The 144,179-nt window shown below is 31.6% G+C and overlaps 8 protein-coding genes and 1 long non-coding RNA gene across 12 annotated transcripts in view; 3 read left to right on the forward strand and 6 right to left on the reverse strand.

The window, feature by feature from the left end:
- LOC129314502 (uncharacterized) overlaps positions 1-4,187 on the reverse strand; it is a 10,378-nt gene extending 6,191 nt beyond the window's left edge. The window contains exon 1 of the mRNA XM_054957951.1: positions 3,832-4,187. Coding sequence (XP_054813926.1) covers positions 3,832-3,856 — 25 coding nt within the window. The 5' untranslated portion in view covers positions 3,857-4,187. The remainder of the gene's footprint in view (positions 1-3,831) is intronic.
- A 23,463-nt stretch (positions 4,188-27,650) lies between these two features.
- Positions 27,651-30,218, forward strand: LOC129313889 (uncharacterized). The gene is made up of 4 exons (XM_054957286.1): positions 27,651-28,194; positions 28,305-28,466; positions 28,592-28,777; positions 29,962-30,218. Exons 1-4 carry the CDS (start codon positions 27,651-27,653, stop codon positions 30,216-30,218), a joined length of 1,149 nt encoding a protein of 382 aa, XP_054813261.1.
- Positions 29,882-38,001, forward strand: LOC129312393 (uncharacterized). The gene is made up of 5 exons (XM_054954973.1): positions 29,882-30,409; positions 34,534-34,652; positions 35,906-36,076; positions 37,198-37,556; positions 37,632-38,001. The coding sequence occupies exons 1-4, from the start codon at positions 30,282-30,284 to the stop codon at positions 37,533-37,535; spliced, it is 756 nt and encodes a 251-aa protein (XP_054810948.1). The 5' UTR covers positions 29,882-30,281; the 3' UTR covers positions 37,536-37,556; positions 37,632-38,001.
- Positions 38,002-39,067: 1,066 nt separating this feature from the next.
- LOC129313785 (uncharacterized) lies at positions 39,068-55,690 on the reverse strand. Its single transcript, XM_054957173.1, has 8 exons — positions 55,620-55,690; positions 50,859-51,447; positions 50,615-50,773; positions 50,315-50,428; positions 49,713-49,823; positions 40,486-40,650; positions 40,017-40,339; positions 39,068-39,922 (listed from the first exon to the last, which is right to left on the reverse strand). Exons 2-8 carry the CDS (start codon positions 51,433-51,435, stop codon positions 39,290-39,292), a joined length of 2,082 nt encoding a protein of 693 aa, XP_054813148.1. The 5' UTR covers positions 51,436-51,447; positions 55,620-55,690; the 3' UTR covers positions 39,068-39,289.
- Positions 55,691-68,531: 12,841 nt separating this feature from the next.
- LOC129312380 (uncharacterized) lies at positions 68,532-74,776 on the reverse strand. Of its 3 annotated transcripts, none has more exons than XM_054954964.1 (8): positions 74,710-74,776; positions 73,730-74,324; positions 72,761-72,919; positions 72,120-72,221; positions 71,489-71,677; positions 70,454-70,627; positions 69,375-69,691; positions 68,532-69,283 (listed from the first exon to the last, which is right to left on the reverse strand). In XM_054954964.1, exons 2-8 carry the CDS (start codon positions 74,301-74,303, stop codon positions 68,651-68,653), a joined length of 2,148 nt encoding a protein of 715 aa, XP_054810939.1. In that variant the 5' UTR covers positions 74,304-74,324; positions 74,710-74,776; the 3' UTR covers positions 68,532-68,650. The 3 variants fall into 3 exon arrangements, with proteins under 3 accessions (XP_054810939.1, XP_054810937.1, XP_054810938.1); XM_054954962.1 differs by having other exon boundaries at positions 69,375-69,697; XM_054954963.1 differs by having other exon boundaries at positions 69,375-69,697; positions 73,730-74,312; positions 74,710-74,774.
- Positions 74,777-92,486: 17,710 nt separating this feature from the next.
- LOC129314687 (uncharacterized) lies at positions 92,487-98,858 on the reverse strand. The gene is made up of 7 exons (XM_054958191.1): positions 98,123-98,858; positions 97,857-98,021; positions 97,171-97,284; positions 96,027-96,131; positions 95,141-95,263; positions 93,969-94,294; positions 92,487-93,251 (listed from the first exon to the last, which is right to left on the reverse strand). The coding sequence occupies exons 1-7, from the start codon at positions 98,700-98,702 to the stop codon at positions 92,619-92,621; spliced, it is 2,046 nt and encodes a 681-aa protein (XP_054814166.1). The 5' UTR covers positions 98,703-98,858; the 3' UTR covers positions 92,487-92,618.
- Positions 98,859-104,865: 6,007 nt separating this feature from the next.
- LOC129312671 (uncharacterized) lies at positions 104,866-106,284 on the forward strand. Its single transcript, XR_008593665.1, has 3 exons — positions 104,866-105,166; positions 105,259-105,375; positions 106,217-106,284. It is a non-coding gene; the product is annotated as an uncharacterized LOC129312671 (long non-coding RNA).
- Positions 106,285-108,178: 1,894 nt separating this feature from the next.
- LOC129314459 (uncharacterized) lies at positions 108,179-111,141 on the reverse strand. 2 transcript variants are annotated; one of them, XM_054957900.1, is made up of 4 exons: positions 111,008-111,141; positions 110,661-110,758; positions 110,030-110,361; positions 108,179-108,920 (listed from the first exon to the last, which is right to left on the reverse strand). In XM_054957900.1, exons 1-4 carry the CDS (start codon positions 111,061-111,063, stop codon positions 108,819-108,821), a joined length of 588 nt encoding a protein of 195 aa, XP_054813875.1. In that variant the 5' UTR covers positions 111,064-111,141; the 3' UTR covers positions 108,179-108,818. The 2 variants fall into 2 exon arrangements, with proteins under 2 accessions (XP_054813875.1, XP_054813876.1); XM_054957901.1 differs by lacking the exon at positions 108,179-108,920 and adding an exon at positions 109,187-109,231.
- A 16,556-nt stretch (positions 111,142-127,697) lies between these two features.
- Positions 127,698-132,804, reverse strand: LOC129314458 (uncharacterized). Its single transcript, XM_054957898.1, has 7 exons — positions 132,138-132,804; positions 131,881-132,042; positions 130,728-130,826; positions 130,189-130,302; positions 129,907-130,044; positions 129,430-129,776; positions 127,698-128,497 (listed from the first exon to the last, which is right to left on the reverse strand). The coding sequence occupies exons 1-7, from the start codon at positions 132,784-132,786 to the stop codon at positions 127,817-127,819; spliced, it is 2,190 nt and encodes a 729-aa protein (XP_054813873.1). The 5' UTR covers positions 132,787-132,804; the 3' UTR covers positions 127,698-127,816.
- Positions 132,805-144,179: the final 11,375 nt, after the last annotated feature.

The following is a 144,179-nucleotide window of genomic DNA, read 5'->3' on the forward strand; positions in this document are numbered from 1 at the left end:
TTGTAGTTATGGAAACTATGGAGCACACCAAACTCTCTCTCTCTCTCTCTCTATATATATATATAAAATATTATTACTAGTTCTTTCTATTGTCCCCGTTTACTTTCATGAAAGTAGTCAATCTCGCAACCAAAGCTATATGCAATAAAAATGGAACTTGAATTTAAGTTTATTTTGTTATTAGATCATGTCAAATTGATGTATTTTAAAGAAATACTTTTATAATCCTATTTATAAATTATTTTTAACATTTTTTATCAGAATCAAGAAAAATATTTAAACTTTGTAACTCTATCTAAAAATATAATAAACAGAATCGACTTAAAAGCACTAATAAATTCCAACTCTTCAAATTAAATTCAGAAGATGTAAATGAGAAATATAGGCCATAGTAATGGAAATCAAATTAAAGGAGATCAAATAACGACCCAAAAAATAAAATATATTCTATGACACGCAAAAGAAAAAAAAAAAAGAAGCGGAAAACCATGAATATGAAAAATAAGATCAACCCGAGAAGAACAAAATGAGGGGGGGGGGGGGAGGACGGGGGCGGGATAATCTAACCAGGAAAAAAGAAGTTAATGTTCTCAAAAAACCAGAGCTCTACCAAAGAAATAGCAGCATGAGATCGTAACTTCACCAAAACCAAATCTTAAAGAACCAGAAACGCGTAGAAAGAGCAGGTGGAGAAGGGAGAAAGATCAAGAGGCATTATATAGAAAATAAATAAGTAGATGAGCCGCATTTTTTAAAATATTTTTTTAATAAGAATACAATTTGGCCCACCACCATATTAACCTCCCACCATATATATATATATATATATATATATAGCTGTTCCTTTTTGCCTTCACAGTGGAAGAAGACGACAAGGACTTGCTTTTTGACCCGACGGGCGGTGAGGGATGAGTAATAACAGTTGAGGGTCTTTAGGATCAATAAGCAAAGAATCTTATATGAAAACATTTTCATTAAAAAAAAAACATATGGTAGTATTCATATTTAACAACTCCTCCACCCAATAAAGCAAACAATTTTGTATTAAAACAGTATTTATTCATGATTGTTTTTCCACAGAAGCCCTCCTCGCGGTAGTACTCCAAAAAAAAAAAAATCAATTTTAAAATAAAAAATTGCAACTTCTCAAAATACATAACTAAGGTAAAAAAAATTGATGACACTACATTATATAATGTAAAAAATTAATAAAAAAAGAAATGAGCATAATATTTATTATATAACATTAATCAATTAGAAATTGATGAAGCTCTTGAAAGATGCTACAACAGGATCTTCAAAAGATAGTTCAGCAAACATATCGTTAAACATAATATTGATATATATGATGAGATCTTTTATCCCATGTAAGTTGATAGTTGGGTTCAAGTGTAGGGTACTTGCAAAGTGATTCCTTGAGCAATACATTGTTTTCTTGATGTGATTTGTTTTAATTTTGCTTGGGGACTAGAAAATGCTTGAGTGTGGCGGTGTAATGACTCATAATTTTCATATGTTTTCAAGGGGTTTTGTTAGCAAATTAGTGATTTGTATCTTTCATTTCGACCAATTTTCTCACTCAAGAATATTATATATATGTGTGTGTGTGTGTGTTAGATAATGCTTATATCTATTAAATATTATATCCCCCTTCTCTCTCAAGAATTTTCTTTCTTTTCTCTCCAACTTCCAATGTATTTCCCATATCTCCTTCCCTCTCTTTCAAAGCTAGAGTGAGGAGGTGAAATGGAAAATTCACGAGTTAATGAATATTTTTATTCACCTTGACTGACTTTAATTGTAAGAGTTGAAATCGCTCTATTTTAGGTAACTTTACAGGATGTGGTAACGTGTATTGAGAATAGAGTTATCAATAAGAGCCAGCCTAGATCTTAAGAATTCAAGCATATAATCTGTATAATTTAAATTGACCATGCTTTGAGTCTGGCCCTCCTGGACAAGGTTTAGTGCCTGACTCGAAAGCCCGTATATTCTTTTAAATTTTAAATGAAAAATATCACTTATAATAATATGAAATTTAAAATAAACCAAACATGTTGTTTTACATTATTAATAATAATTTCAACCAAACGATTTTCAGCAACGTAGAACACATACTAATTAAAAAGAGAAAGAACAATATAAGGCCTAAACAGGTTACTGGGCTAGTTCGACCTCGAATCTCTTTTAAAAACTTTTTATACAAAAATATTACTTCATTTTTCAAGCTCGATCTTCAAAAAATATAGGGTTTAAAGGAGTAACCCAAAAATTGAGGGGAGAAAAAAGGAAATAAACAAGTAATGGTCTAAGAGGTTTTATGATAAAAACTTATCAAACTAATGTGTCAATATAACTTTCTTTATACTAAATTATAAAATATTTTTAGACAAAATTACATATATCAATAAGATTCATTGATACATTTGACAAACCTTATTTTTTCAAGATAAAAATATTAATTTTTAAAAATCCCTTCATTTAATACTTCATTTATACAAGAATATTAAAAAGAGAAAATACATTGAAAAAATAATATTAAAAAAGTATCATTAATAAAATTTTATTTTTTGTAAAAGTGTCTATATTTTGGAACAATAATTTGGGACAGAGAGAGTATATATTGACTAGTAGTGGTCAATATTAATGTAATGGTCAATATTAATGCAGAAAACTAATAAATACATTATAAAATACTACGTGCCTACTCTTGTTATTTTGTTAAAAAAAAAAGCCACCTGCTCCAACTTTTCCAGATGTGTTATTCTTCCTGCTCTCGTCAATGTGAACACAAAGATGACTAGGTTGAAGAAATTTGGTTTCTAACCATTTAGAATTACATGTGAAAAATAATAAACAGATCCAAATAAGTAATAATAACACGTGAAAGTCTTCTTAACTATTTTATTTGGTTGATATGTATTTTTAGGAGACAATATTTTTCTTTGTTTTTTTTAGCATGCAATTTAAACCATTTTGAAATTGTATTCCTTTACAAGTTACTCCACTTCGCTGAAACAAAGTGCTAATGGGTATTTTATTTTCAAATCGTATTTTATTTTATTTTTAATCTAAAATTATATATAGTTACATAGTATATTTTTTATATTAGATAGTTATTTCTTTAATTGTAAACGGTTATTTATGTCTCGTTTTTTAACTATATTAAAAATTTTAGTTCTATTATTGTCCAAGAAAATATTTTACTATTGTATTTTCTACTTAATATTATCATCAATTGAATTATTGTTGTATGTTACATGAGATATTAAGTCTTAGATATGAATAAATGAATTGAGGATTAACGTGTTTTTATTTAAATTATAATATTTTATTATAAATGGTTTGATTTCAGTTTAACCCCAGTGAGTTTGACTCTGGTTGAATTAGTGACTCTGATCCAATGTCCCAACTGAAGCAACTGACGTAACATCACTTTCAATGAAAATATCAATGTTGCCGGTGCAAGTTTAAAGAAAGAATATAGCTCAAAAAAATAAGATGCCTTGAACTTATAAATTCTACTGATCTCATGAAGAAGCTCCGCAATATAAGACTCATCACATAAACTAAGAGATTCCTACAACTGAATATGCCGTTTTCTATTCTTGGAAAAAAAAAAAAGAAAGTTGAAGAATCACATACAAGCATGAATCATTAACGTTTTCCATGAGAAAAATCTAACTTATTCTTTCCTTTTTGGTCACGTTTACTTTCATGACAGTAGTAAGTTTCTTAGCCAAAGCTACAAAAATGTCACTTGAATTGAAGAATGTGTGTGTATGTGTGTGTTTTGATGTTGAATAACGCTGAACGAGCTGCAAGAAATACCTGATGGAACTGAGTTGGAATTCATGGAAGCGACAAGTGTGGAGAATAATGGTAATGGTGAGGGAGAGCTTTAATGTGTCACAACCCACTTGCGTTAAGAATGAAGTGAGATCACCCTTGCTGTTGCTACGACAGAACTGAAATTTAAATTCACTCAAACCAAATCTTAAAGAATCAGAGATTCTTAGAAAGACCAGGTGGGGATAAATAAGAAAACCAAATCGCAGTTGCAAATAGTCGAAATCAAAGATAAATATCGAATGTGAGGTCAAATGCATCAGTTGAGATCTAAAGATTTCGCAGCAAGTTGAGGAGTAGTGGATATCTAGAAATCAATCACCAAGATGAGGAGAAGAACGCGTAAGGAGGAGGAGCAAAAGACAAAGATTTGTTTTCTTTTTGGGTCAAGAGGCATAGCTTAACAACCACAAAAGAAAAAAACGCTCAGCCTCCATACACGTGGCTCCCCCTTTTCCACTTATTTGTGCCCCGCTTCTTAACAATTGAAAGCATTTATGATTTAACGTTCCCACTTCATAGATTGGGAATCATCTTCACTGCTGTTCATGGGGTCATGCGTACCATCATCCACGTAAGATTTACAAAGCATAAATTGATTTAAAATTTTTAATTTATATATTTTTATAGTTATTAAAATAAAAATATAAAATTAAATTTTTTTCAATATATTCATTTGCTATAAATTGGACGGTCTAGATTTAATTTAAATTGTCAAAATTTAATATTAAATTTTTTTATATTTTTGTAAATTAATTATTTAGATTTAGTTAGGATAGTTTATCTTTAAAATTTTTGATTTACAATTTTTAAAAAATACTCCCTATGTTAAAAAATATAAAGCATTTTTAATATAATCTCAACTCTTAATGAAGTAATTACTTATATTCAAACTGATTATATTTTTTCATATTTACTTCTATTTAATAGGATATTTTATTTAAAATAAATATAAAGTGATTTATTTATTAAGAGCACTTTTAAAAAAAGGCCATGATTATATTTTGAAATACTAAAAATATTTTATATTTTTTAATATCCAACCTCTCAAAAGATGGCTCACATTTTTTAATGGAGAGAGTACATATTTTTAAAACTACCATTTATAATATTATCTTTATTTCTAATATTATATTTATTAAAATAAAAATTTATAAAATTTAATATTAAATTTAGAATGTGAAGAATACTAGATGGTCAATTTATAAAAATCATAATAATTTTAACATTAAATTAAATCATTCAGATTAAATTTGAAATTTCTCGATTAATGATAAATATTTATTAAAAATATTTAACTTTGAATTATTCAGGTTAAAATCAGGACAGTCTAGATCAGTGATGAGTAGAAATGACAGATCCCATAGATATCCCCGGTCCTGAATGAGAAAAATGCGTAAGAAGCAGAACTGAAGGAGAAACACTTCACTTTTTGGGTGAATAGACCGTCACGGTCACCTACATGTGTGGAGAATAATGGTAATGGCGTGAGAGAGCTTTAATTAATTTGCTACAACCCACTTGAGTTAAGAATGAGAGCAAGACCAGCTTGCCGTTGCTACGACAAAACTCAAATTTAAATAGTTGGTTCTCAATCAGCAGAACGCGTAAGAAACAGGAGCAAAAGAGAAAGATTTGCTTTCTTTTGGGGTCAATAGGCATAGCTCCGCAAGTGAAAGCATTTAACGTTTTCCTTCATAGATTGGCCCCCAAGTCTTGAGTGAGCAAAACGCGTAAGAAGCGGGGCCAAAAAAGTAAGACTTGCCTTTTTTTTTTTGGCGGGGGAATTACAAAGGCAAGCAAGAGCTTGAGAAATTAAAAATTAGGAACTAGCCTAAAACCAAAAAAGATAATAAGGAACACACTAACTCACAAGTTGCTTATGTTTTAAATATTGTCTCAAACAACTGGAGGAACTTTAGGTATTAATATAATCTCTGAATCAGTAGACCTTCCTGACTTTGCTAGAAAATCAGCGCATCCAATGTTGTTCCGGACTTTGCTTTTTGGGTCAACAGACACGCGCACGCGTGGTCAACTAAACCCGTGAATAAAAGCACTACTGATACAAAATAAAATGCATGGTATTGAAACTTAATTCAAGTTGGCCAACACTAATGAACTATAATCTCCCCACGGATTCGATCAAGAATTTTGGACGGATTAAACCAGGTTGCATTTTACATAGTTCACACAGCGGAAGTTGAAGTTTAAAAATTAAGAGCTTGTTTGGTTTGGTTGTATTTTTTTTTTTAAACTAGTCTGTAAACTAATTTTTTTAAAAAAATTAAATTAAATTCTAATTGATTGTATTAATTTTAAAAACAACTTTAAAAATAAAAAAAGAAAACTGATAGTAGTGGCTGCTAGTCAGGAGCGCCACATGTTGTTCACTTGGGAAAAATAACATGCATGGGGTATAAGTTTTTGTATTTTGCAGTTTGCCCCTCTATCCTTTTTATACTTTGCACCCCTTATTTTAATATTTATTTTTTAAATATTTAATTCAGCCCAGATCTAAAATTCAATTTTTAAATCAAAACTCAATAAATATTAGCCCATAATTTCAATACCTAAATACCAATATGATTTATTATTTATTAATCCTTCAAAAATAGAAAGAAATTAATTTGATTAAAATAGACCTGCATCATCCTTGTCCTCAGCAAAGAATGAACATTGAATGCTTTTCACTAGCTCATTGTCCTTGCAAGTCTGCAACTAAAAGTTAAATTAAAAAACAAGAAGAAGGACAAAAGGAAAGAGAAATTGTGGATTTTGAAGAAATAAAAAAAATCTTGTACTAAAGTCTACAACTTAATTTTATTTTTAGTCTTCGAGAGCACTTTTTCAAGAAACTGTTATGGAAGACCAAGCATCACTACAAAAAAAAATGACTTTTAGTGGCGACTCTAAAAAGTTACCGTTGAAAATGAACAATCTATGGCAACAATAAAAGTCGTCGCTGAAAGTGTGACTTTCTACAACAACATTTAAAGTCACCGCTAAAATAGTGGCTTTTAGCGGCGACATTAAAAAGTCACCGTTGATTGTCAAACTTTCAATGGCGACAAGTGCATGTTGCCATTAAAAGTCTCAGTTTCAACAGTGACATATAAATCGTCATTGAAAGTTGAGAATTAGCCACGACTTTTTAATATCGCCGCTGATTGTCAATATATTTTAAAATATGTTATAATTTTTTTAAAAAATTTATGTTGTATATGTTGCTGCTGAAAGTTGAAAATCAGCAGCAACTTTTTAATGTCGTTGCTGATTGTCAACATATTTTGAACTATGTTATATTTTAAAAAAAAACTTATGTTGTAAGTTTCAGCGACGATGTGTAAGTCGCTGCTGAAAGTTAAGAATCAGTGGTGACTTTTTAATGTCGCCGCTGATTGTCAACATATTTTAAAATATGTTATAATTTTTTAAAAAAACTTATGTTGGCTGCTGAAAGTTGAGAATCAGCAATGACTTTTTAATGTCGCCACTGATTGTCAACATATTTTAAAATATATTATAATTTTTTAAAAAAAACTTATGTTATAAGCTTGAGCTGTGACATATAAGTCGCCATTGAAAGTTGAGAATCAGCAGTGACTTTTTAGTGTTGCCGCTGAAAATGAGACTTTTAGTGATGACTTTGAGTGTTGCCACTAAAATTTTAATTTTGTCATAATTTTTTATTTTTATTTATCTAATATTTAACATTTTAAGACATTAATTTTGTTGTATTATTGTAATTTTAAAATGAATATATAAAATAATATAATGAGTTTTTATTTAATATATTCTATAGTTAAATTATAACTTTAAGATAAGGTTAAGGTATTATTTAATGCTAAGGAGCTAAAGTAAAGAATTAAGCCAAACCATATTATTTTACGTGTGTGTTTGTATTAAAAAATTTACAACTGAGGTTAAGATTCAACCGAGTTTAGCAAATTAAAGTTAGAAGAAAAGTCAGTAAATGTAATATGATTTATGTTTGGATATGATTTTTTTAGAAGTCAGTTAGATAAGCTAAAATTTGTTTGGATAATTTTATTTAAAAGCCAGTTGAGATGTTTAATGGCTAAAATAAGCATGAAAGTTTTAATATATATTTTTTGACTAATTAATAACTAAAAAATTACATTTAAAATTATAACTAATAAGTGAAAAATCTTAAATATTCAAGATAGAAGAAAAGAGAGAGAAAGTATAAGCCATCGAATCAACGTTGAAGTCAATAACACTACTTATTTATAATAATTAAACATGTGATACTTAAATTTATTCATTCATAGAATGATATTTCATCTAATCTAATTTTTTAATTTAAATTTTACATTTAACACTGGTAACTTTAAAGTTTGATGCCAGTTTAGAAACATAAATAATTATAAACTAATGTATAATCATCAGTATTTTTACTATTTATTCTTAAATATTTTTATATTATAATTATAAATATGAATATTCAAATAAATAATATAACAACCTCAAGAAGTAAAAAAAATTAAAAAAATAATACAAATGATATTGCATCATTTATATTTATAGTTTACTTTAAATAACATCAATAATATAATTTGTAATTTTTTAAATTAAAAGAATTAAATTAAAGTATTTAAGGATAGTAATGATATTTTATAATATTTAATATTTAATATATATGTGTGTTTGCATAGTTTAATAACATGTATATATATGTATATATATTTAATTATGCAATAATAGACTAAAGGTTCATTCTAGTTCAGTAGCAAAATGGTTGGACACAAAAGGAGAAGATCATGGGTTCAAACATTAGAGGAGACAACTTTCAAAATGAAAATATAAATTAGTAACATGATGATACGTGGCGTGAGGTGGGGGCGACACGTGGAGGGTGAAATGACGTCACGTGGTGCGAGGTGAGGCCCCACATGGACGGTGACATGACACCATATGTATAAGTGAACCGACATTACTTTTTAGCAGCGACAAAAAAGTCGCCGTTGATTGGTAATTTCAGCGGCAAAAAATGTCGCCACTAATACTTAACATTCAATGGCGACAAAATGTATGGTTTTTGCAGCGACAAAATGTCACCGTTGATTTTCAACTTTCAGTGGCAACTATTTTTTTGACTGCAACAAATTTTCTATTCTACGGTCGCCAATTTTCAACTTTCAGTGGCGACTTTTATTGTTATCTTTTGAAACTTGAAACAAACCAAACCAAACACTATTATATATTTTTATAAATTTCTCTAATTTTTTTCTGTTTTCTTAGCTTAGTTCTTTGTAAATCATTAATAAACAAAATCTTTTTTAAACTTATAATTAAGTAGTTTAAAGATGATATATTATTTTTTAATAGTTAATTGTGCTAATTAATTGTTACAAAATATTAATTTGTCCTCAAGAAATTTTTTGGTTGAAAATAAAAATTAATGGTTAAAAATTATTAGTAAACAAAAATATCTCACAGCAAAAGTTCAAACCTGAATCAAACAACATAAAAATCCAATCAAACAGATTAGAGGGAAAAAAAAACTAAATAGGTTTCAAATTTTGGTGAATCGATTGATTTGGCTGGATTTTTTCCTGAAACTGAACCAAACTGATCCTCTAAACGCACACCCTTAATAATAATAGTCCCCGAAAAAATTAAAAAAGAAAATAGCTCAGTCACCGTACACATGTGCTCCTGCTTCTCAGGTTAAAAAACTATTACTTGCGTTTTGTGATTTACTCTTTTGTTCCCAAACTCCGCCAGATTGGTGGTCCCTCCATTTGTTTGTGACTTCATGATTCATTTGTGCATTTTTGTCTTTTTTTGTTGTAAAAGGTAAAAATGTTTTTTTTAAAAAAAGAAATTTATGTGCTGCTAAATTATATTTCTTAATTGTAGGAGTAGGATGCAGCCTATTTGGAATTAACTCTATGAATCTTTTTGAGTACCTTTTGATTAACACTGTTGATTCGATCAACTTTTATTTATTTATTGCTTTCTATTCATGCATTTTTATTTTCATTTGAGTATCCTATTTTGTTGGGACTGGATTTAATTGGGTAAGTAAAACTTAATCATTATAATTTAATTGATTTCAACATCTCGAATATCATGGTACAAAAAACATCTAGAACAAGGTTGTTAAATTCATGAGTTTAAGTAAATTCGTTACAAAAATATAAACTCAAAATGTAGGCTCGAATCTTAAACTCGTAAGAATTTACTTCTATTAATAAATAACCTTTAAAAGTATATATTTAAATAATTAAAATATAAAATACATCATAATTTAATTTAAATATATTTCAAATATAAATTATTAAAATTAAATTTATCTACATTAATGGATTATTATACTCAACATAAAAATTTTAAAATAGGGCAATTTATTTTTTATATTTTTTGTTTTTTTTTGCATTAATATTAGTTTTTGTTTTTTTCAGTTTTATTTTTCATGAAACCAGATCCTATTGTTCTTATGAATCAAATCTTACATAATACATACCTATCTTATTTAACAAGTGTATGAGTCAATTGACATGATTTTATAATTTAAAAACTTAAAAACGATAAACTTCTAATGTTAATTCATGAGTTTAACTGAATTTTATTTAGTTTGAATTTATAAATAAGTTATCATAATTTTATAAACTAAAAATATAAAAACAATAAATTCGTAGAGTAAAGTTTGACAACGATGATCTAAAATATCAATATCTCGAGCAATTTTATTCCTGATTGCGTACATGCTAGCCAGTAGGAGCTATTGGTACACGTCATTCTCTTAAACATACATACAGATCTATATATATATATATACTATAGTTATAAAGAAAACAAATAGCAAGAAAACCAGCACTGTGTAAGTCGTACTTACGAATAGAAGAGCTGGCTTCTAGGCACAAGAGTAAATCGTCTACTTTCTCTAAAGTAGTCAGCCTCGTAACGCTGGCCAAAAAAAAAAACGAAACAAAGAAAAAAGTCTGTCTCGTGATGAAAGCAACAATAGAAATATGAAATTCAAGCATATTTTTAATCTCGCTTTACATAATGTTAATTTAACATATTTTTCCAATTACTACTCAATTTAAACCCTATCCAAATTAATTTAAACGATGAAAATGTGAGCTGTAGGCCTTAGACATAATTCTGGAAATTGGACCAGGCTAACTAAACAAGAACCCCAAGAAGAAAACATAACAATGGCACCCAAAAAAAACGGGGGGGGGGGTTAAAAAACGTGCAAATGAAAGAGGATATCAATATGAGGAGGAGGGAGAGAAAAATCAAACCCAAACAAAATATTAAAATTATTATGCTTATCGATTTTCTGAAATTGTGTGAGATAATTAAAATTTGCTTATATTTTGAGACGGATGGAATACTTTTTTGTATTAAAAAAAAAAAAAAGATCATTGCTCGCTTGCGGACAGACACCGAACGTTTGGACAACGGTACATAAAAATCATCAAGGTTCAAATATTTATAAACGTAAACACATATGGGCTCTTTGAAGTTGTATTCGAACTAGCTAAATGCCTATATGGACTTAGTATCTACATAATGTTCAAAACTCTCAATGATAGTTGAGAGAAAAAGTGTAAAAAATTAAATAAGTATTTTATTATAAAAATAAAGTTATTGAAAATAATGACATATAAAATTTTATTAAAAATATCATTCAATTAGGATTATTGAGAGTATTTAATATCAATTAAAAACTAAAATATTTTAAAATATCACTACAAGATCAATAGACTAATTTTAAATATAATTTTAAATGAGAAAAGACTATAATATCCTTGCTTTTTTTAATTGACAAGTAGTTATTCATAAATTAACATATACCCTTTCATATTTAGCAGGAAGAATTTGCTAATTAACAAGTTCAAGAATTTGAAATAACCATTCATTAATGAACAAATATCCATTTATATTTAACAAGAAATCACTTGCTAATTGATATGTTCAACAATTTGAAAGAACTTGGTTGTGATAAAAGATAAGTGTAGATCATGTTTTAATGAGTATGCATTTATATTTAATAATAAGTCATTCACAAATTAACAAATTCAAAAATTTGAGAGAACTTAGTTGTGAGAAGAGACAAGTATAGATCATATTTTAACAAGTATCCATTTACATTTAACAAAAAGCCATTCGCTAATTGACAAATTTAAAAATTTCATAAAACATGGCTATGAGAAGGGATAGGCAAAGATCATGTTTCAATAAGTACCTATTTATATTTAAGAAGAAATTATTTGCTAATTAATAGGTTCAATAATTTGAAAGAACTTGGTTGTGATAAAAGACAAGTGTAGATCATATCTTAATAAGTATCCATTCACATTTAATAATAGGTCATTCACAAATTAACAAGTTCAAAAATTTGAGAGAACCTGGTTGTGAAAAAGATAAGTGTAGATCATATTTTAACAAGTATTCATTTACATTTAACAAGAAATCATTTGCTAATTAATAAGTTTAAAAATTTCAAAGAATTTGGTTGTGAGAAGGGATAAGCAAAGATCTTGTTTCAATAAGTATCTTTTCGTTAATTAACAAGTATCCATTTGTATTTAATAAGAAACTATTCACTAGTTCACAATTTTTTTTTAAAAAAAAAAGAAAAACAGGGGATTATAGTCTTTTCTCATTTAAAATTATTTTTAAATCAGTTTCATAATTTTACAGTGATATTTTAAAATTTTTTAATCCGTGTTTGATATTAAATTGCTTCCATGATCCTTGAATAATATTTTTCAAATTTATTTAATTAAATTAATATAATTTTATTGAATGATGTATGAATTTTAATGTGCTTTTAACTCATATAAAAATCGAAAACCAAAATCAAAGGCATAATCAAAATCACATTTGCGATATGATCAAAATCAGAGGAATCGATCATGAGGACAAGTGCATCAGATGAGATCCAGAGACTCCGCGGCAAGATGAGAAGTCTCGAAATCGAGCATCAAGACGACAAGTGTTATTGGGATGGCTTCGACCCTTCCCGCTCATTATTTCAAGTTCAACTACCCCCTTAACAGCTCTTGTCCAATATATTAATACTTGATTATGATCCGGCGCTCAATCAGCATCACGCCTAACTATTATAAGCTTTTCAATGCAGATTTTTAATTATTTTTTTTAAAATTTATTCTAAAATCATCTCACTTTATTTTATAAATAATGGTTTTGGACTTCCAATTAATTTTAGCATGCATTGGGATATTTTAATATTTTTAAAAAAATTATAGTTTTCCATTCATAATTAATTTTGGCATTTATAATATATGTTTAAATAATATGATATAACCATGATAAATAATATTATAAATTATAATTTTATAACTTGTCGAACATAGTTGTAGGTCTTGGTTAAATAAGCATGTGAATAGGCTTAAAAGTCATCGCTGAAAGTGTGACTTTCTATGGTGACAAGATATAGTCACCGCTGATTGTCAGACTTTTAGCGATGACATGTGTATGTCACCACAGAAAGTCACACTTTTAGCGATGACTTCTAGAATCAGCGGTGACTTTTTAGTGTCGCCACTGATTCTCTACTTTTTTATGATTTTTTTTAAAAAAATTAGATTGTAAGTTTTAGCGACGACATATTAATCGCCGCTGAAAGTCAAGAATAAGCTAGGACTTTCTAGTGTCGTTGATTCTCCACTTTTTTATAATTTTTTTAAAAAAATTATGTTGTAAGTTTCAGCGGTGACATAAAAGTTACCGCTGAAAGTCGAGAATTAGCGGCAACTTTTTAGTGTCGCTACTAATTCTCTACTTTTTTATATTTTTTTTAAAAATTAGGTTGTAAGTTTTCGCGACGACATATAAGTCGCCGCTGAAAGTCAAGAATCAGCGGCAACTTTCTAGTGTCGCCATTGATTCTCCACTTTTTTATAAATTTTTTTAAAAATTATGTTGTAAGTTTCAGTGATGACATAAAAGTTACCACTGAAAGTCGAGAATTAGTGACGACTTTTTAGTGTCGCTGCTGATTCTCAACATTTTTTTAATTTTTTTTAAAAAATATGTTCTAAGTTTCAGCGGTGACATACAAGTCACCATTAAAAGTCAAAAATCAGCGATAACTTTCTAGTGTCATCACTGATTCTCAACATTTTTATAATTTTTTTTAAAAAATTATGTTGTAAGTTTCAGCGGTGACATACAAGTCTCCATTGAAAGTCGAGAATTAGCGGCAACTTTTTAGTGTTGCCACTGATTCTCAACATTTTTATAATTTTTTTTAAAAATATGTCGTAAGTTTCAGCGGCGATATAAAAGTCACCACTGAAAGTTGAGAATCAATAGTGACTTTCTAGTGTTGCCGCTGATTCTTAACATTTTTATATTTTTTTAAAAAATATGTTGTAAGTTTCAGCGGTGACTTTTTAGTGTCGCCATTGATTCTCCATTTTTGTATAAATTTTTTTAAAAAATTATGTTGTAAGTTTTAGTGGCGACATATAAGTCGTTGTTGAAAGTCAAGAATTAGTGGCGACTTTCTAGTGTCGCCACTGATTCTCCACTTTTTTATAATTTTTTTAAAAAAATTATGTTGTAAGTTTCAGTGGCGACATACAAGTCGCTGCTAAAAGTCGAGAATCATTTGGAAAAGGTAAGAAATGAAAGTGTCATACATACACTAATAGTTATACTTAGAGGAAAAGAAGCATTTTTTTCAATTCCCTTATTGGAAAAATTTGTTGATACAACACAATCTTGATGTCATGCATATAGAAAGAAATTTTTTTGATAATATTGTGTCAACAATTATGGATTTGAAAGGGAGGACAAAGGACACATTGAAAAGTAGGTATGATTTGATGGACTTAGGCATCGAGAATGGCTTGCATCCAATTGAAGAAGTTAACAAGGTTATTTTGCCTATTGCTTCTTACTCATTGTCCTCCAAAGAGAAACAATTAGTTTGCAACTTTTTATATAACTTAAAAGTACCTGATGCTTTCCCATCAAATATTTCAAGGTGTGTAAACATTCATGAGCCAAAAATATTTGGTTTGAAGTGTCATGATCACTATGTGCTATTGCAAGAAATATTTCCAATTACAATTTGTGGGATACTACCCCTTAAAGTGTGTGAACCAATTATAGAGTTGGGAAGGTTTTTCAAGAATCTTTCTTCAAAGAGTTTGACATGTGAAGAACTTGACAAACTTGAAAGTTAAATAGTATTAACCTTATGTAACTTGGAGACTATCTTCCCACCCACTTTTGTTGATGACATGGTTCACTTACCAGTATACTTGGCAAGTGAGGAAAAAGTTGGTAGACCAGTCCAATATCATTGGATGTATCTAATAGAAAGGTTAATTTTGCTAGTGTGATTACGTATCGTCACATTCATAATTTATCATTCAAAGCTAAGTAATTGCTAATTGCAGGTATTTACAAACACTCAAATCTTATGTTGGTAACAAAGCTCGACCTAAAGGATCAATTGCTGAAGGTTATTTGGTTGATGAAAGTCTCACTTTTTGCTCATGATATTTAAAAGATTTTCCAACCAAATTTAATGTGCCAAAAAGGAATGATGACATTAATAACATTAACATCAATTTTGAGCTTTCGGTATTTAGGACAAGTGGTGAAGCTAAAGGACATTTTGAGTTAATTTTACTCTCTCATGAAGAGTACAATCAAGCTAAACTGTATGTGCTCTAGAACTGTGAAGAAGTTTGGCTATCCATAGAGTAAGTTAACCTTACTTAGAGAAAGAATATATTAGTCATAATTTGTATTTTCTCACTAGTTTGGAAAGCTTGTAGGGATCATAGGAAGAAGCTTGAAGAAGAAAGTAGATCAATTGAGCAAAGGCACAGCAAGGAGTTTCCTGATTGGTTTCATGCACAAGTATGTTATCATATTCTATTATCTGGTGTTTTTATTAATTTGTTTAATAGTATTTCATATTTAAGGAATGGTTCTTGTCTATATAGGTGATAAGGTGGTGTGATCAAGGCCACGTAAGTAATAAACTTATAAGTTTATCAATTGGCCCATTGAAGGTGGTCAATCGGTACTCCATATTCATAGGGAATGGATTTTGTTTCCACACAAAAGATGCGGCAACAAGTAAAAAAACTCAAAATTATGGAGTCATGGTAAAGGGTGATGATACCAATATTGATAAGGAATATTATGGTGTCTTAGAGGATATTCTTGAGTTATCATACAAAGGAAATAGGACAATATACTTGTTCAAGTGTCATTGGTGGGACATGGCTAACTATGGTAAGGGATATAAGGTTGACAATTATGGGTTCATAAGCATCAACACCCAGTATTCATTACACACCAATGAACCATTTGTGTTAGCTTCTCAAGCAGAACAAGTTTTCTATATGGATGACATTACAAACCCTAATTGGCATCTCGTTGTTAAAACAAATCCACATGATTTGTTCAATATGCCAACTGAGAATGATAATGATGCTTATAGGGTCAATGTTCCTGTGATTGATGAGGAAGCTTCTCAACAATTAGTAGTTGATTTCAATATGTATGGTGCAAATCTTATACAGCCCAACATTGTTATTGACTTATGTAGACATGATGTATAGCCACAAACTTTTATCCAAGTAGATGAACCATCATAAAGAAATAATCGTAATGCCAAAGAGATTAGGTTTATTGATGACAAAGAAATATAATCACAAGTGGACAAAGATAGTGATGAAGAGGATGTTCTTTCTTCTGGTGATAGTGAGACAGAAGATGAAATACAAGAGTATGAATTAGAAGATTCTAATACTAGTGGTAGTGGCACAGAAGACTCCAACAAGTAAAGTTATCATCTCTATAATTAGTAGCCTATATTAATAGGTTATTCTTTTCTTAATAACTTTTATATATATATATATATATATTATAAGACTTTGCCATTTACAAATACTTGTTTCTTACTATTTATTTATCTTGTGATTATTGTCCTAGTTACTTATTGAAAAATGTGCTAAAGTCAATGCTTTCTTGTAGGATATATCAGCACCACGAGGACGAGGTGGGAAAGGCTATTCGATTGGACGGCGTGGTAACTCAAGTAGTGTAGGTAATACCTATACACCTCAAACAAGAGTTACTATTTCATCTTGACACTTGCAACTTCAAGAACCATATGTCAACTCTCCTCCTACCCTAAATAGTAGTGAAGGTAAATTTTCTTCAAGTATATGCAATATAGATAATTAATCTACATAACATGTAACATTTAATTAATATAACTCTTTCATAATGATAGCTTCTTGCAATGCCATAAAAAAGGGTAGGGGAATTTACAAGTCTATCAAAGTTGACTTGAAGATAAATTTGGAGCAAAGATTAAAGTTAGAATTTCAGATTACATTACAAGAGTAGTGGGTTTAGAAGCTAGAGGCTTGGCTAGCTATTGTGGTTTGGTTGTTAAAACCACAATATCCTTTCAAGATAGGGCGGATTGGAAAGACATTTTTAAAAAGTATGGTGATGAGATGCTTTTGAAAGTAAAGGTATTTTTTTTATTTCATACATACACATATGTCATATTTACTTGTTTTTCCAACAAGTATTTATATTTTAGCGTGCTTTAGGAAAAATTTGAACCTACTGACCAAGCGAAGGAAGAGAAGTTTAACAGGATTATCTACACTACCATTCAAAATGCCTTTAGAAATTGGAAGACTAATTTGCATGCTCATTATAAGTCTTATGCTACTGATGAGGAGAGATTAAATAATCCACCTAATTATGTTAGTTCTTAAGATTAGGAGTGGCTTGTGACATACTTTCAATCTGAAGATTTCAAGGTAACTTGCTCTTTATACAAGTTGATGTAGGATTTTACTTAATTTGTTGAATCCTTACTAAATATATAAATTATCAATTTTCCTCTAGAAAAAAAGTTCAAGAAATCAATGAAATCAACAATTACAAGTTATGAAGCATACTTATGGTCCTCAATCATTTACGGAGATTGATTACTTTGTTATGAGTACAACATGTCTTTATTACATAATACTATTTAATCTTATTCATTTTCAATATATTAATTACTATCCTCATACATGATAGAGAGACACCACCACTGGACAGCCCGTACCTCCTGATTTGTTATAGGAATTAACACATACTAAGAAAACTGTAGATGGGCAAAAGGTTTGGGCAGACCCACAATCAGAACAAATTCATGTATGTATATTAATATTTTCTTTTGCAATAAGTTGGTCTTTAATTTTAATTTTATTAGACTGATTGATTTATTTAACTATAGGCTCGCATGCAAGAGCTTATTCATTAGCAGGAGCAGCAACAAGACCCAGAGAGTGATAATCAAATGACATCTGATGAGATCTTGACAACTGTTCTTAGTAAGAGGTCAGAATATGTGAAAGGGAAAGGCTATAGAGCACAGCCTTCAAGAAAGAGGGATTACTCCCAATTTGATAATGAATCATTGGTGGAGACCGTGCACCAACAATTACAAAAAGAATTTGAAAGACAGTTTGATGCTGAGCGGGAAAAGATGGAAGCAAATCTTACAGCAGAGTGTGCACGGATGGAAGAAAAGTGGACACAGCTTAAGTAAAGAATGGAACATTTGATGGAGCAAAGAAGACAAGCACAATTAGCTGCCTTAATTCCTTTTATGTAATAGGTAATAATTTTTCATACATTTTAAAGTTATTTATCACTTTCCATTTACAAGAAAAATAACAGCTAGCTAGTTATGCAATTTCATCTAACTTACTATGTCTTTTTGTCTTTGTTTACAAGTTTGCATCATGAGGAGCTTTGAAAAGAAGCTAAATTTGGTTGATCTCATCTTGAGAGATTTTAGTTCTTTTATACATGCTTCTCTTTTTGTTTTGAAATTTAACTCTCTTTATGTTCTTATATCTAAAATGTTTCTCATTAATAAAAATAATTTGATTTTGACATGATAAACTTTAACTTTTTTTTTTCACAGGCACAACATCAAGAGGCACCTCCATCTACATCAATTCCTTCAATTGTTCCATAGACTTGTTAATTATTTGACTTAGACAAAGTTTGAAGCCTAATTAGTGGATTCTCCTTCCCATTTAGCCATCGTTGTTTTTTAGGTACATTTTCTTCCAATGCAAATGCAAACTTCAAACTTTGAGGTCTTTTGAACTTGCTTTAATGTTTTAGATGCTTTATCCAGAGTATATGTTTCTGATATTGCATTGAATCATACCTTCTTGGAGGTTGGAACCCAACAATCTTAGTTTATAATTAATAAACATTTGGTCCCTCATTTGATCACTGACATTTTCAACACAAAATAGAAACTGTAAAACACTTACATTAAATACTTTACATTGCAATTTTTATTTTCATTTAATCTTCTAATGTCCAATTTTAAAATTTTCTTAATAATAATGTATATAATTATTTTCATACAATGTCTCCACTTGAGTAATATTATTTTATAAAAAAAAAAGGTTTCAGCAGCAACTTTAAAGCTTGCCGCTAAATGTAACAATTATCAATATGTAACCTTCTGTGGCGACACTATGTCACCACTGAATGTAAAAATATCAGCAAATGAGAAAGTATCAGCGACGACTACATGTCACCGCTGAATAAACTTTCAGCGACAACAATGGATCACCTCCAAAAATAATAATCAGCGACGATAATGGGTCGCCATAGAAAATAATAATCAGCGGTGACTACATGTTGTCGCTGATATATGATATTCAACGGCGACTAGTTTCAGTGGCGACATTTTGATCTCTTTAACGGCAAGTAATGTTGCCAAAGAAAGTCTATATTCAGCGATGACTTTTCTTATTGCTATTGATAGAATCAATGATAGCAGCTCACACGGTGACTTTACGGCAACATTTTGTCGCTGCTGAAACTTTTTAGCAGCGACATTTTATCTTTCAATGGTGACTTTTGTCGCCGCTGAAAGTCAAGTTTTTTTGTAGATTAGCTCAACTATAAAAATAGTTTTTTCCTTCAAATCAAGCCGTTACCAGTTTTGGTTGATAGTTTAATCGGGGCGGTTTGATTCCTAAAACAATTAGCAAAAGTGAAAGACTTATGTACAGTCAACCAAAAAAATAGAACAAAAGAAAAACTCAGCCCCCATACACGTGGCTCCCTCGTTTCCACTAATTAGTTTTGTTGAGACACTTACTCCCTCTATCTCTATATGTAAGGTATTTTTTTTTTAAAACTAATTTTGTCTCTAAATATAAGGGGTGACAATGATATTTTTGAGTAATTAGACAAGTCTACCCTTATCTTGAAAAATAGAATAGATCATTAATTGTTTGTTTTCTCTACTACCATTATGATATTAATTATGATATTATTAGGGGTAAAATTAAAAAGTCATTGTGTTTTTATATGAGTTCAACTAAATAACAAACCTTTATTGGTATGTGGGATTCGGTTAAAAATATTTTATATATAGGGACGGAGGGAGTACCAATTAAAAGCATTTAATGTTCACACTTCACAGATTGGCTATTTGGCCCACCTTGAAGGAGCACATGTAAAAACTTGCTTCTTTAGGTCAATAGACGGTCAACGTAACTGCAAATAAGAGAGCATTGATACTATTCCTCCATACACAAGTCACAGGAAATCAACTTGTATTATTCAGCAGAAGGAATAGATAAAAGGATAATATATCAGAGGGAGGGCGAGGAATCGTTTTACCTAGAGGGAAAAGCCACCAAAAAAAAAATCCGTACCACTACATAGACCATTATGTCCATTTTTATATCTAAAGACTTGGCATAAGCCTAATTTTCGGCTTATTCCTATAAGTTGCCTCATATGGTTCACTAAAATAAGGCACGTTCATAACGTAGACATTTCTCAATAACCCAAGAGAGACAAAACCTATATCTCTGATCACTGTGAAGGGAAGAGTATAATTAACTGATAGGCAAGATGGTAGTTTCATAACGCTTACCCTGAGTTTAATATAAGGCATTCTTTATGAGGTAAGATCTGCATCAATCAAACCTTTAAAGTTTTTTATTGTAACATTGGGCTTGTCTTCGTTAGTGATCATGGCGTGATGCTCTATTTAAACATATTTTATTTTAATTAGATACATTGCGATAAGATCCTTTGGAATAATTATTTTTTTGGAAAAATATTTGTCCACTGACTATGGTTATGATTCCTAGCAGGGATATGGTTATGTAAGATAAGAAAAATGAAGGAGACGCACACATGGTGTCTCCAGATGGTGAACAAATTTTTTGGCATGCTTCTTATGAAGATCTGTCAAGAATAATATCGAGAGCTCTCAACACCTTTCAATTTCCCTGAAAACAGAAGAGGACATTAACATTAACGGTAAGAAGGTTTATGAAAATTCCAAGATGTTTGTTTATAAAGCGTTATTATTATAATATTTTTCAGATATAGAACTTTTGCCTATAATATATTTTTCATATATAAATCATTCTTCACCTGCAACGATGGATGGTCACAAATTTTTTGCCACAAATTTATACTCTCTCCGTTAAAAAATATAAGACATTTTTTTAGAAGTTAGATATTTAAAAAATATAAAGCATTTTTAGTCTTTTGAGGTGTAATCATTGTCTTTTTTTCAAAAGTGTCTCTATTGATAATGACTTTATATTTATTGTAGGGTATTTAATAAGAATAAATATGAAAATATAGGGTTGGTTGGAAAGTAAGTAACTACTTTATTGAGGGGTGAGATTTAGTTAAAAATGTCTTATATTTTTAAATAGAGGGAATAACTAATTTGTGAATTTTCTGTCACGGAAGATCAAATATTAAGCAAACAACATCAATAAGTTTTCCTCTTTATACATCCTAGTTATTTAAAATTTCAACACTCAAATTCTTTATCCTCTTCACGTTTTTATTTTCGTTGTCTCTATTACTCTCATTTTCTTCTCTCTCATCTATCATTATTGTCTCTCATCGAATGAAGAATAGATGAAAGTTCATCATTCCTAATTAATCCTCCATGTTTTGTTTGAATCTCAACTTGTCTCTTTTCTTCCTTTGAAATCTTGTACACTATCAAACAATGAATTTTAAATACATGACTTTTAAATGGCAATTCAAAAACTACCCAGTATCTTTTGACTTTTGTTCAAATTGTATGGACATTTTCTTTTAATTTTAATATTTTACAAATAGTCCTTTTAAAACTAAAATGCAAATCGTAAAAAATAATTCTCGAATGATTTTATTAAATTACACGTCCTCCTATATCTTATTAAATTTGCACAATTTTTGTTTTGGAAAAATCACTCCAAAGTCACTTGTAAGGATTTTAATTACCAAGAGATGTCAAGAAATGTACAAAATACTTCCAAGCCTAAAATTCTATGCCATTACAACTTGGTAAAGAAAAATGACATTTTAGGTATGAGTTTAATATCAAGTTGTCATTTTTTTTTTTGCCAAGTTGTAATTACATAGGATTTAGGACTTGGCAGCAATTTATGTATATATTTTATGAGATTTTAATGCAATTGAAACCCTTGTCTGGGACTTCACAATAAATTTTCCAAATTTGTTGTTCATGTGCTTTTTAAATGACGCGTACTTATCCTATATTTTTTGGGGAAAAATTATCATAAAAACTGACTATTTCAATGGATCATATTCTGTCAACATTACTATTGATATCAGCTTCATCTTTATATTATCAGCGAACTAAGGTCACATCGAGTTTCTTAAATGATTAGAAACATTAATTCTGTTATGGGGTAACAGTGACTTTTGTCTAGTCTGATTGAATTTCTTAACTCGAACGGCAATGATAATCGTCTACTTCTTTAGTTCAATTTATAAGTTATTTCTAATATGTTTCACCAGTATCAAAAAAAACCTTAAAACTTATTAACTTTATCTTAAAATTTAATAACTTATCAATTTTGCCCTTGTTAAATATACATAATTTAATAACATATTTTTTCTCTCCAAGATTCAATAGAGGGTAAAAGAAAAAATTTGTGATAAAAATTTAATGATGTGACTTATAAATAGGATCAAAAAAATTTTCTCTCCTTGTCCTATGAATAGGACCAGAGAGAGTATTTGTTTTCGGCCAAAAACAATTTCAATGATAAACTAATTTTGTGATTTGGATGAAAAGAGCCAGAGTCGATAGCAAAGAAATACCCTAAAAGGTGGGCATTTTACCATTCAGCCCAAGAAATTCATAGGAATGGGTTAAAAAGTATAAACTGAAAAGAAATAGGCAATTTTAGGCCCAAAATAGAGAAAAGAAATACTCCCTCTGTCTTTATATATAAATTATTTTTAATTAAATTTTTATGTCAATAAAAATTTATTATTTAATTGAAAGCTTATAAAATCATAATATTTTTTTCAGTTTTGCTCTTAATAAATGTCACACTTAATATCATAATGATAAGTAAAGCACATAATAAATATTTCTTTTTTCTTTTCAAGACAAGAGTAAAATTATTATGACAACTCTTATATTTAGAGACAAGATAAATTTTTAAAAAACACTTTATAATGGAGGGAGTAGGTAATATACTGGTGTACTAGAGGAAATTACTTTTAAAAGCAAAAGGTGAAACGGCGATTAGAAAGCACGCGTGAAACATTATTTTGTTTAATCTTTTCTTTTTATGGCCTCTCGTTCCTGGAAAATAAAAAACACGAGAACACTTGCAATTTTCCACGTTCCTCCTTTACTGGCTTATTTTCCATGGGAGACCCTCAATTTTTTATTACTCACAAGTATAATCTTATTTAAGATAATCATGTTCAAGCTATAGTCGGATATGAAATGTATGTACCATCTGAATCCATTACCTGGAAAGCTTATTCTCACCATCAATATCATCACAATCCTAAGAAAGTTCCCAAGACATTTTACCATATGCCTTAGTTTGTCATTCATGTTTAAATAGCGCACACCACCAATTTAGATTCCATTGTAGTATATAATTATTCAATGTTAATATTCACGGAAAAAGATGAAGCTGTGAGGAAGGTTACCGGGGACACGGCAAAGAAATTTGAGCCTTATGAGAGGAGAAATATCTGGTTCTGTTGAATAAAAAAATGATCGCTAGAGGACTTTGTGACTGTGGAAGAGACATAGAAGTAGTGCAAGTAATTAGACACATTTCATAAGAGTGAACTGCAAGTTGGATTGGCATCATCATCAGCACCCCAAAAAAAGAAGCTTATAGAAATGAGGTCCAAGGAATAATTATCAGAAACATCAAAAGTACAGAAATATTTATGATCATAAAATATAACAGTAAAGTTATAACACACATATTGTTGCAAACGAGAGAAATAAACTATCAAATCACTCACTTACGCAAGCTGTTAAAATGGAAAGTGATATATATGTTGGAGGGTGTTGTTTGAATAATAAGACATGCAGTTAATGTCAGGGGTTCAAATCTGATCCTGATACAAAATATTTCACAATGATTGGTTATTTCGATATTCGAAAGTTCTAATTTGTGATTTTCCCTTCACAGATTGGCCCATCGTACCGTCTTGAATGGGCAAAACGTGCAAGAACCAGGGCACCGAAAGAGGAGGATGACTTGCTTTTTGGGTCGCAGAGACTCAATATAATAACAAAAAGAAGACCAAAAAGTAGCTTTTGATCTACCAATACTGGCAAGTAGCAAGTGGTCATGATTCTTGAGGCTCATACCAATACTAGAAATTTGATCAGCAGAAAGCGGGAATTGAGGAGGATAATGAGCTATGCCTAGTTCATTTGAATAGAAATAGATAACAAGGGGACGTGACTTTAGGACTTTTGTTGTAGTGAAAGAGCTTTCACTTTATCATGTTTCCTTGGTGCGTAGACAAGCAATTGTTGTGGGCCACTAACTGTTTGAAGTTTCTTAATATAATGAGGTACGTGTGAAAGGAATTATATTGGACGGGTTAATTTAATTTGAATTTTAAAAGATGCCGACAGGATATTAAAATCCTATTTATTTAAAGATTAATAAATCTAAGATAATTATAAAATAAAATAATACTCCTAATGAATACAGACAATCCTAATGAATATTCAAAATATCCTTAATGATAGCCTTAATATGTATGTGTACAGACAACACGAGACAACGAGTATGTATGAATTATGGATAATTATCTACCTTGTGAAAAGGTCATGGTTGATGTATAAATGGGAAGTTTGGGAGATGATGAAGAGGAGCCTAGAAAGATTCGTCCATGAAATCCTTCAAACAGGAGGCACCATCATCTCCCAGTGCAGATGCAAGTGCTCAGAAAAAGTCGATACTTTTATTTTAATTTTTATAATTTTATTTTTTAAAATATACAGATCAATAATTTTACATAATGATTAAAATTATAGAGATTGAATTGCACTGAATTAAAGTTCAATGATTGAATTACAACTGAATCAAAATTTTATAAAGGTTGAATTACATCAAGTTAAAATTCAATGATTAAGTTAAAATTACAAAAACCAAGTGATTTAATTTTGGAAAGGCAAATTTAGGGTCAGTTTGATTTTTGTTTTTATTTTTCTAAAAAAATTGTTTGAGTAGGTGCTTTGGATTTAAATGTTTTCAAAGTTGTTCTCATTTTCTATTTTCTGAAAAAAATAAAAATGAAAACAACTTAGAGCTTTTTTTCATTTTCATTTTTAATTTTTAAAGCATACTATATTTAATTATTATAAGTCAACTTTAGAGCATACTATATTTAATTATTATAAGTCAACTTTAGCCATGATCAAATACTATCATAGGTTATCATTGTTAATTACTGGTGACCATTACTATCGGTCATTTTTTTAACTCTAGAATTGTTTTCAAACAATGTAGTCAAACATATTTTCATTTTTTTTGTCTTAAAAAATAATTTTTTAAAATTATTTTACAAAATAGTTCTTTTTTAAAAAAAATAAGAACAAAACTAAACAATTCCTTAATTTTTAAACTTCAACTTCTCCAACCTTGTTGGCCAATCCAAAACGTAATCGAATCGATGGGGAGCTTAGTTCGCCAACTTGAATTAAGTTTTAACACCATGCATTTATATACACACACACGCACACACGCACGCACACAAAACACCACGCATTTTATATTGTATCAGTGCTCTTATTCATGGGTTAGGTGACAGCTTGTGTCTGTTGACCCAAAAAAAGGCATGCCTTTCTCTTTCGGCCCCGCTTCTTACGCGTTTTTTTTTTTTGTTTTTATTTTTTGTGCGTGTTGGGCTAAGCCTATTGACCTAAAAAGAAGTTGAAGCAGGTCTTTTTCTTGAGAGAATTTCAATACAAGACCCTTGATCAAACCTATTTACATTTAAAACTCTTAAATTTTTAAAATTTTACTGCTGTCTAAGGATACTGATTTGATATTAAATTTTTAAGAGAAATAATAAAATTGCCCCTCCTTTAAATTAATATTAGAGTTTTCCTACTTCACTTGTTTATTTACTTATGAAATGTTGGTAATTGCTCTACTTAATTTATTTTTATTTTAAGTGTTTAAATCATCTTAAAATAATTTATTAATTCCTATATTGTATGTTATTTATTTATTTTTAAACTATTATTAATTTCTCTATTTCATTTGTTTATTGCCTTACTTCACTTTTTCATTGCCAAACTTTCACTTAATATTATTCTAAAGAAATAAACAAGTGAAATAGAAAAATTAACAATATTCAGTGAGTAAATGAATAAATGAAGTATGACAATTAACAAGTAAAGTAGGGTAGTTTTGATATTAATTTAAATGAAAGGAAGTTTTATTATTTTTTTTAGAAATTTAATATCAAATAAGTATCTCTAGACTACAATGAAATTTTAAAAATTTAAGGGTTTTAAATGTAACTAACTATGGTCAAAGGGTCTTTATTGGAATTATCCCTTTTCCTTTTGCTCCTGCTTCTTACGCCTGCTGCTGGTTGAGGACCAACTACTTAAATTTGAGGTTTGTCGTAGAAGCAGGAACGTGGTCTCGCCCTCGTCCTTAACTCAAATGGCTTGTGGCAAATTAAATCTCTCTCTATATCACCATTACCATTATTCTCCACACTTATTGCTTCCATGAATTCCAACCATGTCCCAGGTATTTCTTGCTCCTTGTTTGGCGTTATTCAACATCAAAACACAGTCTCTCTTCAACTCTAGTTACATTTTTGTAGATTTGGCTAAGAAATTTACTACTTTCATGAAAGTAAACGTGACCAAAAGGGAAAGAATTACATTTTCCACGTGGAAAACGATAATGATTCATGCATGCCTGTGATTTTTCAACATTTTTTCAAAGAATGGAAAACGTCTTATTTAGTTGTATGAACTCTCATAATTTTTGTTATAAGTCTTACATTGTGAAGCCGCTTCACAAGAATAGCAGAATTTACAAGTTGAAGAAACTCTCCCTTCCAACATGCAATTTTTTTGGGATAGGTTCTTTTTTGGACTAGTATATGTAAAATTTGTACTTTCACTAAAAGACTGATATTACAAAGAGCTACCCATGGAGGGTCATGCCATGCCATTGGCTCTTAAATGGGAATGCATTGTTATGAGTGTTATATTGGAAAGGTTTGAGGGTTCAAGGATCTCCCAACCTAACAAACTATTCTTTTAGAACAGACTCTTTTGACTTGTGCTTGTAAACGTAACAGTTTCGCACTTGATTGATGTGAAATTAATTAATAATGTGACAACCGAACAAAACCTGCACAGAAAAGTTGTACACATGTATACATAACAACTAACCAGTCCTTGAAATAAATTGTATGCAGAGACAATGAGTTCGTCGGACGTCGAACTGCAGGAAAACAAAAGGGACAAACTATTTAGTGCTGTCATGAAAGGAAAGTGGTTGGAAGTCATTGAAATGTACAAGCAAGAAAGGGATGTTCGCACGGTCGAGATAACAACAAGAGACAATGTGATACACATGGCAGCTCTTAGTGGGGATGCGAAGGTTGTGGCAAACATCGTGGACTTTGAATGTGAGGAGAGGGACATAGTCCTTAGGGCCGGGAATGATAGAAAAAACACGCCTCTTCATTTTGCAGCTTCAATGGGGAATGTTGAAATCTGTCGGAAGATAGGCGGCGCAGACTCCTTAGTTACTATGCGCAACATCGCCGGCGAGACACCCCTCTTCCTGGCGGCTTTCCATGGCAAAAAACAAGCTTTTCTTTGGCTTCATTATCTCTATATGGAGAGCCCTGGAGCTTCTTCAACCAACCATAGAGCTGGAGCTTCTTCAACTGACCATCCATACTGGAGAAGGAACAATGAGGATACCATTCTTCATTGCGCAATTGCAGAAGGCCATATTGGTAAATCCAAACTAATTAATATTCAATTTTTCATAGTAGTGTTGTTTTAATTTTATTAGTGTACTGATCAAGTACTGCATGCAAGTGCATGGTTGGGTTTGATTTCGCAGATGTGATAATTGAAATAGTTTACCTCTATAAAGATCATTTGAGAAAGATGATGATGCCAAACAAGGAAGGGTTGACCCCACTACACATCCTAGCAGCAAAGCGTTTAGCATTCAAAAGTACTGATCTCCTTGATCGATCTATCCTTGTTCGTCCCTTTTATTGTAAGTACTGTGCTATTGTCCATTGAAGAGTATGCGGTGTGAGTCAACACTACACACACACACACACACACACACACACACACACACAAAATACTAATATGGACTTTCTGTTTGGAACTTGGAAGGGCTTTTCAGAGTTAAGAAGAAGAAGCAGGCCATGACGAAGAAAGAATTGGAACAATGCGAACGCAAATTACTTGTCAGGGTTATAATTTGGGTTCTGATAGTCCTGCAAGCCCTGCCAATAGCCCTTCTAATAATCCTGCAAGCCCTGCCGATCCTCCCCTCATTAATATTATTTATTGTAGCAGGTACGCCATGTCAACGTGCATGCAAGAGCCAACATGCAAACTCTATATTCACCACTCCCTATCTCTATATTTATATACTCTCTTCGTTCCAAATCATAAAATAATTTTAGAGGAATTTTGATGTCTTGTCCCAAAATATAAGATAATTTTTAAAAAAATAAAGTTTCGTTAATCATACTTTTCCAATATTACTTTTTAAGTGAGGGATAATTGAAATAATATTGTAGCTTAACAATTAAGTCACTAAAAAAATAACTTTTGATGGCGGTTTTTAATAGCAATGAAAAAAGTCACCGCCAAAGGCTTACTTTTGGTGGCGACAGTTAGAAATCATTGTCAAAAGTTGACCTTTGACGGTGATATTATATTGTCACTAAAAGTCGTTGTTAATATTAGATTTTTAGCGGCAATTTTTAAAAGTCCCTGTCAAAGGCTTCCTTTTAACAGTGACTTTTAATTGTCACTGACAGTTTGTCACCACCAAAAATATTTTCATAAAAAATTAATTAGAAAATTAAAAATAATTTATGTAATTATTTTTAGAGGTGACAGTTTGTCACCTCCAAAAGTATTTTCATAAAAAAGTAATTAAAAATAAAAATAATTTATATAATTACCTTTAACAATGACAATTTATTGCCGCCAAAAGTATTATCATAAAAAATAATTAAAAAATTAAAAATATTTTATGTAATTACCTTTAGCGGCAACAAAAGTATTTTCATAAAAAATTGTAATGACCCTAAAAACAATAAAAAAAATTCTCTCAATTTATAGTTTATTTAAGTTAGTTTTATGATAAAAGATGAGTGGTGACTTAGTGAAACTCATGCTAATAGTTTATTTGAAGGCCTAAAGTTTGAATTCTTTTGAGTAATAGGTTAAATTTTATTTAGTTTAAAATTTGAAAAAAATTACCAAAGTGCCTATGATTTTTATGTTATTAGAGAAAAGTGCTATGCCTTTTTTGTAATTTTTGCGATCTCTTAGTGATTCAAGCTTTTACTCTCTTCTCTCTCGGTTAGACCACACGAAAAAGAAAAAAATTTCCCTCTGTTTTTCAAAAACTCTAGAACCAGCGAGTATGAGAGGGAGATTCAGATAGCAACTGCGTTGATCTTCCCTCTTCTTCTTCCTCCTTCATTGAGACTGAGGCCAGCGACCCTAGCCGTCGACGAGAGCAGGAGCTTTGCTCGCCACTGCTATAACGTTTGCTGAGAACCACTGCGTTGAGGCGCAGATCGCAAGACCAAGGTTCCCCTGTTTAGCGTCCAAGCTCTTCCCTTTTCCTTTTCTTCTTTTCGTCAATCATCGTGAGGCTTCCTTCTCCGCCAGTCAGTTCGCCGTCGACAGGTGCGTGAATTCCAGCCATCACCATCAAGTCTTCATCTTCTCTGTTCGGATGTCGGGTTCCTCTTTCCTCTTCGAGCAGCAGCAATAATCTGGTGCGTAACCTTTCTGGTGTGGATGTTGGGTGCATCAGACTTTTCCTTCCCTTGTTTCAATGTCGACTGCCTCTCTTCTCCTTCCTCATATTCACACGGTGACACTTTCTTCTCCATATGGTTCTGAATCTGCTGATCTGTGTGTTGGAGCTTTAAGCTCTGCCTTTCATTTGTTTCAACTGATCGGGTGAGTAAATCTCACCTCTTGCTTCCTTGCTTGATCTGTCTATTTCTGCATAGGTGGTTTATGGCTAAAGCTGTGAGTATTGCTTCCTTGTTGCTGCGTGCATACCATTTTATGTTGAGATTGTGAATTTTCCTCCATTTTTCTGCAAACCGTGAGTAATGTGCAAGGCTAGAAATTTGACTTTTTCTTGAGTACTAAAAATTTATAATTACTGAAGGATTTAAATTGGAGAGCTGGATTATTTCAATTCTAGATATTAAAAAATTTGGGAAATGAAATTTGAAGAAAATGAAGTTTGGAATTTGTCAAAGGACTCATGCTTATAAGGTGTTTGATAAGTTGCCTTTAGGTGAGTCTTGCTCGATTTTTATGTTTATGAAGTTTCATTAATTATTGTGAGAAGTATATTTAGTTTGGGTGTTATTAATTCATGAATTTAACTTATAGGTTGCAAATCAAAAGAATTGGATTATGAATTTGCATGTAACTACTTAAATTCTTGAGGATAGTATGGTAATTTATAATTACTGAATAAAAAATGGAACGTTAGAAAATTCTATTTGTATGGCTGAAAATAATGTACCTAAAGTTCTATTTGTATGGCTGAAAATAATGTACCTAAAGTGTTTGATGTAAAGCCTAAGAGAAAATTTTATCTCAAACAAATAGGTTGGTATGGCTAAAGAATTATGTAGGAAATTGATGACTTGAATGGTAATATTTCGACATTGTTATTTGTAAATCTAATTGAGTTCTTGCAAAGGAGTTTATTTAAGAAGTTATTGAGGTCTTATTTGAGTTTTGGATTATTGAGAGTTGCAAAATTGAAAAGTTATAAAGTATATTATCATTTTAAAAGTTATACTTGGATTCTTGGAAATAGTCAAGCAATAGAATTAAAGGTTTCGTGTTTTATTGAATGGTTTGGAATGTCACACATTAAATGTTTGGTAAAAAGCCTAAGAAGAAATCTTTATGAATGAATTGTGCTCTTAGAACTTTAAAATTATTATTGTTAACTTTAGTTGAGTGGGTTTTCTCGAAATGGGATCTTGTTGGTTTAAAAAGATAAAGTCCTTTAAAATATTATTATTATATTATAGGATATTTGGAAGAAGGAAAGCTCAAATAGAGTCATAAAAAATAAGTTTGGAGCCTTGAGGATACTATAGGTAAGTGGATAACGTCCCAATCAATTTATAAATTAAAAAGTTTTCTTTATCAAAATATTGATTTAACAATTTATAGATATTATATATTTCTCTTGCATTAGCTCCTTTTGTTAATTAAATTTATTTTACTTCTTAGAGTCATGATATATACTTGTTAGATTGACGAAAATAATTTTATAAATTCTAGTACTCTTTTATTTAATAAAGACAATCATGAAAATCGATAGAGAAGTTTATGAAATATTAGTTGTGAATTTTCATATTTGAAAGAATTAATGCTTTAATCAGCTCATGTGAATTTGATATTGAAAAGAGAAAATTTTATTGTGAAAGTGATGATTTTCTCGCATGTTTGAAAATGGATTTGAATGGGACTTTATATAGAACACTGGTTGCTAACGGCAGATTCGTTAGTCCTTAGCGCGCCATGGTATACCTAGTTAGTAGAGTGTTTATAGGAGGTGCTAGTCTCGTGCGATGGCCAACGCATGTGAAACGGAGGGATGGTTATTCATGAGCATCGTACTCACGTTTGTTTCATGGTTTCGGTTGCGTTTGATTACTTACCCTCATGAATTGTGTGTCCACATTTGTCTTTGTGGTAAGAGCCGCGTTTGGTTATTTACTCTCATGAACTATGTGTTCGCATTTGTTAATTGTTTTGATAAGTCCCTGTAATATGAATTTAATTATTTGATGATTTTACATTCTAGTGGTTTTTAATTAGTAAATTATTTATAATTATTTATTTTATTTCTTGCAATCAAGTGATAATAATATTTGATATGATATTTTAATAGTTCAAGATTTTATTTAAACTTTATAAAATTCTTTTATTTTCGAAGATTATTAAATTTTTATGAAAATCGTTGCCTCTTTGAATTGCATCATTATTTCAAACTTTCCTTTTATTCATATTCAATTATTTATTGTTGGGACATTATTCACTGGAAAAGATATTTTGGTTTCAAATGGTATAATTGAACTCGTGACTCGAGATATCCACTGAGGAGTTTTATTGCTGAATTGAAGCAAAAGAATTATTTTAGTCAAATCCTAATTTGAACTTTATACCTACGTTGGCGTCTAGCCTTAGGTGTTCCATGTAGATTACAGGTAGGATCCTCACATTTCTTTTAAAATTAAATATTTGATTTAATATTATAACAATTTCTAATTACGCTATTAGTGTATTTAACGTATTGATTTCAGAGTTTCTCTGATTACGGCTTAAGGGATGTGAGTTTTGTACCCATATCCCGTGCCGGTCACACCTAATTTTTGGGGTGTGACAAAAATAATTAAAAATAAAAATAATTTATACAAATACTTTTAGCTTTTCATAAAAATTAAGAAATTAAAAAATATTTTTATAAAAATTAATTTAAATAATTACTTTTAGTGGTAAAATTTGTTGCCACTAAAGGTATTTAAATATAGAATGAGAAATAAATTATACATAAGATCAGTGATCTTTACTTTTAAAAATAATGATCTTGTTAAGCTAGTATTTTAATAATGATCTTATTTTAATAATTACATTTTAAAAAATTTCTTATGGATTATTTTTTAATAATGATCTTATTAAGCTAGCATACGTAATCAAGCTAAGTTATATATAAATAATAAATGAATTATTTTTTATGAATTATTTCAAAAAAATTCTTTAAATTATAATCAGGCTAAGTTATACATAAATACTTACTTACTTACATATATATATATACATAAATAACATTGAAATGTTAAAGTTGTATAGATGTTGTAATATGCAAATGGCATTACAGACCACTTGACACATTGTGTAGTTGATGCATGGTTTGGTATATATATGATGTCTACGTTGTCTGTTGAGCTCTACTTTTCACTACCACAAGATTATTTAAATAATACACCCCATATTTAATGATTATTTAAAATAAGAAAAAAATAAAATAGGTGAAGAATGCTTGACAGTTTTTAACCATCAAGTAAAGTTAGCTGTAATATGCGTCGCCTTGTTACTTGACCATTAAAAACTATCAAGTATTAACAAAAATAAGCATCAAGTATGGGGGTATTCTGTAGTAGTGTTTCCTCATCCGATTCTTGTTATTCAAATTACTCAAATTGTTTAATTGTATAAACTTATTAAAGTTTATTTTTTTAAAATTGTAAAGTTATTAGAAAGTATTTCCTATTATCTTGAGATTGACTCTGTTAAAAAGACTTTAATGAAAGTCCAAACTAATTTAGATCGAGTCAAGATAAGATTCTTTTCATTTTGATTATGAAATATCCAATTATATTTTTAATTTATTTTTTTTCTAGCATCTACTTTTATTTTATCACATATTCACTCATTTCTTATCTCAAAAACAATAAAGAATAATTGTTCAAAATGACTATTAACAAAATTTATATGATTAAAATAAATTTTTTATTAAAATATTTTTTAAGATAATAGAAAAATTGTAGATAAAATTTATTTTTAATAAAAGAAGAGGAAGCATTTAACTTGAGAAAAGATAAAAGTTAATAATTTATTTATTAATTTTTGAGAAAAATATGAAAAAAGTAAAACATATATATTTAACGTAAACTAATATAATACAAACTTATAAATATATTATATACTTAATTATTTTCATTTAAAAAAATAAAAAATAATATTTAAAAATTGGTTAAAATGTTTATAAGAAAATTTTTTAATATTTAAAAATTATTTCATTTTAAGTTTATGTTCCTAACAAAAATAATATTTGCTACAAAAAAATAATATTTTATTAAAAAATATAATATATACACACACACACTCATATAAATTATTTTATCATATTAATAAATGAAAATAAAATAAAATATATATGTATATATTTCTAATAAAATATTATTTGATATATGTGTATATAGTTAAATAATATATATTTAATTTCGTATATAATAACTGTAAGTGAATTTTAATTCAACTAGGAAAAAAGAAGGACTTAAGGCTTGGGAGGTGGAGGTTATGAGCTCAAATCCTAACTTGAACATATTTCACGATAAATATGTGATGTGGCATGTGGTGGCGATGTGGCACAAGTTGTCAGGTAACATAGCATGATGTGACACATACATGACAGGGTGACATGGCACTTGTTGTGGCATGAGATGACTCTTTTTTTATTAAAAAAAATCACTTTTTGGCTGCGACAAACATAATTGCAGCCAAAAGTATACCTTTTGCGGCAACAATTATCGCCACCAAAGATAAACTTTTAGCGATGAAATATTTTTAGTGGTGACAATTGTTGCCGCTAAAGATATACTTTTGGTGACGACTATGTTTATTGTTACCAAAAATTATTAGCGACAAGACTTTTGGTGGTAACCCTTTGGCAGTGAAAAGTCACTTCTAAAAATTTTTAGCAAAAACTTTTAAATTTTAGTCACTATCAAAAGTCATGTTTTTTGTAGTGAGTGTGTAAGGGCATTTTTAAAAATTTATAGTTATGTTTAAAAGAAATAAATTTATAAAGTGTCATTATTGTGTTTTATTAGTATATATAATCTTATATCAAATTGTCTTAAAATTTGGGATGGAGGGAGTATATTATACTGCCCCTGCTCAATTTTTTTATGCATGTGTGTATATGTTTTTATAATCTGAAAAAAATATATCATAAGATTAATTTATAATTAGATAATATTTTAAAAATATTTAAAGTAAAGTCATATATTTAATAGATTATTTTTAAAAAAATATTAAGAACATAGAACAAGTTTATAATTTTTATTATTTGTGTGTGGATGGGTGCGATAGAAAACTGTTAAAATATTATATTCTTGGTGGTGTACTCAAACTAATCTTAACGAACTATGCAAAATAAATAATAAAACTAAATTTATTTAAGTAATTACTCAATTTTCATGTATAATTTTAATGAATAAATATCCATCTTCAAATATCTCTAATAGATAACTTCAATTACCTTAATGGGTTAAATGGCAACTTGCTTCTAAACTATAAGCTCGGGAGTATCATGGATTATAAACTTGTTTTTGATACAATATTTTTTTTAATTTTTAAAAATGGTACAATAATATTGCCATAACAAAAAAAAATGTTAACTTTAATCACCAATTAACCAAAAAATTATAGAAAAATGATGTCAAAAATTATAAAAAAGGATTAATATTTTGATTCTAGTATTGGGTTCGTCTTCATTGGTGATCTTAACATGCTGCTATATTTAAACATATTTTATTTTAATTAGATATATACCGAAAAAATCTTTTGGAATAATAATGTTTTTGGAAAAAAAAAAAAAATTGTCCACTGACTGGTTATGATTTCGAGCAGGGATATGGTTCTATAAGATAAGAAAAATGAAGAAGACGCACACATGGTGTCTCCAGATGGTGAATGAACTTCGGCATGCTTCCGATGAAGAAATGTCAAAAATAATATCGAGAAACCCCTCTCAACATCTTTCAATTTCCCTGGAAACAGAAGAGGACATTAACGTTAACGGTAAGAAGATTAATGAAAATTCCAAGATGTTAGTTTATAAAGCATTATTATTATATTTTTCATATATAGAACTTTTGACATTTTAGGAATCATAATCATTCTTCACCTGCAACGATGGATGGTCACAAAGTTTTTTGCCACAAATTTATAATTGATTTGTGAATTTTCTCACTGAAAGATAAAATATTAAGTAAACAACATCAATATGTTTTCCTCTATATTTTAGTTATTTAAAATTTCAACACTGCAATTCTTTATTCTCTTCACGTTTTATTATCGTTATCTCTGTTACTCTAATCTCTCCTCTCATCTATTATTATTATTATTATCTCTCGTCGAATGAAGAATAGAAGAAAGTTTGTCATTCCTAATTAATCTTTCATTTTTGTTTCTAATCTCAACTTGTCTCTTTTTTTCCATTGTGTATAATATCAAACAAAGAATTTTAAATACATAAATTTTAAATCTCAATTTAAATCTATCAATTCAAACACTACCGGTATCTTTTGACTTTTGTTCAAATAGTATGGACATTTTCTTTTATTTTTAATATTTTACAAATAGTCCTTTTAAAACTAAAATGCAAATCGTAAAAAATAATTCTTGAATAATTTTTTCATAATGACACGTCCTTCTATATGTTAAAAGTACATGGAAGCCCTTTAAAACTAAAATGCAAATCGTAAAAAATAATTCTTGAATAATTTTTTCATAATGACACGTCCTTCTATATGTTAAAAGTACATGGAAGCCCTCTCTTAAATATTGAAAAATTGCACAGAAATTTCTCCATGTGCCTTTTAAACGACACTTACTTTTCCTCTATTTTTTGGGGAAAAATATTATCATGGAAACTGACTATTTCGATGGATCATATTCCATCAACATTACTATCGATATCAGCTTCACCTTATATCATCAATGAACCAAGATCACATCGAGTTTCTTAAATAATTGGAAACATTAATTCTGTTATGTGGTAAGAGTGAGTTTTGTCAAGCTTGCATGAATTTCTTAACTCGAACTGATGCAATGATAATCATATATTGTTTCCGACCAAAACAAAACTTTCAATGATAAACTGATTTTGTGATTTGGACTGTGAATGATTGGATAAATAGAGTCAGAGTCGATGGCAACACCAGCTTCTGGTATAATAATAATAATTGAGACACCGCTAATGATTGCTGCAAAGAACGGTGTGATAGAAATGGTGGACAAAATTCTGGAATTGCTTCCGTCGAGGATCAAAGATGTGAATGATGAGGGAAAAAACATATTTCTACTAGCAGTAGAATATAGGCAAACGGGGGTATACTGGTTTTTGAGGAAACAGAAAAAGTTTAGCGGAAGTATATGTCGAAAAGTGGATAAAGAAGGAAACAATGCATTGCATTTGGCAGCCAGGCTTGGAGTAGAGCATGATTGGCTGAATCCTGAGGAAGCACTCGCCATGTGAAGGGAAATCAAGTGGTTTGAGGTGCGTATGTTTGCTACTAATTCTTCTTACACTAATGAGGTCAAGATATTAAAATATAGAAACATGGTGATGCAGTTTGTGAAGAAGTTCATGCCCGCTGGTTTGTTGGAGAGATACAATAAGAATATGGAAACCCCAGACGACATCTTCAGAGACACTCACAAGGATCTGAGAAGCGACGGAGAGTGGTTGGCTAAAACCTCACAATCATGTTCTGTGGTGTCCACCCTGGTAGCGTCTTTGGCCTTCGCCACGCGTGACAATAGACGTACAAACACACTCATTTGTTTATCCATGTATTATTAATAATAAAACAAATGACCCAAACACTAAAATTAACCATGATTAACTTAGTCAAGTTTAGCCCATAATACCAATAAAGTCTCTAGAGACTTTTCTGTCATTAAAAAATTAATATAAATGACTAAATTGTCCTTACTTCAAATATTAATTGCCTGCCATTCATAAGTTTTGTTCTAAGGTTCACAATTTTTCTTTTTAAAATTGCAAAAATTCAACAACAATTTGCAAGTTTGCATTTGAAATCCTGATTTTTTTTCAAGTGTTGCAAATATCAATTACTATTTATAAGTTTTGTTTTAAGATTCACAACTTTTCTTCTTAAAATTGCAAGAATATAAACAACAATTCGCAAGTAAGCATTTGAAATCTTGAACCAAGGGCAATTTGGTCATTTATATTAATTTCTTAATGGCAAAAAAATCCTTAAAAACTTCATTGGTATTATGACATTTCGAGGGACCAAATAGTCATTCACATAATTCAAAGGGATTTTATTATCATTTGTTCTAAATTTTACTCTTCAAATTTTGGTGACAAAAAACAATTGATTGAAATATGAATAACATTATGAACTTGATATGCACGAAGATATTAATTTTCAAAACTTGACTATAGAGTGAAGTAAGTTCAAATTTTGTAGGTGTTAAAAAGTTTAATTCTTATATAGTGGTAAGTATTATGCCATGAGGAATTGAAAAACAAAACTTTAAAAACAAATATGCATATTTATTTCAGTTATTTATTTATAAAAATAAATTTTAATATATTAAATTATTTATGTTATATATATATATATATATATCTTTTGTTCAATTATAGTATATGCTTTGTAATCTTGGCTCTCCTAATAACTAAAAATTTCGACTCCACCCTTGACCGAGAGTGTATGATAGATAGCCCATCTTGAATACAAGATATATAAATCACTTGTAATATAATCACTAATTATTTCAAAATTTTCAAGATAATCATTAATCATCTAAGTAATATTAGGTCAGTAATACAAACAGTAATTATCCCAACAATTTAATCAAGTAATCCAATTAATTTAAAGTGCTCGGTTTGGTTAAGCCGACAGATATTTGAATCAGATAAGTTAATCATCATATGCACCCTTCTTGTTTTCCTGCCGACTTAAACTCGTGACTTCACCAATGAAAGTAATTAGAGACTTTGCTAGTGAGCCACAAGTTGGATTAGCATCATCATGAGCACCCCAAAAAAAGAAGTTAAATAAGTGATGAGGTCAAAGGAATAATTATTACAGTCTCAAAGTACAGTACTATCATATGATATGGAAACACTATACTTATCACACACGTATTATTGTGAACAAAAGGGAATTCAAACTATCGATCACACGAACCAAAGCGTTTAAAATGAAAGTGGTGATGGATTGTGTTGTTTGAAATATATAGTAAGACATGCACTTAATTTGGGGTGCTAAAATCTGTTCCCTTTTCCTTTTTCCGGGTCCTTCGGTACCGGATGGCACTAGTTGTGATGCGGTTTGGGGAAGGAAATTTGGTAAACATAGACCTTATTGTAGGACCAATGAATATGGGTAGTGAGACAAGAACAAGGACGGCGATTGGCGAGCCAAGAATTAAGTAATTAGTTGTTGAAGAGTGGTCATGGAGCATAAGAGAGATCCACAAAGAAACAATGGAGCTCAACATGAAGGATATACCAAGAAAAAGCATGAAAGGAACGTACTTCCAAAAGGTCAGAGAATGAGAACGAGAAGCAAGTATAGCCAAGAAGAAGATGGTGGAAGTGAGGGAGAAGGAAAGGGCCACAAGTGATAGGTTTGGAAAAGCTTTGAATCCAAATTTGTTTATAAGGATATTTGAGTTGCCCTTGTCGAAATTGTCAACCACATTGGAAAAGGCCATGGACGCAACCAAGGTCGATACCACAGAACATGCTTCTGAGGTTTTATTCAACCATTCTGTGTCACTTGTCATTTGCTCCCTGTAACTTTCTCCAAAGATTTCTTCAGCAATTTTCCCATCATTGTTGTGCCTCTCCCAAAAATCAAGAGGCACTGAGTTTTTCACAAACTGCATCACCATTTATATATGTACACGCCAATTTTATTGTAAAGTGATGATATATTTAAAGTGATGAGTATTTTAATAGCAAATAGAAACGCACCTCAAACCACTTGAATTCCTCAATCATGGTACATGTTTGCCAATTTAAGTTGACTCCAAGCTTGGCTGCCAAGTGCAATGCAGTGTTCCCGTCTTCATCCACTTGTCTAAATGCACTTTTGTCAAGGTTTCCATTTTCATACAAAAATTGATATACCTTGATCTGCCTCTTTTCTGCTGCTAGTAAAACTATGTTCTTCTTCTCATCATCATTCACATCTTTAATCGTGGATGGAAATTTTTTCAGAATCTTGTCTACCATTTCTATCACACCATTCTTCGCAGCAATCATTAGGGGTGTCTCCACTATTATAGACACCGGCTCTATCCAACAGTTCAAATCACAAAACTAAATAATATTGCTGCAATTTGAATTAAGAAAATTCATGCAAACTAGCTCAATTCTTAATACATGTATTCAATTAACTGAATTAATCTTTCTAAAGCTTGGAGTTTTCATGAATCCTTACCGTTGTCCTCTTTTCTTTTAGAGGAAGATGAAGGCCGTTGAGAGGGGGCTCTCGTTATTATTGTTGATATCTCATCATTGGAAGCATTTTGAAGAATTTGTTCTATTATTTGAACAGACCATGTGTGTTTCTCCTTCATTTTTCGTATTTCATGCAACCATGTCTCTAGGAATCAAAACTCATAGTCAGTTGCGCGGCAAAATATTTTTTGAAATTAATTTTTAGAAATGGTCTGTAATTATATATATAATTAAAAAAATATGTTCATTTAAAATTTTGTATTTAGCCAACAAGTTTAACCCATTAATTAAGAAACACCCCTAACAAACGCCCCGATAGGGACCGTTTCTTTATTAATTTAATTTTTTTTCATTTTTTGAATTGGGAGTTTTCAAAATTTTCAATTAATATTTAATTAAATAAATATTTCATTTCATTAATTAATATTTCTATTTTATTTTTATTTTTTATAAATTAAAAATTATTTACTCCATTTTCTTTTATTTTCAATTTGTTTTTAATTTTTATTTACAAAGATTAAATTATCACTTTATGTGTATGTAAAATTTTGTTATCAATTTTTTAATTGAATGTAGCTGTTGAAATGAAGATGAGGAGTAAATAATTTTTATTAAATACTATTTAATATTAAGGTGGGGAAAATAGAAATAGTGGAAATTGAACAGATGAAGATGAGGAAATTGCTGCTGAAATGGAAGAGGAGAACATTTGTTGATGAAGCCTCTGCTGCACATCTAGTGATGGGGAGCTTCTGATGATGAAGAGAAAGAAGAGGAGAGCATTGCGGAGATACACTAGCGAGATGGGCACGATTATGCTACAAGGAGAGATCTATTTGTAAGCAAAACACAAAATTGTATGAAAACACTGCTTGGGGGGGGGGGGGGTTGTTTGTCGGGCATTTTCCAAAAAAGCCCCCTCAGGCAGCGTTTCTTGACTAAATGCGGCTTGTAGCGGCGTTTCTTAAGAGAAGTGCTGCCACAGCAATATCTTTGGTGGCATTTTTCACAAACGCCTCAAAAGAAATGCCACCATTGCATAGTTTTATCGTAGCGAGGATTCTTTTCTTAAATTTAAATTTCAATAGAGCAGCGTGAGATTATGATTATTTTTTTATTGTTCATAAATATCTTCTTGTGAGAGGTAATTCTATTTAAAGCACAATCAAATACTAAATGTGAGCAACTTTTTTAATAGGATTCGAACTTTGGTTCTCCTCATTATGAGGGAGTAGTCCTATAACTTTTACTCAATAATTTCACTGCCAATTAGACACTCATAAGAGTATAGTTAACAGCTCTTGTAATGCATGACATGTCATTTAAAACAATGCTCATAACAACTCATGTAATGCACATGATACAATATTTAAAAGAAAAAAGAAAAATTACAAATAGGTTCTATACAGTAGACTTATTTATAAATAAGTCTTACAAAATTCAAAAACCATATCCAAATCTCTTGAGACTTAAATATATATAATTTGAAGTTTGAGTGCAAAGATAATACTATCCCAATTAATTTATCTTTCATTTACAATTTCAATTTGACAATTTACAAGTAAAATTTTGTAATTCAAGAGTCAAATTTTTTTATTTAATACTTGATATAATATAGAGTGTCCGTGGCATTAATTATGCCTATTTAAGGCTATAATTACAAGTAAATTATGAATTTTACATCCTAATTCGACTAATTATAGCCTTAAGTACATATAATTAACTTTATAAAAATTCAATGATATATCAAGCGTTGAATAAAAAATTCAACTTGTAAATTTCAAATTTTTACGTGTAGATTGTTGTATATCAAGTGTGGTGCAACTCAGAACCCTTTGACTCTAGTTCGGTAAAGTATGACCTTCTAGATTCTTGTCTGCGTTCCTTGTCTCTGGAATCCTTGGTTTTGCCTGAATTTTCATTGGGAATACTAGTAGATACAGAAATAGATATATAGCACGCTTTTCCAAATTAATCTATATAAATTGTACATTATATTTGTGCTAAGATGTATTAGAGATAATCATAACGGACTGTCTCGTTATGAGCTCTGGTTAGCTGTTATAACAGACTTGGTTAACTTAACCATGGTTAGGTATACTGTCAAAGTAGTATATATGAATACTGGACAGGTTTAGTAATAATATATTGCTTCAGCTCAGTTACCATTCAGACTGCCTTGTTCTCTACGATTACTCTCTTGTGCTCTGTTACCTTTCATGTTATTTAATTATTGCTCAAAACAACTAAAGCCATGGAAAAATCCATTGAATCCTCTCAATCATTACTGAGCAAGACTCCAAGCAAGGTATTGACCCCGACTACTCACAGTGATGTGATTACTTTCAATCGTCTAATAACAGTGAAGCTTGAGGAGCACAATTATCTCCAAGAAGCATAGCAGATAAGTACTGGGATCCATGGTCATGGACCAGTGCGATTCATTGACAAGAACACATAACCACTGACGGAGTATGTATATACCTATGGTGAAGGTGAAGGTGAAGGTGAAGGTTTCAAACTAAATCCTAACTTTCTTGTTGGTAGCAGCAAGATAAGCTGCTTATGTCTTGGATGTCATGCTCCACGTCCGAAGGCATCCTTACTTGGATCGTTGGATCCGAGACATCTCTCCTAATCTAGGAGAAGATCCAAACACATATTGCTTCACGGACTAAGGCCAAAGTGCGATAGCTTAAGATTAAGCTAAAGACCACGAAGAAAGGAAACCTCTCTACAAATGCTTATCTCCTTAAAATCAAGGAGATTGTTGATGTGATTGCTGCAGTAGGATATCCTATTACTAAAGCGGACCATATTAAACAAATCTTTGATGGTTTATCCGTAGCATATGATTCGTTTAATACTGCGATCACTATAAGAATCGATCTATACACTATTGATGGACGAGATCAAAGCTCAGTTGTCGGCATAAGAAGCTAGAATTAAGAAACATATGAAGGCTGCGATTGATAGGGTGAATTTTGTTCACACCAAGGGATTCTCGAAGTGCTCAATCCCGTGGAGGTCGTCGCGAACGTGGAAGATCTTTAGGATCTTCATCGTCCTCTAGATCCATTCGATCTTCTAACTCAAAAAGCTCTCTATCTTTCCAGGTCTACACCAAAACTGGTCATTTTGCATTTGACTGCTGGTATCGGTTTGATGAGGAATTTCAATCCATGAATGTCAGTGAAAAGTCTGGTCATAGTGCCTCTGTTGCTGCTACAGATTCTCTTGTTGATCCGGATTGGTATCTAGATTCTGGGTTACCACTCATGTCACTCATGACTGCAAGAATGTTGAAGAAATGTCCGATGATATCAACTCTAAAGATGTTTTTGTTGGTAATGGAGCTGATCTATCAGTTCATTGTACTAGACACACCACTACTGAATGTGCATGACACACCTTAAAACTTTCAATTATTCATCATGTTCATTGTGCTCATGACTTCCGTTGCTCGCTAGTTCTTCTCTTCCTTTCTCTTTGTGGGTTGAATCTTTTCATACTTTTATATATGTTCAGAACAGACTACCTACCAAGGTTCTTGGTGGTTTGTCACCTTTTGAAAAACTCTATGATAAAGCTCCTAGTTATGATCATTTGAGGAAAATTGGTTGTTCTTGTTTTCCTCTCACTCAACCTTATAACAGACACAAGATGGATTATGGGTCAATTGAGTGTGTATTTGTTGGCTACAGTTCTATTCATAAAGGCTATAAGTGTTGGCATCCTCACGGTAGGATGTATATTTCAAGAGATGTGATTTTCAATGAACATGAGTACCTATATGTTAGACTTACCACATCCTCCTTATCTCATCCTACCCTTCCCTCCTTGTCTTCCTTTCCTATGCCTTCTACGTCACCATCTGCTATTCACCTACCTCATCTTTAGTACAATGCTACTAACATTGTATCATCATTTGTAGTTTCTGATTGTGATACAGGTGGTGGAAATATGGACCCTGCAGTATGCTCTTCTCCTGTGACAGATCATGACAGTTGTAGTTCACCATTCCTCTCTTCTGAGGTTCCTCCTCAAGTTCATTGTGAAACACCAGTACCTCGCAAGCATCACATGTAACAAGATCAATGCATGGGATTTTTAAGCCCAAGATTTTCTTAACTGATTCTGAACCTACTTCTGTGGAAGATGATATCTGTCTTCACCAGACTGGAAACAAGCCACGGATGTTGAATATGATTCTTTAATAAAAAAACAAAACATGTCATCTCGTGCCTCTTCCTCCTATAAGCGAGCCATTGGCTGTAAGTGGGTGTGGAAACAGAAGAGTAACCTAAATGGCACCTTTGCCAAGAATAAAGCTCGGCTAGTTTTTAAGGCAATGACCATTAGGATCATATTGCCTATTGCAGTTGCTCAGAGGTGGAATATACATCAAATAGATGTTAATAATGCATATCTCAATGAATATCTCTAAGAGGAAGTGTACATGTAGCAGTTTCCAGGGCATGAACAAGGTAATAAAAATCTGGTATGTCATCTGGACAAGGTACTATATGGTCTCAAACAAGCACCATGTGCTTGGTTTGAGAGACTAAACTTAGCATTGTGTCAATTGAGATTCACATGCAGTAAATGTGATTAGTTCTTGTTCAATTGGGTCCGTGGTCCTAAGATTCTTTATGTTCTAGCATATCTACTCGGATATCAGAGGTTATAATAACTTTGAACAAGAATTTGCTCTGGAAGGTCTTGGGAATTTCAGCTGTTTTCTTGGGATTCAACATTCGAGTGAAGAGGTTAAGGGATGGCAATTTGTTCTTATTTTAGACTATGTATATATTCAAGATCTTTTGAAGAAGGCTAGTGTAATAGCCTTAAAATATATATATATATTAAAAAAAATTATATTAATATTAATATTAATTATAACATTTTTATGTATTTATTTCAAAATTTTGTAGATGTTTAAAAAAAATGTGTAGCCTAGTGATATATGTGGCAGCAAATCATTTATTAGGTTCTTGTAATTACTAAAAAAAAATTTAAGTAAAATTAAAATATGTAATAGTACCTTTTTAACAGTATTGTATTTGTTTCGTGGACATATTCGATAAGAAAAAAGGGTCGGTTAAGTAGAAATTAGATTAAGCAGACACTTATTTAGGTGGTCCCCTGATCGAACTTTCCAGATATTAAAAGTGATTTTTTTTAACCTCAAATTCCATTTTTGTCCATCTGCAATAAAAAGTAATGAATAAATAAGAGGAGGTGAGGAATTTCAGAACACACGCACGCACCACTACCCATTTCTTTCTTCTCTTCCTTATGAAATTTCGAACATTCAAGAGCCAGGAAGAATTACCTTCTCTCCCTCCATTTTTCGGCGCTAATCCCAGCTACCGTCGCCGGCGTGGCTCTTTGTTGCCGCCGTTGGAGAGTTGTACTGGTTAGGATCTCCCTTCTATGAGTTCTTCTTCCCCGTCTTGGTTCTGTTTTCTCTGGTTAGTGTTGCCGTCGATCACTGCTGTGGAGGCTGCGGGTGGTCTGGAACTTCCTCCTTACTCTTTCTCGGTCCATATATCACTGTAGGTACTGCTCTTGCAGCATAGCTTCTTCTTCCTCTGCTTTTCGTTGATTTCTCCTTCCCCTCCATTTTTGTCGGTGCTGCACATTCATGGCTGGAACTTCCAACTATTCTTTCAGTTAAGTTTGTGCGTGTGAATATGTTGTGAAATTTGCCTTTACTGCTGTGCGCACGTGTGTTTAATTAGTGTAGCTTGTGGTTGGTTTCTTTTCTCAGTTTGCTGCCGTGTGAAATGTGAGGAGATGAGAATCTGGATTCTCTTGAGCTAATACTGATTTATTCAAAGAAGAATATGGAACTTAGGGAGCTGAATTATTTATTTATCCATATTAGAGAATTTCGAGAGATGGAACAAATAGGAAGAAATTTGGATTAAGCTTGAAAAATTTATGCACATAAGGTGTTTGATATAATGGCCATTAGAAGCTTTGTTTTTTTTAAAAAAAATAATAAAAATAAAAATAGTGATCCTTGTGAGGGATATGTCTAAATTGAGTGTTGTTGCTCTATGAATTTAATTTGAAAATTCCAAAGGTAAATTGAGTATGAAAGTAGGATCAAATTACTTGAATTCTTAAGAAATATATGATTGTTGACAAATAATGTGATAATAGCTTTGAATGCTACAAAGCTCTTTTGAATGAATTGGAAAATTTGTTACGTCAACAAAGAAATGTTCGTGTACATTATGGATTCTAAAGTTTTAAATTTATAATCGTTATGTGTGTGCGTGTGTTAATGTTGGAAGAAGGTTTTTAGCATTGTTATAAGTATATTAAGTCCCTAATACACTCTATATTCAAGGAGTTGGGAAGAAAGATAAAAATTGATTAATGTGGTAAGAGGATAACCTTGTACTTTGAGAACATTTCAGGTAAGTGGATAGCGTCCCAACTGATTTTTTTTAATCAAAATTTCATTTACTAAAATATTATATTTTTCTGGAAATCATTTTTTATAGCATTAATGCGATTATTGAATATTTGTTGATTAACATTACTTTATTTTGAGAAATTAGCTTTACCAAATTTGAAATGTTATTTGATCAATTAAGTCAAGTTTGAACTTTGATTATGAGATTTTTATTTTATCAAATATTAGATTGATACAGAGAATGATTCATGCGAGTTCGATGTTGAAAATTTTTTTTATCCAATAAATGCAAGCATAAGCATCGGATATGAAATTTGATTCTGGCAAGTTTTAATGCTTAAAAGTATTCATGTGAGTTTGATTTTGAGAATGAGAACTGTATCTTGAAAGTGATGATTTTCTCGCATGTTTGAAAATGGTTTTAAAAAAAGAAACTTTATATAGAACACTGGTTGCTAACGGCAGTTCCGTTAGCCCTTGGCGCGCCATGGTACACCTAGCTAGCAGGGTGTTTATAGGAGGTGTTAGCCCCGTGCGATGGCCAACGCACGTGGAACGGAGGGATGGTTATTCGTGAGCATAGTACTCATGTTTGTTTCATGGCTTCACGCCGCGTTTGGTTAGCGATACCCTTGTGGACTGTGTGTTCATGTTTGTTTTGTGGCTTCGGCTGCGTTTGGTTACTTACCCTCGTGGATTGTGTGTCCACGTTTGTATTCGTGGTATAAGCCGCGTTCGATTATTTACCTTTGTGGACTGTGTGTCCACGTTTGTTTATTGTTCTAATAAGTCCCTAAAAATTTATGAATTTGACTATTTGGTGATTTTATATTTCATTAGTTTTATCTAGTAAATTATTTACAACCATTTATTTCATTTATGTGTTTTCTGAAAATCAAGTGATAAAAACATTTGTTATGATATTTCGATGGTTTAAGATTTTATTTAAAAATTTTATAGAGTCATTTTATTTTGAAGTTTATTAAATTTTTATGAAAATTATTGTCTGTTTAACTTACATGATTATTTCGAACTTTTTTTTTATTCATGTTAAATTATTTATTGTTGGGACGTTACTCACTGAAAAATTATTTTGGTCTCAGACACCTGAACTGACATGGATCTTTCTACCGATCCTCGAGCACTTATAGACATGTGGAGGGTTGATTGAAATTTTTTTTTTGATGTAATTATAAATTTTTATATATCTCATTTTTATTTTATTTTGAAAAGTACGATTAAGTGATCCACATAAGCTATAACTAGGAACTTTTATTTTTATATGTATGCTGTCTGTCGGCTAGAAGGAGCCAAGCTCCTGATTTATTTGATATTTTGACTGCATCAATATACTGTAGAAATTTTGAGAGATTTTATTTACAGGAGGGGTTTTGTTGAAATTTTTATGAACATGTTAAAACTTTATTATAATTATTAGTGTCAAAAGTGTTATAATTTCAATAAAAATCTGAATTAATTTTAGAAATAGAGTGAATTTACGATTTAAGGCTTACAGGGATGTGTGAAACGGTTCACATCTCGTGCCGGTCACTCTCCAAATTTTGGGGCGTGACAGCTAGTTTGTCTAAAGCTAAGGGTGAAAAGACTCCTATGACTTTTGGTCTGAAAATGTATAAAGAAGGGACTAATGTTCTAACTAATGCTGCTTTGCACAGGATGGTTGTAGGCTCATTACATTATGCAACCACTACCGGACCAGAAATATGTTTTGCTGTTAGTAAAGTTTGCCAATTTATGCAAAATCCCCTTGAGAAACAATGGAAAGAAGTGAAGAGAATTCTTAGATGTCTTGCTGGAACCATGACACATGGTTTAATTCTCAGACCATCAGTTTATTGTACACTTGTGGCCAAATGTAATGCAAACTAGGCTACAGATTGTAATGACTGCACAAGCACTATTGATAATTGTTTAGTTTGGTAAGGATTTAATTTCATGGTCTTCTAAGAAACAAACAACTGTTGCTCATTCAAGTACGGATGTACAGTACAGGAGTATGGCTTCTATTGATGTAGAAGTATTATTGTGGATTAAATCTTTGCTGCAGGAACTCTGTGTCAAGCTTGTTCATGTTCCTAGAGTGCTGTGTGATAACTTGGGTGCTATTCTATTAATGAAAAACCCAATTTTTCATGCTAGAAATAAACATCTTTAGCTTGATCTACATTTTTGTTTGGGAGCGTGCTATCAGACAAGAAATTGAAGTTCTTCATATTCATGTTTCATGTCAGATTGCAGAGGGTTTAACTAAATTAAACATGTGCCTAGTACTTTGTTTGAAGAATTTAAGAAGAGTTCAGGGATAAGAGATGTGCATTGAATTGAAGGGGAATATTAGAGATAATTATGTGTTTGTTATCTGGCTAGTTGTTATAACAGATTTGGTTAACTTAACTATGGTTAGGTATGTTGCCAATGTACTCTAAATGCTGGACACGTTTAGTAATAATATTGATTTAGCTTAGTTACTATTCAGACCTTTGTCTTGTTCTCTTCGATTACTCTCTTGTCTCTCTTGCTCTCTGTTACCTTATGCATGATGTCTCTATGCTCTTATATGCACATCAACATGGGGTATGTCTATGGGAGTGCTTGTACAAAAAGGCACTCTCATAAGTATAGGAGTACATTCGAAGTGCTCCACTAGGCATAGGCTATAAGAGTGCTTCTTTGTATAAGCTCTCTTATCCATAAATTAAAAAGTAAGTGTTCTTGTATTTATTATTATTATTATTTTTTTTGGTAATAGTGTGTACCTGATGAAAACAATGAACTTTCGAGGCTTGATAGGGGGTATAGAAACATAAGACCCAGCACCATCAGAGGAAACCAGACACATTGAGCCATAGGGGAGGATCTTGCATGATCTGCTTCACAATATGAGTCACAGAATTTTTAAATTGCTAAACATTATGCATGAATAAACCATATACCACTCGATTCCCGAACATTAATTATTGACATTCGCCCTCATGTTAACTTAATAAGTTGTTGAATTTAAAGAATGATGTAAAGAGTGAAGACAATATTCATAAATTGGAAACGTGACTCAAATAATATTTATATGATTAGTTTACCTAAAGTCAATATGATATGGAGTTCTTAAGTTTACAAGTGTCTGAGTTTTTTAGCATTTCAACAGTATAACAGGAATGATGTTTAATTCAAGGCACATTTCCCTGGCCAATTTTTGAAATGCTAAAATATGAAGGAAAAACTCAAATGCTAATAATATGAAGAAAATTGGAATATTATACTTTTGAAATGCTAAAAAACTCATAACAGGAAACATCATTCTCTTCTCTATATATGAAGAAAAGAAAATTGGCCAGGGAACCAGCTTGTAACTCCTGCTTACCTCTACAACACTCGAATAGTGCTTTCATGAGCACCTTGACGCATAGTGCGGGTTCACGTAATGATGCCACTTCTTCCTTCTTCGTGGCCCGCTCCTTCTTCTCAACAAAAATCCCTTCCAAATTCAAAACAAGCAAGCAACCCACGAGCATATTATTATTATTTTCATAATATAAAACACAATGAATTTACATAGTACACAAAGTACAAATACTTGTCTTGAAGAGCCAAGCTTGCATGGATTGACAGAGACATGCTTACGTATATACAATGCATTCCCTACAAGGAAAATGGTACTTACAAGGATAAATGAGTCGAGAAACGAAAGATCGATCAAGTAGATCAGTACTTTCGAAAGCTGAAGGCATTGTTGCCAAGAGATGGAGCGGAGACAACCCATCCTTGTTGCGCCTCAACATCATCTCTTTCTCATAAAGCCGAACTATTTCGAGTGCCACATCTGCAAAATCAAAGCAAACCATATGAGTTTGAAGTAATTTGTTAATATACATACGAAAAAAATGAAAATTAGTTTGGACTTATGCCTAAATGCCCTTGTGCAATGGAACAGTGAAGAATGGTGTCCTCGTCGTCCCTTATGCAGTGAGCAATGTCGGTTGAAGAAACTCCATGGCTGTCCATGTACAGATAATGAAGCCAAAGAAAAGCTTTTTTCCTGCCGGAGAAAGCCGCCAAAAAGAGCGGTGTCTCCCCGGCGATGTTGCGTCTGGCAATTAAGGAGGGGTCTGCCTCACCGATCTTCTTACACATTTTATAAGCATTCCCCTTTGAAGCTGCCAAATGCAGAGGATTGTTCTTCCTATCATTCTCGGCCCCAAGGACAAGCTGCTTCTCATTTTCATCCACTGACAACAATGGCTCCGACCTGTTAGCCCGGTCATATCTCTTTCCACAAACCAAGTCCACCATCTTTTCCACCTCCTTTACTTTCCCACTGGACACAGCCATGTGTAATATGGTGTCTCCTGTGGCTGTTAACTTGGCCCTGCGAAGCTCCCCGTGGCTGTAGTTCTCGTACATTTTAAGCACTTCTGACCACTTGCCATTCTTGGCAAAACTGTGTAACTTCTCTGCCTCTCCATTCAGCTCGACCGTACTCATTAATATTGTCTCCTACACAATTGGCCTCAATGTGTAAATTAATTTTAATTTCATGTATATGACGTGGACAACACAGAACCTCCAGCTCTAATTATGACGAAGTTAATCAATCTCTTCACGGTTATTAGAGAAAGATATTAATCTTTAAATTTGAATAAAAATGTTTGACTTTCTAATTTTACCCTTCACTAAAATTTATAACCATGCACAATATAATTTGTCTAGCAATTAGCTTAGTGTAATTAAGGAGGGGCAAAACATTACTGTTCTTAAAAAACAAACAAACCTATTGGGTGGGAGAGCCATTCAAACTTATAAATCTAACTCTACTTATGAGACTCCTCAATATGAAACTCATTACATGTCAATATTTTGAGAGATAATCTCTTCTGTCAATGTAATGAAGCATACTGTCACACCCAAACAAATTAAGGCGTGACCGGCACGGAATATGAAAACAAAACCTATATTCCGAATGCCTTAACTTAAGAAGCTCTAATTTTTAAACACTGAAGGCATCTAACAATAACATGAACCATTTTCAATATCAATAATAAAAACAAAAGATTCAATATTTCCAAAATAATTTTGACAAAACCTCCCCCTAAAAATATGAACTTCCGAAAATAGTACAAGAACACTTTTCAATATAAATAGCATTAACAGGGAGTTCTATTCCTTCTAATAGTCTAATTATGCATAATACACATAAAGGTTTTAACTATAGCTACGTGGAGCACCTAGAAAAAGATTTACTAAATACTAGAGCCCAAATTAATTTTAAAAAATTTCCATCAATCACTTCTTCACTTCAACTCAAATGATAGCCCCTCGATGGTCAGCTGGAGATATATGATCAGGCATAATATCGGAGACCAAAATAATATTTTTTTTCAGTGAATAACGTCCCAACAATAAATAATTTAACATGAATAAAAAAAAAGTTTAAAATAATCATGTAAGTTAAAGAGACAACAATTTCCATAAAAAAAATGTATAAACTTCATAATAAAATGGTTCTATAAAATTTTGAATAAAATCTTAAACCATTAAACTATCGTAGCAAATGTTAATATCACTTGATTTTAAGAAGTTACATAAATGAAATAAATACTTGTAAATAAATTAAATAAAAACCAATGGGATACAAATTCACCAAATAATCAGTTTCATAACTATAGGGACTTATCAGAACAATTAACAAACGTGGACACACAGTCCACGAGGGTAAATAACCAAACGCGGCTTGTGCCACGAAGACAAACGTGGACACACAATCCACGAGGGTAAGTAACCAAACGCAGCCGAAGCTACGAAACAAACGTGGACACACAGTCCACGAGGGTAAAACTAATCAAACGCGGCTTGAAGCCACGAAATCAAACGCGGGTGCAAAGCCCACGAATCACAAACGTGAGAACAGAGCTCACGAAAATTAAACTAGCTAGTCGTTTACAATGGCGCGCCAAGGGCTAACGGAACTGCCGTTAGCAACCAATGTTCTGTATAAAGTCCCCTTCAAATTCATTTTCAAACATGTGAGAAAATCATCACTTTCAAAATAAAATTTTCATTTTTCAATGTCAAACTCGCATGAATCGTTTTTCCATAACAATTCAATAATTTCCAAAATAAAATCCCATAATCAAAGTCCAAACTTATTTTTATTGAATAATCAACATTTCAAAAGTGATAAAGATAATTGCACAAAATAAAGAAGTTTAATCAATAAATTATCCAACAATCACATCATTGTTATTAAAATGATTTACATAAAAATATAATATCTTAGTAAAGGAAATTTTTTTTTTTTATAAAATCAGTTGGGACGTTATCCACGTACCTACAAATACTCCCAGCTACTAAAACTCACCCCTTTACACACCTATCAAGTTTCTTTTTCCTCCAAATATCCTAAAAAGTTATATAATAAAATTTTAATAAATTATCTATAAATTAAATAAATTCCCTTCCAACACTAATATAATCACAATCAACATATATAATTCAAAGTTCCCCAATGCTCCTCCATTTATATCCAAAATTCCTCTATAAAATTTTAACCATAATCACTTCCTTCATTAGGATAGGACTCTGTTATGTCTTATGTCAAATGCCTCAGCTGTATCATTTTCCACCACTTCAAATAAGCTTTTTAACCTTCAACCTTTTGTCTCACAAATTTTCAAACATTCATAGTTAATTTCATCATACTTTTCAAAACTTTTAATTCCAATCCCTAAGAATTTTAGTAAGCATTTAAGCAAACATTTCGAGGGCAATTTCCATTAACCAAGTCATACGACAAGCATCCAAGAATTTCAACAACTTCCAACATTTAATTCCATAATTAAAATTCAGCTAAACACCATAATCAAATAACTTCCAGCACTAACTGAAACAACACCCCAATCCTTTCCCGAAAAAAAAAAAAACGCACCACAGCAATAATGAGAAGCAGGGGCTGCATCAATCGGCCATAGAGGAAAGAATGGTTCGGTATTGCTGGTAAATTCGAAGAGGGAAAAGAAAGAACCAGTGTCTTACCTCAAACTGAAGTTCAGTGGCAACTACGACACCTCAGCCCACAGACAACACCAAAGAAGATGAGAAAGGCTTACTGTTCAACGAGGAGGAGGAGCAGAAATTGAAGACCAAAAGAGCGAAAAAGAAAGCTTGAACTCGCTATACCCACACGCACGAACGTCCGGTAGCTTAGAAGGAAGGAAGATGAAATTTGAACACGCCCATGCATCACCGTCAGCCCACAGCAGAGAAGAAACAGAGGAAGAGCTTTAACTACTTGACCCCATAGAGGCAGACGAAGGAGAGAGAGAAAGAGAAAAGACGAACTGCCGGTTGTGGGGAGATGACAACACTGCGGCAAGGTTGAGGGGAGTGCGACCGGAAGAAGAGAGAATTTGACACAAGCTTCTGATTTTTTTTTTTTTTTTTTTTTTGTTGCTCTCTCATGCTCACCGAGATACGGGAAGAGAATTTTAAATCATGATACCCATTGAGTAAAATTACAATAAACCTTTTAGATATTTTTGTTGAGTTACCGTAGGAGCAAGGGCACATGTGTAATTTTCTCACCCTTCCATTACTTTCCAGCGTTCAAATGGCGGTGGAGGAAGAAAAATCTGACATTAATAAATAAATGAAAAAATTACAAGGAAGGGCACGATGAAAATTACAAAAAAGAATACAAAATTTCTCTATAATTAAAAACAAAATAAAATCAAACTTTTACTTAATAAAATTCAAACTCTGAAACTTCAAAGAAATCACTAACATAAATTTCATTAAATTACCTCTCTTCACTTGTTATAAAACTAATTTAAATAAAATATTATTTAAAAAAATTATTAATTTATGTATTTATTATTTTTTTTATTTTAAATTTAGGGTCATTACACATACTCTTTGTGTTCAACGAAAAAAAAATCAACTAACATCCAAGTATCCAACACATTTAAGATCATTCTAGAAAATTGGCTCCAGATCAGATAATGGATTCACGAAGGTAGACCTAAGCATGGATCACGTCTCATCTTTATATAATGGACCAAGCATTAGTTAAAAGACTTTTGGGTTAAATCAAGTTCACTTTAACGATGACGTTGGTTTGGACGTTTGGTGTCTCTAGTCATCCCAGAATTAGAACTCTGATCATCTTCATATTTTGACTCTAAACTGTATGCACAGATTATTGATTTTCATTTTTAATTTCTAATATCCACAAATGTTGGTGAACTATTGAAGTCCACTCAGTTTGCTTTAGTATTGTAAATGAATATTAATCCAAACAATAACTTGCACGCGTAAATTAGGAACTAAAAGTGCTTATAATTCTTTCCCTTTTTGTACACGTCTACTTTCATTTGAAAGCAGTCAGCCTCGTAACCAAAACTACAAATAGAAACGTAACTTGATTTCTGGTGTATTTTTTATCTTACCGTACATGTCAAATTAATGTATAAACTCTTCAAATTAAACTGAAATGGTGTAAATGAGAAATATATATCGATCATAGCTATTCTCATATGGACACTGGGTCAGATCAAACAAGAATTCCGAATAGAAAATATAACCAGGACACCCAAAAGAGACTACTAAGCTAAGGCAAGAAGAAAGAGAGAAGATGATGAATCCGAAAGAAGAACTCAAAGATAGAGCCTTACCAAAGAAATAGCAGAATCAGATTTTGACTTCACCGGCCAAATCTTAAAGAACCAGAGATATGAGTAATAGAAAGACCAGGTGGAGAAGAAAGAGAACTATTATACAGAAAACAAATAAGTAGATATCATCCTTCCCGTGAGCTGCATTTTAATAAATTATATATATATATATATATATATAATATAACCAAGCACGTCACAAAACGCAAAACATGACCGATTCCTTCTTGGAAGTTGCTACTTTTGTCTTCTTCCCAATTTTTTATTTTTTAAAATGAGCAGTAGTTTTAAAACCTTTTGGTCAACCCTTTCTCCTTGAATCAAGCCATCGTTCTTATTAAACATAGGGTTCATTTTAAAAATTATAATAAATTTTGTTTTTAATTTTCGTTATTTTTTGTTTTTTGTTTTTTTTGGTCAATGTTCTTTCTTTATTTAATGGTCAATGCCAATGGTGTTTTTATTATACATGCAAATGGTGTGTTAAATATATGGGGAAAATTAAACATTTAATTTGGTCCTTATAGTTTAATTATTGTCCGATGTTGAAATTAGTCCCCTAGACTTTTTTTTTTATTGTGTACAAATATCCTATTTGAAGCAATTCTTTTTGAAACACGGTTGAGTACTGAATGTAAGCAACTCTTCTAACCAGGATTCAAATATTATTTCGGAATGTTGTGACTTGTGAAGGATTAACCTCTCTATGAGATTCAATATAGGTTTTAATATTTTAATTTATAATGGAGTCGATTAAGTTTTGGCCTATTAATATGTTGATCCCTCCTTTTTATCCCTTTACCTTTCATGCTGTAGTTCAGGAATATAGCCCTCGGGGTTTCTTTATTATCGAAGAAACCCGTTCTATATTATAATTTTTAAAAGCTTTTTTATTTAACACATCCCTTCAGCTTCTGTTAGAGAGGTGGTTATTTTTGGTAGAAAAGGGGGGACAAAGCCCCAAAGGATATACTTAATGATTTATTATCATTTTTTTGTGATCATTTTTTATTTATATGTTTAAACGCTTCAAAATATTTCTACGACTCGAAAATTTAAAATCAATTACTACATTACAAAAATAATAGAATTCAGATAAATTATATACAATATCTCATTCAAACCTTGCTATTAAAAATTAAAATATATTATAAAATTCAAAGGTATTAAAAGTTAGATCGGATATTAAAAATTAAGGGAGTTCAGATGATAGAGATAGGGTGGGTGTGGGTTCAAAGTACATACCCTCTTAATATGTTAAAAAGATTGGAGTTAACCGGTAAAAGTACTGGTTTAAGATTTAATAGCCGAAGTTACTAGTTGTGATGAATAACTTAATGGTTACAACTTATATTTATATATTTAATATACTTTTATCCAATTAAATTATGACAAGTGGACTTTAATTCATTAATAATATTAATAACAAGAGTTTGTTATGGAATAAATAATCTATAGAATATCTACATATCTTAATTTAATTAGAAATAAGCACCTTAAGTATATAAGGTTAAGTGTATAAGTTTTTTCCCAAATTAATATATTTTAATTATACACTAATCATTCTAAATAATAAAAATAAAAATAATAACAAAAATTAATAGAAATTTATTTGTTGTCAATTCTTGTTAAAATGGTAGAACATTGTTTAAGATGGTTTGAACTTGTATAGAGAAGGCTGTGAGAAGCACCATGGCTAATGGGAAGAGTGGAACATATAACCTTGAAACCAAAGGGGTAGAGAAAGACAAAAAAAATTTGGAAAAATTAATCTTTTAATCCTTCAACTTTTAACTTACTTGTAACTCAGTCCCTCAACTATGACTCGCTGCGACTCAGTCCCTCAACTATAACTCGCTGCAACTTAGTCCCTCAGCTTTTGATTTACCTATAACTCGGTCCTTATTTTTTAATTTTTCTTAAAAAAAATTATCAAATAAGAGGGATAAAAAAATGCTTATATATTATTTTAAAATACCCTCTTCTTATTCATTAATGTGAGATATAAGCTAATATGAAAAAAATTAACAAAGGTTAAGGGACTAATTTGTAAGTGATTCAAAAGTTGAGGGACTGAGTCATAGGCGAGTTATAGTTGAGGGACTGAGTCATAGCGAGTTATAGTTGAGGGACTGAGTTACAAGTGACTTAAAAATTAGAGGACTAAAAGATTAATTTTTCCAAAACATTTATACAAGTTAATGGTTGAACAAGACATCTTCGTTAACAATATTCTAAAAACATTGACTGATGATAAAGTATAATGGTGTCATGCAATTCATATAGTTGACTCCACATAATGGGATAAGGCTTCTTATTATTGTGTTGTGCCTCAAACAAAATTATGTATAATCGAAAAACACATATGCATTGTAAAAAAAAAAATTATTTGCCTTCATCAGTAGTAAAACTAAAACTAAATCTATAGATTTATGCAATGCAAAATAAAAAAATAATCAGAAAAGAATATAGAAATGTGAAGAAAAAATTTATAATTAAAAAATGCAAATTTTTTATAAATTACCTTGTTAATTTATGATGTCGGTCCGACCGTCCAAGAAAGAAAAAGCTTAATACAAAACGCCAAAGTTGTATTATATGAAGAGTGTGATGAGCACATAAGGCTTTAGTTTTTAAATTTAGAAATATATTGGAAACTAAATTTTGTAAGCTTTCTACCAGTTGTAACTGATATTCTTGACTTTCGATTGACATGATGTTACCCTGAAAGTTTTAAAGTGGTGTAATGCTACCTTATAATTAATAATATTTGATCAACACTATCAGTTAGTTGAACAATTCTAAGAGTTAAAGAGTATTTTTGCTATGGAAAGTATATCTAAATCAGCGATTATCATCATTGGAGCAATTCTTTCCCTAGTAGTGTGGATGAGTCATAGGAGATGCCTTAAGAAAATTCCCATGGAGTGACAAGTAGAATCCTTGAACCTATTTATGTTGTCCATGGATATGTCCAAGCAAGTCTATAATTATCATGGTTGAGCACAAACCCAAACCTGCTCGTGGACACATGCTCACACTTGCTCATGAATAAAATGAGGACAAGTCCAGACTTGGCTCAAGGGCAAATCTATAAAGTACTCAGGTAAAGCCGTAAAGTTGGTTCTATGCTTAGTCAACCTTGAGAAAGGGTGGCCTCTAATCAAAATCAAGCAATATGCATCATTTTTAATATTGATAACGGGTTATTGAATCCTTGTTGTAATTTGAATATTGATGACTTAAGGATATTACATTAATTGAAAGTTTAGGATATCAATTGCTTACTTATGAATGAAATTACCCTTTAACTCTAACCAAAATTGTTCAATTAACAGTCAATGCTTGTCAAATGATAATATGAGGGGACATTGTACCATTTTTTAAACTTTCAAAAAAATATATTATGCCAATCAATAGTTAAATATATCAGTTGTACTTGACAAAAAATTTTCAGAACAAACTTTCCTTTTAAGCCTTGATAAAATTCTCTCATTTAAATTACCTCTGTAAAAACGATTATTCTTTTGAAATGATAATAAAAAAAATAAATTTGATGTTAGACATCTATATATCAAATTATAATATCAACATTAATATGATAACAAGAAATTAAATATATATTTAACAAAAAGACAATTTAGCCCATTGACCCACTGTCATAGCTGTTTTTTTTCCCGCTTCTGTTGACCGACCAACTAGGCATCAAGTGAAAGATATTTATTTTACTTTTGTTTTGGCCGAGAGATTTGCATTACTTTAATATGACTTGAAAATGGAACAGGTAATGGTCTTATAATAAAAAATATGCGACTTATTTAACTAATGTATTAATATGACTTGTATATATTGACTAGTAAGGGTCAAGATGTTACCTAGGAGTGCACGAGATGCTCCTATATGGCTAATATATTAGTTGGCAAATCATTATTATATTCCCTTCATCCAATATATAATATACTTTTAGTGTATATATATATATATATATATATCAATAAAACTCATTAAATACACTTTACAATCTTATTTTTTAAAATAAAAAATATAAACTTATAAAAATGCATTTTATTTAATATTTCATTTGCAAAAGAATACTAAATAGATATGAAAATATAATAGTATAAGTAATATCGGGAAAACATCACTCATGAAATCTTATTTTTATCAAAATATTTTATATTTTGAGATAACAAATCTCCTTATAATATGTCTTATAATTTGGAATGGAGGTAGTATTTCATAGTATCTCATGTCAATATTAATAAAGATAACCAATTAATACATTATAAAATAATACCTACCCTACTCTTATACATTATTAAATAAAACTACCTAACTACTCTAACATTGCCAATTATTTTATCCTTCCTGCTGTCGCCAATGTGAACATAAAGATGACTTGGTTGTAGAAATTTGGTTATTTCTACAATTAAAGTTAACATCAATGGTATTGGTAGGGGCTATCATCATCAGTTGAACAAGTGATTAAGAGTTTGAATCCTCGAGGGAGTAATCTCTGCTCTCGGCAGAACCTATTCCAATTATCATTGACTTTAATAGTCCAGACATTATTATTTATGATATTGATCCAATTCAACAATATCTTTTATATGTAAATAATGTATACCATTGATAATCAGGGTCACCTAATGGTGATTTATTTAATTTGCAAAATTTAAAATATGTTATTATGTAATTAAGTCAATGAAATTAATGGTCAGCTATATGAAACCAAGTTATTAAAAAAATATTAAATGCATTGAATGCAATTGACATTATATCAAATGTACATTAAAGCAAATATTACTAATTAACATTTAAATATCCACAGTAGACTTCGAAATGGTCTCTAAAGTCGGTAGAGGCGTAAGATCCTCACTACCTATGAAGACGAAGATAAAGATTGAAAAGAGTAAGGAAAGTGGAACTGTCTCTCATTGATCTTTCTTTCTTTTCACTTAGCGAATATCTGAATATCTGTATTCTATAATATTATAAATCTCAGTCCCTCCTGTGCTTTTTATCTGTTACATTTTACAATTTTTTTAATCTTTTATATAAGTTACTTTCTCTTTTTTTTTTTGATAACATTTGATATGTAATTCCATAACTACCCTCTAGCGAACTTAAAAAAGAAGGGCAATATTTCAATTATCAAGAAAACTCTTTCCATATATCAAATAACTCTTTTTAAAATTTAGGAAATAAATTGAAAAGTGATTTATTTGTAAGACAATTTTATTATTAATTCTAAGTAACTCACCTTGGTTTTGATAAGTTAGTTAGAAATGACTTATAAAAAAGACAAAAGAAAGTATATACTTAGTTTTATATGCTTAATGTACTTGTTTTTAATTAAATCAAGACATATGTATCTTTTATATATTATTTATTTTATAATAAAATTTTGTTATTAATATTACTGATATATTAAAATTCACTTATTTTGATTTGATTAAGTAAAAATATATTAAATATATAAGACTAAGTATATAAGTATTGTCCTGTAATAAATATCTTATTAACCGCACCGTGTTACATCTGATACCTCTTTTCTTCAGAGAAAGTCATACTAACGTGAGGAAAAAGAAAGAAGGGCGTTTTCCCCATGCTTCACTGTTACTCCCTCTGTTAATTCATGATTTTTGAATAATGTTAATTAAAACTTTAAATTTTAAAAAATATCAACATTTTTTTATTTATATTCCTATTAAATACTTTATATAAGAGTTTTGATAATAATAATTAAAATTTTAATATATATTTTTTTTAAAAAATATTAAATAAAAGAGAGGTGTAGTTAAAAAAATAAAAATAAAAATTATTAAATATTCTATATTTTAAATTAAATAAAATTTTTAAAAGATAAAAGTCCAGGGAGCCTAAGCCTATTTTGTAATTATTTGTGGTAGGCGACTGTAAGCATCGCACGAGCAAAAGCCTAGCTTCTCTTTCTGCTATCCACAAAAATGAGATTGCCATGTCACGGTCAAGCAGAGCTTTCGCTCCTGATATTGATGTGGTCCCCTTTGAAAAGTAGGGCTGAATCCCTTTAACCATGTCACGGTGGAATCAGGAATGAGAGGCTCTGGTTCAGCTGTTTTTTTTTTTTTTTCAAATAAAGATATTATAATCATTTTACATTCAAACTTATTTACATTTTAATTTTTTGGTTCTACAGTGATAATTCAAATTTTTTAAAACTTATTTTGGTATAAAATAGTATCAGATGTCCTGCAGTGATATTTTTCCTTTTTTTTGAAATAAAGAAAATATATTATTAAAAAAGTTTAATAAAACGTCACGCACACGGGATGTGGACCTCGATCTGTCATCTGTCATCGAAAAGTTTTTGGAACCAGAAAATGTCAACAGATGACCTGGCAGAATATATATTTCATTCATTAGCATAAAAAATGTTCAATATAATTGAGAATCATGTCATGCTCAATCATAGTATTGTATTGGACAAAAATAGTGATGGGTAGTTGAAATATGAGTTCCCACGGCCCGCTCAAGCCCGGCATCACAATAGAAGGTCCGTAAATTTCTAGTTTGGTATTTTCTTCCCAATCATTAAGGTAGTTTAGTCATTTCAATTTAAAAATTAATTACAGATGAGTCCTTCAAGCATGTATAGCAATTTTTCTTCTGCTGAGGTGCCTTTGACGTGATTCTCCCAAATAAATAATTTTCGCAAATTTCTTAAAAAAATTGGCACATATTTAAGTTGGGTTAGTTAGGGTTTGACCCCCTCCCCATTAGCTGGCCTGGTGACCTTGGATGGCTTGGGCAAGGCCAAGCTTGCCTGGCTTTTGGGCTACATGGACATCCCTCAATTAAAACTGAAATAAGGGAAGATTTCATTAAAGTCCCATGGAAAGGACTTAATTGCACAAAAGAACTAATAAAGGAATTTGAAATTACTCTGCTAGATTAGGAAAATGATATGAAAATAACTTTAAATGTGAAATGATGAAAATATAACTTTTAATTATTTATTTAAAATAGATCATAAGCAACAAGTTGTATTTGAAATTTTGATAAGCTATCATTTCAGAAGGCCGTTAGAGCCTTTCTCTTTTTTTTTAAAAAAAAAAGGAAATGAAAGATCTCATCTAATTCGTAGGCCGATACAGTGCGCGTTCTTCAGGCATCACGCGGATGTACATAGGTGGCAAAAAAATTATAAGCCATTTGATTACTACATTATTTTATTAAATATTAATTATTCATAAAATGACAAGGACAGAAATTACAAATAATTTTACGAAGCAAAACAGTGAGCTAAATTAACCGAGTCGTGGTGTGGCCTGATTGGACCAAATGGTAGTGGGCCACATGGCAAACCCTTATAAAGGAGAAAAGATGAAAATAACTACAAGGATCAGAGTTGCAGTCCCTGGTTGTTCAAATTCGTAGACTTGTTATTTTCCACACTATTGCTTGTTAAAACATAATGATTACTTGCTTTTTCGTCCCTCGAACGATTGCTATTAAAAGGATACCCTCGCTTGCCATTTTCCTCTAACATGCTGGTTTGAATGCTTAGACTTGTTATTTTTCTCACGCTTGTTAAAACATAATGGTTACTTTCTTTTTCCCAAACAGTTGCTTGTTAAAAAGATACCATCACTTGTTATTTTTCTCTAACATGGTGGTTCAAATGCTTAGACTTGTTATTTTTCACACCATTGCTTTTTAAGATATAGAATAAAACAGTGACCTTCCTTTTGTTTTGTTAAAATTATAGAGACTTTCTTTTTATTTTTAAAATTTATACTTTAGTTTAATCTTTTACACCTTTATGAATATTGCGTTAAAGATTCTAAAATACTTAATTTTTTATTTATAACTATGTTAAAAATTGTAAAATTTTGAATTTGTCATTATGATCTAATTGTCTAGCCTCTCTCACAATTTAAACAAAAACTTTAAATAATTAAGATTGTCAATATTTAAATAAATAATTTAAAATTTTTGTGTTAACATTAATGAAATTAAAAAATAAACATAAATTATATAAAGTAATTTATTATATTAAATTCTTATTACATAATTTTTTGTTGAAAATATTTATTAAATTTTTTAATTGCGTGTTTGAACATTATTTTAGTCAATTTATGTATTTATTTTTTAATTAATAAATAAATACATTTACATAATGAAAAATTTAAAACATAAATGAAAAAGTAAAAAGATATAGGGAAAATTACGGCCAAGGATTGCTGGAGGAATCTATTTATAGACAAATACCAAATGATTATAAAATTATGCTGCAATACCAAGGGGCTAAAATGTAATTAATTTTTAGTATGAAAAGACAAAACTACCCCTACATTTAAAAAAAACTCCTCAACCACCGACTGCGGAGCTCTGACGTTGGTGGTTGGACCACCTCACCGGATCAGCCATTTGAGCTCCAACAGCGGTAGCCGAACCATTGCCAGAGAATCCAAACCAGTGAGGACGCATACTTTTTTTTTTAAGGTGGCCAAGGTGGAGTTTGAACCTACATTCTCTTGGCCACCAAAAGGATTGTTAGCCACTAGGCTAACAAATCCTTTAAATAATATAATGTAAATTTTTATATATATACTTAACTTTATTTCCACTTTCCATACTAACATTTATTAAGAGTTCAATGGTTACTTGTTATTTTACAAATGGCCACTCCATATTAAATTTCTTCAACAAGTCTCCATTGATAATTTAACAAGTAATCATTTATGAAATGATAAGTCCTATTATATTTTAAAATTTGCTTTCACTTTCCATGCCAATACTTATCAAGAGCTCAAGGGTTACTTGTCATTTTACAAATGGCTACTTGTTAAATTAAGTAATGGATATGACAAGTCCCGTTACTTAATTTAACAAGTAGCCGTTTGTAAAATGACAAGTAACCCTTGAGCTCTTGATAAATATTGGCATGGAAAGTGGAAACAGAGTTTAGTATATATATATAAATTTGTATTATATAATTTAAAGGATTTATTAACCTAGTGGCTAACAATCCTTTTGGTGACCAAGAGGATGTGGGTTCAAACCCTACCTTGGCCACGTTAAAAAAAAAGTCTGACTCCCTCGCCGGTCTGATGATTGACACCGAAGCTTCGGCGGTGGTCCGGCTATTGCTGCCAAAGCTCAGATGGCCGATTCGATGATCGACACCAAAGCTTCGGCGGTGGTTCGGCTATTGTTGCCGAAGCTCAGATGGCCAGTCCAGCGGGGTGGTTCAACCACCGGCATCAAAGCTCCAGCGGCCAGTGGCTAAGGAGTTTTTTTTTTAAAATTAAGGGGTAGTTTTGTCTTTTCACACTAAAATTTAATTACGTTTTGGTCCCTTGGTGCTGCAGTATAATTTCAAAATAATTTAGTACTTGTCTGTAAATAGATTCCTCCAGCAATCCTTAGCTATAATTTTCCCAAAGCTATGTGTTATTTTTTTGGATAATTTGAATGATTTTTATACTATACACTACAAAAAAACAGCTGATTAGCGATGAAAAATTCCATCGCTAATTAGTGAAAATTCTATCGCCAAACGAATTAGCGACAGAATTAGCGATGGAATATTTCCGTCAGTAAAAACACCATCACTAATTCATTAGCGATGGAATTTGCAATTCTATCGCTAATTAGTGATGGAATTAGCGACGGAATTGCATTCCATCGCTAATTTCTAACGGAATAGCGATGAAAATTTTTCGTCACTAAATAAGAATAAAGTTATTTTGACTTTGTGACGGAACGCATTCCGTCGCTAATTTTCCAATGGGCTTATTCCGTCGTAAATTTATTAGGTGGACCAAAATATCATTGCCACGTCACCCGGTGGATCAATGCCACCTCACCACTACCTAATCACCTAGTGGACTAGTGCCACCTCACTGCCATATCACTGCTACATCCTACTCACCCAATGGACCAGTGGCACATCACCGCCACGTCATTTGTCACTGTCATGTCTAATATTATTACCTTTAATTATGCCTTGGCTAAGTTCAAACTTACAACCTCATATACTCCTATGTGCTTTTGTGTCCACCTTGTTGCTAGTTGAGCTGAAAGGAATCTTCAGTCTTAATTGATAAATTAAATATATAATACTTAACCACACACACATATATTAATAAATATATTATTTAAATTATTATTATTAAATATAGTATTTAAATTTACTTATTTTTTTAACATTATATTTATTTATTAATATGAAAAAATTAATTTATATATAATAATTATTTCTATTATATTTTATTTAAAAAAATTATTTTTGATAATAAATTTAATATTAAATTGAAAAATATTTTATTATCATTATATATTATATTATAATTTGTATCTATATAATATATAATATTTTAATTTTTATTTTATAATTATTTTATTTTATTTTTATTTTTAAATAAGAATAATTAGGTATACAATTTAAATTATTATTAATAATATACAAATAATTTAAAATAATAAATTATTTTAAATTATAATTTTTAAATTATTTATTTATAGCATAATAATAAATTATTAAATAAATTATATATAAATATATATTATAAATCATAAAATTAAATTAAAAATAATTAGCAACGGAATTATGACAAAGAGCTTTGTGATGGAATTTTCCATCACAAATTCTGTCACTAAATCAGCATAAAATATCCTAACCATTAGCGATGGAATTTTCCGTCGGCAAATTATTTCCAATGGATTAGCGACGAAATAATGATAAAATTTTAGTGACAAAAACTTCCATCACTAATTTAGCGATGCAATTAGCAATGAAAATTTATTCCGTCGCTAAATTCCATTGCTAATCCGCTGTTTTTTTGTAGTGATATATTTAAAGAGGAGTATTTTGGTCAAACATTTGTGACTTAATAGTTAACTAATAGTTGGATGGATATAAATAAAATATTAAAAATAGAGGGGATGCTTTTATTTAATAACTATTTATACTACGGAAGGTTCGCATAAGTTTTAAAAATAGAAGACGTGTCTATGATTAAAATAAAATAGAGGGGAATTATAGTATTTTAATCTAAAATATAATGGTTACTTGCTGTTTTCCAAAAGGTTGCTTGTTGAAAAGATATGCTCACTTGTCATTTTCTTCTAACATAATCGCTGGTTCAAATGCGTAGACTTGTTATTTTCGACCCACTTATTTGTCAAAATATAATGGTTACTTGCTTCGTTTTAAATGGTTTTCTCAACTATATTTCTTTCAACCATTACCTGACGAATGTAAAAGTTTGGATTGGGATCATGATGAGCACCCCCAAAAAGTAAGTGAAATAAGTGAGGTCTGAGGAATAATTATATATATACATATATATTTATATAGATATAAAAGTAACTGTTTAGTTGTTGAAATTTATGTCAATTTAGCACATTTTCCTACACTTCATATAACTTTTAATTCAAATGTGAATATTTTGGATACAAATATAAAAAAATGGGCCTCAGTTGAATTAAGGTTTGATGATAGGATTTATTGGCAATTTTTATAAAAATCTTGCCTTGATTTCATCTTTGAAAGATCTCATAGTTGTTTTTGCTGTTTTAGGTGACCTCTTATCAGCAATCATGCTAATGGAGAGCTAAATGAAGCTTAAGGATGAAGTTGGAAGCTAAGAAGTAAAAAAATAATTGACCAAAACTGAAGATTTAGCCCTATGTATCATATGTCATAGTGCACGAACATTGTGCCGTGGCACATGATATAGAGAAGGACAAAAGAATTCTAGTTGCACGTGTGTTGTGGTGCATGCACCATATTCCATAGCTCACATCACAAAAACTAATCCGCTATGGTGATAGTTAGCCATGGTGATTATGTAAAAAAAAGTGCTACTTTACGTTTTGAGCTGCTGAGCAAAAGATAGGTTACATGAGCTCATTTTCATGCCTCTAGTCATTCATTCACAACTCCCAGAGGTCTTAGGGCTCAAGTTCTACTAGGGTTTAGGATTCTTGAAGGAGATTAAGCTAATGATTGAAGATTTGAAGAGATTCAAGTGAATTTACTTCAGTTTTTCTATTTCTCTTCCTTTTTCTCTCTTTTTTATGACATGGGTGCTAAACATTTAAGTGTTTTAGCTTTTTCTTGAACACAAGTAACTAGTTTTCTTGTTCTAGGATTATTTCTAATCTTTGTATGGATTAAAACTTGAATATTCATCTCTTTTGATAGCTAATGATGTGTGTGTGTGTGTTTATTTTATCCCCCACTTAATGCTTCTATGTGTTTAATCATCATTTAGATTATTTTTTTACTTGGATTATATTGTGCTTGAGAAAGCTAATTTAGATATAGAACTTAGATAAAATAATAATGTTAGACTTGAAATTTACAAAGATAAATGGATAATTTTATTGGTAAGATAGAAATATTTTACTAACCCTTTATATAGTCAAATTAATATTAGAGCATCAAAATTGTTTTCATTAATTATTTTTCATGAGATTTAGAATTTTTAATGCTAGCAAGCAACAATACTTGATTTTGACTTGAGAAATCTTTTTCAAGTAAATTAAAATCTTAAACTAACACTTATTTTCATTAAAAATCTTGTTGAGAGGACTTAAATCAAGTTTTATAAAATAAAAAGGGGAGATATCGTCCTAGGTTGTTCCATTCTTTTGAATTCAAAGTTTCAACCAATTTTAGTTGCTTTAAAACACTTTTCATTTTTATTTTCATTACTTTTACACAAAATTCATACTTGATTTTGTTAAACCTAATCCAAATATTAATGGTAAATTTTAATTTTTGTTTGCACTAATTCTTGTGAGAATAATATCTTTGGAAAACTTTGTTGCTTATGATGACCCATGAGCTTGTAGTAACACTTGATGGCGAACATTAATTCAAAGTACAGTTCTATATATGATAATGAAATAGTTTGTTTATTACACACATATATGCAAACAAAAGGGAAATGAAACTATCAAATTACATACTCACAAGCTTTTAAAATGAAAGCGATGAGATTGTGTTGTTTGAATAAGAATACATGCGCTCATTAATTTTGGGGGTCCGAATCTGTTCCTTTTTCCTTTTTCCTGGTCCTTCGATATCGGATGGCGCTTGTGGTCCTGTGGTTTGGTGCAGGAACCTTGGTAAACATAGACTTCATCATAGGACCAATGAACATGGGTAGTGAGAAAAAGACGAGGATGGCGATTGGCGAGCCAAGAATTGCGTATGTTGTTAAAGAGTGGTCATGGATCATGAGAGATATCCACAAAGAAACGATGGATCCAAACATGAAGAGCATACCAAAGCAAAGCTTGAAAGGAACGTATCTCCAAAATGTTACAGATTGAGAACGAGAAGCAAGTATGGCTAGGAAGAAGATGGTCGAAAGGAGGGAGAAGGTGAGGGTGACAAGTGATGGGTTTGGAAAAGGTTTGAGTCCAAACTTGTTCATAAGGATATTTGAGTTTCCCTTGTTGTCGAAATTGCCTGCCACATTGGTAAAGGCCATCGAGGCAATCAAGGTGGACACCACAGAACATGCTTGTGAGGTTTGATTTAACCACTCTCTGTCACTTTTCATTTGTTCTTTGAAACTGTCTTGAAAGATTTCTTCGGCGGTTTTCCCATCATTGTTGTGCCTCTCCCAAAAATCAAAAGGCATTGATTTTTTCACAAACTGCATCACCATTTATATATGTACGCACCATTTTTATTTTAACATGATATGTTCAAAGTGATGAGTATGTTAATAGAAAATATAAACGCACCTCAAACCACTTGAATTCCTCAATCATGGTAGATGTTTGCCAATTTAGGTTGACCCCAAGCTTGGCTGCCAAGTGCAATGCTGTGTTTTCGTTTTCATCCACTTGTTTAAATGAACTTTTGTCAAGGTTTTCATTTTCACACAAAAATTGATATACCTTGGTCTGCCTCTTTTCTGCTGCTAGTAGAACTATGTTCTTCTTCTCATCATCATTCACATCTTTAACCATCAACGGAAATTTTTCCAGAATCTTGTCCACCATTTCCACCACACCATTCTTTACAGCAATCACTAAGGGTGTCTCAACTATTCTAGACCCTGGTTCTATCCAAATCATTCACAGTCCAAATCAAAAAAATTAGATAATATTATTGCAATTTGAAATAAGAAAATTCATGCAATCTAGCTCAATTCTCACTACATGTATACAATTAATTGAATTAATATTTCTAAAGAGTTTTCATTAACATAAAGATTGAAGGGAAAGCACAATCATCTGTTCTTATAATTTCATCTCGGTTTTGCTTTTAATCATTGTAGTTTTTTTTAAAATTTTTGGTCCTTATAATTTCAACAAGATTAGGTGGCGTTTAATTCTTAGGTTCCTATAGTTTCAGTCTTTTTAATATTTTTAGTCTTATAAGAACTAAAAACACTAAAAAAAAAACTACAGGGACTAAAACTAAAATATGTTAAAATTATGGGGACTAATAATTGCATTTTCCCAAAATTGAATTACAAAGTAGAAGGAAGGTCCACATAATTTCAAAAAATCATGAAAAATATGTGCATTCGATTTATATTTTAAAATAGGCTTGCATGTATTTTGAAAATAGAAATAAAGTTTGTGTAATTTAACAGAAAAATTCAAGAATATTTTTTCTAATTTTTTAAAGAAAGTATATATAATATCAACAAAAATTAGGAGATATTGATGTAATTTACTCAATATATTATCATTAAATGAAGGTCAATAATATTGATTAATTACTCTTCATAAAAGGTCAAGTTATATATATGTATATATATAATTAATAATGCTTTATGAACTAAAAGCTTGGAGTTTTCATGAACTTTTACCGTTGACCTCTTTTATGTTGGAGGAAGATGAAGCCGTCTCAGAGGGGCTTTTCGGTTTCATTTCTAACATATCATCAATGCAAGCATGCTGCAGAATTTGTTCTATTATTTGAAGAGACCATGTATGCTTCTCCTTCATTTTTGGTATCTCAAAGAACCATTTCACTAGGAATCCTAGATTAATATTTAAAAATGGTTAGTGCAACATTTTTTATACGTGGCAGCTGCCAAAACCATTGCAAGGTACAAAACCGTTGCCTACAATTATACAGGCAACTATTTTTTGGCCTAAAACTAGAACTTGCCAGCCTTGAGTAGAAATAATGACTCTAACCATTATTCCAAATTGACTTTTAGTTATTAAATGCAAAATATTATATAATTATTAAATTAATTTTTGAATTTATTTAATTAATAAAAATTAAGAAAATAAATAAATAAATAAAATTTTAAACAAAAATTATCAAAAATGAAAAAAATTTATTAGTTAAAAAACAAGCAACAATTCTTAAATGTTGTGAAAAAGACTACTAATAGGCAACATTTGTTTTTGGTTACCTGTTAGAATAGAAAATAATTTTGAAATTTTGCGATAAAAGTGTTTTTATTTTGGCAACAATTTTTATGTTATTTATCTAAATTTTATTTCAACACTTGAAAATTATTGCCTATTTTATTTTAAGAAACATTTTTCAAATGTTGCAAATTTTTATTATAAAAATTATTTCTTATGCTCACATTAGATAACACTTTAGAACCGTGACAAAAAAAAAAAACCGGTTGCCTAAAACAAAAAATGCTGTAGTGGGTTTATAATTATATGTAATTATATTAAAATATGTTCATTCAAAATTTTGTACTTAACCGATGAGTTTAACATATTAATATTATATATATATAGGATTCTTTTCTTAAATTTAAATTTCAATAGAGCTAGGACTATAATTACTTTTATTCAATAGTTTCACTACTAATTAGACGCTCATAAGAATATAGTTAACAACTCTTATATATTTTCACGTTGACATGGCTTACCTGCTAATGAAAGTGGTTGACTGAGGATAAATAGGGGCAATAGAAAGATTAAACCCAGCACCATCAGAATTAAAGAACAGACCATCAGCAGAGTTTGCAAACAGACCATCAGAATTAAAGCCCAGATTAACTCGGTTAAAGTTCTTTCACCATCCTCTTCATCATCATGATCAAAATAATCTAATAAGCCTGTAATTTCATGAAGCAACATTACTATAATAATCAATTATTATTTAAAATAACTTTTCCACGAAGAGTAATATCTTTTAAAATAAATAATTTTCTCCAACGAACTCTTCCTCTTACCAAATGATGATGGTGAGTTGGTGACCACACACTTTTTCGTTTAATTTTAATTTATAACCTTTAAAAATGTCTTTAGGTATTATAAAGACATGTAATTCTTAATAATTTTTTAGTATTATATATAACATCTCTACATATAATTCTTTATAAAAAAATCTTAATTTATAAAAACATAACTTTTCAGAAAACACGTCTCTTAATTTTAAAAATATTCCAACAAAATCATCACAGGTATATATACACATCATTCTCTTCTCTATTTATTATAGTATGAAGAATAAAAAAGAAAAAATAGCTAGGGGACCAGCTTGTAACTCATTCTTACCACATAATGCATTCACGAGGCAGTTGAACCATGGTTCGGGTTCAGGTAGTGATGCCACTTCTTCCTTCTTCGTGGCCTGCTTCTTCTTCTCAATAAAAAACCCTTCCAGAAAATTCCAAAAAAGCAAGCCACACGCATATTATTATTTTCATAATATAAAAGTGTTAAAGGGTAATTTGGCCTCTAAAATTATAGATCTAAGAGCACTTGAAACCCTAAACTCGTTTCTTGTGCAATGTTCCTTCTCAACTTTTGTAAATGGTATAATATAGCCCCTACTATTAAGAAAAATTAACCTTGACTGTTGGCTGGCTAGAAAAAAGACAGAAGATGACCAAGGAAAATTCTATAATTTTTGAAATCCTTTCCTATTATTTTTTAGTTCACTAATTAATAGTTAAAGTTAACTTTTGTTAACGGTAAGAACGACATTACACCATTCTCAAAAATTGAAGATGATATTGTACAAAAATGAGTTTAGGATTTCAAATGCTTATAAACCTATAGTTTAAGGGTCAAATTCTCATTTAATCTTGATATAAAACAAAATGAATAATAAGTAGGATGAATTTCCAGAGTACAAAAATATACTGATCTAGAAAGCCAAGCACTGCATTCACTACAAGGAAAATGGCACTTACAAGGATAAATGAGTTGAACAACGAAAGATCGACCAAGGAGATCAGTACTTTCGAAAGCTGAAGGCATTGTTGCTAAGAGATGGAGTGGAGACAACCCATCATTATTGCGCCTGAACAGCATCTCTTTCTCATAAAGGCGAACTATTTCGAGTGCCACATCTGCGAAATCAAATCAAAGCAAATCATGTGTACTTGAAGCAATTCATTCAAGAAAAATACAACCACATCTTTTATTTTATTTATTTTAATTACAGATACTTACTTTCTATTTTTAAAATCTATACAAGCCTTTCTTAAAATCATCAGTTACTAAATACAAACCTCTCTTCTACTTTTTAGAATTTCATTTCTACCCACTCAAGGGTTAGTTGACAGTTAAATGATATATGTTTGACCAAAATACTCTTCTTTTTAAATATAAATGTTATCTAAAAATAATTAAATTATGCAAAAAATAATGGATATATATTTGTACATTTTTAGTTCATATTTTAAATTTTTTTAGTTATACAATCTAATTTATGTATTATTTTAAAAAAAATTAAATTAATAAATTGACTAAAATAATATTTCAAACATGTATATAAAAAATTAATAAAATAAGAATTTAATATAATAAGAGATAAATTAGTCAACATAATGTATTTTTATTTTCTATCAATTTTATAACTTTGATATGATATTTTAAAAAATTTTATTCAAATAAAGTCATACTTAATTATTTAAATTTCTTTAAATGAGATAGAGAGTAGACAATTAAATTATGGGGGGAAAATTAATAATTTTAAATATTTTACATAATTACAAATAAAAAATTAAATAAGTTTTAAAATTGGACTACAAGATAAGTTTTAAAATTAGAAAAGAGGTCTCTGTAATTTAAATAAAATAGAAAGGACGCCAGTGTAGTTTAGCCGGTTCATTAATATACGTACGAGAAAAGAGGAACATTAATTTGGACTTAATTACCTAAATGCCCATCTGCAATGGCACAGTGAAGAATGGTGTCATCGTTGTCCCTTATACAGTGAGAAAAGTCGGTTGAAGAAACTCCGGGGCCCTCCGTGTACAGATAATGAAGCCAAAGAAAAGCTTTTTTCCTGCCGGAGAGAGCCGCAAGGAAGAGAGGTGTCTCGCCGGCCATGTTGCGGCTGGCAATTAAGGAAGGTTCTGCCTCACCGATCTTCTTACACATTTTAGCATTCCCCATTGAAGCTGCTAAATGCAGAGGAGTGTCCTTCCTGTGATTCTCGGCCCCTAGGACAAGCTTCTTGTCATCGCCATTTTCATCCACTGTTAACAATGGCGGCGACCTTTTAGCCCTGTCATTAGTTCTCCTTCCACAAACCATGTCCACCATCTTTTCCACCTCCTTTACTTCCTCACTAGACACTGCCATGTGTAATACGGTGTCTCCTGTCTCTATTAACTGGACCCTCCGAAGTTCCTTCTTCTTGTACATTTTACGCACTTCTGACCACTTGCGATTCCTGGCAAAACCAAGTAACTTCTGTTCCTCTCCACTAAGCTCGACCGTACTCATTGTTGTCTCCTACACAGTTGGCTTCAGTAATGGATTAATTAAGATTATTCCAGAAAATAGGATCAAGATCATGGACTCATGAAGCTATAGATTTAAGTGTGGATCATATCTTATGGGGAATATGATATGGATCAAGGCCTAAAAGACTTTTGGATCATCAATCCAGAATTAAATTAAAACCCTAATCATCATCTTCATATAAATGTATGCACAGATTATTGATTTTCAATTTCATATAAATGAGAAACATATATCAAAGCTATAAATATATGGAAACTGGACCAGATCAAACAAGAATTCCGAGTACAAAATGTCACCATGACACCCAAAAGAAGCTAAGCTAGTAAGAAATGCGAAGAAGAAGATCAAGATGGATCGGATGAAGAACTCAAAGATAGAGCCTTACCAAAGAAATAGCTGAATCAGATTGTGACTTCACCAACCAGATCTTAAAGAACTAGGGATGAGTAGAAATACCAGGTGGAGAAGACAGAGAAACAAGTGAAGAGAGCCTATTAAATTATATAGAAAATAAATAAGTAGATCATCATTCATCCTTCCCATGAGCTGCGTTTTAAATTATATATAATATATAACAAACACATCACAAAACGCAAAACAATATGACCAATTCCTTCTTGGAAGTTTTTCCCTAAATTTTATAAAATTGAGAAATAATTTTAAAAACTTTTGGTCAACCATTTCTCCTTGAATCGAGCTATCATTTCTATTTTTTTATTTTAATTAAACCTAGGAATTGGAGTTGATTTTTCTTTTTAAAAATTATTATAAATTTTATATTTAATTTTAGTTCTTTGTTCTTTTGTTAGCGTTCTTTCTTTATTAACTAGCCAATGTCACCGGTGTTTCTATTATACATGCCAATGGTGTGTTAAATATATGGGGAAAATTAAACAATTAATTTGGTCCCTGTAGTTTACTTTGTCGGATGTGGAAATTAGTGCCTAGACTTTAATCTGTTAATTTCTAATGGAGTCGCTTAAGTTTGGGAAAGCCTATAACTTTCATGTTATAGTTCAGGAATATAACTTCTCTTTTTTTTTTTTTAATTGAACACATCTCTTCAGCTTTTGTGTAAGGACTTTGTTCATTTGTCCGTTCAATAACAAGGAAGGACATAGTTATCTTTTTTTTTTTTTTATCATTTCTGATTTATATGTTTAAACGCTTCAAAATATTTCTAAGACTAGGAAATTTGAAAACAATTACCACATTCACAAAATATATAGAATTTAGATAAATATATAATATCTCATTCGAACCTTACTATTAAAACATATTATAAAATTCAAAGGTATTAAAAAATACATCTTACATTTAATTGCCACATGTGGCTAGATCACGTGGTAAAGATAGGATGGGCGTAACTTGTAAGTATGGGTAGAGACAAGGGTTCAAAATTAAACCCTCCTAATGTATTAAAATCATTGGACATTTGAACCCGTAGAAATGTTGACTTAAGGTTTAATAGTTATAACCTGGACTGTATATGTTGATTAAAAAAAAAAAGTGAACTGTATATGATTAACTTAATTATCTTAATATATTTTAATTAAGAAAAATCTATATATTTATTCTCATACACTTAAAGTGCTTATTTTTAATTAAATCTCGACATGATTTTTTTATAATTTATTCAATAAAAAACACTTTTTCTTTGATATTATTTAACACATTAAAATATAATTTTCTTGAATAAAAATTTATTAAGTATATAAGGCTAAGTACCTAAGCCTTACCCTAATAATTTTACACTAATTATTATAAATAATAAGAAAAATTGATGGAAATTGATTTTAAAGAAAAACTAACAATGAAGTTAATTTGGAACATAAATTGAATAAAAACCTTGGTGGTGGACAATCTTTAAGTACCTTTATTTAATCTTCAAACATTAACATTATTAGTTTTAAGTGTTATTATTATTATTATTATATTTTGTGATGAAACTAATGGTGTTAAGGTTAAAAGACTAAAAAAATACTTTATGAAATTAAAGGATTAAAATAAAATTATGTAAAGTTAAAAGACTAAATCTATCTTTTAGCTTTGTGAAAACTATTTTTTTTCATATGATAATAAAAAAATTAATTTTTTTTTGTTAGAAAGCATTATATAAAAAAATATTTATTTAACAAAAATACAATTTAGCCCATTAACCTACTACCATATAGCTTTATTTTTCCCACTTCTTTTGACCTACCAACAACGCACCAAGTGAAAGAGATTTATATTAATTTCTTTTTGGGCCAAGAGATTTGTATTTCTTTTTTGTTAGAACAGTGGGCTGAAAGCCCAAAAGGAAGACTTATATTACTTTAATATGACTTGAAAAAGAAACAAGTAAATTAACTTGCCCCGGAAAAATGAGGGAGAGAAGGATATTATTGGTCAAAAAAAAAAAACAAGCAATGGTCCAAGGTGTTTTACAATAAAAAATAAGACTTATTTTACTAGTGTATTAATATGACTTATATACTCTCTACGTTAAAAAAATATAAAATATTTTTTGAGAAGTTAGATATTAAAAATATAAAATATTTTTAACATTTTAAGGTGTAATTACTGTATTTTTTTTTTTCTAAAAATGCATTTAATAAATAAATTATTTATATTTATTTTAAAGTAAAATATCCTATTAAATAAATGTAAATATAAAAAGATGATGTCATTTTAAAAATAGTAATAATATATGATCAAAATGTTACCTTGGAGCACATGAGTTTTTTTTTTTTTTTTGTACAGTCTGGTACTAAATGTGGGCACCCCTCTAAGTAGAAATTTATATTTCAATTTGTCACATTATGAGAAACCAACCCTTCTGCTAGATTCAACTCCTATTAGTGTAGAGATGATTTTATATGGCTAATATATTAGTTGGCAAATAATTATCATGTTTCATGGTATCTCATATCAATATTAATACAGAAAACGAATAAATACTTTATAAAATACTACGTACCTACTCGAGTTATTAAAAAAACTACTACAGAACATTTACAAATATATTATTCTTCTGCTATCGTCTATGTGACACCAAGATGACTTGGTTGTAGAAATTTGTTTGTTTCAAATTAAACATTTAGAATTGCATGTGAAAAATAATAAACAGATCCAAATGGGTAATAAATAATTTGTGAAAGTCTTATTTAACCAACTTAACTTTTATAGTAAAAGTTACATAATCTAGCTCTGATTTTATTTGTTAAATTCTCCATAACTTCTCATGATTAAATTAAAGTTTAATTTGTTGGACATTGCTTTAGATGTATCAAAATTTACTATATATTTTGTTAAGATTTTTTGGCCAATTTTTTTTTTTAGACTGCTATGCTCCTACAAAATACATTCTGACTTGACAAGATCTAATATACTAATCAAGTATTAATTATTAAATAATCTATTGCTTTTAATTTCTTGGTCAAGAATACTTATCTTTAATTGGAGTATATGCGATACATATCGCTGCCATTTCATTGTTGCTGGCCGAAACCCATACCAATGCATTGTTAAGGTACCGATGATTTTTGTTTTGGCCATCAACCGCGATGGATTTTTTGTTTATGATAGATCACCTAACGGATTTATTTAATTGTGCAAAATTTAAAATATGTCATTATTTAATTAAATCAATCGAGAAATTAATCACAAGTTGATGGGTCATGGGTATAACGTATACAATTTAAATTAATGACCAGCTATATGAAACAAATTAAAATTATAGAAAAATAGTGTATGCATTGAATGTAGCTGACATTATATCAAATGTAAATTAATGCTATGTCTGGATACATATGAATTTAAATTTAGATTTTAATTTGAGTCAAATTCATTATTTAGATCATTAAAAATGTAAATTCAAATCCAAGTCCTATCTTAATTTTTTTTGTAATTTAAAATCCTTTTTATATCTTTATTATTTCAAATCTCAACTCAATTTCTTTTGTAATGTGACCCAAATTTACAAAGGCTTCCTCAACCCGCCAATTGTAATTGGATCGAATTGTCGAAGTTGATGAAAACAAGCTACTTCTACCAAGACCGGACAGTTGACTTCTACCAAGACCGGACAGATGGCCATGATCGGGATGAGATGACCACTCCCATCGGGACCAGATTTGTAATAGTCCAAAAATAAAAATAAAAAATAAAAAAATTAATTAATTAAAATTAATTAATATTTTTAATAATAATTATATTAATTTTGGGAACATGTTTAGTAAGGAGAAGAGTTGGTTTAGCGGCTGTTATGAAACCACTTATTCAATAGGTCCCAAGTTTGAACCATTTCCGGAGAAGTTTTATTTCTTTTGCTTCGGCCTATAAAAAATTACCATTTTTGCCCTTAGAACAATAATGAATACAATAAAATATGTTTAAGACATAGTACACGTGTACTCCTCCAACAAAACTGAGTCGGTTTACAGAGAAGAGAGAGAGAGAAATAAAAATCTGCTTGGCTCACTGTTCTACTCATCGTCAACTTCTCAGAAACCTTGGAGAGAGAGTGTGTCCTGATCTCCAGTCTCTTCTGTTTGTGCTACCTTCCGCCGCTTTTCTCCATCATCACATCGTCGCTGGCGTAGGTCTCAAGCCAACCACAAGTTCACTGCTGTTCCTTTTCCTCTATTTCTTCGGTGTGGATTCACTCAAGCTTTCCACCATTGTTTTCCCTGTCACATTTGCGCCGTTGGTGTGTCAGGAGTTGAGTCGTCGAAGCTGGAAGGTTCAGCTCTGAGTCCTTCTCTCCCTAATTCATTTGTGAGCTTCATCATCTTCTTCACTTCTCCGTGCTCCCTGTTTCTATTGCTCTCTCCATTTGCTACGCTGTTCATGTTGTTCTGGGTTAAGAAGTCACAATGCATCAAAACTGGGGGGCTTGTTGCTGTGAGCTTGTGTTGGTGCTGTGGAATCAGTCTTCTTCCTTTGTTTTGCGTGGTGACGGTGCTGCTTTTCCTCTCCCCTGTTCAGCCATAAACTCCAATATCTTGTCTTTTTTCTCTCAGTCGTTGGCTTTGATAAGGTGAGGGATCTCCATGTTTCATTTTTCTCTTAGTCTGCACGTATGCGATTGGTTTATTGAAGTTGCAAAATTTATGTCCTCTATTGTTGCTGCTGCCGTGCTGTTGTAAGGGGGAGAAGACTCAAATTTGAGATAGAAACCTATTTTAAAGCTTGATAATAATAATAATAATAATAATACATATATATATATATATGTACGTATATGGGTTATAATTTTGAAGCTAAATAGATCTTATTTGGATTGATTTATGTTAAAGAAATTATTAAGGAAAGATTGGAAGAGAATGGCTTAGATATATAACTTAAATGTTGGCACCTATGAGATGCTTGTTAAAATGCTTGTAAGAAGGAAATAGAATGGCATGACTAAAGCTTTATGGAGGAAGTCATAAGAATAAATGATAATGCTTGGACTAACTTTAAATTATAAATTTGGTTTTAATTTTAAGATGATAATGATTAATTTGGAATTGTGTTAAAAATTGAAAATCTATTAAAACTTCATTTATTATATCTTTATATGGTGTGTGGAAGAAATGGATTTAGGTAGAAATTGAAAACAGAATATTTTGGAAATTTGGAGCTTTGACATGTAAGTAAATATCATCCCCTTTAATTTATTTTTATTTTTAATAAACTTTTATTGAAATATTTTACTATTATGAATTACATTAGTTTGGAAATTATGAAATATTAGATGATGATATGTGCATTTATTTCCTCAAGAAATATAATTCAAAGATTTATGAAATTATTTTTGTTTATTAAACTCTGAAAATTTTTAGTTATTCAATTAATGTAAGCTTGTACATTATTGGTGAAATCTTATTTTTGACAAGTATTAAATTAAAATTTGAGATGATTCATACGAGTTGGGTATTGAAAATATAAACTGTATTTCAAAAGTAATTATTTTTCTCTCGCATGTTCGAAACATGATTTTTAGAAGACTCTAAACAAAACACTACTGTTAATGGCAGTTTCGTTATGCCATAGCACACTGTGGTTAATAACCAGCTAGTTTGTTTCGTGGGCTTTGTTCTCATGTTTGTTATTTGTGGGCTTTATATCTGTATTTGATTTTGTGGCCTTGAGTTGTGTTTGGTTAGTATTGCCCTTGTGGACTGTGTGTCTATGTTTGTTTCATGGCTTCAGTTGTGTTTGATTACTTACCCTCATGGATTGTGTGTTCATGTTTGTCTTTGTGGCATAAGTCATGTTTGGTTATTTACTCTCGTGAACTGTGTGTCCATGTTTCTTACCTGTTCTGTTGAGTTCTCACAATTTTAAATTTTGATTAATATGTATTTTTGAAATTTCAATGGTTTTGGTTAGTAAGTATATTATTTTGATTTATGCATGAGGAAATTTTTTTTTTTAAGCATGATAGAATAAAGTGCTTCCAATTCACTTTCATTTTATAGTTATGATCATGATTTAAAGACTTATGCATTATTATGTTGATTTATCATCTTTTCAGTTAGTTTGCATTATTATTTAAGTTTATTACTTTAATTCTTTAAAATTCTATTTTGGAAATGCTATCCACTAAAAAATTTATTTTAGTCTCAAATTCATTAGCTGACACTGATCCTATCATTGACCTTTAAAAGACAATACAGTTATATTTGGTGGAAATTTTTCTTGGTATTGTTACCTTTTTGTGTAAATATTTTAAGACTCAAGTATTTTAAATTTAGAGGAAAAGTCAGATGCTCCACATAGATTGTTGTTAAACTTTATTCTGATTTTATACTATTTGCTAACTGGAAGAAGCTATGCTCTTGATTGATATTATAATCTATAAAATTTTTGTGTTGTAAAATTTACGAGAGATTTTATTTACAATGAAGTTTTTGTCAAAATTTCTACAAATACATTGAAACTTTACTATGACAATTAGTATTAGAAATGTTAGAATTTTCATATATTTTGATTATTTATTTTTAAAATGGAATGAATTTTTATTTTGAAGTTTATAAGAATATGTGAAGTAGTTTGTACCTGTGCCAGTTACTCTTTACTTTCAAGCCGTGACAAGATTGACAGCGATGATGGGGATCGGACGATAAACTTCCACCGGCTATAATTTGGGTCCTGCAAGCCGTGATCCACCCCTCATTAATATTATTTATTGTAGCAGGTGGCGCCATGTCAACGTGCATGCAAGAGCCAACTTGTAAACTCTATATCTACCACCACCCCTATCGCTATATTTATATACTCTCTTTATCTTAAATTATAAAATAATTTTAGAAAAATTTTGTTGTTTTTTTCTAAAATATAAAACAATTTGAAAATTTTTTTTTATTAATAATACTTTTTCAATATTATCCTTCAAGTGAGAAATAATTGAAATGATATTATAGCATGATGATTAAGTGTATAGGCACATTTTTAAAAATTTATAATTTTTTTGAAAAAAATAAGGTTTTAAAGTGCCATTATTGTGTTTTATTGATATACATAATTTTATCTCAAATTTTTTTATAATTTGAAATGGAGGAAGTATATTATATTGCACCCACTCAATTTTTTTACGCATGTGTATGTGTTCTTGTAATCCGAAAAAATATATCATAAGATTCGTTTATAATTATATAATATTTTAACAATTTAAAAATATTTAAAGTGAAGTCATACATTTAATAGATTATTTTTAAAAAATATTAAGAACATAGAACAAGTTTATAATTTTATTATTTCTGTGTGGATGGGTGCGACAGAAACTGTTAAAATATTTTATTCTTGGTGTACTCAAACTAATCTTAACGAAATATGCAAAATAAATAATAAAACTAAATTTATTTAAGTAATTACTTAATGGGCTAAATGGAAAATCACCCCTAAACTATAGGTCTAGGAGTGTCACAAATTCTAAACTCATTTTTTATATAATATTTTTTTAATTTTTAAAAATAGTGTAATATTACCTTACTATTAAAAAAATATTAAATTTAACCATTAGTTAATCAAAAAATTATAAAAAAATGATCTTGAAAATTATAAAAAAGGACTTTTTTTTTTGTAATATTGGGCTCGTCTTCATTAGTGATCATGGCATGCTGCTCTATTTAAACATATTTTATTTTAATTACACACACACACACACACACACACACACACACACACACACACATATAGCGATAAGATCTTTTGGAATAACAATTTTTTGGGAAAATTTTTTTTTCACTGACTATGGTTATGATTCCCAGCAGGGATATGGTTCTATTAAGATTAGAAAAATGAAGGAGATGCAAACATGGTATCTCCAGATGGTGAATGAACTTCTTCGGCGTGCTTCCGATGAAGATATGTCGAAAATAATGTCGAGAACCTCCTCTCAACATCTTTCAATTTTCCTGGAAACAGAAGAGGACATTAACGTTAACGGTAAGAAGATTCATGAAAATTCCAAGATATTAGTTTATAAAGCATTATTATTATTTTTTCATATATAGAACTTTTGACAATTTAGGAATCATAATCATTCTTCACCTGCAACGATGGATGGTCACAAAATCTTTTGCCACAAATTTATAATTGATTTGCGAATTTTCTCACTGAAAGATAAAATATTAAGTAAACAACATCAATATGTTTTCCTCTATATTTTAGTTATTTAAAATTTCAACACTGCAATTCTTTATTCTCTTCACATTTTTATTATCGTTTTCTCCGTTACTCTCATCTCTTCTCTCATGTATTATTATTATCCCTCGTCGAATGAAGAATAGATGGAAGTTTGTCATTCTTAATTAATCTTTCATTTTTTGTTTTGAATTTCAACTTGTCTCTTTTCTTTCTTTGCGTACAATATCAAACAAAGAATTTTAAATACATGAATTTTAAATCTCAATTTAAATCTATCAATTCAAACACTACCGGCTATCTTTTGACTTTTGTTCAATTAGTATAGACATTTTCTTTTATTTTTAATATTTTACAAATACTCCTTTTAAAACTAAAATGCAAATCATAAAAAATAATTCTTGAATAATTTTTTCATAATTACACGTCCTTCTATATGATAAAAAATACATGGAAGCCCTCTCTTAAATATTGAAAAAACGCACAGAAATTTCTTCATGTGCCTTTTAAATGACACATACTTTTCCGCTATTTTTTGGGGAAAAAATATTACCATGGAAACTGACTATTTCGATGGATCATATTCTATCAACATTACTATTGATATCAGCTTCACCTTTATATCATCAGTGAACCAAGATCACATCGAGTTTCTTAAATGACTAGAAACTTAATTCTGTTATGTGGTAAGAGTGACTTTTGTCTAGGTTGCATGAATTTCTTAACTCGAACTGATGCAATGATAATCGTATATTGTTTCCGGCCAAAACAAAACTTTCAATGATAAACTGATTTTATGATTTGGACTGTGAATGATTGGATAAATAGAGTCACAGTCGATGGCAACACCAGCTTCTTGTATAATAATAATAATTGAGACACCGCTAATGATTGCTGCAAAGAACGGTGTGATAGAAATGGTGGACAAAATTCTGGAATTGCTTCCGTCGAGGATCAAAGATGTGAATGATGAGGGAAAAAACATATTTCTACTAGCAGTAGAATATAGGCAAACGGGGGTATACTGGTTTTTGAGGAAACAGACAAAGTTTAGCGGAAGTATATGTCGAAAAGTGGATAAAGAAGGAAACAATGCATTGCATTTGGCAGCCAGGCTTGGAGTAGAGCATGATTGGCTGAATCCTGGGGAAGCACTCGCCATGTCAAGGGAAATCAAGTGGTTTGAGGTGCGTATGTTTGCTACTAATTCTCCTTACACTAATGAGGTCAAGATATTAAAATATAGAAACATGATAAATGGAGCGAGAAGTGAAACGGACCGTTTCACTTAAATGTACTGGACCCTAGTCTCAGCCCAATAGTATTATTAAAAAAATATTTCCGTTGATTGCGTTTCAGCCTTAGTTTAAATTACCTCCTTGGACCCACTATTTTTTGTATTCACGCTGTGACCCAGGAAAGTTCTGGAAAGTATAATTAGTTCCTTAACTTCTAGAATTACGTTTTGGACCCAAATCTCTTCCAGAATTACCAATTTACACCTGGATACCTTTCAAAATTCCATTAAGTCCCAAATTTGTTCTCTAATTCCTAAAGGACCCCAAGGACTTTTGAAATTATTTTGTGTTGTCCTAAGGTTATAAAATTTGTGGCTTTGTGAATTATTGATGATGTTTAGGATCTTGCAGCATTGATAATGGACATACCTTATAGGTGTGACATTATTAATGTGATTTTGATGGTTGGTTTTGAGGATACGCTAATAGTACTCTTTATATGTGTTAGATATTTGTTATACCCTATAGGTATGGAAATGTTTAATGCATTAGTTTGTATGAACTTTTGTATGAGCTAAATTTTATGGTATTTGAGCCTTCTTGGTGCATAATTGTAGTTGCATAATTGATAATCGCTTGTTAGGGAATTCTATTTATAATTTTGTTGTGCACGCATAATTAATATTTCCCTATGGGACTAACTATGATGACTAGAAAGAATCCCTGAACATGCATCTTACCATTTCTGAGAAAGATTTAGCTCTGAGAGAACCCAAGCCTATGGATCTCTCTTTTGAGTCCAGTGCTTCTGAAATGGCCTTTCATAAACCACAGAGTGAGTCCAATCGAATCTGTCTAGTAATCATCAAGTAAACAATTGAAAAGGGAATTAGGGACAGCATTCCTGAAAAGGATACTATAGTGAAATACTTGAAAGCTGTTGGTAACAAATATAAGAAGCTTGACAAGACTCAAAAGAACTACTATTTGTCACTTCTTGACAATACTCACTATGATGGAGTATCTAGTGTCAGGGATCATATTTTAAAGCTTGTTCATTACTATAACAAGCTTAAATTATATGGAATTGACTTGGGTGAAAATACCTTAGTTTACCGTGTTCTTCAATCATTGCCACCGAAGTATACATTCTTGAGGACTTCATATAACTTACAAGAAGTTGAATGGTCTGTTGACCAAATGATATCAATAGTCACTCAAGAAGAGGAAGCTATAAAGAAAAATTTCTCTCACTCAGTAAACTATATTTCTCATGGCTCTAGTAGCAAATCTAGAGGGTTGTATAAGAAAAAGAGGAAGAAGCCTGAGGCCCCAAAGGCTCCAAAGCCTAATAATCCAACTTTTAAGAAGTATGGTGATAAGAGTAAGAAGCCAAGAAAGAAACCCTTTAAGGGGTTATGCAATTATTGTAAGAAACTTGGTCACATTAAAACTAATTGCTTCCAACTGAAGAACAAACAAGAAAGTGAAGGTACAATTCTTCAAATTACCCTTCTAACTCTAGTTTATTTTGAATTTAACACCATTGAAACTTCCTTTGACTCATGGTGGCTAGATTCTGGTGCCATTATACATGTTGTGAATTCTCTATAGGGGCTAAGAAACTAAAAGGTTCCAAGTGAGGCACAGAGGTTAGTCTTTGGCATAGCAGGGAGTAAAGCATTAGTTGAATGAATTGAAATTATTTCTTTGTATTTAAATTCTAGTCATATTTTAAATTTGAACAATGTTATTTATATACCTTCTGCGAAGAGAAATTTAATTTCAACTTCTGCATTGGATATTTGTGGCTATTCATTCTTCCAAGGAAATGAGAAAATTGATATTTGTTTTGATTCCATTAATGTTGGTTATGCTTCCTTGATATATGGTTTATATCGATTGAATGATTGGTTACTCAAACTTCCTAATCTCTAAATTAATACTGCTATTGGGCATAAACATCAAAGACCCAATGATAATTCCTCTATGTTATGGCATCGTCATTTGGGTCATATCTTTAAAGAGAGATTAGAGCACATGGCCAAGCAAGGTGTCTTACAAGACCTTAATTTCTCAGATTTTGAGACTTATGTTGACTGTATAAAGGAAAAATTCCCTGCTAGAGCTAGAATCAAAGGGGCAAAGAAGTCTAAAAATATCTTAGACCTAATCTATGCTGACATCTGTGGACCTATTACACCTCTGGCTATGGGTGGTTTTAGATATTTCATCACCTTCACAGATAATTACTCTTGTTATAGATCGATTGAACTCTTGCGTGAGAAGGGCAAGTCTCTTAATGCATTCAAGACCTTTAAGATAGTAGTCGAATTAAAATCTGGCAAGTTGATCAAATGTGTGAGATCTGAGAGAGGAGGAGAATTTTATGGGAGATATACTAAGACTAGTAGGAACCCTAGGCCATTTGCTTTGTACCTTTAAGAGCATGGCATTGAAGCTCAATATACTATGCCTAGCATCTCGCAGTAGAATGGGGTTACAAAGAGGCAAAATCGTACTCTTATAGATATGGTTAGAAGCATGATTAGTCACTCCTAACGACTAGAATTCTTGTGGGGTGATACACTTAAAACTACTGTTTATACTTTGAATCAAGTTTCTAGTAAGTCAGTTCCAAAGACTCTATACGAGTTGTATTTTAGAAAGACTCTTGCACTTAAGCATATTCAAGTTTGAGGTTGTAAAGTACAAGTAAAACCCTACAATCCACAACAGATGAAGCTTGATGCTAAAACTATTGATGGTTTCTTTATCGGCTATTGTATCAAATCTCATGGATACAGATTCTATTGTCTAAATCATACTACAAAGGTTACTGAATCTGATCGAACTTATTTCTTTGAAGATGCCTTAGACAGTGGGAGCTCCGTGCCTAGGCATATCACTTTACGTGATAAAAGCAATATTTTACCTATGCCTATCGTAAAAACCCCTTATGTTGACAGAAATAATGCTATGAATCAGGATGAAGCTGAAGCTGAACCACCTTTAAAGGGTAATAAGGATCTAGTTATTGAATCAAAATGATTTCAAAGGGTTCGTAGGTCTGCTATTCTAGATGATTACATGGTGTATTTGCAAGAATTTGATTCAGATACTATTGATTGTTTAGACCCAATATCTTATCAAGAGGCTATTTCTAGCTCACATTCTTTTGAATAGTTAAAGGCCATGAGTGAAGAAATCACCTCTATGTATTGCAATCACGTATAGAAGCTTGTAGAACTACCAAAGGATTTTAAATTGGTGGGTTGCAAGTGGGTCTTTAAAACAAAATGAGGAGCTAGAGGTGAAATTGATAGATACAAAGCCAGACTTGTAGTTAAGGGCTACAACCAAAAAGAAAGTATTGATTACACAGACTTTCTCTCTAGTATCCACTAAAGATGCTTTAAGAGTGGTAATGGCTTTAGTTGCACAGTTTGATCTTGATCTTCACCAGATAGATGTCAAGACTACGTTCTTAAATGGTGATTTGTATGAAGTAGTCTACATGACACAACTTAATGGTTTTGTTGAATCTACTAAAGAACATCTAGTGTGCGGATTGAAGAGATCCATTTATAGGCTAAAACAGGCCTTTATGCAATGGTATTTGAAGTTTGATGAAGTTATCACCTCGCTTGATTTTATTGAGAATGTCTCAGATCAGTGTATCTATCAGAAGTTTGATGGGAAAAATTTTGCCATTCTTGTTCTCTATGTTGATGATATCTTATTAGCCAGCAATTCAATGGATTTTCTCAATAAGATAAAACACCTATTGTCTAGGCATTTTGACATGAAGGATATAGGTGAAGTCTCCTTCATTCTTGGGATACAGATTCATCGTGATAGATTTCGTGGTATTCTTGGTTTATCACAAACCACCTATATTGAGCGAGTACTTAAGAAATTCAGAATGGATTCATGTTCTCCCTTACCTGCTCCTATATAGAAAAGTGAACTATTATCAGAGTTACAGTGTTCCAAGGATGATAAGAAGAGGGCTGAAATGAGAAAGATACCATACGCTTTTGCTGTTAGCAGCCTTATGTATGTTCAAGTATGTACTTGGCTAGATATAGCCTTTGCTATTGGAATGCTAAGTCGATCCTTAAATGATTTGAGTCTAGATTATTAGAAGGCTGCTAAGAAAGTTATGAGGTATCTTCAAGGTACAAAAAATTATATGTTGACCTACAGAAGGTCAAATTCTCTTGAGGTTATTAGGTATTCTAATTATGACTTTGAGATATCAGAAGATCTTGAAATTGTTGGCTTTTTAGATTCAAATTTTACCTCCTGTCTAGATGACCAAGCTATATTTTCATGTTGTCTGGAGGAGTTTCTTAGAAAAGTGCGAAACAAATACTTCCAGCAGTTTCATTTATGGAAGCTGAGTATATTGCTTGTTTTGAAACTACACGTTAAGCTATATGGCTGAAAAATTTGATATCTGGCATGTGCCTAGTTGAGTCAATATCACATTCTCTAATCATTTACTGTGATAACAAATCTGCAGTATACTATACTAATAACCATAGAAATTCCAGTCATACAAAGCATTTTGATATCAAACTTATGTTTGTGAAAGAGAAAATTGCTAAGTCTTAAACTCGTGTGCACCACATTCTTAGCACGCAGATGCTTGCAGATCCGCTGACCAAGGGCTTACCTGTAAAAGTTTTTTAAAATCATGTAACTTGTATGGGTATTGTGAATTCTTTTGATGCCTTAGTTTAATGGGAGTCTGAGAATCTTTTGTATTGCAATTTCTCTTTAGGCTTTGTTTTCTTCTGTGAGTTATGTTTAGTTTAGTTAGATGCATCTATATCATTTATATCCCCCATAGGATTCAATGATTCTATTATGGTACGTTATGCATGTCACTTGTTTCCCCATAGGAATAAGTGATTTATGCTGTTATCTTATTGAGCTGTGTTAGAATAAAATTTTATATTTTATTCAGATTATGAGACATTATATCACTTGTTTCCCATAGGATCCAGTGATTTTATGAAGTTTTATTTTTTGAATTTTGTTTGTGGCTTATTTATATATCTTGCTTAATTAATGCAATTCAAGTGGGAGATTGTTGAAATATTTATTTATGGATTAACATTAATTAATAAACTCAAACAGATTGGTCTTTATGATCTTGTGTGAACCGTAATAGGTGAACCACATAAATGAGCCAAATGGACAGAGGCTCAATCCACAACCCAGTAGCCATCAGTTATTCTCTATTTCTTAATTGACTGAGTCAGAGATAATGGAATATAATTATTTAATTATTTAATGAAGCAGTTACTGATCTAATTCTTATAAGTCAATCAGTCGATAACCACTAAACACACGATACATTTTTTTCTACTCCATTATCTCTACACTCTCTAAAGACTTTGGGATTTAGTGGGTTGTGCGTCTGTCTACACTCGAGGTGATCGAAGTATCTCTAGCAAGTGGTTATGGATTCTTCATGTACGCATACATTATTATACTTGTCATATGAATTGAGATATATAATTAACATAAAGAAGTTAATGCTCGCTGGTTTGTCGGAGAGATACAATAAGAATATGGAAACCCCAGACGACATCTTCAAAGACACTCACAAGGATCTGATGAGAAGCGACGGAGAGTGGGTGGCTAAAACCTCACAATCATGTTCTGTAGTGTCCACCCTAGTAGCATCTGTGGCCTTCGCCACGTGTGACGCTGTGCCGGGTGGTTACGATAGCAGTAATGGCTACGCAATCCTTAGAAATAATAGAATATTCACATGTTTTGCGAGCTCCTCATATGTGGCCCTTTCCTTCTCCCTCGTGTCCTCCATCTGCTTCCTGTCTATAGTTGCTTCTCGTTCCCAATCAGTCAGCTCTTGGAAATACCTTCCTTTCAAACTTTACTTTAGTATGCACTTCATGTTCGTCTCCATTCTATTCTTGTGGATCTCTTTCTGTGCTGGTCTTTTCTTCTTGCACGACAGCTGCTCTTCTATGTTATTATATTCGTCCGTCATCGATAATCATCCTTTTGCTCGTCATACAGCTCCCCACATTCATTGTTCCCGCATTGTCTAGCCTGAGGCTGATTCCAGGCCCTAGACGCAAGACCACCCCTCCCATCGTGTTCCGGTAGTATGATAATTTTATTAAGTGCATGTCTCATTATTTAGTGCTATAAATTAAAGTACTATGATAATTTACTTGCGTCTTGGCGTTATTGCCAATATCGGTTATTCAATAATTACCGGTAGCTGGTCAAATTGTAGTTGGTTTTTACAAGGGTAGTCCGTTGGCCGCATTTATTTATAATTAATTTTTAGAACTTAATTCACATTAATTTTCTTTTAATGTACTTATTTATAATTTTTTAAACTTTTTTCTGTAATTTTCTTGGTTGGTTGATGGTCAAAATAATGAAGGTTTAATGGAGGAAAATATTGCACACAATTTTTAATACTTCAAGTACGACATTATACCACTTGATAATAAATAATTAAAAATATTATATTTATTTGAAAAATATCTTTATTAAAATTGTAAGCAGAGTAGGAATCATACTTGTTATGTCGCAAACTTCAATCTTCACACAGGAATTAATGGAATTACACTTTGAAACTCGATTTTGGCTACACAACAAATACATTTGAAAAAAAAAAAAAAACTGGGGGAGAGAGAGAAGAGAGAGCACTTAAAAAATGGATGCACACAAATGTCTCAAGAATGAGAAAAATGGTTCAGACAACTCTCAAATAGCCTTCACGCCTGAATGAAAAACTAGGCAACGTGTGCATGCGGTTAAACCCCCACACATTTTCAAGTAACAGGAGACAATTGCACTTAAGATCCCAGATATATTACTTGTGATGACCCAGAGTTTTTTCAACATTGTGATAAGGCCTCATTCCACAATTGGGTTTATTTATGATCTTGATCCACCGAAGGTGGATAAACCAACAAAAATATGAAAGAATTGATTATTATTATTATTATTATTATTATTATTATTATAAATCTTCTAAATTTATATTTAAAACCCTTTTAAAATTGGAATATCTTTAACAGAGCCAGCAAGTAGATTCATGAAATTTATATTATTTATCCTTTATCATGTGTTAAGGTAGTCAACACAAGATGAAGGCTACGCAAGTAAGGAATATCATGTGGGTTTAATCGATGCTATGAAACAAATTAAAGATGCAACATTGTTGTAAGGATTTATCTCTATCATTGTCAAGAAGGTTACAAGCTCTATCTTCCCCTGCCCTTTCTTTCTCTCGGCACTGCGCAAAAGGACTGAAATTTACACTTGACTTCTTTAGATTAATTAACAACAATATAACTGTCTCCATCCAAGATATCATCAAATGCAATCTGAATACATGAAATGAGTTATTGGTTATAAAATACATAGATTGAATTACAATGTGAATCCATTGTACCTGGAAACCTTATTCTCATCATCATAATCACAATCCTAAGGAATTCCAAAGACATTTCATCATATGCTTTCAGCTTGTCATGCAAGTTTGAATGGCGCACACTATCAATATTTAGATTCCATCGCAGGATATAAAGTGGTGGTTGATTCGGTAACAGCAACTAATCTCTCATTTTATTAATTATATGCGATGGAGAGAGATCGGTCAAAGTTTCATAACAAGGTAGCTGAAAGGGACAGTATGATTTTAAATTCTTTAGTTTTTGTAATTGGTCCTCTTGTTTTGTGCTCTTCTATAGTTTTAGTATTTGGTTCGTTTTTGTTTTTTCTTTTTCTTTTGGAGGGACCTTTTTGATCACATTCCCCGAGTTCTCTCTCTCTCTGTTTTTTTTTTAATGCCTGCAGAATTTTCATCTACGTATAATATTTTTTTATACAATACATAATAGAATATGTTTTTGGATTGGATGACTTCGATAACGTCTTTCCTTATGAGTATATATATGATAGACCATCTTGAATTCAACATCTAAATCAATAATCACTAATTAATCCCAACCTTGTCAAGATAATCATTAATCACCTCAATATATAAGCAATGTTAGCTCAGCAAGTACAAGTGATAATTATCCCAATAATTTAAGTGATCCAATGAATCAGTTGGTGATCATCATGTGCACAGCTTCTTGTCTTCTTGCCAATTCAAACTCGTGACTTCACTAGTGAAAGTAATTAGACACTTTACGAATGAGCCACAAGTTGGATTGGCATAATCATGAGCACCCCCAAGAAGTTAAATTATAAGTGAAGTCAAAGGCATAATTATCACGAAACTCAAAGTATACAGTACTGCATATGATAATGAAATAGTATAGTTATTACACACATATTTTTGCAAACAAAAAATAATAATAAAACTATCAAACCACACACATTTAAAATGAAAGTGATGATGGATGGTGTTGTTTGAACAACAGGACATATGCACTTAATTTCGGGGGTTCAAATCTGTTGCATGTTCCTTTTTCTTGGTCCTTCTATATCGGATGGCACCAACAGTCCCACGACTAGGGGCAGGAACCTTGGAAAACAAAGACATCAATGTAGGACCAATGAATATGGGTAGTAAGAGAATGATAAGAATGGCGATTGGAGAGCCAAGAACTCCGTAAGTTGTTGGAGAGTGATCGTCATGGAGCATGAGAGCGATCCACAATGAAAAAATGGAGCCAAACATGAATGACATGCCAATTTGAAGCATGAAAGGAATGTATCTCCAAATGCTAACAGATTGATAACGAGAAGCAAGTATTCCCAAGAAGGAGATGGTGGAAATGAGGGACAAGGCAAGGGCCACGAGATATAAGTTTGGAAAAGCTTTGAATCCAAACTTGTTTCTAAAGATTGACTTGCCCTTATCATTGGAACTTTCTACTACCATTGGAAATACTATCGACGAAACTAGAGTCGATACAACAGAACATGCTTGTGAGGTTTGATTCAACCACTCTCTGTCGCTTGTCATTAGTTCATTGTAACTGTCTTGAAAGATTTTGTCTGCGGTTTTCCCATCATTGTTGTACCTCTCCAACAAATCAGGAGGCATTGATTTCTTCACAAACTGCATCACCATTTTTATATATACACCTTTATTTTATCTAAGATTTTGAATCAATCTTTGAGGTCAAGTAATTTAAATAGTTTGGTAAGAGGTAATGAAACTATTGGTTGTCGATTTGGTTCCTGAAATTTAATAAATGTCAATCAAGTATCAAAAACATCATAATCATGTTACTCCTTATGGTTTGAAAACATATAATCTTAGACACACATATGGTGTACCTTTTAACTCATGAATTGTAGAAAGAATTTCTGGTCTAGTGAGATCAAATAAGATTATAAAATTATGCATGAAACTTTAGACACTCAATTGATAAAAATTTAAAAATTTAGAGAGCAAAGTGATAGGTAAACTCGAGGAAGCAAAAAAAATCATTATTCCATTTGATAAAATGCACTTACCTTTTTTTTTTTACAAAAAGAAAAAAATATTTAATTATTTATTTAAATTGATGAGTATTTTAACTTTCCATTAGACCTGATTATGTGAAATAATTTTTTTTTTTTGGTATGAAGAATAGATCTTGCTAATAGCAGATATTTTCTCCTCTAGGTACTAAAAGGAAAAGGTTGATCCCTCCCAACTAAGTTGTTACATATACAAGGGCTGGGATTTAAATCTCCAACCACTTGTTTAAGTAACGAGAAATCCTGTGACTCACATAAACTTGAATTGGTAAGCCAAACAAATTTTAGTAGCAACTATATAAAAACGAACCTCAAACCACTTGAATTCCTCTATCATGGTAGTTGTTTGCATATTTAGGTTGGCACCATTCATGGCGGCCAAGTGCAATGCAGTGTTTCCGTCTTCATCCACTTGGCTAAAAGCACTATCGGGAATGGTTTCGTCCTTTTGATCCGATAGAAACTGATATAACTTGGTCTGCCTATTTTCTGCTGCTAGTAGAACAATGTTCTTCTTCTCACCATTCACATCTTTAATCCTCGACGGAAATAATTCCACAATCCTCTCCACCATTTCTGTCGCACCATTCCTCGCAGCAATCATTAGGGGTGTCTCAACTATTATAGATCCTGGCTCTGTCCAATCATTCTCAGTCCAAAGAGAAAATTGGCTATAAGGATAAAAAAACTTAAATATTTAGGCATAAGTCCCAACTTCAAAAATAAAGCTTGCTCAGGACGATAGTACTTGAAGAGTTGAGGGACAAAATATATATTTTTATTTTCAACGAAAGCATCAAAATACCCTTCATTCTTCTGCATTCGCCTCTAGAGTACAAATTATTGAAGATTTATGGATGACTTCAAAAGATCAGTGCAGAAAAAGGAAGAATATTTTGTTATTTTGTTCAAAAATATATTCACGCTAGGACCATGGTCCGATCACCTGCAAGTTTTAATTATGCATTTAGGACTACTTAATTATGCCCAAATATTTTGGCCTTATGGTTCTTGTGGCCAATTTTCCCCAGTCCAAATCACAAAATTAGATTGTCATTGTTACATCTTCAATCAAGAAATTTCATGGAAACTAGCTCAATTCTTGCTACAAGCATGTAACTATCCAAATTAATACTCTGTCTGGTACTAATTATAGAGCAAAGTCAACTAATTATAAGATTCTTAAAGATTTGTAATTAATATTCTCAAATTTGTAAAAACATGAAAAATGTTCCAATAAAATTAATGAGTATAATAAAATATTGTCAGAGAATTAAAAGCGCAATTACCAACAACTTGTTGCAATTAAAGAATGGGAAGACATTTTTCTTAATATTATATTTTTGGAGTTTTTCTTCCTCTCTATTTTTTCCCTCATCTGAATGAAAGGTAAGTGATCCAATAGTGAAGGTGAAGAACGACTACTGCTCCTAAGATGTCTAGTTTCATATGTATAAAATAAAATCATAATGCTTTGATTACCACTGTCGTCATGTTTTATCTTTAACATTTCTTCATCGGAGACATGCTCAAGAAGTCCATTCATTATTTGACCATACCATTCGTGCTCCTCCTTCATTTTTCGTATGTCACGAAGCCATTCCCCTAGGAATCAGAACCGTTAGGTTAGTAGAGACGAAACGTTTTCAAAAAATAATGGAGAATTTTTTAAATAATTAAAAAAAATATGTTCATTTCTTTCAATATATAGTTTCACTAAATAAATACTCGATCGTAAGATTATAGCTGACAACTCATTGCTCATGTATGCAACACACAATGCATATATAGATCAGTTAGCAACTTTATACACACACATGCGCGCGCGCATGCGTGACTTTAATCACTTCAACTCAAAATATCAAACAAAAAATTGTATGTAAATTCAGACAATTGAGTAATACACCAAAATTGTCATGCTCTCTTTGTTTGGCATAAACCTTCAGGAAGAATGATAGTAATTAAGTCCCAAAAAAAAAGAATTAATGATAATCAAGTCCGCAACAAAAATTTCTGAAAAATAAGTTGTAAAAGATTTAAAAAATTGCAACTTCAAGAATTTCGATTACAATTAAGACATTTCTAAATATAACAATCACTTTGTGATTATTTACAACTTATTTTTTAAAAAAATTTGTCAAAGACCCAACTGTCATTAATTAATTAATGTATTGTCATTCTACCAAACATTTTCAATGGGAATAGTGGTAGATATAGAGATATAGAATATAAATCACATCTCTATGTGCATATATGCATGCATGATTTTCATTTTATAAAGCATGTACATGCATGTATGCTAATTTTATATGCACACCGACAAGATATGTACTGCAAATATGAGTCACAGGATTTATTAGTTGCGTACCTGCTAATAAAAATAAAAACAGGAGGTACACTGGGAGGACTACAGGAGCGAACATTATATACCCCAACAGGACCAAAGCACTCTTCACCCAACGGTTATCAAATACTGCAAATATGAGTCACAAGATTTATTAGTTGCGATACATGTATGAATAAACCATATACCACTCGACTCCCAATCGTCAATTAATCATTTACATTCCCCATGTAAATCTTTCTAATAATTTCTTGGTAGAATATTAATGAAGGATCTCTAAAAGAATTTAATATCTGAGAAGGACCTGGATAGATCGGAAACTTGTTAAAAACTTGAACCTCACTTATTAATTGTGAATGTTTACTTGTTGGAAGTCCTTGCTAGATATTAAATTCTTTCAATGCTTCAATGATATTCTGCCTAATTTTTTTTTATTTATGTCAAATTGAAAGAAAGATATAAGCTAAGGAGAGAAGAAAATATTCATAATGGAGAGTGACTCGACTAAACCCTATTTAAACGAACTAAATCCAAACTATATATAATTTTTTTAATAAAACAAGTACCTTTTTTTTCCTTTTGTTTTTCTAAAAGAATACTCTTATTTGCTTTGTATGATTTATCCTTTTGTGTCCCAAACTCCACCAGATTGGTGGTCCCTCCATTTGTTTGTGATTCATTTGTGTATTTTTGTCTCTCTTGTTGTAAAAGGTAAAAATGTACCTTTTTTTCTTTTTTTTAGTTTTTGATGTGCTGCTATATTATAATTCCCAATTAGGGCTTGATGTAATCTATTTGAGATTAATTCTATGAAACTTTTTTAACAGCTTTTGTTTTTAATTTCAATTTCATGATTATTTATTTATATTTCTTTTAAATTATATTGATCTCTCTTATATATCATGTGAATTTTGCGATTGGCCACCAAAATATATTTAATTAAAAGGTACATTCAACAGACCGAGAGGTGAAGAGTGAATCTAGATTTAAAGAAATAAACTAAGATAACTGAATTGCATATAGATTTAGGAGTTCATGGTGACTTGCATTATAACTTCAATTCATGATTTTTAGTTAGGACTTTGGATAATATTCCACGAGAATGAATTGATTCAATCTTAATTGGAGAAAATAAAATTAAACCACCTTTTGTGCGAGAGGTACTTACCAATAGAAGAGCAGGATTCTAAACAAGAGAGTAAATCGTCGAGTGATGCTCTTTCACGTTTTTTCAATTTTTCCATCGCCGTCGCACCCTCCTTCTTTTTAACACTAAAAAGCCCTTCCAAGTTTCCAAGAAACAAACTAACCATATTATATATTCATGTACAATTTTGTAGATATAACTAGAAGCATCATGATATGAACAGGCAATCTTGGTATCTTTCTCCTATATTTAAAACCAAATAATACTATAAAAAATGATTTTTGATGGGGATAATATTTACAATTTATTTTTTATTTTAAATTAATTTTCCTAACAAAAATAATATTTAGTTAAAAAACATAATATAAATAGTCATATAAATATAAAATATAATTATATGTGTACTTTTTTAATAATATATCATTTGAATATGTGTGTGGTTAAATTAAAGGTACATTTCAGCTGATCAACTAGAAAGGAAGAAGATTCAAAAGCTTTGAGCAACAAGTCAAAGGTTCAAATGTTGGCCTTGACACAAATACAATGAACAAGTGACATAGCGGTGGGGTGGGTGATTGGTCATGCATGGGGTAACCATTATATATTTTTTTCAGGAACAATTTTTGGTGACAACAAATATCAGCGTTGGGTTTTAAAACTTTATTCTATAATTAGAATTGGAGGGAATATTCCTCAAGAGCACTTACGATAAGCAAGATGAACAGTGAAAAATCGACCATGGAGAGCAGTACTTTTGAAAGCTGAAGGCGTGACTGCTAGGAGATGCAGTGGAGATAACCCATTATCGTTGCGCTTCATCTCTTTCGACTTCACAAGATCTTCATAAAGGTGAAATATTTCCATTGCTATATCTGCCAAATCAAAGTAAATTAAATCACTTAACTTAAACACAGATATTAACATACGAAAAGAAAGAATATAATCCAATATTAGTTCCGATTTATTTATTTACCTATACACCCTTTTTCAATTGCACAATGAAGAATGGTATCATTGTTGTCCCTTGTGCAGTTGGCATATTTTGTTGCAGAAGAATCTGCATAGCTCTCCGTGTAAAGATAATGAAGCCAAAGAAAAGCTTGCTTGTTGCCATGGAGAACTGCCACGAAGAGCGGCGTCTCGCCAGCGAAGTTCCGGTCACTCAGTAAGGAGGGCTCTCTTTTACCGATCTTCTTGCAAACTTTAAGGTTCCCCACTCTAGCAGCTAAGTGTAGAACAGTGTTACCTTTCTTATTCTTTGCCCCAAACACCTCCCTCGCGTAGCTTATTATTGCTCCATCTTCAACCTTGTCTTTCAGTACAGTTTTCTCTTCTTCTTCAAGTATGAAGGATACCATTTTTGACGCCGCCCAGTGCACATCTTTAGCCAAAGCCACGTGTAACGCTGTATCTCCTTTTTCTGTTATCTTCTCCGTGCGAAGCTCTCTTTCTTTCTTGTATGTTTCCAGTACGTCGTACCACTTGCCTTCCCTAGCATCCCTACGTAGTTTCTCCACTTTTTCCTTCTTCTGGACGCCATCTGACGAACTCATTGTGTCTTGCAAATTAAATCTGAAGGTTATAGTTATGGAAATTGGAGCATACCAAACTGGAAATAAACCCGTAAAGAAGTTCAATAAGAAGCTTGCAAGAGCAAACTAGAAAGACTAATTACTTCTTGGCTCAGTCACCAGACACTAATCAAATGAGGGGAGCATATTTAATGTTCTTGATAATTCATAGATTGGCACCGTCTTGAAGAGAAAGACTTGCTTTTTGGGTCATCAAAAGACATAGCTCAATAAACAAAACAAGACAAAAAGTAGGCCCCTCACTGATTCTGATCCACCAACTAGCAAGTGATTAATTGAGGCTCATATCATTACTTTGCTACCACTTGAAAATTGAGTGATGTATTGTTATTGTGGAGATAAACTGGTGGCTAATTAATTCTGTATTATTCATGGAAAAAGATGAAGCCGTGATGATCAGGAATATTGTTATTGTGGAGAAGGCAAAGAAGTTCGATGAGTACAAGGTCGGAATTGAGGAGGATAATGAGGCCAAGTATGGTTCTGTTGAATAGAAATGACAAGGGGATGTGACTATAGGACTTTTAACTGTTATAGTAAAAGAGATTCTGGTACGGCCAACTAATCTTTCATTTTATCATGTTTCCTTGCTGCGCAGACAAGACATTGTGGTGGGCCTGTGGCATAAGTGATGCTAAAGAGAGATCGATTAAACTTTAATCATTAAAGTTTCATAATATAATGAGGTACGTGAAAGGAATTGTCTTTTGGTTGTTCTTTTTATGCTCTTTTGAAGATCCTATGAAGATCGCAGAAAAAAGGAGACCAATTGCAAAATAGGAAGACCATTCACGTGAAATGAGGAGGGGAAAGGGGAAGAGAGAGAAGGAGAGAGAAGAGGGAAGGGTAAAAAAATATACAATTCTTTTTTCAATTAATAATCCAATCGGATTTTGACCAAAAAATATAATAATAATCCAATCAATTGGATTTGAATCACAAGATAGGCCCAAATTTACTAAATATAATTGTTTGATTTTACCAACTTCTAAAAAATTTCAAGATATATTTTTTTATAAAAATTCACAATAATCCTCACATACAATATGCCATTCAAAAAACTCAAAATAAACCCCTGACCATTAAAACACCTCTTTCTCCACCACCAAAATCCAAGCCACCATCAACAACTGAAAAATTCAAAGGGATTGAAGATCTCTCAAATCCCCTAGGCACTATTGCTTCTATTAGAAATGTTTTCTTTGACTAGATCTTCTTTGAACAAAATAATACAGACTCAATTGCTTCAATTAAAACCTCTAGAAGTATATAAATTCTGAAGAAGATCAACACCTAGTAGATTTATCAAAAATTTCAATGGTTGAGCCTTAGCCTCAACTACAGCTAAAACAAAAATAATTGTAGAAGATTTTCCTAATGAAGAAGCATCCTTATATAGACAAGATGAGGAAGATCAAGACAAGACTTTCATGGTTATCAAAAAAATAAAAATGAACGGTCATCACATGCACACCTATTTTAGACATACATGACTTAAAGTAAAAGTAAAGATAGATGATATGATTAAAAGTTAACTGCTTTATTCAAAAGTCAAAAGTGAGTTTTGACAAAGTTTATTATAAGACAGACTTAATAAAAGAAGATGTGACTCAAAGCAGATTCCTTTCTTAAAAAGTACAATTTAATCGAATGTTGATAAAATTCAATTATTGTAATTAAAACACTCGAGTGAGTGAATTTGAGTCACTCATCGAATTTAAATCCCAATCAAAGAGTATAATTAGAAGTACATAAAAAAAAAGAGTATAATTAGAAGCTCCAAGGTTATTAAAATCTAAATATTAATCCTAAAAGGATGATGATAAGCAAATTAAATTAAATCTTTATAAACCTAAGCGATATTCTAAATGTCTAAATCCAAATTATATTTTATTTTATATTCCACCATTTTTCACTTGCTTAAGGAACTTTTCTATGGAGAGTTATCTCATATTCCGCCATTACCCATGATGTTTTGATCCGGAAATCATTTTGTGTTATAGCCCATAAATATTTTGTGGCGGAAATCGGATCACTGGGGCCCTGTCCATTTCATGTATGCTGCATGTCATATTTCCCAAACCCTAATGTATCTCCCAGCCAACCTTCTAATGAACCACTGTACCCCTGTTCGACGAATCACATCAACTCAATGATTTTTTTCCTCCTATACCAGCAACAGGTGAGCATATTCATTAAAAACATGATCCAGTTACTTGCGGTTTAAGATTATTGCGAAATAATTAACCACTCGGGCGAGTCTTTATTGGTCTTCATTATTTCTGCATACATGTACTTCTGTTTGGTTAGTATCTAATCATAACTGGGCTCAATGACCAGTGAATTGCCGACAGGGCTCATTCAATTCACACACCACTAATAACGTTTGCAGGAATGAGTGTGCTAAAATTCGGAAACCAGTCCAGTAAAGTAAGGGCAGGCATGTCCAACTTATTAATTCAAGTCTATTGAAATAAGTAATGACAACAATAACAATTAAGCACTTCAGGTAGAAGGCGAGGACGTATCAAAACTTTTTGGAAGATTACAACTGCTAAAAAAAAAAACAATTGCATGACTTCCTTAAACATGTCACACTTCGTCGCTGATGTGCAAGTTTTGTTGTTTAAGCTCTGCCTCAGTTTTACACAACAGGGTTCCCTCCCCCCTCTTTTGTCTGCTCTCCTTTCTACTTTTCTTAAAAGTCATGTTTCAGGTTCGAACTCTCCCACTGCCAGAAAATGGTTATTTTCCCTTTTGCCATTAGTCTGAAGAAAATTACTAATATGCCCTTATAACATTTTGTTTTATTCCTCCTGCCTGGTTCAATTTTTCGTTTGATCGAACATTCAGTTGAGGGAGCAAGTGAGATTTTGTCCCGAAGCTTCGCCTACCCTTCTCCAATCCATGGTCTCTCTGCCATTCGAAGTTGCTGCCGTTGCCGGAGTAGAGGTGCGCCGTAGATTTCTGCCAAATGCAAAACTCCTTTTCCTCCTCCTTTGATCCTGTTCAGAGTTGCAGAGAGGGCCAAAAATCGAAACTCATCTGCGTCTCCTTCAACTTTCGTTTGTAGTTCAGGCCACCACTCTCCTTCCTCCTTTCCGTTCATCTACTGCTGGCAACTGTGGGAGTCATCGTCCGTCCGCTGCTGTGGTTGTTCCGTAAGCTTGTGGTCTTCCTCCTCCATTCTTATTATTGCTGATTTTTCCTCTGTCGTTCATGTCGTACTGTGGGTGTTTCGATTCCCTTCTCCTTCATTCCTTCTGTGTGTTGCTGGTGGGTACGCAGGCGCTGTTTCTATTGCCATAGGTGATTCAATTTGTTGGTTCTTCCTCCTTCCCCCTACTCAGCCACCGGTCTGCTCTGCTTCAAGAGTAGGCGCAGAAATTTCAGGTCGCTTCCTTTGTTTCTAGCTCTGGTTTCTTGGTGACTTGAACCCCATCTCCCTTCTCTCCTTGTAATAGATATGCATGCTTGTGTGTGTTGATTGACTTGTTATGGAATTGATTCTTGAAGGGAATTTACTTATGTTAAAATAAGAAGATTTGGGATGCCTAGGGAAAAAAAATATTGAAGTATTGATAATTTATATTTGGGAAAAGATTTTGAAGTGGGAGGAATTTTGTATTATAATTTAAATAATGATGCATATAAGGTGTTTGCTAAAATGTTTAAAAGAAAAGTTTGGTTGGAATGGAGTAAATTAAGCATATTCATTTTATTAACGACTAAAATTTGGATTCAGATTGTTCGATCTCCATGTTGGATATTAATGTACGTATATCCATTGTGGTGAAAAACTTGGGCTATTGAAGTGAACTTGATGCTTGTTTAAAAAAAGAATGGTGGATTTTTTTTTTTTCAGATTTGATAATGTTAAGACAAATGATTAGTGATGATGATATATATATTAGTGGTTAAATTTCACTATTGCTTTGCACAAGAGGAAAGTGGGTTAAGCTATATTTTCTTTTAAAATTTGTTTATGAATTTGGATTGAGAATTTGCTCTTGGAGTTGTTGATTAGGTTCCTTAAATATTTTAATGAGTTTGGGTTGATGTTATGAAGTCTACAAGTGTGAGAAAAAGGACGTTTTACATGCATGTTTCAAACAAAATATATTCGTGAAGAATCATTGAAGAGCCTTAGTGATGAATCATTTATTGGTTATTAGGCGAACGTGGTTTGAGTACGATATGAGGTATCATTGTGAGCTAGAGAAAGAAATGAGATCTCTTTAAATATGGTAGTAGGGTCAGGGACAAATATTAATTGAGAAAACTTTGATAAGTTCTAAACAAGATAATGGGTTGATAAATTTTTGGTGGTTTATGAAGTAGAGATATCATTAAATAAATTTTTGATGGTTGTACTTACCCTACTATCTTCAATGTATTTTTTGAATTGTAAGTGTATTTTAGGCCTTAGGAGTTAGTTTACGAAATGTGATATCTATGATGGTGCCAAAATATTGATGTAAGTAAGAGTTGGGCATATTGTACCATGATTATGAATTATTTGATGGAAAGAGTGCTTGAACTCCCCTTTGTATGTTTTTAAGATTAAGGGTTGTATAGTAAAATTGTGAATTGTAAGTGTTTAGTATGATGTGGTGGTTGCACAAGTTAGTTTTGGTGTATTGCATGTGGTCTAAGTGATGTCAAAGGTTTTTGGCATTTGATTAATGAGTTGGACACTTAGTTTTACAAAAAAAAAGTTGAATAAATTCAAGTTTTGAAAAAAAGTGTCTAAATTTTGATTGTGTAATAATTTGATTATGAAACCAAAGCCATTAGTTAAAGCTTGGAAAGAGCTTCCGTATACACCTAGTTTGCATCGATCAGACGTCGGATGGAGGAATGGGGCACGTCGGAAGTTGCCCCAAAAGCTATCATTTGACAACAGAAAGCTATTGTCACGATGCATGGTGCCACGAGTCACGATGCATGGTGCCACGAGTCATGATGTATGGCACAAAAGCGAACATGTCGCATCACATGTTCAACGAGCCATGGCACATGCCCCAATTTTTGCAAAATTATTTTGTTTTCAATTTTTTTAGCAAATACACTATTATTTGAAATGATCGCATGCTTCCGCATAATTTGTGAACTTTGATTTGTTTCTTTTAAAGATTATTGAGAATGGTTTTAGTTTTGAAAACTTGAGATTCCAACTTTCCACTTAGTATAACTTGGTATTATGTTATTTACCTTAATCCAATGTCTTAATTGAAATTTAGAGTTAATTGTGTTTAGAGAAGGAGGATATTACAAATATAAATTATTTATAGTAGCCCAACTACACAAGAACCAAATCCACAAAATCTATATACAAGATCTGCACAACAATATAATCAAATCTACAGCAATACAAGAGTGTCGCTGGGCAACCAAGAACATTCTAAAGTCATATTATGTCAAGTGATCGCATAAATTGGTTTAGTACCTGCACGATCATGAAAAAATTGACACCACACATCACTCCTTTTCAACAGCCAATCTAGATATTGAAATACAAATTTAGATCATATGAAAATTACGTAAGCTTTGTAATGAGAAGAACACATAGAAAAGAGAAAACTATAAAAAAAGAAAAAAAAAAAGAGGAAGACTTTGTTCACCCTCATTTTCTCCTAATTTTTGAAGAGAAATTAAAGAAAAAAAACTTTATACAAGGTGGGACAATAATTTATTTGCAAATTTTAACATCTCCAATGTGTGTTACTGTTAATTTAGGGTGTGAACATTAAAGGGAAAGAATATTGAAGAACAAAAGTAAGTTAGCATACGAGCAGCCGTTGTGTAATGACCTTAAAAAAAAAACCCTCCTAATTTATATTTTATTTAAATTAATATTATGGCAAATGGAGATGGGTGAGTTAGTGAAACTTATGCTAATAGCTTACTTGAAGGTCTAACATTTAATTTTAAAAAAAATAGATTAATTTTATTTAGTTTAAGATTGTAAAAAAAAATTACCAAAATGTCCATATTTTTTTTATGTTATTAGAAGGAGTACTGGGCTCTCTCTTGTAATTTTAGCAATTTTCTAAAATTTATATTTATATCTTCCTTACCCGGTCAAATGCAGAGAAAAACGCGTCATTTTCTTTTCTTCTCCTCCTTCACATTTTCGAAGAATCCAGAACCACCGCCTCTGCTCTTCTTCGATCTCAGCTTGTCCACAACGTTCTCCATCCTTCCTCTTCAATCTTTAAAGGCACCGGCATGGGTTTATTAGAGAGCGCCGTTCATCGTTGCTGCCCCAAGTTTCTCCTCTTCCTTGTTCTTTCATCATTCAATTCGTCCCCTGCACTTGTGTTTGAGTTGGTTGCTGTCAGTTATTATTCCTCCTCTGCCAGGCAGCTTGTCGATGTAAACAGGTGCGACCGCTCTGTGCACCGCTGCTGGGAAATTTCACCGTGAGCTTTTCTTCCTCTGGTTGTCATTGTTTTCTGTCTATGTGCATCACTGTTCATTCTTCTTCCTCCTTGCTTTGTGCTATCGAAAATAGTTCTCCTCTCCTGTCCGAGCTGCTGTGGTTCAGTGTACAAGGTTCCTTTCCTCTTCCCCTCTACAGCGTGATAGATTCATCCTTCTTCCTTCTTTATTCTGCCGTGGTTAATATGAGGTGGGGAGATTCTAATCCTTCACTTCTTCATTGTTCGTTCTGTGCTCCTTGGTTTGATTGTCATGTCTTATTTATGTTATTGCTATTGTGCGAGTTATGAGGGGGAAAATTTGTTCGATCAACAGCTTGAGGTTATGAATTTGATTTTTTTTAGTTGATAAATCCATTCATGCTAGAACTGGAAGAAGGAGGAATTAGATTTAATTTTTTTTAAAGAGTAACTGATTTTTTTCAATTAAAGGATTGAAATTGGGTTGGTTGATTAATTTCAAAATCAATATTGTAATTTGTGGGAGATGAGAGGAAAAGGGAAGAGGCTTGGTATGAGTTTGAGAATTAATACATTATAAATGTTTGATAAAATGCCTGTTAGGAGAAGATTGCTTGAATATGTATTTTCTAAAATTTTATTGACTCTTAAGAGAAGTATGGCTAGTTTGAATGTTATTGATCCATGAACTTGAACCTTGCAAAGAAATTTGATTATGAAGTTAATATGTAAGTTGAATTCTTGGGAATGGTATAGTTGTTGATAAATTACTGAACAAGAGATTTAAGATTAGAAAGTTTTAATTGAATAATTGATAGTAATGCACCTAAGGTTATTGAGGCAAGCCTAAGAGATAATCATATTTTAAGTAAATAGATCGGTTTGGCTTGAGCAATATTGAAGAATTTATAGATATAAATGACGATAATTGGATATATTTTAAGAGATGAATTTTGGTATTTAGAATTTTGAAACGGTTGAAGTTGATTGGGATTGTATTAGAAGTGGAAAGAAGTTTTTTTATAGATTATAGGGAATTAATTAAAGTTTCAATTATTAATATTCTTATAGGATGTGCAAAAAAAGGGGGGATCTTGATAGAAGTTGAAAGGAGAAAACCTTTGAAATTTGAGAACATTGCAGGTAAGTGGATAGCGTCCCAACTGATTTTTTTTAAATTTTCTTTACTAAAATATTACATTATTTTTAAAATCATTTTAATAGCATTAATGTGATTATTGGATATTTGTTGATTAACATTTCTTTATGATTGAGAAATTAGCTTTACCAAATTTGAAATGTTATTTGATCAATTAAGTCAAGTTTGAACTTTGATTATGAGATTTTTATTTTATCAAATGTTGAATTGATACAGAGAATGATTCATGCGAGTTCGACGTTGAATTTTTTTCAATAAATGCAAGCATGAGCATCTGATATGAAATTTGATTCTGGCAGGTTTTAATGCCTAAAAGTATTCATGCGAGTTTGATTTTGAGAATGAGAACTGTATCTAAAAAGTGATAATTTTCTCGTATGTTTGAAAATGATTTTAAAAGGGGACTTTATATAGAACACTGGTTGCTAACGGCAGTTCCGTTAGCCCTTGGCGCGCCATGGTACACCTAGCTAGCAGGGTGTTTATAGGAGGTGCTAGCCCCGTGCGATGGCCAACGCACGTGGAACGGAGGGATGGTTATTCGTGAGCATCGTACTCACGTTTGTTTCGTGGCTTCGGCTGCGTTTGGTTACATACCCTCGTGGACTGTGTGTCCACGTTTGTTTCGTGGCTTCGGCTGCGTTTGGTTACATACCCTCGTGGACTGTGTGTCCACGTTTGTTTCGTGGCTTTGGCTGCATTTGGTTACTTACTCTCATGGATTGTGTGTCCACGTTTGTTTTCGTGGCAAGAGCCGCATTTGGTTATTTATCCTCGTGGACTTTGTGTCCACGTTTGTTAATTGTTCTGATAAGTCCCTATAATATGAATTTGATTATTTGATGATTTTACATTCCATTGGTTTTTAATTAGTGAATTATTTAGAATTATTTATTTTATTTATTTACTTTCTTACAATCAAGTGGTAATAATATTTGATATGATATTTTAATAGTTCAAGATTTTATTTAAACTTTATAAAATTATTTTATTTTTGAAGTTTATTAAATTTTTATGAAAATCGTTGTTTTTTTTAATTGCATTGCTTCAAACTCTCCTTTTATTCATGTTCAATTATTTATTGTTGGGACGTTATTCACTGGAAAAGATATTTTGGTCTCAGATGGTATAATTGAACTCGTGACTCGAGATATTCGCTGAGGAGTTTTATTGCTGAATTGAAGCAGAAGAATTATTTTAGTCAAATCCTAATTTGATGAAAAATTTGAACTTTATAACTACGTTGGTGTCTGACCTTAGGTGCTCCACATATACTACAGGTAGGATCCTTACATTTCTTTTAAAATTGAATATCTGATTTAATATTGTAACAATTTTTTTTATTTACTCTATTAGTATGTTTAATATATTAATTTCAGAGTTTCTCCGATCAAGGCTTAAGGGATATGAGCTTTGTACCCATATCCTGTGCCGGTCACACCTGATTTTTGGGGTGTGACACGTTGGCTGTGAAAACAAAAAAACATGAACAATTTTGGGACTGTTTGAAGCTGTTTTTATTTTATTATTTTAGAAACTGGTGTTTTGTAAAATATATTCTAAGAATAATAAAAATAGATATTTTTTTCATTTTCTCTTATTCTCCAGAATAATAATCTCAAAACTCTTAAAAGTTGTTTTCATTTTTCTGCTCTTCAGAGTAATATTTTATTTTATTTTTTTGTTCTCTAAAACACTTTTTGAAATCATGTTAAAAGAATAATTATCATAAAACTCAAAGTAATTAAAACCAAACCAAATTGCATTGCACACCAGTATGATCTTCAAATTCAATAACGAGTACATATTATATTATTGCAAACAAAGGAGAAAGAATAAACATCAAACGTCACACACATGCATCGCCTACAATTCAAACAAGCTTCCCAAATAAAAGTTTCAAATTTCTGGGATCAATCATTTCTCACAATCACAATCTTCACAAATTTTCACAAGTTTGGTAAGGGCATCACAACACAATTTTTTATCTTCTGGGGGCTTGGGTAATGCAGGGATGGTGTTGTGGCTTGGAACAGGAACCTTGGTTAAGCTAGTACTCAGAAGATTCCAGTACACTGGGAACTTTGTGATTGCATATATGGTGCCTGGGATTGAAGTGATGATGTAAATAAAAACATAAACTCGTCGTGCATGTTCGACGAGCAAGAAGGAATGACTAGCACAGAAAGATATCCACATACAAAGAATGGAGATGAACATGGTGGACATGGCAAGGAAGAGCCTCAAAGGCAGGCCTCTAACGAAGTTAATCGCGCGGTAACGAGCAGTAGTAACTATGGAGAGGAAGAGAATGGTGGCTATGATAGAGAAGCCAAGGGCCATGAGTGACATGCCCACAAAGAATTGGAATACTTGCTCTCCTACATGGTGTGGGGCGCCTTTGTCATTGAAATCGCCGGGCACGGTGGCGGCTGTGGCAAAGGCCACCGTCGCAATCAGCGTCGACACCAAAGAACATGCTCCTGAGGTTTCAGTTATCCACTTTTTGTCTCTTTAGATTGGGTCCCTGTGAGTTTCATCGAAGATGTCATCAGCGGTTTTCAACTTATTGTTGTATCTCGCGAACACACCACGCGGCATTGAATCTTTCACAAACTGCATCACCACATATATAAACCATGTTAATGTGTTTAACATTTTCAAACAGCTCCAGGTGGGTTAATCAAATATCAATCAATAATCTGTCATGACCAAATTAAACTGATCATGTGAAAATATATATTGAATTATCTATTGACAGTAAAGAGAAAGAAAATGACGAGAGAAACAGAATATTTGCAGAGGGAAGGGGAAGAACATACAAGAGAGAAGATCACTAAAATCATCCACACCCCTTTCCAAATAGCCATGTCTCTTGGTATATTGTGAGCACCTTGCTGGATTTGGATTCAGTCACTCAATAAATGCTTCACGTATATGATAATAACAGTTGGATTTAATAGAATGGTTGGAGAAGATTTTGTCATATAACATTCAAAGAGCACTAAATCTCAAATTTTTGAAGTGACGGTATATGTGAGGAGCATTTTAATAGTGAGGTTGTTATAAAATTTTGAAAAAAAAATATATTTTGATAATTTTCAAGTTTTGATGAAACTTAATAATTATAATTGAAACATTCATTGTATGAAAAGACTAAATCGAAATCCACCCTACTCCACTCACTTTCACATGCCCTTGTAACAACCCCATGATAATGATAATTAAGCACGTGCATTATACTATCCATTACCCATGATCTTCATTATCTCTTCATCATACATCATGACAATATCATGCATGTAAAATATACTGTAGCAACTTGCATTTTGTTTTTTTTGACGGAAGGCAACTTAACAGTTTGAGCAGTACAATTTTTCATGAGGTCACATTTGAAATGAAATGGAATAGATTGAAAGAATTAAAATAAAAATAAACTAAATCACTCTTCCTTCCATGAAAAACATGATAAAACTCATTAATATATACTACAAATGTGATAATCATCATATTCTTCAAAAATCTCATGAATAATGATTCCCAACCCATAACCTAAATTATCCCTCTACTTTGTGATAGTGGTCACCCATCTCCTTTTATCATCTTATTTTTATTTTTTCAATCTATTTCATTTCATTCTATTCTAGTAAACAAATATGACCTAAATTTATTTTACATAACCCCCTCCCTCCCCCCCCCCCAAAAAAAGAAAAAAGCTTACGTACCGCAAAACACTTGCGTTCCCATTGCATGAGAAGTACTTCCCCAGGAAAATCGGAATTACGATCACATCCATAACTGGCTGCCAAGTGCAATGCACTGTTTCCATCATTGTCCACTTGCTGAAACAGACTTCCAGTGAGGATTTTCTGTTTGCCCAAATAATTGTATACGTCGGTTTGCTTCTTTTCTGCTGCTAAATGGACTATGTTTTTTCCCTCATCATTCACTTCGCCAATGTTAGCGGTCGACGGGTATAGTTCCAGAATTTTCTTCACCATTTCAATCACGCCATTCTTCACGGCGATCATAAGAGGTGTCTCAATCTTTCGACCGTCTATTAAATCATTCAGAGCCGCACATACGTGCAAGTGACAAAGTTATATTATTGCAGTTTGAACTTCAGAGGGAAAAAAAAAATGCTAAAAGTAACTGTAACTACAAAGTCTACTTTTAACCGACCAGTTTTTAAACCTCAGTTAATTTCATTGATGATAGAAAGATGAGTTTGATATATACATGCGCGCGCGCACTAGATAGACAATAACCCTTTCAAACGGCCAGTCTTACCACCCAGCTAATTATTACTAGTTATTCAATCACTGAAAAGTAAAAATATATTTGAAAACTTTTTACCTTTGTTTACTGGCATAACTGAAACGGGATCATGCTGAAGTAGTTTTTCCATTATTTGAAAAGACAATGTGTTCTTCTCCTTCTTTTTCCGCACCACACTAAAGTCATGAATTATTCTGTCAGGTGGAAATAGTAGATATAGATATCCTAGCAGTGACAGACGGACAAAATATTTATCAGGCGAGGCAATATTTGAATAAATTTTGATATTTCGAAGAAAATATTGATTAAAGTAATATCTAAATAAATTATATGAAAAGTTTAAAAATATATATTAGTTTCGTTCGTATCATAAATTTACTTTTATAATAAATATAAGAGTAAATAATACTTTTAAGTATGCATACTTGATAATTTTAATGACAGTTCTCGATCCTTGAGGCCCACGATGAGCGACTCGCATTCGCGTTTCAGTTCATCCTTTGTCGTGGCATTCTCCTTCTTCTTAACTTCCAAAACTTGGAAGTTGCAAAGAAACAAAACAACGCATATCATTTATATTTATATATAACAGTGAATAATCAGGAGGACACGTACGGAGGAATTAAAAAAAAAAGTAAAGTAGATATATATATATATATATATATATATGTAACTGGATTTCCTTCATCAATGGACAACGGTACTTACAAGGATACGCGATATGTCCAAATGGTCGACCAAGGATGGTACCACCTTTGAAAGCTGAATGCTTTTCTGCCAGTAGATGGAGTGGAGACAACCCCTTGTCATTGAGACTCGTTGGTTTCGCGAGATCTTTATAAAGGTGAACTATTTCAATTGCCACATCTGCGCGAAAAATCATGAAGCAAACCCATCAAAAATAGCAAATTAAGATAGCAAGAACAGAAATATAACCACCTTAATTAAACTAGTCATAATAAATAGGAGATGGATCATGGATGACATAATTAGTTAATAATAGGAAAAATTATTCTGTAAGTCCCTCTGGTTTTTCTTATTTTTGAATTAGGTCTTTGTAGTCTATTTTATTTTAATCATGTCATTGTAGTTTGATCAATTAAATATATTAGTTCCTAAAAGTTAAAATTCTTAATGAATGATTAACTTTTTCAAAATAAAGACACTTTTAAAATTTATATAAAATTTGGTCTAATGCTTTTAGCCAAAAAAATTTATTTACTACAATACTTATATTTTTATTTTTATTTTTAAATTCTATATGTATAAAAGTTATTTAGAAAACACAACCTAATTACATAAATTTTGAGTTATTAAAATTAGGTAATTAATATTAATTCTAACATTATATAATCTTTTAATAAATATATAAAAATCCTTAATTTCATTTTTTAAAAGGAAAAATTAAAAATTTTAACAACCAAATACTAAAATATTGAATCAATTAAACAACACGGACTTGATTAAAAAATAAACTAAAAGGACCTAATTGAAAATCAAGTAAAATTATAATGACTTGTAAATTAATTGTCACCTAATAATATTGGCTTCATCAACTTACCAAAATGCTCTTCTTCAATTGCACAATGAAGGATGGTGTTTTTGTCATCCCTTATTATACAGCCAGCATGGTCGGTTGAAGAGGGGTATCTCTCCATATAGAGATAATGAAGCCAAAGAAAAGCTCTTCTCTGGCCATAGAGAGCCGCCACGAAGAGGGGTGTCTCGCCGGCCTCGCTGCGTCTAGCAATTAAGGAGGGGTCTGCGCCGCCGATCTTCTTACACATTTCAACATTCCCAAGGGAAGCTGCTAAATGCAGAGGAGTGTTACCTTTCACATTGGCAGCCCCAAGGACGATGCTCCTCTCACTAGTCTCTTCATCATCCTCGCATACTAAGTCCACAATCTTTGCCACTGTCTCTGTCTTCAGAGCATTAATTGCCATGTGTAACACGGTGTCCCCTGTGTCTGCGATCCAAGCCGCACGAAGCCACCTGTCTTCCCTCAACATTTCAAGTACTTTTAACCACTTATCTTCCATGGCTGCACGACATAATTTGTTTTCCTTCTTTGCAGCTGCCTCCATGTCTCCTGAGGTGATTCAATTTGTCTCTTACAATACAGTTGACTACAACGACTATATGAAACAAGTGCATGTATCTAATATACATGCAAGGAAGGGTTTATACGCGCACAACACATGTATAGTGTACTTATCGCTTTTAATGCAGGGATTGCCCGGTTACCAAGTTATTCCGATCCAGAAGAATATGATGTTGAAAGGAAAAGAGAATGTTGAAACGTCATAGAAAAGTTTGAACAACAACGAGTTTCACGTAGAAAAATACAAATTATAAAATATTTGTCAACTAATATCAATATTGACAATATTAAATAAGGTCTAAATTCCAAATATTTGATTCCCGGGATCCTTATTTTGAGACGAGCATGCTCATCTTATCCACAATCTCGACACAATACAACAAAGTGTTTTTTGCTTTTGTACATCGTAAAACCGAATATTTTACATTAGATTTCAAAGTATAATAATTTTTAATTCAAGAAAAAGCTTTGATCTTAGTATATATATTTATGGAAGCCGAAAGGATCTTTTAGCCTGACATTAGAGAGAGATATATATATATATATATATATCTGTGTGTGTGGATGTATGTATATTTATATAATACATCTTCAGCGGGGCAGAAACTTTCCATTGCAGATGAAAAGTAAAATGTCATAATTCATATCATGTCCTCACGTTAATTGGTTAGAGTTAAACGCTTTCAAAAAAGGCAATGGAATCTCTAGTAATAAATAGCAAGACGTTGGGAGAGATGGAAATAATCAAACAGAAAAAACAACAAAAACTTACAATATAAAGATTTGAAGAAAAGATCGACGACGCCAATGAAATTAAACAAATCATTCAGAGAAGGAAAAGGGGGAAGAAGAAAGTTAGCAGAATGAATTTTACCTCAGATTAAGACAGAAGCCAATGAGACAGAATAGTATATCATGCTTTGCTTCCGAGTGCGTCATTGTACCGAACACTTGATCTGCGTAAAGAACTGAACGTCCCAAGTGAAAACGAAAGAAGAGGAAGAAAAAAGGAAGACTGAAAGTGAAAGAAGGAGAAGAAACGTATATCGATATCGAATAACGCATGCAAACACCGACTAAGCGAAGCCACAAGAGAGAGAGCCTTTGCTTGCTCTGACCACTTGGAATTTATCATTCAAGAATCAAATAGGCAGTGTAGACTTGTGTTTACAGGAAGTGAGGGGGAATCTCTTTTTTATGTGATGCTATATATATATAGTTATGTAGTATATTTAATTACTTTTACATTTATTGTAATTAAACATATGAAAATAATTTTTTTTCAATGGTTCTTTTATTTCAATTTTTAGGATTTTAGTCATTTAATTATACATAAGATTTTATTTTAATCCCTTAATTATATAAAATATTTTTTCAGTCTTGCATTATGCTCTAATTCTGGTGAGTCCCTGTGACCTGACTTACCTAAAATTTTTTTATATAAGAAAAATCTTACATTAAACTTTTAAATATTGACAAAATATTTTTAAATATTAACATATTAAGTTTAATTTTTAAAATAGAAATAATTAGCATTAAAAATAATCATTTGAGATTAAGAGTATTAGGATTAGAGGACTAAAAATATATTTTATAAAATTATAAGGTAAAAACTTATAGAAAATTAAAGGATTAAAAGTATATTTTAATCTAATTTTATTTTAGTTCTTTTTACTTTACAAACCAATGATGCATTATGGGTTTCCTTTAACATTAGCTGCATGTTTGTCATGGACAGTACTTAAAGTAGTACCCATTGTTTCAGCTAGACTTTGCGAAAACAAAACAATAGGTCTCATAGTTAATTTGAATGTATTTTGATTCTAGTTCATATGGTTTTATTTTGTTATGTATAGTCTCTTTAATTTAATCAGTTTGTAAACTTAGCCACTACAGTTTTAAAAATGCACATAATAACCATAAGCTGACATTGAAGGTAATTTTATCATAACTCTGCTAACTCATTCATTGATATGGTAAAAATATACTAATGACATGGAAATAAATTGATGAGGTGTGATTAAAAATAAAATGGTAAACAAGAAAAAAAGTTTCTTTTATATTGGCTAAAACAGAATGTAAAAAACAAATGCAAGATTTAGCATACGCCAAGAATTAACAAAGTTAAATACACAATAATAATAAACACCAATGTTGCAAGCGAATCAAACTATAGGGACTTGAAATAATGAAATAAAATTATAAGGACAAAAAACAAAATGCCCTCAAAATATGAGAATCTATTGTTATACTCCCTTCGTCCCAGTTTATAAGATATGTTTGAAAGTAATTCAATATTTCAAAATACAATACACTTTAATAAAAATAAGATTTTATTAATTATAATTGTTCTGTTATTACCCTTCCCTCCTTATTCTTTTTTCTGTCTCTCTTTATTTAATGCTTCACAAATATAAGATTATATTAAACAAATTATATTTTTGTTTTGAAAAAAATAAGATTGTTAGGTGATTATAATAAATTTTATTGGTATACTTAATTTTGTCTAAAAATGTCAATTGGGATAAATGGAGTATTTTCTTTTAGATTTTTTTTAAGTTACTTATTTGTTGAAGGGTTTTTTGTAAATCCCATTACAAATTATTTCTATCGTTTGTTGTCTTTTGTTCACGTGTATTCTTTCAATCGTTTGTTGGCTTTTGAAGCCTGTGGTAAGCTATTTACTTTGTTTTTATTGGACTTCATTTTTAATCATTTTTTTAAATAGAATTGGACATATTTATCCACATACCATATAGAATAAAAAATTAATCGAAGAAAGACAATTGACATAAATAAATAATGTAGAAAGGGAACTAAATAAAAAAATATTGAAATAATAATTGAAGTGGATCTAACGTAAGCGCAACACCGCTTAATATAGATTTCATATTTTATATTGATATCAATATTGATGAGGGTTCAAGTTTTACTTTGTTACCTTATATATTGTCTGTCTGTCTATCAGTTTCTTCAATCCCATCATTGTTTGCCATTTCTGTTGTAAGTTTCGTGGATACGGGGGAATTGCTTGTGATTCATATGCTCAATTAGGACTCTATATAGATAGGGTTGGATCGGGCAGAACCCTTTAGACAAAAAGTCGAGCCTGATGTCTGCACATACATGAAGTTAGAGGGGAGCGGGCAGGGTCAGGCAACTGGAGCATGCTCAGGCTGAATTGCCCAATTTGGTGCTTCAAATGACTTTTCATAAAATCAACCAAAAATATGAAATAATAACAGGCACAGGCACAGCAACCAATTACAATAAAAATAACAATAAATCCATAATAAGGATATTTTTTGGCCGAAGAAACCTTCAGTTGAACCAAAAAAAAAAAACAACAACCCAACAAAGCATCCACCATTCATGATTCAAGTTCAACATTCAACATTCCCTAATAAATAATGTCCACTTCCAGCCAGCAAGTTCAATATTCTCGGCTCTTGCCCTTCTTCTTGCACAAACACCGTGTGAAGCACCAAGGCATCAACCATTCATGACACGGTTCCTAAGAAAATTTAGACAAAGGCAGTGAAGTTCAAAAGTCAGAACAAGCTTCAACATATCATGCTTTCTAAATTTCAAATTCTACAATTAATTAGAGAAAAAATTAGTATTGTCATGCCAGACCCAGCCAAAGGCAAGAAACATTTAGAACATGCAGTGAGTCACGAATCACAGCACACGAACTGTTCGTGACGAACAGCAAAAAAATTAGAGCAAAAATCATATTCTTGAAGCCTCAAATAGTCACGCCCAGAGATGAAGCACGAATCAGAACAAAGATGAAGCAAACATGAAATGAATATACCTTGAGTTGCAAATGAGCTCGAGCTGGAGATGGAGATGAAGATGAAGATGCCAAGTGAGTCACGAAGAGGGAAAACATAGGGGAAGAGGGAAGACGAAGGTGACAAGTTAGTCACGAACAAAACATGCATGCCCACGAAAGTCGAAGCCTGAATTCAAAGATGAAGCCGTAGATGAATGAGAAATCAAACAACGGTTGAACTTGAAGGACTCAAGTGAGCGAGCGATTCTCAATCTCATATCAGCGAGACGAAGAGGCGAAGAGGGAGTGAGCGTCGTGAGTTGCGACGGTGAGTGATTGGAGAGTGAGAGTGAGGGTGAGTGGGGTGTTGCGACTAAGGTTCCTTTCCTTCTTCAGGCTCTCTTTCTTTTCCATCCTCTTTACGACGTCGTTTCAATAAAAAATTAAAAATATAAATATAAATACCTGGGGTTAGACAAGCTGACCCTAGCTCTGCCCAACTTGAGTTTCGGGCTAGCCCAACTATGCCAAAAAAAAAAAATCAAGCAGCTTTTTTGCTCTTTCGGGCTGGGCAAAAATCTCTTGGGCCAAGCCAAGTTTTTGGGTCAGCTCATTTGTATGTTCTACTCTATGCTCAATCATATGTAGAAGGGCAATTTGGTAAAAATATAGGCACATGAAGATAGTGTTTGGGTTAAATATGAAACGTCGTTCAAATAAGTCACAAGATTAGTTGGGCTAAGTAATTGAAGTGTCAGACCTAATATAAGAAAAAAGGGGCTGGCTCCGAAGCTCAATAAAGTCTATAACAAGTAAACATGCCGAAATTTCATAAGCTGCAAATATTAGACCGTTGGCACAAAGACACGATCCTAAGTAATGCTGAAATCTATGCCCAAGTAGTTTAGTGACATGAGCTGGTTATCAAAATGGAGAGACCGTGCCATAAGTTTTATGAGATTCCTGATTCTTCGATAGAACGTGCTAAGTCCCAAGGGAAAGGCTTCCGCTATTCGACACCATAAATAGAAAGAAGAAAAATAGAGAAAGCTAGTCAACACTCCATCAAGACTCGCACATTTTACATTCATTAACCCTTTTCAGTTCTTAGTTTTTAGTCTGTAATCTTTTACACTTCAATAAAATAATACATTTATTCTACCAAAACCTTATATCTTTTTACATTTGAGCGACCTGTGATAAGAGAACTTGAAACTCTTTTCATTATCTATTGAGACTCAACGTCTCTAGCATGCCTGATATTTATTGTTCAATCATAAACAAATAAAAAGGTTATGAAGTTTCAATTCCATGGAAAAGCCCAAACAATCCCATGGCTTAAGACAATTCTAAATCAAGCTAGTTTTGATGGCACAGGCTTTGAAAAAATAAAAAGACTCCGTTCTGTTACACCAAATAGGTTCCATAAAATCCAGCTCATGGGGTTAAAAGAATAAAAATCATAAAACTTAAAATTAAAAAAATAGACCAATTTATGACAGATGATGATTTTTTAAATAGTATAAAAGTTTGCTTTTGATCCTTTAATTTTAATTTATAATTTTTTTTCAATCGTTTAGTTATAATGCCATTAGTTTTATTAAAACTGTCCACATTAAATTTTTAAAATATTGATAAAACATTTTCAAACATTGATATATTAAATTTAATTTTTGAACATAATTATGATCGGAATAAAAAATCATCTTTTGAGAATAACAATATTAAAATCAAAAAAACTTATATTTTATAAAATTAAGAGATTAAACTTAAACATAATCTTGTATATAGTTTGGGAAATTCAAAGGTATACTTTCACCTTTGAAAGTTGAAACTGTATAGCTACACAGTTTGAGTACATTTACACATTTTATTGCAGTCAAGACGCAAAGAACAATACCATATTAATCACAGACAAGATTCTAAAACTAAAGGTGATGATGACATGGTGGGTCTTGTTTGAACAAAAAGACATCCGCTTAATTAATTTAATTCGATCGTCGTTTCAATTCCATCCGTACCACCACCGTCAATATTTTCCTTTTTCTTGGTGGATCGGTACTCAATTGCAGGGGTGGCCTTGTGGCTAGGGGATGGAACTTTGGTAAAGTTGGCAGTGATGAGATCAAAGTACAAGGGAAACTGTTCCAAAACAAAAACAGTGACAAGCACTGAAGCCAAGATATAAATGTTTTGATAACTATTTCGGAAGTGTTGCTCAAGCAAGAAGGCATGGCCAACACAGAAAGAGAGCCAAATGTTGGCAATGGCGAGGAACAAGAAGGTCATGCCAAATATAAGCCTCCTGGGAAGCTCCATGTGAAAGTCTATAGCCTGATAGCGAGAGGTGAGGATAGAGAGGAAGAGGAAGGTGGCGATGAGGGAGGAGCAAAAGGCAACCAATGATGAGGAAGCAAACCATTTGAACCCTGTCTTGTTTTCTGGGGTTAGGGTGGTGAACTCCGAGGGCAGATCGCCGATTGTGGAAAATGTTGGAATATTATTTATGAATTAGCATTAATTAATAAGCCCAATAAATTGGTCCTTATGATCTTGTGTGGACCGTGATAGGTGGACCACACAAGTGAGCCCAATGGGCAGAGGCCCAACCCACAACCCAGTAGCCGTCAGTTATTTCCTATCTCTTAACTGACTGAGTCAAAGATAATAGATGATATAATTATTTAATTATTTAATAAGGCAGTTACCGATCTGATCTATATAAGACTATTAGTCGGTAACCACAAACACACGACTCATTTTCTTCTACTTCCATTATCTCTGAACTCTCTGAATGCTCTGGGGACCTGAGGGTTGTGTACCTGCCTATACTCGAGGTAATCGAGATTTCTCTAGCACTCATAGATTCTTCAGGTACGTATGAATTACTTTATTCTATCATACTATTATTATACATCTGAATAGAGATGATCAGATTCAACAGAAAAGGCCACCGTGGCGATCAGCGTTGATATCACAGAACAAGATTGTGAGGTTTGACTCAGCCACTTTCCGCCGCGTGTCACTATCTTCTTCTGGGTTTCCCGAAGATGTCATCTGGGGTTTCATAGCTATTGTTGTATCTCGCAAACACACCAGGGGGTACAGAATCCTTCACAAACTGCATCACCAATACAACATATATTCATTTAACATCTTGATTTGAATAGAGTACGACTGGAGTAGAATGTAGTTAAAATAATGCATGACCCCAATTAAACAAATTCTTGGCATTTAGTTTATTTGAATAGACTCCATTTTTTCTTTATTTTCTTGAAAAAAAAATGACCCTCCCTCACATGAGTTGTGTGCAAGGAACCTCCTCATATGTGTGTGTATAGTGATCACTCTAAACTCTATTTTATGCAAAGAACATAAATTAAAATGTAAGCAATATTTTCACTTATATCATTGGAATAATGTAATTTATAGTCCCTAAATTTTTCTTTTAATTATCAATTTAGTTTGTAAATTTTAACTCAATATAAAGTCAAGTAGTTAATTATAAGGATTAAATTGTACTGAGTGAGTCAAAAAACTATATTGAACAAGTTGTTTCGAGTTAAGAAAAATTAAGAATTGAGTTATTTCAAGTTAAAATTAAAGGACCGAAATAATTAAAGGAATAACTCAAAGATCAAAAATTATATTTTTTGTGTAATCTAAATCTTGACTTTGAGGGGGTGTTTTATCTGTATATATAAAACATTCAAAATTAATAGTGCATAGTCACTAACATATCATGATATATGAACAAAATAATGGATTTATTAATGGTAAGGGGTTATCTATGGCAATTTGAAAGTTCATGAGATTTTGTAAAGGTTCTTTATTGTTCATACACAAACTTAAAGAATGTTTTGCACATCTTAACCATCTGAAAGCTAGTGCTTTTGCATTTTGACCTTGAAAGTATTAGTTTAAGGTTCAAATCTTATAATATGACAAGAAAATATTATCAACAAAACAATTAGAAAGGAAAAACAGTGAGAAATTATACATACGCACGTTAAACCACTTGATTTCCCATTGCATCTGAAGTGCTTCTCCAGGAATGAGCCAAGGCTCGTCTCCAAGCCTGGCAGCCAAATGCAATGCACTGTTGCCCTTTTTATCCTCTTGCCGAAATAGATTTTCGCTAAGGATTTTCTTTTCACACAGAAACTGATATACTTTGGTCTGCCTATTTTCTGCTGCTAAATGGACTATGTTTTTTCCCTCATCATTCACTTCGCCAATGTTAGGTCGACGGGTATAGTTCCAGAATTTTCTTCACCATTTCAATCACGCCATTCTTCACGGCGATCATAAGAGGTGTCTCAATCTTTCGACCGTCTATTAAATCATTCAGAGCCGCACATACGTGCAAGTGACAAAGTTATATTATTGCAGTTTGAACTTCAGAGGGAAAAAAAAAAGCTAAAAGTAACTGTAACTACAAAGTCTACTTTTAACCGGCCAGTTTTTAAACCTCAGTTAATTTCATCGATGATAGAAAGATGAGTTTGATATATACATGCACACACACTAGATAGACAATAACCCTTTCAAACGGCCAGTCTTACCACCCAGCTAATTATTACTAGTTATTCAATCACTGAAAAGTAAAAATATATTTGAAAACCTTTTACCTTTGTTTACTGGCATAACTGAACCGGGACCATGCTGAAGTAGTTTTTCCATTATTTGAAAAGACAATGTGTTCTTCTCCTTCTCTTTCCACACCACACTAAGGTCATGAATTATTCTTCCAGGTGGAAATAGTAGATATAGATATCCTAGCAGTGACAGACGGAGAAAATATTTATCAGGCGAGGCAATATTTGAATAAATATTGATATTTCGAAGAAAATAATGATTAAAGTAAATCTAAATAAATTATATGAAAAGCTTAAAAATATATATTACTTTCGTTCGTATCATAAATTTACTTTTATAATGAATATAAGAGTAAATAATACTTTTAAGTATGCATACTTGATAATTTTGAAGAGAGTACTCGATCCTTGAGGCCCACGATGAGCGACTCGCATTCGCGTTTCAGTTCATCCTTTGTCGTGGCATTCTCCTTCTTCTTAACTTCCAAAACTTGGAAGTTGCGAAGAAACAAAACAACGCACATCATTTATATTTATATATAACAGTGAATAATCAGGAGGACACGTACGGAGGAATTAAAAAAAATTAGATATATGTGTGTGTGTGTGTGTGTGTGTGTGTGTAACTGGATTTCCTTCATCAATGGACAACGGTACTTACAAGGATACGCGATATGTCCAAATGGTCGACCCAGGATGGTACCACTTTTGAAAGCTGAATGCTTTTCTGCCAGTAGATGGAGTGGAGACAACCCCATGTCGTTGAGACTCGTCGGTTTCGCGAGATCTTCATAAAGGTCAACTATTTCAATTGCCACATCTGCGCGAAAAATCATGAAGCAAACCATCAAAAATAGTAAATTAAGATAGCGAGAACAGAACAATAACCACCTTAATTAAACTAGTCTTAATAAATAGGAGATGGATCATGGATGACATAATTAATTAATAATAGGAAAAATTATTCTGCAAATCCCTCTGGTTTTTCTTATTTTTGAATTAGGTCTCTGTAGTTTATTTTATTTTAATCATGTCACTGTAGTTTGATCAATTAAATATATTAGTTCCTAAAAGTTAAAATTCTTAATGAATGATTAACTTTTTCACAATAAAAAGACTTTTAAAATTTATATAAAATTTGGTCTAATGCTTTTAGCCAAACAAATTTATTTACTACAATACCTATATTTTTATTTTTATTTTTAAATTCTATATGTATAAAAGTTATTTAGAAAACACAACCTAATTACATAAATTTTGAGTTATTAAAATTATGTCATTAATATTAATTCTAACATTATATAATCTTTTAACAACAAAGTGTTTTTTGCTTTTGTACATCGTAAAACCGAATATTTTACATTAGATTTCAAAGTATAATGATTTTTAATTCAAGAAAAAGCTTTGATCTTAGTATATATATTTATGGAAGCCGAAAGGATCTTTTAGCCTGACATTAGAGATATATATATATATATATATATATATCTGTGTGTGTGGATGTATGTATATTTATATAATACATCTTCAGTGGGGCAGAAACTTTCCATTGCAGATGAAAAGTAAAATGTCATAATTCATATCATGTCCTCACGTTAATTGTTAAGAGTTAAACGCTTTTAAAAAAGGCAATGGAATCTCTAGTAATAAATAGCAAGACGTTGGGAGAGATGGAAATAATCAAACAGAAAAAAAAAACAAAAACTTACAACATAAAGATTTGAAGAAAAGATCGACGACGCCAATGAAATTAAACAAATCATTCAGAGAAGGAAAAGGGGCAAGAAGAAAGCTAGCAGAATGAATTTTACCTCAGATTAAGACAGAAGCCAATGAGACAGAATAGTATCTCATGCTTTGCTTCCGAATGCGTCATTGTACCGAACATTTGATCTGCGTACAGAATTGAACGTCCCAAGTGAAAACGAAAGAAGAGGAAGAAAAGAGGAAGACTGAAAGTGAAAGAAGGAGAAGAAACGTATATCGAAATCGAATAACGCATGCAAACACCGACTAAGCGAAGCCACATGAGAGAGAGCCGTTGCTTGCTCTGACCACTTGGAATTTATCATTCAAGAATCAAATGTGCAGTGTAGACTTGTGTTTACAGGAAGTGAGGGGGAATCTCTTTTTTATATGATGTTTTATATATATATATATATATATAGTTATGTAGTATATTTAATTACTTTTACATTTATTGTAATTAAACATATGAAAATAATTTTTTTTCAATGGTTCTTTTATTTCAATTTTTAGGATTTTAGTCATTTAATTATACATAAGATTTTATTTTAATCCCTTAATTATATAAAATATTTTTTCAGTCTTGCATTATGCTCTAATTCTGGTGAGTCCCTGTGACCTGACTTACCTAAAATTTTTTTATATAAGAAAAATCTTACATTAAACTTTTAAATATTGACAAAATATTTTTAAATATTAACATATTAAGTTTAATTTTTAAAATAGAAATAATTAGCATTAAAAATAATCATTTGAGATTAAGAGTATTAGGATTAGAGGACTAAAAATATATTTTATAAAATTATAAGGTAAAAACTTATAGAAAATTAAAGGATTAAAAGTATATTTTAATCTAATTTTATTTTAGTTCTTTTTACTTTACAAACCAATGATGCATTATGGGTTTCCTTTAACATTAGCTGCATGTTTGTCATGGACAGTACTTAAAGTCGTACCCATTGTTTCAGCTAGACTTTGGGAAAACAAAACAATAGGTCTTATAGTTAATTTGACTGTATTTTGATTCTAGTTCATATGGTTTTATTTTGTTATGTATAGTCTCTTTAATTTAATCAGTTTGTAAACTTAGCCAATATAGTTTTAAAAATGCACATGATGACCATAAGCTGACATTGAAGGTAATTTTATTATAACTCTGCTAACTCATTCATTGATATGGTAAAAATATACTAATGACATGGAAATAAATTGATGAGGTGTGACTAAAAATAAAATGGTAAACAAGGAAAAAAGTTTCTTTTATATTGGCTAAAACAGAATGTAAAAAACAAATGCAAGATTTAGTATACGTCAAGAATTAACAAAGTTAAATACACAATAATAATAAATACCAACGTTGCAAGCGAATCAAACTATAGGGACTTGAAATAATGAAATAAAATTAGTAAGGACAAAAAACAAAATGCAATCAAAATATGAGAATCTATTGTTACACTCTCTTCGTCCCAGTTTATAAGATATGTTTGGAAGTAATTCAATATTTCAAAATATAATACACTTTAATAAAAATAAGATTTTATTAATTATAATTGTTCTATTATTACCCTTCGCTCCTTATTCTTTTTTCTGTCTCTGTCTATTTAATGCTTCACAAATATGAGATTATATTAAACAAAAGGTATTTTTTAAAATTTATATTTTTGTTTTGAAAAAATAAGATTGTTAAGTGATTATAATAAATTTTATTGGTATACTTAATTTTGTCTAAAAATGTCAATTGGGATAAATGGAGTATTTTCTTTTAGATTTTTTTTTAAGTTATTATTTGTTGAAGGGTTTTTTGTAAATCCCATTACAAATTCTTTCTATCGTTTGTTGTCTTTTGTTCACGTGTATTCTTTCAATCGTTTGTTGGCTTTTGAAGCCTGTGGTAAGCTATTTACTTTGTTTTTATTGGACTTCATTTTTAATCATTTTTTTAAAATAGAATTGGACATATTTATCCACATACCATATAGAATAAAAAATTAATCGAAGAAAGACAATTTAAATAAATAAATAATGTAGAAAGTGAACTAAATAAAAAAATATTGAAATAATAATTGAAGTGGATCTAACGTAAGCGCAACACCGCTTAATATAGATTTCATATTTTATATTGATATCAATATTGATGAGGGTTCAAGTTTTACTTTATTACCTTATATATTGTCTGTCTATCTATCAGATTCTTCAATCCCATCATTGTTCGCCATTTCTGTTGTATGTTTGGTGGATACGGGGGAATTGCTTGTGATTCATATGCTCAATTAGGACTCTATATAGATAGGGTTGGATCGGGCAGAACCCTTTAGACAAAAAGTCGAGCCCGATGTCTGCACATACATGAAGTTAGAGGGGAGCGGGCAGGGTCAGGCAACTGGAGCATGCTCAGGCTGAAATGCCCCATTTGGTGCTTCAAATGACTTTTCATAAAATCAACCAAAAATATGAAATAATGACAGGCACAGGCACAGCAACCAATTACAATTAAAATAACAATAAATCCATAATAAGGATATTTTTGGGCCGAAGAAACCTTCAGTTAAACCAAAAAAAAAAACAACAACAACCCAACAAAGCATCCACCATTCATGATTCAAGTTCAACATTCAACATTCCCTAATAAATAATGTCCACTTCCAGCCAGCAAGTTCAATATTCTCGGCTCTTGCCTTTCTTCTTGCACAAACACCGTGTGAAGCACCAAGGCATCCACCATTCATGACACGGTTCCTAAAAAAATTTAGACAAAGGCAGTGAAGTTCAAAAGTCAGAACAAGCTTCGACATATCATGGTTTCTAAATTTCAAATTCTACAATTAATTAGACCAAAAATTAGTATTGTCATGCCAGACCCAGCCAAAGGCAAGAAAAATTTAGAACATGCAGTGAGTCACGAATCACAGCACACGAACTGTTCGTGACGAACAGCAAAAAAAAAAATTAGAGCAAAAATCATATTCTTGAAGCCCCAAATAGTCACACCCAGGGATGAAGCACGAATCAGAACAGAGACGAAGCAAACATGAAATGAACATACCTTGAGTTGCAAATGAACTCGAGCTGGAGATGGAGACGAAGACGAAGAGGAAGATGAAGATGCCAAGTGAATCACGAAGAGGGAAAACAGAGGGGAAGAGGGAAGATGAAGCCGCCAAGTGAGTCACGAACAAAACATCCATGCCCACGAAAGTCGAAGCCTGAATTCAAAGATAAAGCCGTAGATGAATGAGAAATCAAACAACGGTTGAACTTGAAGGACTCAAGTGAGCGAGCAATTCTCAATCTCATATCAACGAGACGAAGAGGCGAAGAGGGAGTGAGCGTCGTGAGTTGCGACTGTGAGTGATTGAAGAGTGAGGGTGAGTGGGGTGTTGCGACTAGGTTCCTTTCTTTCTTTAGACTCTCTTTCTTTTCCATCCTCTTTACGACGTCGTTTCAATAAAAAAAAATTGAACATACATATATATAAATAGCTGGGGTCAGGTTGGCCAGTATGGTTAGACAAGCTGGCCCTAACCCTGCCCAACCTAAGCTCCAGGCTAGCCCAACCATGCCAAACAAAAATCAAGCAGATTTTTTACTCTTTTGGGCTGGGCAAAAAACTCGTGGGCCAAGCCAAGTTTTTGGATCAGCTTGTCCATGTGTTCTGCCTTATGCTCAATCATATGTGGAAGGGTAATTTGATAAAAATATAGGCACATGAAGATAGTGTTTAGCATAAATATGAAACGTCATTCAAATAGGTCATAAAGCTAGTTGGGCTAAATAATCAAAGCGTTAGGCCCAATATAAACAAAAGAAAATGGCCTCGAACTCAATAAAATCCATAAAAGTAAACATGCTGAAATCCCATAAGCTGCAAATATTAAATCATTGGCACGAAGACATGATTCTAAGTAATGCTGAAATCTACACTCAAGTAGTCTAGTGAAATGGGCTGGTTATCAAAATAGAGAGACCGTGTCATAAGTTTCACGAGATTCCTGATTTTTCGACAGAACATGCTAAGTCCCAAGGGAAAGGCTTCCGCTATTCAAAACTATAAATATAAAGAAGAAAAACAAAGAAAATTAGTCAACACTCAATCAAGGCTCACACATTTTACATTCATTAGCTCTTTCTAGTTCTTAGTTTTTAGTCTGTAATCTTTTACACTTCAATAAAATCATACACTTATTCTACCAACGCCTTATATCTTTTTACATTCGAGCGACCTGTGATAAGAGAACTCGAGACTCTTTTCATTATCTATTGAGACTCAACGTCTCTAGGATGCCTGGTATTTATTGTTCAATCATAAACAAATAAAAAGGTTATGAAGTTTCAATTCCATGGAAAAGCCCAAACAATCCCATGGCTTAAGACGATTCTAAATCAAGCAAGTTTTGATGGCACGGGCTTTGAAAAAATAAAAAGACTCCGTTCTGTTACACCAAATAGGTTCCATAAAATCCAGCTCATGGGGTTAAAAGAATAAAAATCATAAAACTTAAAATTAAAAAAATAGACCAATTTATGACAGATGATGATTTTTTAAATAGTATAAAAGTTTGCTTTTGATCCTTTAATTTTAATTTATAATTTTTTTTCAATCGTTTAGTTATAATGCCATTAGTTTTATTAAAACTGTCCACATTGAATTTTTAAAATATTGATAAAACATTTTCAAACATTGATATATTAAATTTAATTTTTGAACATGACTATGACTGGAATAAAAAATCATCTTTTGAGAATAACAATATTAAAATTAAAAAAATTATATTTTATAAAATTAAGAGATGAAACTTAAACATAATCTTGTATGTAGTTTGGGAAATTCAAAGGTATACTTTCACCTTTGAAAGTTGAAACTGTATAGCTACACAGTTTGAGTACATTTACACATTTTATTGCAGTCAAGACGCAAAGAACAATACCATATTAATCACAGACAAGATTCTAAAACTAAAGGTGATGATGATATGGTGGGTCTTGTTTGAACAATAAGACATCCGCTTAGTTAATTTAATTTGATCGTCGTTTCAATTCCATCCGTACTACCACCGTTAATATTTTCCTTTTTCTTGGTGGATCGGTACTCAATTGCAGGGGTGGCCTTGTGGCTAGGGGATGGAACTTTGGTAAAGTTGGCAGTGATGAGATCAAAGTACAAGGGAAACTGTTCCAAAACAAAAACAGTGACAAGCACTGAAGCCAAGATATAAATGTTTTGATAACTATTTCGGAAGTGTTGCTCAAGCAAGAAGGCATGGCCAACACAGAAAGAGAGCCAAATGTTGGCAATGGCGAGGAACAAGAAGGTCATGCCAAATATAAGCCTCCTGGGAAGCTCCATGTGAAAGTCTATAGGCTGATAGCGAGAGGTGAGAATAGAGAGGAAGAGGAAGGTGGAGATGAGGGAGGAGCAGAAGGCAACCAATGATGAGGAAGCAAACCATTTGAACCCTGTCTTGTTTTCTGGGGTTGGGGTGGTGAACTTCGGGGGCAGATCGCCGATTGTGGAAAAGGCCACCGTGGCGATCAGCGTTGATACCACAGAACAAGCTTGTGAGGTTTTACTCAGCCACTTTCCGCCGCTTGTCACTAGATTCTTGTGGGTTTCCCTGAAGATGTCATATGGGGTTTCATAGCTATTGTTGTATCTCGCAAACACACGAGGGGGTACTGAATCCTTCACAAACTGCATCACCAATGCAACATATATTCATTTAACGTTTTGATTTGAATAATAGAGTACGACTGGAGTAGAATGTAGTTAAAATAATGCATGACCCCATTTAAACAAATTCTTGGCATTTAGTTTATTTGAATAGACTCCATTTTTTCTTTATTTTCTTGAAAAAAAAATGACCCTCCCTCTCACATGAGTTGTGTGCAAAGAACCTCCTCATATGTGTGTGTACAGTGATCACTCTAAACTCTATTTTATGCAAAGAACATAAATTAAAATATAAGCATTATTTGCACATACACAGTAAGAATAATGTAATTTATTGTCCCTAAATTTTTCCTTTAATTATCAATTTAGTTCCTAAAATTTACCTTGATGCAAAGTTAAGCAGTATCAATTATAAGGATTAAACAGTACTAAATGAGTCCAAAAACTATAGTGACCGAGTAATTTCGAGTTAGCAAAGTTTAGGAATTGAATTATTTCAAATTCAAGTTAAAGGACTAAAATAACTAAAGGAAAAACCCAAGGACCAAAAATTACATTTTTTTTCCTGTAAATTAACTAAATTTTGACTTTGAGGAGGGTGTTTTATCTGCATATATAAAACAAGAAATTCAAAATTAATAGTGCATAGTCACTAACATACCATGCTATATTAACAAAATAATGGATTTATTAATGGTAAGGGATTATCTATGGAAATTTGAAAGTTTATGAGATTTCGTAAAGGTTATATAGTTGATACACAACTTTAAGAAAGTTTGTTTCACAGTTTAGGCATCGAAATGTGAATAGAAGTATTAGAGGGTTTTGAATTTGGACCTTGAAAGCATAACTCTAAGGTGCAAACCTTATAATAATATGACAAGAAAATATTTGTATAAACAAAACAAGTAGAAAGAAAAAAGTTATAACAGTGAGAAATTATCCATACTCACATTAAACCACTTGATTTCCCATTGCATCTGAAGTGCTTCTCCAGGAATGAGCCAAGGCTCGTCTCCAAGCCTGGCAGCCAAATGCAATGCACTATTGCCCTCTTTATCCGCTTGCCGAAATAGATTTTCGTTAAGGATTTTCTTTTCGCACAGAAACTGATATACTTTGGTCTGCCTCTTTTCTGCTGCTAATAGGACTATGTTTTTTCCCTCGTCATTCACATCCTCAATGCTTGATGGAAATAATTCCAGAATTTTCTCCACCATTTCTTTCACACCGTTTTTTGCAGCGATTATTAGCGGCGTCTCAATTTTCTTTTCACCATTTTTCACGCTTGACACCGACTCTATTAATTGAATCCCGCACAATGTTAGATTATAATCATCATGCTCTGTGAATAATAGAAATGAATCTTTTTTTATAAAATACGAATATTAATCATCATGCTTTGTGAATAATAGGTGAATCTTTTTTACCGGTAAAAGTTGGAGACCTTTCAAGCGGGGTTCCATTCGCTGACTCGGAAGCATCCTTAAGAAGTGCATTCATTATTTGGACAGACGATTTGTGCATCTCCTTCTTTTTTCGTATCCCATTCAATTTTCTCCATCCACCTAGGAATAGTAGAAGATAAATGCGTGTATATATATATATATAATCAATTAATATATATTTTCTCTCTGTGTGTGTGTGTTATATTTTTCATTAAATAAACATCTTGCAACTAACATTGATATGATCATGGCGTATATAAATACCTCGTTCAAGAATTTCCAGCAGGTGATGCAGGACCAGTATTATGCAATCAAAGACCTTTTCAGACCAGGTTGGAGAGAATCTGTACTCGTAACCATGTCCGGGTGAACATATATCTGTCAAAAGAAAATTTATTAGTGGCATGATATATGCGCATGAATAAACCATATTATGAACACCGTACCTACCCCTCGATCCCTGAACCTTATATATAATAATAAATTATTCACACTCGTCCTCTGAAATTCTTTAATATAACTTCTTCTTCTTCTTTTTTTGGTTGAATTAGATATGGGTACCGTATATTATATTACACCAAGTAAGAGATATGTGACGCTATTCATGACTTCTGGCGATTGATTGAAATATATACTATATGATTTAAAGACATATAAATAGCGACAATAATCTTTCTTTAGTTACATTGTGTGCAAGATAAGGCCTTCAAGCAAAAGCTAATTGACATTGATGCACGTGTGTGAAGAGAAGAAACAATAGCTGGGGGTAGTCAGTAGTGCGTCAGCACGTGAAACGTGCTTACCATTAATAAGCTTGAGCACATAATCACTGACATTTGGTTTGTGTTCTTCGTCCAAGTCAGGAATCTTCGTAGCACCCTTCTTCTCCCTAATTGGCAAAACTTTCAAGTTCCAGACAAATAAAACAAGAATATTAATTATATATGGAGTACAATAATAAATATTTTGGAGAGGAAGACAGAATTTTTTTTATCTATAAAAAGTCCACATCCACATGTTTTTATTTAATCGGAAACAACACTAAGTATATAAATTTTTTCCTTTTATATATGCACGCATAGACACACTCACACTCACACACATATATATCGTGTTCAGCTGGTACTATATTTTGCGCTCGTATCTCAGCCTCATTATTCAACATTGATAATACTGTGCTTTTAGAGGTTGTTCCAAGGAGATTTGTCGAAACCAGTTACTGATTGCATCAGGTGGCAGTAAAACAAGCTAAAACGCATGTTTTCATTAATGTCAAAACAGTTACGTCTAATTTAGTCTGATAAAAGATAAAGCCTATTTAATATTCAGAAGTCATAAATGATGCAAACCATCTATATAAAGCATGAAAAAAGAAAGTATCTAACCATAAATGACGTATCGTAGTATGAATTGTTAGATAGCTCCAACATAATTTCTCATCGAGGTATACTAAACTTTTATATATTATTTATGTTTTTTTATAACTAACTTTTGTTATTAATATTATTGACATATTCCCTTTATTAAGAAAATATAAGATATTTTTTAAGTAATTAAATGTTAAAAAATATAAGACATTTTTAATATTTTAAGGTGTAATTATTATGCTTTTTCTAAAAGTGCTCCTAAAAAATAAGTCACTTTATATTTATCTTAAAGTAAAATGCCCTATTAAATAGAAACTAATATGAAAAAATAGTATTAATTTCAAGACAACTAATGAACTAAATATTTTATTAAAATATAAGATTTAATTAAAAATACCTTATAATTTTTAATGAAGAGAGTATCAAAATATGTTTTAATTAGATTATATAAAAATATTTTAAATATATAAGAGTAAGTATCTAAACTTTTTTATTTTAAAATCGTCTAGATGCCATTTCAAGCTTGGCATTTTACGTGGTTCTTTTAAAAAACAATGGCCAGGTATTAAAAAAAAAAAACAGTACTTACGATGGTAAATGAGATAATCAATGTACGGTCGATCAAAGAGGCTAGAACTTTTGAAAGCTGAAGGCATTGCTGCTAGCAGGTGGAGTGGAGACAACCCTTCGTTGTTGATACTCGTCGCTTTCACGAGATCTTCGTAAAGGTCAACTATTTCGATTGCCACATCTGTCAAATCATAAAGCAATAAACCATCCAAAATAGGAAGTCAAAGACAGCAAGAACAGTTTTATAAAAACAAATGAAATTTAATTTCAATTTACCAAAATGCCCTTCTGCAATTGCGCAATGAAGAATAGTATCCTTGTCATTCCTTATGCAGTGGTCGGTTGGAGAAACTTCAGGGTATCTTGACCTATAAATATAATGAAGCCAAAGAAAAGCATTTTTCTTGCCACAAAGAGCCGCCAGGAAAAGGGGTGTCTCGCCGGCGATGTTGCGTTTAGCAATTAAGGAGGGCACTGCACGACCGATCTTCTTACATATTTCAACCTTCCCCATTGATGCTGCTAAATGCAGAGGAGTATTCTTTCTCGTATTCTGAGCCCCAAGGACGACGTTCACTGGAACCACCACATCCTTATTCTCAGTCTCTCCGTCATCTCCATCCACTGGAACCACTTCATCCTTGTTCTGAGTCTCTTCGTCATCTCCATCCACTGGAACCATCACATCCTTATTCTGCGCTTTCAGACCTTTCTCTTCTCGAACTAAGAAGTCCACCAGGTTTGCCACCATCTTCTCTTCCCCATTAGACACCAACATGTGTAACACTGTGTCTCCTGTCGCCGTGATCTTGGTCGTGCGAAGCGCCCTTTCTTTCTCGTACGTTTCAAATACTTCAGACCACTTGCCTCTTCTGGCATCCCTGCGTAGCTTCTCCTTCTTGGACAAATTCATTGTCTCTTGCATAATTGACTTCAACGGACTGATTAATTTTCATACACGCACCATGTACTAACGGAAGGGGTTATATTGATATATATTATATACATATTAGTCAGGGTTTGCTCAACTATCAAGTAATTCCCAGTTTGCTCACCTATCAAGTAATTGACTCAACATTTTAAAAAGACCTTGAAACAAGCAAACAAATATGCTGCAAAGGACAATACAGAACTCAATTTAAGTTAAAAATATATTACTTATAAGCCATGTGCATCAAATTGCCTTCCTACATATCTATATAAAAAGTTCTATAATTATTTACGGAAGCCGAAAGGATCTTTTAGCTTGACATTACACACACACACATTATATATATATATATATATATCAAATCCAACTTCGGCAAGCAGAAGCTTTCCATTGCAGATGAAAAGTAAAATGTCATACTCCCTCCATTTCTATTTATAAGATAAACTAATACTTTTAATTTGGTTTTTTATATAAGCGAAATTACATTTTTCAATAAACATGTATTGCAAACTTTTTAAATTACCCCTCATAATTTTATCATTCATAATCATAAGAAACAATTAATAAAGACTTGATTAACACAATTAATAAAGGGCATTGTAGTCAAATTTTTTTATTTTCAGACACAATTAATATAATTACTGATTTTCTTAAACTGTGTCATATAATTTTTTTTCTCTTACAAATAAAAAATGAAGGAAGTAATTTATATCATGAGAACATTAATTTGTACAATTGAAACACTTTTAAAAAAATGACAATTAAGAATCCCACGTGAGATTTACATACCTTAAAGATTTTTCAACAAACATTAAATTATTAAAATATCAATAACAAATCATAGTCCTTATTTTCAATAAATTATCTTTTGTTGATTGGTTTGAAATTAATAGCAGATTTTTGTAAATCTCCAACTAACATTATAAAGATTCGCAAATATCCTTTGATGATTTCCCAAATGATAATGAAAAAATCATAAGTGATAGGCTTGTAATTCACAACTGAGCCTCGTAAATTCTATCTAACATTACAAATAATTTTAAATGTATTTTATAGATTTTTCAACTGATTTATCTATATATTGCAAGCAAAAAAGTCACAAGTGATTGATTTATGATTTACAACTAACTCTCGTAAACAAATGATTTCAAGTTTATTTTCTTGATTTCTCAAGTGGTTTATATATATATATATATATATATTAACAGCAAAAAATTGAGATTTACAATTAATTTTTATAAATTTTTAACTGATATTACAAATAATCCTAAGTTTATTTTGGTGATTTTTCAACTTTATTCACATTTTTTTAATTGCAAGTAAAGACCATGGTCTATTTGGGATTTTAATAGTTTAAAGTTTATAATTGTTATTAATATTCTTGTGGAGTCTCTAATTGTCATTTTTCTTTTAAAAAAGGCAATGGAATCTCCAGAAATAAATGGCAGGAAATAATGAAACAAAAAAAAAAAGCAATAAATCTTACAAAATTAAGATTTGAAGAATAGATCGACGATGCCAATGAAATTGAATAAATGATCCAGAGAAGGAAAGGCGGGGAAGAAGAAAGCTAGCAGAATGAAATTTACCTCAGATTAAGATAAAAGCCAATGAGACACATCCATAGCATCTTATGCTTTTCTTCCGAGTGCATCATTGTTTCAAACATTTGATTTGCGTAAAGAATTGAACGTCACAAGTTAAAGCGAAAGAAGATGAAGAAGAAGAGAAAAGAGGAAGAGTGAAAGTGAAACAAGAAGAAAAGGAAGAAGAAAAGTAGATCAAAATCGAAAACGCATATTTGCACTTAGGAAGCAAAAATTAGAGGGAGCCGTTGCGTTTGGCCAATTAGAATTTACCATACAAGAATCGAATGTGCGGTGTAGACTTGTGTTTACAGGAAGTGAGGGGGAATCTTTTTTTATATAATGCCATACATACATACATACATACATACATACTGTAATAACCTATAAAGTTTTGTGGAAAAAAAATGATATTAAATATATAATAAGGTGTATTAGTTATAGTTATATTCATTTTGGGACCATTATGATAATATGAAGTGTTGGTAGAGCGGGAGTGTGTATGACACCCATTAATAAGATCCCAAGTTCAAATTTCCTCATGCTAAATGGGATTTTATTTTTGGTTTCAGCTCCTCCAAAATTACTAAACAGCCCTCTCTTCCATTTGATTATTATTCTCTTCTCTCCTTTCCAATACACATGTACAAAGCTCAAGAGGGACCTAGAAATTTCATTTGAAAAGCCTCTAAGTTTAGCCAAAAGAAAGTCACTACCCATCATCTTCCTCTCCTCCGTTCTGTGCTCAGTACCGATACAATAGAAGTGGAGGCTTATCATTGTTTTGATATGTCCAGGTCCTTCTTCATGCTCCCTGCTTCTATTGTTTTCTTTTTTGTGCTGCTATTCTATCTTTGCTGTGCACATCTGGGTCATTGGCTGATGGAAGAAATCAGGTCACTAGAGTGGGTGTACTAATCGCGAATCTGAATTAATGCTAAGTTCACTTTTTCCTCTCATGAGTGATGCTCTGTTTTCCTTCTTTTTGGTTCAGATAAAAATCTCATCTTCTCTTCCTATTTGGTTGACAGCCTCTTGGTCTCTTCTTCCTTTATTTTGTTCGTTTGTGGTTGGGAAGTGAAGGAAGAGCTGATATGGTGCTATGGAAGGATTAATTCATGGGTTGAGGCTGAAATATTGCTGTATTCTTCTTCCCGTGTTCAGTTGTAGATTCAATTTTCTTCCTCCCTCTGTGTGTGTGCACTGTCGGCTAACTAAGGTGAGAAATTTTGCATTCTTTCAATTATTGGTCTATTGTGCATGTGAATGGATGGAATAATAGAGTTGGATACTGAAAATTATTCTTCTTTGTACTGCTGCCGTGACTGTATGTGTGGTGTATGGAAAAAAATAAATAAAAAAATATAATACTTGAATTAAGTTGAAATATATAATAAGAAAAGGGAGATGATGATAGTGTGGATTTAATTCTCAATTGGAAATAACTGGATATCGATAGAAACTGAAATTTGGAAGGGAGCCTTTGTAAATTAAAAGATGATTTATTAAATTTTGTCTACTAATATATTTATAGGACGTGTGGAGGAAGAGGATCCTGACAGAAAGTAAAGAAAGAATATTGTGAGAAACTGAAACTTCAACAAGTAAGTGAATAGCATTCCTTATAATTATTTATTAAAAATCTTTTATTGAAATATTTCATTTTTATGAATTATGTTAGTTTTAGAAATTTTGAAACAATGATGAAGGATAGTTACATTATGACTTGCGCATTTTCTCAAGAAATATATTTCTAATATTAATGAAGGCACCTTTGTTTATTGAATTTCAAAATTCTTGGTGGCATGATTATTGCAAGTTTGTACATTCGTTATGATGTATCGATTTGGCAAGTTTCAAATATTTGAAGCAATTCATATGAGTTTGATCTTGAGAATGAAAATTTAACTTTAAAAATAATTATTTCTCTCGAATGTTTGAAATGAGATTTCTAAGAGAACTCTATACAGAATATTGATGCTAACGGCAGTTCCATTAGCTCGTAGCGCTGCGGTTAAACACTAGCTAGTTTGTTTCGTGAGCTTTGCTCTCACGTTTGATATTCGTGGGCTTTGTACTCGCATTTGATTCCATGGCCTGAGCCACGTTTGGTTACTTGCCCTCGTGAACTATGTGTTCACGTTTGTTTTGTAGCTTTAGCTGCGTTTGGATACTTGCTCTCGTGGACTGATGTGTCCGTGTTTGTTTTTGTGGCATAAGCCACGTTTGGTTATTTACCCTCGTGGACTGTGTGTTCACGTTTATAACTTGTTCTATTGAGTTTTCAAAATTTTACATGTTGACTAAAATGTTTTTCAAAATTTACATGATTTTGGCTAACAATTTTACCACTTTGAGGAAGATGTGGGTAAATTATTTTCTTTAAACATGATAACATAAATTATTTTTAATTTACTCTTATTTTACAATTATGGATATAACTTATAGGCTTATAAATTTTTGTGGAATCATTTTTAATTAGTTGACACCATTATTGAAATTTATTGATTTAAATTCTAAGAATTTTATCATAGGAATGCTATTCACTGAAAAATTATTGTAGCCTCAGATTTGTTAGCTAACGCCGACCCTAAAAGGATAGAATAGCTACACTAGGTGAAAGTTTTGAATTGGTATTATTTCTTTTAATGTAAATATATAGTTCGTATGTCTTTTTGATTTAAAATAAAGATTAGATGCTCCATATAGGTTGTTAATATACTTTGTTTTGGTTTGTATATGGGTTGTTGGCTGGAAGGAGCTACGCTCCTGATTTATACTATTATCTATATAAAAAAATTTGTTGTAGAATTTTTGGGAGATCCTAGTTACAATGGAGGTTCTGCTGAAATTTTTACAAAAACATTGACACTTTCTTATGATAATGAGTTTAAAGGAGTTATTTTAATTCTCATGTGATTTGATTAAATTTTATTCTTTTCTTTCGTAAAATGGAATAAATTTTCATTTTGAGACTTATGAAGATGTGCAAGTAATTCATATCCATGCTGGTCACTCTCTATTTTTGAGACGTGACATATACAATCTATTTTTAAGATGATTCTTCTATTTTAATTTTTAAGCTATTAATCCTTTAACTATACATAAGATTTCATTTTCATTCCTTAATTTTATAATATTTTTTTAAGTCTTGCATTATGTCTTAATCCTAGTGAGTTTTCACGATCCAACTTGCCTAAACTTTTTTATATAAAAAAATTATTACATTAATATTTTAGATTTTGATAAAATATTTTTAAATATTGACATATTAATTTTAATTTTTTAAAACAACAATGATTAGCACTAAAAACAACCATTTGAAATTAAGGGTATTAGGATTAGAGGACTAAAAATATATTTTATAAAATTAAGAAAGTAAGCCATTGATGCATTATGGACAGAAACCAAGGATACATTATTTTAGTTCTTTTTAAAAAACCAATGATATTTTATAAAATTAAAAACTTATAGAAAATTAAAAGATTAAAAGTATATAATTATTTTTGTTTTAGTTCTTTTTACTTTACAAACCAATGATGCATTATGGGTTTCCTTTAACATTATCATGGACAGAACTTAAAGTAGTAGCCATTGTTTCAGTTAGATTTTGGGAAAACAAAACAATAGGTTTTATACTTTGATTGTATTTAGTTTTAGTTTATATAGTTTTATTTTGTTATTTGCAGTCTCTCTAATTTAATTAGTTTGTAACGTTAGTCATTATCGTTTTAAAAATGTACATTATGACCATGAAATGACATTGAAAGCAATTTTATTGTATCTTTGCTAACTCCTTTACTAATATATAGTACAAATGTACTAATGACATGGAAATCAATTGATCGAGTGTGATTAAAAATAATGACTGCAGTAGAATGTATTCAAAATAATGCATGACCCCATTTAAAAAAAAAAATTGGGATTCAGTTTATTTGAATAGACTTCATTTTTTACTTTATTTTCTTGAAATAAAAATGGCCCTCCCTCACCTGAGTTATAATGTGTGTAGTCGCTCTAAACTCTATTTTATGCAAAGAACATAAATTAAAATAAAACCATTATTTGCACATATATAATAGGAATAATGTAATTTTTAGTCCCTAAATTTTTCTTTTAATTATCAATTTAGTTCTTAAATTTTAACTCAATACAAAATTAAGTAATTAATTATAGGGATTAAATTGTATTGAGTGAGTCAAGAAACTATAATGACCGAGTTGTTTTGAGTTTGAAATGTTCAGGAATTAAGTTATTTCATGTCAAAGCTTAAGGACTAAAATAATTAAAGGAAAAACTCAAGGATTAAAAATTACATTTTTTCCTGTAAACAACATTTTGACTTTGAGCAAGGGTGTTTTTTTTTTTCTGTAAATGTAAGACAAGAAGTTCAAAATTAATCGTGCATAGTCACTAACATATCATATACTATATTAACAGAATAATGGATTTATTAATGGTTATCTATTGAAATTTGAAAGTTTATGAGATGTCGTAAAGCTTATTTTGTTGATACACAACTTTAAGAAAGTTTATTGCACAGTTTAACTATCTGAAATGTGAGTATAAGCATTAGAGTGTTTTTGAATTTTGACCTTGTAAGTATAAGTCTAAGGTTGAAATCTCATAATGCTACAGCTATTAGGTTAACAGAGCCCAATAGATTACCTTTAGATAACCAGCCCACTTAGCTCTATTTGGGCCCCCTGATAGTTATTCTTTTATGTCAATTGTTTTGGGTTTATATTCTCTGTATTCTTTAGGTACGTGGCACTATTGTAAGTCTTCTAGGGTCACATATCCTTGCTATATAAGGAAATGCATCCATTTGGTTCGCAACTTTTGTCAGAACTTTTGACAGCAAAATTTTACAGTATTTTTATTTAAAAATTTGATTTTCACACGCCTTAAAACTTCTTTCCGACACTAGAATCACTCTAAAATTAATCTTTAACTATCACCCATTAATTACAAACAAATTTCTCCAATCAAAATACAATCAATCTCTGAAAAAAAATTTATAAGAGTCAAATCATTAAAACTTGTATTCACTTCATAACAGCTCAAAATAATGTTCAAAACTAGTCCAAATTCATAAAAAGCAAAGTAAATAGCTTTACCTCCCTAAAATTTTCCTTTTTTGGAATCTTGTAATCTTTTGTCATTTGCACCACTTCTTAAAAAGCTTCCACTTCCTCATATGATCATTCAAACCTACAAAACCAAGAAGATCACACATAACTCCAACAAAACTAACTAAATTATAAGACAAAATCAAAAAGGAAAGTTTAGAGCTTGGGTCACCTCTCAAAAGCGCTTAGTTTATAATCTTATAGCTTAACTCTTTTTCACAAATACCTAATCATAAGTATCAAAGACTAATATCACTTTGTCTTCATTTCTCTTCACTTGACAAGGCTTCAATAAGAATGGGCATCCGTTCAAACAAAATATACAAAACTCCATAATCAAAATTGATTTTTAGGAACATGATTCATTAAGATTATTGGTAGGCTCTAATTCAATTTTTTCACAATTATCATTACAAACCCTCAAATATTTTGAACACCCAATAAAATCAACTTGACTCTCATCAGTAATAGTCATCACATCAATGGGAGGATCATGTATATAAACTCTTGGAATTTCCTTTCTTCTCTTTTCTTCAAAATCTAATGGATAAAGCTCCACAATTTGAGCATCAACCAAACACTCTTTGTGCCATTTTTTATTAACTTCCAACTCACAATCACACTCAAAATCATCACAAGCTATTGAAAACACTTCCATACTCCACATTGTCATTTGTTCACTTGAGTCCTCATCTTTTATAGAAACATCATTTGATATATCATTGAAAATACCTTCTTGATTCAAAGACTCAAAGTTAGAAGCCATTTTACTTGCTTGAAGTATTAAATTTTGAAGAGCCAATGCTTGTTCATTAATTTTCTTTTATTGTTAAGCTCTCATTTTATTTTGATTATGTAAGATATATTGAAGCATATCCTGATAGGGGATGTGGAAGCAAAATCGTGCTAGTTTAGGGGCAGAACCCTAACACTACAAAAATACAAGAACCAAAAAGAAAGAGATAAAATTTACGATGAAAATAAAGAAAGATATGAAATAAATAATGGGATAATGATCAAGGAGAAGATCCTCTAGAGCACCTGCCTCTAAGAACCTTAACCTTCGAAGACACCATAAGAGTTGATCATGCTCTTGATCACATCTGTTTCTCACACGGGATGCCACCACAAAGCCCTGAGGCTCACAAGAGTTATAAACTCTAAAATGAATAATTTCATTCAACTTCTATTCTGTTTACAAGAAGGAGCATGCCTAATTTATATTGGCTCATAGAAAAGAATATTTTCTAAAATTAAAACCCTAATTTCCTAATACTAAAAGGAGAAATAATATAAAATAATGATAAAATATTCGGCCACGTAATTTAGGAGATGTGATCCTAAAATTATGGGATTATAAAATTTAGAAATTAATACTATAATTAATTCTAACGTTTGACTAGACTCAAAATAAGAAATCAAATCAAAGGACCATTAAAATAAAAAATAATTTAGAAGACAATCAAGGGATCATAAAGGATTTAAAATCATGTCACCCTTGACTTCTTCACTAGGATTTCATGCCTCCTTACTTGCAAAAGGCTCAGCTTATAGTCTTCCTTGAATTGGGCTAAGGTCTGCATCTCTTGGGCTTGACTCTTCATGAGTTTGGATCTTAAGTACATTATACACATATAGATGCTCTCTTTTGAGCTTGAGAGGAGTGCCCCAATGCTCTCCAAGCTCTTAAACTTCTTGCACAAGACTGAACAATGCTTGCTTCATGGCTTTAGTTCAGGCTCTTGTCATTGGACCTCCAATATGTTGTAATAGGTCTTTAGGTACGTTGGATTGAAAGTATTGGGCTCCTTCCATGTGACCATGCTCATGATTACCATCCTCAAGCTTCGTTGCCATTAATGCTATGTCATCCATGCCATGGGGTCCATCATTCCCTCCCAGTTGGAAAGGATTCGTCCTCAAATCTGGCATATTGCTCATTCTTTCGCTCTATGTTTGCTTTAACCTTAGCATGTAAGTCCTTCGAGATAAGGCATCAGCAACGATATTTTCTTTACCTTGCTTTTGCTTAATCATATAAGGAAAAGTTTTAATAAATTCCATCCAGCGAGCATGTCTCTTGTTCAACTTACCTTGAGACTTGAGAAACTTTAAACTTTCATGATCAGAATAAATGATGAATTCCTTAGGCCACAAATAATGTTGCCATGTTTCTAAGGCCCTCTTTAGAGCATAAAGCTCTTTGTCATAGGTGAAATAATTCAAAGATATGCTGTGAAGCTTTTTACTGAAGTAAGCTATGGGCTTAGAATCCTACATTAAAACAGCACCTATACCAATACGAGAAGCATCACATTGAATTTCAAATGCTTTAGAGAAATTAGGCAAAACAAGTAAAGGAGCATTAGTCAATTTATCCTTTAGGGTTTAGAAAGCCCTTTCTTATGTCTCACCCCTTTTGAAGGTTACATTCTTCTTAACAAGTTCATTAAGAGGGGCAGCAATGCTAGAGAAATCCCTAACAAATCTCCTATAGAAGCTTGCTAAGCCATGGAAGCTTCTCACTTCACTTGAATTCTCAGGGGTTGACCATTCACGAATAGCCTTAACTTTCTTTTCATCCACACGAATTCCCTGTGATCCAACAACAAATCCTAAAGATAATAGAGCCCATGTAAAAGAAATACTTTTGAAAATTAGCATATAGCTTATATTCCCTCAAGATGTCAAACACATTTTTAAGATGATTCATATGATCAGTCAAAGATTTACTATAAATTAGAATATCATTAAAGTAAACCACAACAAACTTGCCTATAACCTTTCTAAAAACATGATTCATTAATGCCATAAAAGTACTAGGAGCATTAGTCAAACCAAAAAAATTGAGATTTTCAAACTAGCTAGATGCCTCTGTGAACTTATTATCTACAAAATGTTCAACTCTCTCTCGCACACACTAATTAAGGATGTGCATCTCGATCTATCATGGATCAGATTTGGGGACCATAGTAAAAAAGTCAACCAACAAAAGATGACCTGGAAAAATATTTTTTATATTCATCGCCATAAAAAATATTCAATAACTAAGAGAATCATGTCATGGTCATTTAGTATTATATATTTTGGATAGAAATGCTGATCAGTTGTTCAAAGTGATATAATGAGGGAATTAAGGAAAGAGTGTTGAGCAGCGCTTTCAAGCATTTGTCATTAGAAATACTCTTTCTCATCCCTATTATAAGGTACTTTAAAAAAATTAGTCCTTAATGTAATTAAGGTGCTTGATGTAGTGCTATTATCACTTTTTCAATATTACATCTATTTAAATTTATTAACTATGAGTTAGAATACACTAGGTAAATTTAAAAAAAATCATTTAAATAAGAATAAAATTGAAAGTTTGCTGTATTTCTTAAACAAAATTATTGATTTAACTACAAAATGAAAAGAGGAAGAAATTTTGAAAGGAAAGATTCTGTGCCATGCGCCGCAGCTCGTGGATAAGCTGCCATAACACATGTGTGGTAACACGCCTGGGGAGATGCTTTTTGTGCCATGTGCCGTAGTGTATTGTGTGTCTACCGTGATGCATGGTCACATTTCTGCTATAATAAGATCATGAAATAAAGCAAAAAAGAGAGGAGAAATAAAGAAATGTAAGAGAACAGCTAAAGAGCTCTGCTAAGGCTTGGAGGACCTAAGTATTGGGAGTATTTTTGGAGCTCATAAAACATCAAAGGTAAGCTTCTTACACCTAAATCATTCTCTCTTCTTCCATTTTCTTAGTAGTAGAAGTTAAGGTTTGGTTGACAATGGTGACTTTCGGTCCATATAGGTTATGGGTCTGAACCCATTGATTTAAATAGAGTTAATGGGACTTGATTGAGCTAATAAAACTTGATATTTATAGAGTTATAATGATTGGTGGTTGAGGGGTATTAAATGTCTGAAAACTCCCCATTAATGTGTTAGTTGGAATAATGTGTTTCCATTAATGACCATTAAAGAGCTCAATGATGTTAATGAGGGTTAAAGAAAGCTAAGAAACCTTATGAGTATTTTTATATGAGTCAAGAATGAATCTTGAGCATTAAGAAGTGTTGAATTATTAGTGAAAATTAACCCAAATGTGGATATTAATGATTTGCATTGTAAATGCTTGTAGAATAACTATCTTTAACACCATTCTAGCTTCTTGGAAGCTTTGGGAGTACATATTTGAGGAGTAAAATCTTTGACCTCTCCAAGGTTTGAGGTAACCAGAGGAGTTCTATCTTATGTTTTTGCGTGCTAATTAGTTTATTGATTGATATTTGATAATGGAATTGTGTGAGATTTGATTAAAATGCAAATGTGGCTTATTTTGTTTGAAAAGCCCACTATGAAGTGGTGATTTAATGTAGTTCAATAATTTTAAAATTTTAGAGTTTAATGATTTTAAAGGGTAAGGTACAATGATTGTGAAAATATGAAGTTCAGTGAATTTGAGCAATGTGAGTTCAATGACTTTAGATATGTATGGTACAATAAAATCAAAATTTGTGAAGTTCAATAAAAATGTGAGGTTGAGGAGTTCAATGATTAATTGATATAGAAGTCTAATGATTTTGTGTTAGGTGGGGTACAATGATTTCTTATTAATAAGGTTTTATAAGTATATATATTGTAAGGTGTTCAATGATTTACAATATGATGAAGTTTAATG

This window comes from Prosopis cineraria, unplaced genomic scaffold (assembly GCF_029017545.1).
Source record: "Prosopis cineraria cultivar Desert tree isolate PC_DT_omini unplaced genomic scaffold, ASM2901754v1 PC6, whole genome shotgun sequence".
NCBI classification, from domain to species: Eukaryota; Viridiplantae; Streptophyta; class Magnoliopsida; order Fabales; family Fabaceae; genus Prosopis; species Prosopis cineraria.

Coding starts and splice junctions, on each gene's coding strand:
- LOC129312393 (XM_054954973.1), top strand. CDS start 30,282: ATGTCGACTGCCTCTCTTCTCCTTCCTCATATTCACACGGTGACACTT. Junction 34,653..35,905: donor GATGTGGCACAAGTTGTCAG/GTAACATAGCAT, acceptor GATTTCGAGCAG/GGATATGGTTCTATAAGATA. Junction 36,077..37,197: donor AGAGGACATTAACGTTAACG/GTAAGAAGATTA, acceptor TTGGATAAATAG/AGTCAGAGTCGATGGCAACA.
- LOC129313785 (XM_054957173.1), bottom strand. CDS start 51,435: ATGAGTACGGTCGAGCTGAATGGAGAGGCAGAGAAGTTACACAGTTTT. Junction 50,429..50,614: donor TTCTCGACTCATTTATCCTT/GTAAGTACCATT, acceptor TGAATTTGGAAG/GGATTTTTGTTGAGAAGAAG. Junction 39,923..40,016: donor AGGAATTCAAGTGGTTTGAG/GTGCGTTTCTAT, acceptor ATGGTGATGCAG/TTTGTGAAAAACTCAGTGCC.
- LOC129314458 (XM_054957898.1), bottom strand. CDS start 132,786: ATGCAAGAGACAATGAATTTGTCCAAGAAGGAGAAGCTACGCAGGGAT. Junction 130,827..131,880: donor TGATTATCTCATTTACCATC/GTAAGTACTGTT, acceptor GGAACTTGAAAG/TTTTGCCAATTAGGGAGAAG. Junction 130,303..130,727: donor TGTGCTCAAGCTTATTAATG/GTAAGCACGTTT, acceptor TTCTTTTGACAG/ATATATGTTCACCCGGACAT.
- LOC129313889 (XM_054957286.1), top strand. CDS start 27,651: ATGAGTTCGTCGGACGTCGAACTGCAGGAAAACAAAAGGGACAAACTA. Junction 28,195..28,304: donor AATTGCAGAAGGCCATATTG/GTAAATCCAAAC, acceptor TTGATTTCGCAG/ATGTGATAATTGAAATAGTT. Junction 28,467..28,591: donor CCTTGTTCGTCCCTTTTATT/GTAAGTACTGTG, acceptor GGAACTTGGAAG/GGCTTTTCAGAGTTAAGAAG.
- LOC129314687 (XM_054958191.1), bottom strand. CDS start 98,702: ATGAGTTCGTCAGATGGCGTCCAGAAGAAGGAAAAAGTGGAGAAACTA. Junction 97,285..97,856: donor CACTGTTCATCTTGCTTATC/GTAAGTGCTCTT, acceptor GAAACTTGGAAG/GGCTTTTTAGTGTTAAAAAG. Junction 93,252..93,968: donor AGGAATTCAAGTGGTTTGAG/GTTCGTTTTTAT, acceptor ATGGTGATGCAG/TTTGTGAAGAAATCAATGCC.
- LOC129312380 (XM_054954962.1), bottom strand. CDS start 74,303: ATGAGTACGGTCGAGCTTAGTGGAGAGGAACAGAAGTTACTTGGTTTT. Junction 71,678..72,119: donor CCTCGTGAATGCATTATGTG/GTAAGAATGAGT, acceptor ATGAAATTACAG/GCTTATTAGATTATTTTGAT. Junction 69,698..70,453: donor CAACATAAAAGAGGTCAACG/GTAAAAGTTCAT, acceptor TGATTTGGATAG/AACCAGGGTCTAGAATAGTT.
- LOC129314459 (XM_054957900.1), bottom strand. CDS start 111,063: ATGCGAGTCGCTCATCGTGGGCCTCAAGGATCGAGAACTGTCATTAAA. Junction 110,759..111,007: donor ACTGTCATTAAAATTATCAA/GTATGCATACTT, acceptor TCATGACTTTAG/TGTGGTGCGGAAAAAGAAGG. Junction 108,921..110,029: donor GGGAACGCAAGTGTTTTGCG/GTACGTAAGCTT, acceptor GTGGTGATGCAG/TTTGTGAAAGATTCAATGCC.